General features: G+C 49.6%; 3 protein-coding genes across 3 annotated transcripts; 1 reads left to right on the top strand and 2 right to left on the bottom strand.

Annotated features, from left to right (window-relative positions):
* Positions 1–1,254: 1,254 nt before the first annotated feature.
* LOC131899578 (pepsin A-5) lies at positions 1,255–10,867 on the bottom strand. Its single transcript, XM_059251358.1, has 9 exons — positions 10,815–10,867; positions 9,491–9,650; positions 7,838–7,955; positions 7,632–7,750; positions 6,173–6,372; positions 4,637–4,753; positions 2,493–2,637; positions 2,304–2,402; positions 1,255–1,407 (listed from the first exon to the last, which is right to left on the bottom strand). The coding sequence occupies exons 1-9, from the start codon at positions 10,865–10,867 to the stop codon at positions 1,255–1,257; spliced, it is 1,164 nt and encodes a 387-aa protein (XP_059107341.1).
* An 8,639-nt stretch (positions 10,868–19,506) lies between these two features.
* Vps37c (VPS37C subunit of ESCRT-I) lies at positions 19,507–47,986 on the top strand. The gene is made up of 5 exons (XM_059248421.1): positions 19,507–19,749; positions 39,023–39,121; positions 43,677–43,848; positions 44,681–44,763; positions 45,961–47,986. The coding sequence occupies exons 2-5, from the start codon at positions 39,029–39,031 to the stop codon at positions 46,672–46,674; spliced, it is 1,062 nt and encodes a 353-aa protein (XP_059104404.1). The 5' UTR covers positions 19,507–19,749; positions 39,023–39,028; the 3' UTR covers positions 46,675–47,986.
* Positions 47,987–51,119: 3,133 nt separating this feature from the next.
* Cd5 (CD5 molecule) lies at positions 51,120–73,027 on the bottom strand. Its single transcript, XM_059250353.1, has 10 exons — positions 72,952–73,027; positions 60,211–60,519; positions 59,749–59,811; positions 58,941–59,282; positions 56,015–56,302; positions 54,953–55,078; positions 54,305–54,358; positions 53,210–53,329; positions 52,492–52,583; positions 51,120–51,531 (listed from the first exon to the last, which is right to left on the bottom strand). Exons 1-9 carry the CDS (start codon positions 73,025–73,027, stop codon positions 52,495–52,497), a joined length of 1,467 nt encoding a protein of 488 aa, XP_059106336.1. The 3' UTR covers positions 51,120–51,531; positions 52,492–52,494.
* Positions 73,028–121,896: the final 48,869 nt, after the last annotated feature.

Genomic DNA, 121,896 nt, shown 5'->3' with positions numbered 1-121,896 from the left:
GCCACCACCGCCTGGCTCACCTTTTAGTTTTTAAAGGTTTAATTCACGTGTATGTCTGTCTGTGCACATATGTGAGGGTGCTAATGGGGGCCAGCCGTGGGTATCAGACCCCTGGGAGGTGGAATTACAGTAGTTTGTGTGCTGGGACCTGAATTCTGGTCCTCTGATGGAACAGTAAGCCAAGCGTCTCTCCAGCTTCTCTTTCTTATTGTGGTTGGATACAGTGTATCACTAAGTTACCCAGGCAGGCCTTGAACTCACTCTGTAGCCTAGCCACTCTTTGAGCTTGTGGATTCTCCTGCCTCAGCTTCTCCAGGTGCTGAGATTACTGGCCTGTGCCACCAGGCCCAGTATCCAGAACCTGTGTTTAATTATCCTTTAAGCTTCTTTCTGAATGGGGCGGGGGGAAAGACATTGGGAGCGTCAGCTCAAGCCCTCTTAGCTGTCTGGAACATCCTTTGCCGCTTTTATCAGTGACTCCTCCTCATTCCAGCCCTGTGGTTCTAAAGAAAAGTGGCAGTCACCTCCAGGTCACAGACAGACCATTTGACCAAGCTGAGCCAATCTTACTTAGCATCTCTTTCCCCTCTGCCCAAGATGTTTGGTCCAGGATGGCCATACCATTCCAGGTGGACCAATCAGAGTCCTCCCTGCTACTCTGAGATTTTTTTTTTCCCCTGATCTGTGTCCTTCCTGCTCAGACACCTTCAGATGTGGAATCCTAGGGCTAGTGGCAGCAAAGTCCTTGACCTCCAAAGAACAAGAGAAATAAGCTGAGAGGCAAAGAGAATCAAGGGGAGGGGAGGAGGGAGAGAGGGAGGGAACAGATGCCTGCCAGGCGTGTGACGGTTCCCTTCTGCACCTTCCCAGTATCATTCATAAAGTCTTCCTCTTCGTTCATGCTGGTCGGACTTGGCTTCTCTCACCAAGGACACTACATGGTGGAGTCTTGCTTCCCAGCCTTCTGGAGACTGAGGCAGGAGGAGTGCTGAAAGTTCAAGATCTACCTAGGCTACAATAATGAGTTCTGGGCTAGCCTGAGCTACACAGTGAGACCCTATCTCAAAAACTAAACCAAAACAACACTAACTCCATTAGCATCAGCAGCTTTGTGAATGCAATCTTTATTCTCTACCCAGAACAGGGCTTTGCAGAGCTCCCAATGGCTGGGGTCAGCTCCCCTGGGTGGGAATGCCCCATGAGCATTCATGTCTGTGTCACGTGCCTGGCTCTCCCCTGAAGGAGGCCCAGCACTCACACAGCAGGAGCCAGCCCAATCCTGTTATTTGCCCGATCAAACACTGTGAAATACAGCCTTAGGAAAACATCCCCCAGCACCCACATCTCAGGGTCCGAAGAGTCGTTTATGCCTTCTTCAAAGTTGCTATAGCAGTTGTGTGAATGGTCCTGAAAAACAAGGGCAATATGCAAACTCAGCAGCCAGCTGCTCAGCTTCTTGCCTTTTTTTTTTTTTTTTTTTTTTTTTAGCCAGGGTGTCATGTTGCCCAGTTTGGTTTCATACTCACTATGTAGCTGAGGGTGACCTTGAATTTCTGATCTTTCTACCTCAGCCTCGCAGGTGCTGGGATTACAGACGTGCACAGCATACCCACTTTATGCAGTGCTGGGGACCGACCTGAGGGCTTCCTGCATTCTAGGCAGAAACTCTACCAACTGAGCTCCAGCCCAGCCCTGTCACTCAGCTTGGTGTCCTCCTTTCATGGAGCTGTGTGGCTCTGTCCGGCTGCTGCAGGATGGCTTACACAGCTGGGATAAGAACCACTGTGGTTCCCTCCATACTCTGCCATTTCCCCCCACCCCCAGCCTTGGTTCAGCTAGTTCCTCTGCAGAGCAGGCCTTTCCTGCTCCCCTTTGGGCAGCCTCTGGATGGTGCATGACCGTCCTCTTCAGTCACTGCTTCCTAGGCTGGCACACTCTCCTCTCTGTCCCTGGTCTGCCCATCTGTCTAACCCATCTGCTTCTGCATGGTTCCCTAGGTCCTATTTACCCCAGGCCACCCTTCAATTCAAACTACCCTTGTCTTTCCTCTGAAACCTGGGAAACAGAGTGGTGCCACCACGCCCTGCTGACCCCTCAATATTTATGGGGGGAGGAAGGAATACCAGTCTGGCCTTCACAGTCATGATAGTTGTGTGGGCAGCACTTGCCCAGTTGGTGGGCAAGCACCTGTCATGGCATATCCTGACCACCAGGGTGTGCCTTCCTCTTCCACAGAAGTCCAAGCCTGGTGATCCCTGCTATTCCCAGGATTTGAAGAACAGCCCCACTGCCGAACTCCTCACCTTCCGGGTGTAGGCACTGGCTGGCACTGGGTAGGTAACACCACTGATGGTGAAGACAATGTCAGGTAGGGTGTTGATGGTGTCACACTTGAGAATGTACTGTTAAAGAGGGAGAGGCTGGAGGTTAGCCCAGGCACTACCGCAGCAGTGTGTGGAGGACCCAGATGGCCCGCCCACATGACCCTTTACCTCGTTATCACTAGTGGCCTTGGCACCAATGAGATTCTGAATTTTAAGGATCGAGTTTTGGGGGCCAGTCAGCAAGGAGGTGCCTGTGTCCATGATACCTTGGCAGCCACCTTCACAGGCAATCACTACTCCATTCATGGAGATGCTGAGAGGCAGGGGCCAAAGAGAACACCAGGATTACCATACAGACCCACACCCCCCTTCCCTGACCACAAAGCAGCCCTTCAGCTCTCCATACTCACCCTCCTGCATGGTCACTTTACCTTTTCTGATTTATTTATGGTTATCTATTTATTTAGAGCAAAGTCTTACCAAGTTTTCTGAGCTCCAGTGTCTGAGCTCAAACGACCCTCCTCCTTCAGCCTCCCCAGTAGCTGGGACTACAGCGGGATGCCACCATGTCTGGCTTTTCTTTCAGTTATCTTGTCTGGTTTTTTGTTTGTTCTGAGACAAGGTCTTATTGGCCTCAAACTCATTTTTTAGTCTGAATGACCTTGAACTTCTGATCCTCCTGCCTTTACTTCTCAAGTGCTGGATTACAGATGTGTCCCATCTGCCTTTAATCCCAGCACTTGGGAGGCAGAGGCAGGTGGATCTCTGAGTTCGAGGCCAGCCTGGTCTACAGAGCAAGTTCCAGGACAGGCTCCAAAGCTACACAGAGAAACCCTGTCTCAGGGGGGAAAAAAAAAAGATGTACCCCATCATACCTAGTTTATTTGATGCTGGTGATCAAACCCAGGGATTCCCACATGCTAGGCAAGCAGCCTACCAACTGAGCTATATCCCCAGCACCATCCTTTCAGACGCTGAATGCACTGAGCTGTTTCTTGCCTCAGGGCCTTTGCACATGACCCTTTGTCTGGCTGGTTTCTCATCATCTCCCAAGTTCTAGCCTGATTGTCACCTTTTCCAGCTGCAGAGTCTATTCAGTCCCTCTCTTGGTCCCTTCCACCTTCCCTTAGTCATTTCTAGCAAGTAGTGAGGTGGTGACTCACTGTCTGCAGGACTCCCTGGTTCACGTCCACATGCACCACTGGACGGCACAGTCACCAAGTACCTCCCTCAGACACGTCATGCAGTGATGCTCAGCATATGTATGTATGAATGAATAAATGAATGAATTGAGGAGCAGAATGAACAAGGAACAGCAGGAAACACTTGTGCCCGACCAACTCCACAGCTTTGGAATGAAGGCAGGTCCCTGTGGGCATCCAACACTCCACAGCAGGGAGAAGAGCAGCCATTTGCTGCAGAAGAGGCCATCTCTCCAGCAGATTGCCTCTGTGTTGATGCTCCCATCCCGGCAGCGCCCAGGAAGCCCACACAGATGGCCAGGCTGCCATGTCCCTGAAGGCTGCTTAAGCTTCCATCTGGTGACTCTGTGCACAGTCTGCTCAGTTTTTCTCCCCATGCGCTCAGGTGTTTCAGGTTCCCAGGTGCCCGGTCCTCTGTTCCCACCCCCTAGCCTGCTGCATGGCTGAGATGTGTATTTGTGGTTTTCAGATCGGCGGATCGAGACTTGTCTCTGCTCCTATCTGTTCTCAGGTGTGATAATCTCACTGTGGGCCCAGGACCTCACCTGCTTTGGACAGGAAGCCCCAAGTCCTGGGCAAACCAGGATGGTGATCCCTCATTGTGACCCTGTTCAGCATGGTAGATTCCCCCCTGCACCCACCCCCCGGGCCAATTTCACTTTAGGGCTTTCAGACCATGCTTCCTACCTTTCCCACTCTGCACAGGCCTTTTCCAGAGACTCCTGCCTGTTCAGGTCTGTAAATGCCCTGTCCTTCTATTAGTGCCTGACTGGCCCTCTCTGGCTCAGATTCTGCTGAGGAGACCTGGAGGGGTGTGTCTGTGGTACCGGAGACTCGATGTCTGAGTGTGTCAGTATATGGCACTGTATGTATGTCTCTGTGGTTGTACATGTTCAGGCTTCTGTTTATGTGTGACTGTCTTGTGACTCCATGTGTCAGTATATGACAGTGACTTTGTGTGTGATTGTATGTGTCATGGTAGATGCAGTCAAGCATGGGCGTGGGCCTGTGTTACTCCATTTGTGTGTGTGTATGTGTGTGTGTGTGTGTGTGTGTGTGTCTGTGTGTTGGAGATAGCATCCCAGGAGCAGGAATCAGGCAGGCGCTTACCTGTCCAGAGCTAACTGCCAGTAGCTGGGCTTGGACACAGGCACCCAGTGAAGGTCTCCGCTGTAGTAGGCGGGGTCCACTCCACCTAGCATCAGCATGCTGCCCTTCTCATCCTTGCTGGAAGGAAGAGGAGGGGGAAGGGTTTACTGTCTGGTAGAGACTAGTGGGCTGGGTCCCTGAGACTTCGCAGCACACTGGACCCTGCCAGCATTGCTTAATGTATCCATACCAACACACACAAGCCCGCTCAACAGTCCTCTCAGGAACACCACTTATTCATGGACAGGGAAGTTAAGGCAAGGAGGGCCAAGTACCTGCTCCAGGTCAGCTCATGCAGCTCATGAGTAGCAAAGCTGAGATCTGAATGTGGATAATTGGCTACAGAGCTGGACTCTGGACACCCCACCATTCTGTGGAGCACTTGGGCCCCTCTGGAAACTGGAGCTACTTTATGGTTAAAGGACAATTCATCCAGAGGAGTGTGACTTCCACCTGTCTAGACAGTCATTTTCCAGAATGCTGAGGCCTGGGGCAGCTAGGGGTGTGCTTTCCAGCTCAGTCAGGACTAGCTTCTTCTCAGGGAGCCCCACCCCCACCTCAGGCCGATTGGTTCTATCTGTCTGATTTATTGCTGTCACAGACACAGTTAGTCCCTAGGTATCTTTTTCCTTTGTTTGCTACCTTCTTGTCTTCTGCTCCCCCTTTTCTGTATCCTTGTGTGAGCTGGGTACAGAGAGGCACTCAGTGCTTAGCAGCTGCTTAATAAGAAGCAGTTGAATGAATCATTGTGGACCAGATTGAAAAGTGTTTCCAAGGGCCAGAGAAAGATTGAACTGCTTGCTTAACGCTGGAAATGCTTGGTCACGCTAGAGAGCTGGGATTCCTGGAGCTCAGGTTTCCGAAGAGCCCACAGCCATAGAATAGACACACAGAGACACACATCTGCCTCCCACTCTAACATGTGGGATCAACTCCCACAGTTGGTGGGGAAGAGACAAGTGTCAACAGGACCCGGCCACCTGTGCTTTGCCTTCTTGCCTGCCCTCTGGATCTTTGGCCCATCAGGAACTTCAATGTAGTTGAAGAGCTGATGGACTGACCGCCATCATGGGGAAGAGTCCTGAAGGCTGAGCTTGAGACCCGCTTCTCTCAGCACCAGACTGGGCCATCCTGGGCAAAGCCCTTCTCAAAGCCTTAGTTCCCTCATCTCTGACTGAAAAGACGGGACTAAAGGGGTCAGCACGTTCTCCACAGAGGGTCTGACTGTCAGCACTGAAGGCTGTGCACTCTGGGAGACAGACATTCATCTCTACGGAATGGCTCAGTGCCTCTGCTGTTGTGCAAAAGCCGCCACAGGCATGATGGGAACAGGTGATCCAATGAAATCTTATTTACAGAAGCCGATGATGGGCCAGATTTGGTGTCCAGACCATAGCAGGCAGACACCTGGACTAGACTATGTCTAAGGAACCTTCAGAGTCAACAATTTCTAATGCAACTGACAGCCTATGAAGGGCTGACCTGGTACAGGCTCACCTGCTCAAGTAGAAGGCAAAGAGATTCTGGGGGATGAGGCCTTGCATCCAGATGTTGTCAAAGACAGGCAGGACTCCCTGAAGGCTAAGGTCAGGGTAGCCCAGCCCCAGGATACCATCAAAGACCGCATATTCCATGAAAGTGCCTGGTTCCTCCAGGCTCAGGCCAAATGCCTGGGCCACAACCATGAGGTCCCCAATCTGTGAGAGAAGAGGGTGTCCTTACGTAAGGCTCTGAAACCAGGGCTATCGCATGGCTGAGCTTGGGTGGGGAGATGGTCTGACCCACAAGGTATAACTGAGTTCTGGGTCATGCCATGGGCCACTTGGATGTGAATCCCAGGCAGGAGTGGGCTGCCAGCTCCCCTGTGGTGCTGTGGGTTGTCACCAAGCTCCATACCACGATGTCATCTGATTTTATACTCTTATCCAAATGGGAAAACTGAGATGCTGAGTGTAACCCGAGGGTCCCCACTTGAAGATGAGTGGAAAGCAAGGCATCTCCTTCAGGACATTGCCCACGGTGACCTTTTCTGCACCCTTAGGAGGCAGGAACCTGCTATATCCAGGTGTTTGGCTGAGATTAGTTTTGTTTTTAAGACTGAGGCTCACTCTATGTCCCTAGCTGTCCTTGGAGCTTGCTATGTAGACCAGACTGGCTATGAATTCACAGAGCTCTGCCTGCTTCTGCCTTCTGGAGTGCTGGGATTAAAGGCCCATGCTACCATGCCTGACTAAGCCACCAGGGTTCTCAAGAATATTTGGACTGTAAAAATTGTGTGTGTGTGTGTGTGTGTGTGTGTGTGTGTGTGTGTGTGTGATCATGCATGTGCACACTCAGGGATTTTGTTAATTCTCAAGTCCTTCAAGGCCTCCCAGGGTAAGAGCCTTTTGATGGAGCATGGCTCTCCTGAATCTGTGCTCTGCTTCTCCTGCCTGGGAGCGCAAGGCCCCTTGGCTGTTCCCAGAGGCCCAGACCACAGGGCTGTCCACTGAGAGCACTTCTCACTTGCCTACTTATTCTGAGTCACACCCCAGCTCTTTGGCCTACCAGCTGTGTGACCTTGGACAAAGCACTGGCTCTCTCTGTTCACTCACGTGTGGAATGAAGCCCTAGCAATGTCTGCCTTGGGCTTGTTGAGAAAATTAATGTAGCTACTTTGAAGAATGTGCCCAGCCTATTGTCTCGGACCATGTGGGGCATGCAAGTGGCTTATTTTATTCTTTCCCTGAGCTACTGGTAGAAACAACTTGTGTTCCCCTTTGGGGAAGGAGCTACAAATCTGAGCCGTTGACACCTATGGCTGCTCAAAGGACTCACCGTCGGGGGAGGGCTACTGGGGGTGGGGAGCCCCACAAGGTGGGTGGCCAGCTAGAGCAGAAAAGCACTCCCAGAGGACCCTGCCAGCAGTGTTCACACCCGGAGCCAGGCCTGTGGTAGCCTCTGGTTCCTGGGTTACCTTGACAGTGTCATAGGCAAGAAATCCCGACATCTCTCCTGAACCATAGGCGACGTTCACAGGTCGGCCCGAGACCAGGAAAGTGGAAGATCGCAGAGGGTTGAAGACCTTGTGGTGAGCTGCAGGGATAGGCAGGAGGTGACCCTCAGGTGTGCTGGGGTAGGAGGGGTGATGAAGGGAAGGGTAGGGCAGGTCGGAATGCTCACCACAGGCTGGGCTGGAGCAGTAGATGGATGGTACCCACAGGTAGGCAGAACCAGTATCCAAGACGACCTTGAACTCCTGAGGGGGCGTGCCGATGCTGATGATGCCAATGTAGACCAGCTGCAGGAGAGAAAGGCCATGGCTAGGGCCGGCCTGGCTGCCTGGTCTGTCCCCTGGCTTCTGGGGTGCCTGACTTCATGATGCTGCCCACAACTGCCCAAGCCTCTGCTCAAACCAGGGCTTCCTTTTAGGAACACTCCATCCTCTCTCAAAGGTCTTAAATTCTTTCCACCTGTCAGGATCCAGCCTAAGTGCCTCTTCCAGGCTACCCTCCTGGGTCACTCCAGGCCCCAGGGCTCTTTGCTTTCTCCAAACTCAAAATAGTTACAATCAAGACCACACAGCCAGTTCTTTCATTAGGCATTTGTTTACACTCCCCTGCCTTTCCCTCTCTCCCTTCCTCCCCACCCCTCCCCTTCTCTTCTTTTTAAATGATAGGTCTTGCTATGTAGCTCAGGCTGGCCTCAAACTTTTGATTCTTCTGCCTCAGCTTTCTGATTGCTGGGAATATAGGCATGCACCACCATGCCGAGCTGACATTTGTTCTCTGTCCATTTCTCTGGCTAGGCTGTAAGTATTGGAAAAGAAAACTAAGCTTAGTCAGGTGTGGTGGCGCACACCTTTAATCTCAGTACTCAGGAGGCAGAGGCAGGTGAAGCTCTATGAGTTCGAGGCCAGCCTGGTCTGCATAGCAAGTACCAGGCCAGCTGGAGTTACACAGTGAGACCTGTCTTGAAAAAAAAAAAAAAAAAAAAACGCAAAGAAAGACAGAAATTAGGCTCCACTCATCAGAAATGACAGCATCTTGCTAGTTGACCAGTGTCCAGCCCATCTCAGAGCTCACTAACTGGTCATTGGCTGAAACCTGAGTCTGCAGGGGTAGGACTACCTGAGATACCGAGCTTGATCTGCAATTGGATTTGCTGGTGATATGGCTCACCCTTGCTTGGGGCCAGGGATTCACCTAGTAAAAAAGAATGAAGTCCGGCTACCCAATGACTTGTCATCAGCATAGAACAGGATGTCTGTGTGGTAGTAACTGGTCATTGCTAGGTCCACCCAGCTAGCACAGCCCCAGCTGGGGTAGGAATGTGTTCTCCTTGGAGTAGAGGGTGGGGAACAATGGGGGTGGGGAGACATACAGGTCCCTGTTCCTCACCCATTAATTTTGTTTCTTTCATGTAGGAGTGTGTGGTGTATGTGCAGGTGCACACAGAGGCCAGAGGAGTCCTGGGAGTCCTGCTCAGTCTCTCTCCCCATTCTTTTGAGACAGGATCTCTCACTGAACGTGCAGCCAGACTGGCAGGCTACAAACCCCAGTGACTCCTATTTCTGCTCCCACAGCCCTGGGGTCAGAAGTGTGTGTGGCTACATCTAGCTTGTATTTTACGTGAGTGTTAAGGATTTGAACTGAAGTCCTCACACTTGAGCAGCAGGTGCTCTTAACTGCTGAGCCATCCCAGGCCCTATTCCCCACCCTTTCTGGCTTTAGGAACCCCAGCCCTAATCCAGTGTTCCCCCCAGAGGGGCCACAAGTGCTGGGCAGAAGCCCTAGGGGGCGGGCGCTCGGGAGCCCCAACCCCTGCCACACTTACGTCTAGGTAGTTCCTCATGGGCTCATAAGTTACTGCTGGGTTCCGGCGCTGCTCTAGAAGCACGTGAGCCCGGCTACGAGGGTACTTCTCCAGGTAATCCTTCAGCATGTGGCTTTCCCGAAGGTTTTCTCTCATGGACTTAATCTTCATCAGAGGGATTCTTTAAGTGAGCATTGGGAAGGAAGGAAACTAAGTAAGAGAGAGGCACCATGGGGCGCCAACGCGGCAGCTGCACCGTGGGTTTTCCAAAGAAGACCATGACTGGAACAGACCACACAACACAGCAGGCAGACCATGACAGAGTGCCTGATTTCCAATCCAGGTCTGGTGTTCGCTCTGGAGCAAGCCATGGGACCATTCGGAGCTTTACTTCCCTTTCTGCAGAGACGATGGGACGATAAACCTCCTCGCATTGAACGCTGTGGGGGTGGGGTGATGGATAGGGAGCACCTGCCACCTAGCAGTCCCAACAGTGACAGCTGTTGCTGTCGCTCTTTCCAGTGTACTGTCTTTCCAGAAGCAGCCTGAGAGGAGGAATGGAAGATCCGGGCATTCGACGCCCAGCTGCCTTTCCTTGTGACTCAGCTTTGGTCACCGTGCTGGCTACCGTCAAAGCTAGGCCTAGGAAGTAGTTTCCCCCTTTTGTTTTTTCTTTCTTTTATCTCTGAGACTGGGTCTTATGTATCCTAGGCTGGCATCAAACTTGATATATAACCGAGGATGGCTTTAAATTTCTGATCATCCTGTCTCTGCCTCCCAGAAGCTGAGATTACAGGCAAGCACCACTGTACAAAGGGGGAAACAGCCCTCTGTACCCCATCTCGGTTCCATCAGAAGTGAGGGATGAGAGAAAAATGGAAAATCAAGGGAGCTAAAGCAGGGAATCGGTCAGGGAAATGATGAGGTCTGAGAGTGAGAGCCCAAAGACAGAAACAGGTCTGTGGACAGAGACTCTCAGAGGTGGGAAGATCTGTAGAGACGGACACACATGTTGAGAGAGGTCTATAAGACAATGTAGAAGAAACACCCCTACAGCCGCACAAGTTGTACACTGAACGACTCCCGGGAGTGACATCCATATAGCCCACGATGTGACCTGTGCTCTTGGAGTTGGGTGATCCTGAAGACTTGCCCCAAGACTTCTGGGCCCTTCTGGTGCTCTTGGCAAACGATCACTGATGAATGGACACCTGGACTTCATGAAAGCCAAGATTTCATTTCTTTCTTCAGCCCGGGATGGCAGGGGAATAAGAGGGTCAGACATTTTTTACAAGGGTGAGAAAGAACCCAGGGAGACAGCTGATAGCATTCATGCTATACTTACTTGACCAAGCATTCTGAGAGGGTCACAAGCCAGAGAACCCCAAGCCACTTCATGATCCCTTCCCTGGCTTGAGGTGCTCGGGAGAAGCGCGTTCTGGGCTTGCAGCTGTGTGGAGAACTGCTTGTTAAATAGCTCTGGCCTGCTCTAAGCTCTAATCAGGTCGGGAGGGCCACTAATGGGGCTTGATAAGAAAGGCAAACTTCCCCGATAACATCTTTACCCTAGAAATGGCTAAAAATTCTCAGAATCCAAGGAGTTTCAGTGGCCAAGAATGTAAGACCAAGCCACCTGACTTCACGGAGTGGCGAGACTCTTGCTATCTGGGTGATAAAGACACTGTGGATAAAGCTGTAAGAGTAAGTGCCCGGTGCCACGTCTGCCCTTCAGATCCCACGCAGTTCCCAACTGGCCGTGAGGTGTGTACCATTGTCCCTGCTGTCCTCGTTAGAGAGAAGGCTGCTGGGAGGAACAGAAGGCAAGTCTGACAACCAGAGTAGGATGTCCAGGACCCACATGGTGGGAAGGTAGAACTGACTTCCACAAGCTCTTCTCTGACCTCCATACACCAGTGTGGTAGCCCACAGGTGCCCACCCACCCACATAAAATAAGTAAATGTAACATTAAGAAATGAAAAAATATATCCATGATAAATGAAAGACATTTAAAAATGTTTAACTTTCTCCAAAACCAGAAGACGACCGGCAGGTGGTCCTTGCCTTCATGGAGTTTTTGCAGCCTGGAGCAAGGTGGGCATGCTGAGGACCTAGGAGGCAAAGTGGGCACTAGGCTGGGCGGCCGTGCTGGGCATGATGCGGCATTGTCTCACCACAAGGTGGCAGCCTTGAGTCAGCTCTGACCTACCACCGCCAGGCTGGAAGGAAGCCATGGTGCCAGGTTGGCCACATTTTCAAGAAAAGTCAGAGCCTGGATATTTATGTGAAATTCCTCCACTTTAAATGTTAGGGATATTGTGATGGACATACGTTGGCTTTCATACAGTTTCTGGCTCCTAGCTCCCTTCCCTCAAAACAGGTGACAAGACACTCTAGAGGGTGCACGCTCCATGCATGGCAGGAGGGATTTCTGCAGGGACACCATGAAGAATATGTTAACCTTAGCTCTTACTCTTTCTGTTCTGTCACTTTTTTTTAGATTCTTTTCTTTTCTTTCTTTCTTTCTTTCTTTCTTTCTTTTTTTTTTTTTTTTTTTTTGTTTTTTTGAGACAGGGTTTCTCTGGAACTCATTCTGCAGACCAGGCTGGCCTTGAAATCACAGAGATCCACCTGCCTCTGCCTCCTGAGTGCTGGGATAAAAAGTGTGTGCCACCACTGCCCCGGCAACATTTTGACATTCTTGTCGAGGCCCCTGTGACAGGTCTCCATAGAGAAGTAAATGGATAGGGTTTGGGGAGCTTATCAATGGTGCAGGTACCTGTAGTGTAGTATACACTGCAGACTCAGAACCCACCATTTCCAGGGGTTCTGATACCCTCTTCTGACCTCTGTGGGTACATTCACACACACACACACACACACACACACACACACACACACACACAGAGGAACAAACAACCACAGGTAATGGGAGTGTTTCCCCAAGCTCTGAGCCACTCTCAAACAAGTGATCCTCCTCAAGGAGGGTTCGCAGGAACCCGAAGTTATAGTCAGTCGGGGAGAAGCAGAGAGGATGCAACATGTAGCTGTGGACAGGCATCTAGAGCATGGTGCCGATTCTAGCTGTAGAATCGGTGGCAATCTCTAGGTGAGACAAACCAGTGACTTAAAAAAAAAAAATTCCCCCTCGATGAGCACCTATTGCAACTCCCTGATAGGACCGGGGGTTTGTCTGCACATTCAGACATGCAAATAGGTAGCTACTATCTTTTTAAGCATTTTGTCAGAAAAACACCCCTGGGAGCCTTTGGCCTAGAATACCCATGTGCACCTCCTTAAACTGGTACTATGGTGTAGAACGTAGAATAATATTGCTCTGCTCCCAGGAGTCCAGGGCCCTCGTGCCCTTTACTGATCCTGGGGACAACACCGGGCAGGAACCTCAGAAAATGGATACTGAATGATATTAAGGGTGGGCATCTGGGACTGGGACTATGGCTCAGTCAGTAGGGTCCTTGTCCAGCACTCACTGTAATCCCTCTCTGGCACTACACAAACGTGGAGGATCAGGAGTTCAAGGCCAGGCTTGAGTATAAAACAAGTTTGAGGCCAGCTTTGATTGTATAAGATCCTGTCTCAAAACAAATAAAAAACTAAACAAAGAAAGGAAATTTGAGGGGTTGGGGATTTAGCTCAGTGGTAGAGCGCTTGCCTAGCAAGCACAAGGCCTTGGGTTCGGTCCTCAGCTCTGAAGAAAAAAAGAGAATTTGAGCCCAGGTTGGTAGTTTACATTTGTAATCCTAGTACTAGGGAGGCTGAGGTGGGAGTTTGTGGCCTGCCTGGGATCCATAGTAAATTTTGGGTCAGCCTGAGCTACATAGTGAATCCCTGCCTGCCCTTCCCCCAACAAAAGGCAAAATAAGCAGCAAATAAAACACCCAATAATCCTCCCAAAGAAAGAGTAATTTTGGTTAGAATAAGAGGGCATTGGGGATTTATGTATGCGTTTTAAGAGCTCCTAGGTCCTGAAGATATACAAAAGCATTTACAGTAAAATAACACTTCTGCAAAAAAAAATACAATGATAAAAATAATAAATGATAAACATTTTTGATTGTGAGCCTAGCCCTTAGCAGCTGAGCTATCTCTCCAGCTAGATAAACATTTTTAAAAGGGGGACATAGGGGCTGGAGATTTGGCTCAGTTGGTAGAGTGGTTGCCTAGTATACATGAAGCCCTGGGTTGGAGCTCTAGCACTGAATTAAAAACTAAAACACCCCCTCAAAAAACCAGATGTGGTGGTACACACCTGCAATGCTAGCACTTGAGAGGCAGAGGCAGAGGGTCACAATTTCAAAGTCACCCTTGGCTGAATGGGAAGTTGGAAACTATTCTGTCTGAAAAAAGAAGAGGGTGTAGCTGAGAACCTGATGCTCTCTTTATTCTTGCTTTTGTCATGGGTACCAGTAAGATCGACTTTTAGGTTTGAAAATCTTTTGTGATAAGTTGAAATGTTTCCCGTTTGGGATTTTAATTATGTTCAAGGTTGGGTGCTATTGGCTGGCCTAGAACATGCCATGTAGGCCAGGCTGGCCTCAAACTTGCGATGGTCCTCCTGCTTCAGTCTCCTAAGTGCTGGGATTACACTAATGTGCTACTTCACCTGGCAACATTTCCACTGTGAAGTCCTTGTCCTCAGTGATATGCCCAGAGGTCCAAGAAGGGCAAACTTAGGCAGCCTAGCACTGGCTCTGGAACCCCCCTGTGCCCTGCTCCATCACCCCAGGGCTACCTAACCCAGTTTGCCACTTTGATGAGCCTAGGGCAGGGCTTAGAATTGGAGAGATGGGGCAATTTTGAGAAGTAACTAATTGAGGCTCTTGCTCTTTCTGGCTTTCCTGTCATTGAGACCATCTGCAGGGTAAGGGAAATCAACCTCCATATGGAGGGAGAGAGCCCAGGCTGGAGCAGTGGGGTGTTAGGAAGGGCAAATGGTGGGGGATCACAGTGAGTAACAGAGAGGAGAGTTGTTGGTGTGGGATACAGGAGGGATCAGACGGGAAAGGGACCTTGGAAGGGAACCAGGGGTTTGCAGGGTAGGAGAGGCGGTGAAAGGGTCACCTGGGGCGGTGGGATATGCAGGGTGAGCCAAGGGCGGAAATTAAACAGATCAACTGGCAGCGGAAAGCAGACCGCAGACTGCAGCAGCACCTACCAGGGGTCCTGTCCCACGTATATCTTCTGGGACACAGATGCTGGAGGCTGGATCTGGTCCTTTCTGCTCCGACTCCTGCTTTAGACGAGGCAGCCTTGGGCAATGGCCGCTGCTGTGCGACAGGAAAGGGGACACAGGCTCTGTGATGGCTCCGGGTATTGAGGTCACCTCAAAGGCTCTGGACACCTGGAACATGTCTCGTCTTAAAATGCACCTGCTTCTCGCTGGCATGCTTGGGACTCCAAGTCCTTTCCTGTTTTCCATCCTTTAGGGGAAGGGACTTGTCCCCCAGATCAAGTTCCTATTGGAGAGTCCTCAGACTTCCCACTGGTAACTTCTGCTTCATGACATCTCATGGAGTCCAAGTGGCAGAGTGTCCCATGGGCAAGGACACAAGGGTTCTTTGGTTCTTGGTGGCAGGTAGGTTGTGACTTGGGAATGTGGCACCTGGTCTGCCTTCTCCATCCTGAGTGCCAAGCAGACATCACCAGTTGATCCCAGCACTCCTGACCTCTGGATAGAGCCACAGAGTCCTGAGCAACATAGTTCCCCTTCAGCTGGATGTCCTACTAGTCGGCGTTGGCACCTGGATGGGAGTGACTGATATTTCCCAAACCCATCTCCTTTCTTTGGAAGAGGGAACACTTTCGACGTGTGACTTACCAGGATCTATAAGGTAAGGCAGAGAGTACTGGAATCCAGGGCTTCTGGGCTTGGGCAATCTCTTCCGCGGGTGGGGTGGGGGGGATAGATGCTGAGAGCCTTGAGAAGGGGAGTCAGAGATGCCCGATGGTATGGGTGTCTCTCAGGGGTTTGCAGCTGGCCCTCATTGAGGTTCTTTGCCTGTCTCCTCAGTTCCAACCTCACATCTGTATCACCAGATCCACAGCCTTGGAGCAGGAGGAGAGAGTCAAGGGGCCAGGGACCACAGGGGCAGCTGCAGCTGAACTGGCAGCAGGAAGCCGCAGCTGGTGGTGCAGGTTAGCGCTGGACCATGCCCAGCTTGGCAGCCCACAGCATTTCCTCCTCTCCTATGTTAGCATGGCACTGGCACATAAAGTCACAAGCAACTTCTACTTGGATTTTGCCAACTGGAACCAGATGTCCCACTAGCCATGTCTACCCTGTGGTCTGCACACACCCTGGGATAGCTAAGAATGCATGCAGCCCAACACAAAATTGTGAACTTGCTCAAAATGTTACAAGACTTAGTTGGTGTGTGATTTTGTTGTTGTTGTTACCCAACTGCACAGTTCTTAGGTGTGAACTTTGAAATGACATCACGTCACAGGCTTGGAAACACGTTTTAGTCTTTTTTGCATGGTTGAGTTGAACAGCTCAGATGAGGTTGAAGTCCAGGACTTCTTGCCTCTGCAGCTCAAGAGCATCCTTGGAGTTTTGAGTGCCCTGGACAGGGAAGAAGACCACACATGCTTCCTGAGGACCTTGTTACAGGGATCTGTCTGGGAAACAGGAGAGGCCACCAGGAAAGGTCAGGTACTTCTCTGTCCCAGTGACTGCCACACAGAGGCCTTGGGACAGGTGCTGATGCTAAGTTCCTGTCCACCTTCTGAGGGAATGCAGGAAGCAGGACCTACCTGCTCGGGGTGGGGCCATCACTGGGTGCCACATGGTCACACCGGGAAGATAAGACAAGAGTGTTGACTCTCTCTATGGTCCGATCAGGGGCTGGGTGCACTTTCCAGGAAAACTGGAGAGGGCATACAAAAGCAAACCAAGAGGGCAGAGCCATTGTTATAGGCAGTCATGACTTCTTCTGTGCTACTGAAGATAGCTAGCCTATCCATGTGGCCTGAGCCCAGAGTAAACTTAGCTTTGTTGACAGCCCTGACTAGCCTACCTTGATCACATACAGCCATTCACTCTGAGCCAAGAAATCAAGCATGAACGAGGCTTTAGGTCACGGTGGGTAATGAGGTATAGAGGTCCCCTGGGTGATAGTGTTGTGTTCAAGTACAGAGGGAAGACTACAGATGAGAAAGCAGCTATTTATTGAGCTTGCTTATCTCAAGCCCTTGCAGTTACAAATCTCCCTCTCTGGAATGTTCTTCCAGTCATGATTTCTTTCTTTCTTTGAAATATTTTATTTTTATTATTTTTAGTTGTGTGCATGCGTGTGCAAGCATGTGAGTGCAGGTGCCTGCAGAGGCCAGAAGAGGACATCAGATCCCCTGGAGCTGGAGCTGGAGCCTGTAAGGTACCTGACCTGGATACTAGGAACTGAGCTTGGGTTCCCTGCAAGAGGAATGCACACTCTTAACTGCTGAGCCATCTCTCCCGCCCCATCATGGAGTATCTTGAAGGAGGATGACTTCTGGGTCTGCCCTTGGCATTACACATGACAAATAGAGTGCCAGGAAGCAGAAGGGATTTGACCAAGGTCAGGGTGGTTTAGTGGCAGAGCATGAACTGAGACTTGGAACTGGTCCTGACAAAGTGTTGTCTGGCTGTGAAGTCAAGGCTAGTAGCTGGGACTGGCCAGCTGCAGAGTTGAAAGGATGGCTTTGTGGTCTCCAGGCCTAGTTTGTGGATCCAGAGGTCTCCTGACCTCCAACTAGCCCTGGGGCTGCTTTGGGGAGTCTATGAAGCCAGGTTGAGGCACCCTTCCTAGAACAGCCTCTCACAGGAGAGCGTTTTCTGCCACCAGCTCTCCCTCCCTCCCATCATGTTCCAAGTTTGGCTACTCAAAAAGTCCACGCACCACGGCTTGGCACGGAGGCAGTGCTTACAGAGAGGATGCTGCAGTTCATTTCCCGCCCCCACCACCATGCTTCTGTCAAATTCTCAGGTTCTGGTGGTTTAGGGTTTAGCTCTAGCAGTTTCCAGCACCTGCATACCATGATGTGCAAAACGGAGTCTCTGCTTGTCAGCTTAAAAATCAATCAATCAATCAATCAATCACACAGCATAAGAGATGACGAAAACAGTCAAGCTCACCTGCCCTGGCTGGCCCTTCTGGCGGGCCCTGGAGAAACAGCATCAACCTGACTTTCTGGAAGCTGCTGTTAACAGTCCTCTGATCTTAGGAGACATTTGCAAAAACCAATGGTACTGAGTCCCACCATGTTGGCTGGTACCCAGGAGTAGCACCTCGAGTGGGTAACTGACTGTCTTCTGTACTGATTCCTTCTGCAGTAACTGTGCTCCAGGCTGGAGATGTGGTTCAGCTGGTAGAGTGCTTGCCTAGCATGCATGAGGCCCTGGCTTCTACCTCCAGCATGGCATAACACTGGGCACCTGTAATCTTAGCACTTGGCAGGTAGAGCAGGAGGTCATTCTTGTCTACTTTGAGAGTTCTAGGACAGCATGGGCTACTTGAAACCTTGGGACCCCTGTCTCAAAAAAAAAAAAAAAAAAGTCTGCCGGGCGGTGGTGGCGCATGCCTTTAATCCCAGCACTTGGGAGGCAGAGGCAGGTGGATCTCTGTGAGTTCGAGGCCAGCCTGGTCTACAGAGCAAGATCCAGGAAAGGCGCAAAGCTACACAGAGAAACTTTGTCTGGAAAAAAAAAAAATCTGACTGATGAAGGTAGATTACATGACCAGGCAGCACATGAAGTGGTAAAGGGGAGGGTGTTCTTGCCAGTGGGAACAATGACAGTTATCCTAAATCTAGAATCTGAAATAGCAAATTTGGGAGCTCGATGACATAAAAGGGAAACATGTGAAACTGAAGTTCCCTGAAAAAAAAAAAAAAGGCTACAATTGTGTTTATAATTGATGAGCGATTAGAACTTCTTGATTGTGGAGAGTTGAAATGTTACAGGTACAGGGTCAACTTGTCTCAGACCTATCTTTAGTCTCCTTGATAACCATTGCTCACTCTGTGCCTGACCTCACATCCTTGTGATTATCAGGTAAAACCTTTTGCAATTCATTAACTCAGCAGATCCCCAGCTCCACCAACTGGAAAGCGAAAATGTATCAAATAGCATCTCAGACCCAAGCAGAGATTTCTCCTAATTTGCTGTAACCCACTGATGTGATGTTCCCAGGAATATATTTGGAAAATGCCTTGATGTATGCCTTACTTTTGTTGCTACTTACAAACTTCACAAAAGCACTTCTACTTTGGAACATGTTATTTAAGGCAACCTGACTCTGTGTCCCAAGGCAGGGTCACTCTTACTTGGCTCAGAACAAAACGTCTTTCATCCCCTTTGAGATGAGAGCTGTTTTGTGTGGACAGAACTAAGATTCAAGAGAAGGAGCAAGAAAGAGGCTTTGGATGACACTGACATTGTTATCACTGGGGCCTCTGGACTTTCCCCCTCTGTATGACCTAACAATTCCCATTTTGCAGAAGCCGGTTTGTGCTGGTCTCTGGTACTAGCAACAAAGGCGTGGCATCCAGATGGCATGGTTTTCTCAGGCTGGAAGCTTTATCTCCCAAGGTCCCCATAACCACGACTGCCGAGAGGGCAATGGGGAATGGTGTTCACGTTTCAGGGCTGGTTTGTTCCTAGGCCTTCCTGGGGCTTACCACTCTGGGCGAGCGAGGATGAATCAGGTCCCATGCTGATACAGAGCTACCCATCTACAGAGGACTTAACGTGCAATCTAGGATCCTGACAAAGGGTGACTTTTAGGAAAAGGATTCAGAGCTGTTTGCAGAGTCTGAAGGGGACTCTCGGGACCGCAGCTATTCTAGTCCTGGGGCCAAACTATGAAAAATGAGTGTGTGGGGCAGGGCAGGGGGGCCGCAGTCCAACTAGCCCATCTGGGCCTCCCTTTGGAGATTCCAAGATTTAGCTCTCAGGACCCTCGGGGCTTATCAAAGACACGCCTGCAAGTCTACGCAGGCGCACTCTCCATGGGCGGAGTCCGATCGCGGGGGCGGGGCCTTCCCGCGCGGGCGGGGCCGCTCCGCGGGTGTGGTTCCCGGCTGTCGCCCGCCCGCGTATGAGTGCCGGTATCTTGACCGCCCCGAGGCCCACGAGGCGGGAGGCCCCAGGCACGGCGGAGGGGCAGCGCGGCCCGCTCCCGGCGCGGACTCGGGAGGGAGTCACATCCGGCGGAGGCGGGGCTCGCGGATCCCGGAAGTGCGGGCGGCGGCTGGTTGCCCGCGGTGGCGGCGGCCCCGGCAGGTGAGCGCCGCTGGGGAGGGTCCCGGGCGGCGGCGGGCAGCGGCGGACGGTGCTGGAGGCGTTGCCGGCGAGCTCAGAGGCCCCTCCGCCTGCCGCCTGCCTGGCCGAGGCCCGCGATTGGGCGCAGTGGGCGCGTGACTCCCCGCGGGCCTGCGCCCCTGCAGCGTGGTGGGAGGGATGGAGGGTGGGAGGCTGTCCTCGCCGGTCGCTTCAGCTCCGCCCCCTCCCACCTATCCGCTAACGCCACGCAGCCCTTTACCCTCTGTAACAGCATCTTGTGGTCAGTATGTCATTAAAGGCCTCTTTGCTCTTTGTACAGATGGAGAAACTGAGGCCAGTGTTGTCTGACTTGCCCCAGAGGCGTAGTGGGGTTGGAGGGACTCTGGCCTTTGACTTGCTGGCCTGTGTCTTTCCCCAGAGTAGCAAGAGGTTGGGGTTCTATTCTTTCCATATCTTCTGAACCCCGACTTGGACTGTCCAGCATGGTCGAGCCGTCCTTGTTCCTGGGCCTTTCAGGTGCAAAGGACAGCGATGTATGTCCCTGGCTCCATGTGCCTGGTTCTCCTTTGTTCCCCCCTCACAGCCGGTTAGGGGTGTTCTTACACTTCTTGGGTGTGGGAAGGCATTCCCCGAGGATGTGTTTGAGTTACTGGTAGAGTTGACTACATCAGGGTCACAGCTCTTGAGTCCAGCCTATACCTTGTCACTCATCCTGGGATTGCCTACCTTGAGCCAGGGAGCCTCACAGAGCCCCAGGTCTCCTTCATTGCTCCTTGCCTCTTATCCAGGAGTCCACTCAAAATGTGCCACTCCACATTCAGTGACTGTCAGCCCTGCAGCTGGAGATGGTGGTGACATAGGGACTTAGGAAGGAAAGATTCTTATTTGGTTGGGGCCCAGGGAGGGACCTGATCTGGGCTGCTGGGTCTGAATACTGGTCTCTGAAATGAGTCTTTGTTCTTGGCCGTCATAGTGCCCAGAAAAGCCTTTTTCCAAAGATTATCTTGGAAGTCTGGCCTAGTGCCTTTGTAATTTCCATCAAGTAGAAAACATGATGGATTGCTTCAGTGGGGCAGATTTTTGTTGCTCTTTTGCCAAGCAGTAGTTCTGATTGCTTGTGTGGCTGTCCTTTGCTCCGTACTGCCCTTGGGGTGTTTTGAACATACTGGACAACAGAGAACACCTCTGAGTGACTGGTGATCCCAGTTTACAGAGTTGATGAAATGTTAGGTCACTTGGCTAGTGTCAACAACCAGTGGGTGGCTGGCTGAGTTAGGATTTTTAACCCTCTTGTCTCTTTTCAAAGCAAATGTACCTTTAACTCCTAATACTGCCTTCCAGTTGCCCTAATGTGTTGGAGCTTAAGAATTATCTATGATGTTGAAAATGCAGAGCCCCATTTCTGGAGAGTCTTGTGATGTTATCTGAAGGGGACCCCAGGAGTCTGTTTTTAACACACTGGGTGATTCTGATCTTAATGCAAATTTGTAGATTTTTCTGGGCCACTGGAGCTTGGAAGTGAGATGATACTCAAGATTCTTGGTGCCTTTTGCTTATTTCTTTGGCATGTGCTAATGTGCCATTAGAAGGACTTTGAAATAAATAGACTCATGAATCATTCCTGGACACTGTTGGCTAGTAGTAGTGGGGTTTTTCCAGACTGACCAATGAGGTCATTGAAGACCTGTTAGTGCAGTTATATTGCTATTGTGGGGAATTGTGTTAGAAGTTTCCTCTTGGGATCTGCAGTTTCCAGAAGGTTCTTAACCTGTCCCTGCCCAGCTTGCCCTCTGACACAGATTTCAGTGATGGCCACTATCTTTAGGTTGAGCAGCCTTTGGAGGCATGGTCCACATATCTCTCCCTCCATTCTCTTCTCTCTGTCTGCTTTCCCTAGCTGTCTGGAAGACAGGGACTATCAAACAGGTTTGCCTTGATTGAGCTGGGGCTGACAAGTGAGGCCCTGGGGCTTAGGATGGGCTGGGGAAGGGAGAGTCTCCACCATGAACTTCAAGACAGGTAACTTCAGCGGGGTAGGCCTGCGCAGTGAAACCCTGTGAATACTTTAACTCCCACAGCGAGGTGTCTCAGCAGGTTCCACAAGCAGCAGAAGGCACTGACAAGGATTGTGCTGCTACTTTACTCTCCTGCCCATAGCCAGCAACTTCTCATTGGATATCTCTGTGAACGGAGACTTCCTGTGCTGGGTGCTTTTCTTGTTTTCTGTGATAAAATACCTGGACACAGGCAATTGAAAGGAGAAAGGTTCACCCCCCCCCCCCTTCAGAGTTCAGGACACACACCATTCTTGTAGGGATGTGTTGGTGGCAGGAGCTTGAGGTGGCTCATCCTGCCGCAGTGTTATCAGGAATCAGAGAGTGTTGGATGCTGGTGCTCAGCTCATTTTTTCCTTTGTATTCAATCCGGGACCTCAGTTTAAGATGCTGCTCACAGGAAGACCTACCTCAGTTGAGGGAATCTGGATAATCCCTCATAGGCATGCTCAGGGGCGTGTCTCCTTGGTGATCAGAGTGCCTGTCTAGCTGACAAACCATCATGACTACTTCTCATTTTATTGTTTTTAGACTGGGTCTCATGTAGCCCAGACTGGCTCTGACTTGCTGTGTAGCAGAGAGACCTTGAACTTCTCGCCTTCCTGCTTCCACTTCCCCAGTGCTGAGATTACAGGCGTGTCCCACCACACCGGATTTATGTAATGCTTCGTGCATGCTGAATAGGCACTCTACCAACTGAGCCAGGCCTTAATTTGAATTGTTTTAAATTTGCTGTGACCCCTGCTGTGTCCCAGAATTGCTGTGGTGTAGCTTGGTAAATGTTCTAGGGAGACTTGGAAAAAAAGTTGGTTCTGTGGTTGTGTGGAACATTCAGTGGTCAAGTCCAGCCCTTTGGGAGTGCTGGCTGCTTGTCTTCTGGGCCCTACTGACTTTCTCTTGTTGTCACGGAGAGGGTGTCTGTTACCAGTCTATGAGGTTGAGGGTTCTTCTGCCCTGATCTAATGGAAATGGAGAGTGGACCAAGTGTAGCTTGGGGTGCCTAGCACCCTTCATTCTGAGTATTGTAGCTTTAGATAAGCGGCCTAGCACCCAGTATATTGTGCTACAGCTCTTAGCCCAGGGTGCAGGGCCCCTCAGCTCTCAGTGTTACTGCTCTGGGCTTTTTCTCAGCAGCAGGAACTAACTAGTAGTTCTTCTTTAAGCTCTCCCAGCAGTGGAGTCCCAGCTCTGTCTCTCTTGCCTCTTGTAGTTTCTATTCTTACTTTCCACAGCTCTTCACCTGCAGTTTGCTCCCCACTGCCTGTCACCTTCCCAGCACTTCCCCAGTCCTTCATCTTTGTCTCAGTCTCTGTTCCTAGCCATAAGACTCTTCTGCCCCCTGCTAGCTGCTGCTGGGTGTGGGAGCTGGCAGCCCCGGGAGTCACCTGTTCTTCATGCAGTCAGCTCAGCTCACTCTACTTTTGGGCGATAAGACTCACGCAAGGAAGATCCTTGGGGCCTATGCTGCAGTGGCATGCAGGGACAGCACAGGGGATCGAGGTTTCCCAGACAGCTGCTAGAGAGAGAGAGGACAGGTTTCCTTAGCTGGCCAGTCGGTCCCACATGCTCACTAGCTGTCCTGGGTCGGGGCAGAGCTCCTCCTTGACTGGGTTGAGGATTTGCTGCTATGAGGTCCCTTGTGATGAGGTCAGAGTAGTAGTCATGGACCCGGTTATCTGGAGGGCAGCCCCCAACACTGTCGTGGCCTCAAGAAGCCAAGCCTCCCTAAGTAAAGCCTTTGATGAGGTAGTGTCTTTGACAGTCACTGGGTCTGGCTTGGGTCTCCTGTAGGAGCTGTTGGCTAGATTGGAGTCTTGGCAGGCATAGGGGTTTTAAAACACTTTGATTGGCAGCTTACAGTGTACTTTTCATGAAAATGGGTGATGCTTAAGTCTGCTGTCCCTGGTGATACTTCTGGCGTGGAGGAGGCCATGGTGTGTTCCTTTCTGACAACCCTTATCTCAAGCTGGGAGCCAGGAAAGATTGACAGTAGCAATTCCCATTCTCCTCTGTCCTGCCCAGCCTAGGGCACTTGTCCAAGCACCACTCTGGGTAATTGCATCTGTGGACTGCTGGGAAAAAGGGTCTGATGGCTATCAATCAAATCCTGACAGCTTCCATAATTTAAAAGGAAAAAAAATTAAAGGAAGATCTCTTTTGAAATTAATATTAACATGCTTTTTTTTTTTTTTTTTAAAGACAAGATCTCTCGATATAGCTCTAGCTATCCTGGAATTCACTATGTAGAATGGCCTTGAACTCCCAGAAATCCATCTGCCTCTGCCTCTTTTTTTTTTTTTTTTTTTTGGTTTTTCGAGACAGGGTTTCTCTGTGTAGCTTTGCGCCTTTCCTCGAACTCGCTTTGGAGACCAGGCTGGCCTCGAACTCACAGAGATCCTCCTGGCTCTGCCTCCCGAGTGCTGGGATTAAAGGCATGCGCCACCACCGCCCGGCTGCCTCTGCCTCTTAAAGGCTGGGATTAAAGGGGTGCCTCACCACACCTGAAGTCTTGTGTTTTAAAGTTAGGGTTAGTGTAGTTGACCAAGACTGCAGAGGAACCCTGCAACTCAGTAACAAAAGCAGACAATTAGAAAGTGGATGAAGTACTTGGGCAGTATTTCTCCAAAGAATATATGAATGACCAGAAGTCCCTAAAATGATATGCTTGTATCAGAGAAAGTGACAATTAAAATCCCAGCACAACACTAATCTACTTGCTGGATGAGCATTGAAAATAGGAAATAGCCTGGGTGGTGGCTCAGTCTGTAAAGTGCCTCCGATCGCAAGCATGAGGACCAGATCCCCAGAACCCATATAAAGGCTGGGCGTCGTGGCTTAAGCCTGTGCTGGGTAAGGTGGAGACAGGAGACTCTGAAGCTCATTGGTCAGCCAGCCTAGCCAAATCAGCTAGCTTCAAGTTCACTGAGAGATCTTCTCAAAACATAAAGATGGAGGGCCATGGAGGAAAGACGCCTCTGGCCTGCACACACACACACACACACACACACACACACACACACGAATATAATCACACTCACCACACACATGCACATGCATGCACACGAGGAAGTAAGTGTTGGTGAGGATGTGGCGACTCGAAGGCGCGCGCTCGTGTGTGTGTGTGTGTGTGTGTGTGTGTGTGTGTGTGTGTGTGTGTTTTGGTGGGAATGTGAAGTGGCTCAGCCACTGTGGGAAGCTGCACAGTGATCCCTCAACAAATGAGTTAGCAGTATGACACAGCAGTTCTGTTTCTGCATCTACACAGAAGAAATGAAAGCAGGAACTCTAGGAGCCATTTGTGCATAAACATAGCAGTGTTGTTTATGAGAGTCAAAGACAGCTACACCCACAGAGTCCATGCACAGGTGAGTGAATGCAGGAATGCAGCACATATACCAGGCGACCCGAGTCCAACAGTGCCACATGGAGGGAGCTCAGAGAGAGCATGCTGTGTGAAATGTGATGCCCAGAGAAGAACAAAATTCTGTTTTGTTTTGTTGATACAGGGTTACTCTGTGTCGCCCTGGCTGTCCTGGAACTCACTCTGTAGACTAGGCTGACTTCAAACTCAGAAATTCACCTGCCTCTGCCTCTATATGCCTGGCTTTTTCTTTTCTTTTCTTTCTTTCTTTCTTTTTTTTTTTTCTTTTAGACAAAAGTCTCACTGTGTAGCCCACGCTGGCCTGGAATTCACTGTAATCCTTCTGCCTCAGCTTCCCGGAATACTGGGATTCCAGGCATCAGTCATCACATGTGACTGTATGGTTTTTTGTTTTGTTTTTCCTAGATTAGTTGGATTCATTGGTGGCAGTTGCCAGGGTGGGGACAGGGAGAATAAGGTGTCAGCATTTAATGAGTGTGGGGTCATGAAAAGTTCTGGAGATACAACAAAGTAATTATATCTAAATGTCAAAAAATGTATACTTTACCAGATGGTAGTGGCCTTTAATCCCAGCACTAGGGGGTAGGGGTGGGGTCAGAGGCAGGCAGATCTCTGAGTTCAAGGCCAGCCTGGTCTACATAGTGAGTTCTAGGACAGCCAACGTTACACAGAGAAACCCTGTCTTAAAAAACAAAACAGCAAACAAAAACCCTGTGCACTTCAAAATGGCTAAAACGGGGCCAGTGAGATGGCCTAGTGGGTAAAGGTGCCGCCACACAGCCTGATGACCTGAGTTTAATTCCCAGGAGCTGCTCGGAAGGAGAGAACCAACTCCTGCAAGTTGTGCTGTGACCTCCACACATGTGCTGAGGCACACATGCAGTCCTATACGCACACACATACACGTTATAAATAAATATAATACAAGTTTTAAAATGACTAAAATGGTAGGCTCTGTGAGTGTTATAATAGAGATTAAAACTTATGGCACAGCTTTAAAATCTTATAAGCTTTTTTTTTTAATTGAAAATGGATTTCTTATAGGCAGCATACAAAAGGGTGTTGCTTTAAAAAAAAATCAGTCTTAGAATCATTGCCTTTAAATTTTGTTTTATTTTATGTGTGTGGGTATTTTGCCTGCATGTGTGTCTGCGTGCCGCTTGCATGCCTGGTGCTCAGGGCGGTCAGAAGAGAGCATCAGATCCACCGGAACTGGAGTTACAGATGGCTGTGAGCTGCCATGTGGATGTTGGGGACCAAACCTGTGTCCTCTGGAAGAGCAGCCAGTGCTTTTAACCGCTGGCCATCCCTTCAGCCCCAACTGTTACCTTTTATTGAGGGGTTTAGTCCACGTTTCTGTGATGGAATCTTGTTGTTCTTTTCCATCTGCTCTACGTTTTTTGTTCTTTTCTCCCATTTTTGTGATTTCCTAGGCACTGAGTAGTTTTTGTGGCCTTTCTTTCGCTTCCTGTGTTGGTTTATAACAGGAATGTTTCCTCTTAGCAGTTGCTTTACGTATATGCAGTGTGCATTTTTCCTTTGTCACAGCCTGTTTCAAGGGTCCTGTGCATCTTCACCTTCAAGGTTGAACCTTGCATATCCTCCCACCCCATCCCCACCCCACCTTCAAGCTACAAATCCCACAGTGCTTTTTACACGATTGTGAGGAGATTTAAAAGGAAGAGATGTGTGTCCTTGTTTGTTGGTTTTTGAGGGTGGGGTGGGGGTGTTCTTTGTTCCTCTGCACTGATCTGGGTCTCCCTCTCCTTGCATGTTCCTTCTGTCTTGTAGATTTCCTTGAACATGATCTGTAGTCTGTTCTGTCTGCTGAGGAATTCTTTCAGCCTTTGGATGGCTAAGGAAGTCTTTGTTTTTGGAAGATGGTTTTCCTAGGCTGCAAGTTCTAAGCTGGCCTCTTTCAGTTCTTTAAAGAGTCTGTCTGCTCCAGTGTCCGCTGTCTGCATTGTTTCGTAGGCGCTGTCTGCCATCAGTCTTACTTCTGGTCTTTGTTTGTGATGTTTCTTTCCCCACCTCTAGCTGATTTCTTGTCCCTAGGCTTAAAACAGTTTATCTTTCATGTATTATATAGATGTTCTGAGGTACCAGGCATTGACTCTTGGGCTTCACACACTCTAGGCAAGTACTCTACCCCTGAGCTACATCCCCATCCAGCAATTTAATTATATTGTGTTCAGTGTACTTTTCTTCGTGTTTCCCATTTTGGGATTCATTGAATTTTTTTGGATCTGTGGGTTATAGCTTTCATTTTCAACCATTAATTGTTCAAACCATCATCCTATCCCCCTCCCTTTCTCTCCTTTGAGGACTTCTGTTGTATGCACAGGAGTGCTTATAGTTGTTGGGAATCTCCACTCCAGCCCCACTCCCCCATTCCAGACCCCATCCCTGAGAAAGCCCGCCAAGGGTCAGCTCCTACCTGGAGATGCTGAAGACCATGCCTACAGGGTACTTAAGACTCGGTCCCTAGACCTGTCACGTGATTTCTGTCCTGCTTTCTCCCCCCCCCCCCCCGAATCACCCAGGGGGTGGGGGTGGGGGCTTTGCTCATTAAACCTAGACTTTTAATTTGGCTTGATTTGATTTATTGCATCAGCAGAGAAACCCAATATGGGGTATGGAAACCTTTCAGTAGTCATCCCCCAACTTTCCTATTCTTTTTCTCCCATCATTTCCTTTTCATGGTTCATTTCAAATAGTTTCTGTTTGGACAATTTTTTCCTCCCTGCAGAATCTAATCTGTTGGTTGTCTAGTCCAGTATACATTTATACATCCGTACAGTGTTGTTTATCCCTGTAGAAGTTTGGCTCTTTACAAAGCCACTGTCTGAGTCTGTATTTCCTGTGCTCAACCTTTTAGAACCTGTGCTTCTTGAACATACCAAATGTAAATTTGATTATATTACATACACACACATATACACGTGAAATATGGTTGCTATGTTAATGTCCTTGCTAGTTCTGTCACCTGTATATAAGGGTCTATTTTTATTGATTGCTACAGGTCCTGTTTTAGTCTTTCTCTGGTAAGTTCTGACTGGAGGTCAGATGCCAGTTTTACCTTGTTGGACATCATATCTGTTGTCACACATCTCTGGATTGCTTGCGGGTATGTTACTTGAAACAGAATCTTGAAAGCAGGCTTCTAAGCTTTGTTGGCTGTGATCAGGTAGCTCTTAGAGCAGAGCTAGGCTCCCCTACTTCTGAGGTAATGCCTTCTGTGGTGCTCTAACAGTGGCTGTAAACACAAGGCCTTCCCACTTACACTGGCCATGCTAGTACTAGTTATCTTGAGCGGGGCTGGCTGGGACCTGGGGGGATCCTCTGCACATTTCTGGGGTGTTCTTTCTATGTAACTCCTGTCCCCTGGTTCTCTGCCCTGTGAATGCTGGCAACATTGGCTTTCCTGGACTCCCAAATCCTTCTTCCCAGCTCTATGTCATCTTGGAGATTGTAGGAGTAAGCTGGGGCAACTCTAGAACTCACTTTGTCCTGTTTCCCTGAAAGTCATTCTTCCAGGCTGCCTAATATCCAATATTGAAAAGCTCTTCTGCATTTGTTTTGTCTAGCTTTTTAGTTCTTTGATGTTGTGTGTGTGCGCGAGTGTGTGCGTGCATGCGTGTGTGTGTGTGTGTGTGTGTGTGTGTGTGTGTGTGTGTGTGTGTTATGATCTGGTTCATGCTCCTAAAGTGGAAATCCCTTAAGCACTCATTGAGTGCCTGGTGTGTGTTCAGCATTGACCTCATTTTGGGATGCAGATGTGAGTGATGCACAAAGAACTTAGATTCTTGCTGGACAAGCGTGCTGTTTCCTAACAATAAATGCTGCATGATATTTACAAGGGATAAAACAGGAAAAAAGGCAAGGCCACATGTGTGTACAGTACCTTGAGGGCTGGATCTGGGTCTTACTGTCATTATTTATTACGTGACTAGAAGAACTGGGAGGTTAGGCAGGGGAGTTGGGGTGAGCAGAGTAGTTCATGGATGGTGGAGGGCTCAGAACTATCTAGAAAGGGAAGTTGAGGGTCAACAGATCGTAATCTGCCAAGCCGAGGAGCACAGATTTGAAACACCAAGACACTAGGGAGCCATGGAAAGTTTGGTAGCAGGGCCAGGAGAACTCTGAGTATTCTCTTGAGGTTTCTGGGCATGTGGAAGAGGGCTGAGTCCTTTGGAACCCAGTAAGTTGCCTCTGGAGAGGCTGGTTTGTGGTAACAGCCACCTTTCAGCTTTGGTAATGGCCTTCGTCAGTCCTTCCAGAGTCAGAGGTGGGTATGAAGAAGCTCTCACTCAGTTTTTCGTTTTCTATGCCTTTCTCATTACCCTCAGTGGACTCGTCTGCCTGCTTATGACTCTGCTCATCCCAAAAGTTCATGTGGCTGGACTTGGCACTGGCTGGAGTAGGCTCTGCAGCCACCCCATACCCTATCAGCCTGGGATAGCCACTGAGCAGCCATAGAAGTAGTCCCATTGATGTGGACTTTGAACAGAGGCACCTTATGACCCAGGCCTGACCTCCATCTTGATCTTTCTGTGTGGCCTAGAGGTATGGGGTGGGAGGATGGACAGCTGCATCCATGGCCTTCAGAGACAGTGGTCAGGACACAGCAGAAAGGACTGGAAGCCTGTGTGTGGTCATTGAGAATGATTTTCTTTCAACTCTGAGCCACAAATTAAGGAAGAAAGAGAAGGAAGAGGCCCTGCCAAGTGGCTGAGTGTCTGTCAGGAAGTTTGAAGGACTGGCTGCCTATTTAGACACCTGTTTCTTGATGGTTCTATTGACTGACGATGAATGCTATTGATCTGGTCAGATCCAGTCATCCACTTCCATCACTCCGTTGGCAGAGGAATCCAAGTTCCTGTTTTTAGAGTCCACATGGGAAGTGCTGAGGGTAGAGGTATGACTGTATACCTGGGCACTGCGCCAGCGTAACCATGGTGAGCCCTGTCCAGGAGCAGGGTGGTAGACCTTTCAGGCACTAACTTATTTCATTCTTACTGAAGCCCCCTTTAAGGGAAGAAACTAAGGCGTGGGGAGATTGCCTGTCCAGGCTCCCAGCCAGTGAAGGCTGCTAGCCTTCCAGATGCTAGGTCCACCCCACGGAGCTGAGACATGGGAGAGGAACAGCTCTGAGTGGCACCGTGTCTCTGGGCACTGCGGCCCTGACTGAGGAATTTGGACTTTAGTCTGAGTGCTGGTTAAGGCCCCACACTGTGCTTGTTGAGGATTGTGTTATGTTGGGTTCTGAACATAATCTAACATGCCCCGATCCTCGGAGGATGGCTGAAATCTGTCTGTAGTAACCATCCTTTATTGCGTTTGTCCCCGCACACTGGTTTACAGTCATGGGGAGGTGCTTTGAATATGTGAAGAGCATGGGCTCGCTGCCTGGCTGCCATACTGAGCCACAGTTCCTCCTTGTGAGGCTGGGGGAGGACACAGTCTATGTAGCCGTTTTCTCCTCCACAGAAAGAGGAAGGGCCAAGGCCACTCCGTGGTTTGTGCCTCATTTGTGGACGCAGATTGCCTTGGATGGTGCTCTGTACCCAGTGAGCCCTTATTGAGAGCCGTGGGGATTGGCATCAGCTTATTTTGCTGCTGAGCTCATCTTGCAATCGTAGAGAGGAACCAAGACAGGTGGTTAGCCTGGTGTGGTCCCCTCTTTGTTCTACTGGTAAAAAATCACAGCCAAAAGGGAGCAGGAGAGTGGGACTTAGGGTGGTGAGGGTCAGTGTCTGCAGAGGGGACAAGTTTAGGACAGTGGTCTCCAGGCTTCTTCCTGCTTCTGGCAAGAGAATGAGGAGGGACAGCTGGCCCCAGGGAGGGCCGAGGGACCCAGTAGACCTGGGGAAAGATCAACCCAGAGGGGCTAAGTGATGATAGAAAGGAAGAGGCTTTGGAGGTGGGAAATTATCCCGGAGCCTGTGGCAGGGCAGCGGTGGCAGGACGGTGCTCTTCAGAGACTGAGCAACACTGGCTAAAGGAGGCTTGGTGGTTGGCTATTGCAGGTGAGTGCCATCTCTGGCCTGAAGTGGCCCACTGGGGCATTGGGGGCGACTTGGAAAAGCTGATGTAAATAAATGGTGGCTGGAGGGAGAGAGAAGCTGGAGTCGGACGTCTCAGGAGTACAGGTAGGATCCAGCAGGTTTGGGAGGAGTCTCTAGCACATGGGCTGGGCCATCAGAGGAAAGTAAGGAGTTGGCCGGAGACTCTGCAGGTTGCCTTTGTTGGGGGTGGGGGTGCCCAGCCAGCTGGTGGGCAAGCCTGGTTGGTATCAGAAGTCATCTGCCATTCCTAGGGACCCCAACCCTTGGCACAGTGAACTGCTCATCCCTCCAGTAATGCCTTTCATGGGGACTCTGCCTTAGGCAAAGTAGGGAGTTTTTCAGTGGGCCTAAGAACAGTGGGCCATTGTGTAAATATTTACATAGAGGAGGCCATTTCTTTCACAAAGCCTTGTCCTGAGGGATTGCATTCCCTCACTCGCTGTGTCTACAAGCTTCTGTTAGCAGACTTTATTTGTGGACTTCAGTTCACGTTGACGTGGAGCCTGTTGGAGAAAGCCGCACCTGGTTGCTCTGCTCGGATATGCCAGCTGGAGGCCTGGCAGGGTTGGCAGGCAGTGTTTTGTAACCATAGGTGTGAAGGTGTTGTGTGTTGGAGTCTCATGACCCAGTGTGTGCCTCACACCTTTCCAAGTTGTTTCCTCCTTAGGAAGTCCGTCCAGCCCCTTGATGATGGCGGCATCAGATGAGAAGCTGGATGAGAAAAGCTGAGTAAGTCCTCAGAAAAGGTTCAGCTGATTCAAGTCTAGATATACTTTGCTATAAAGTTCTGGTCTCTTTTTGGGACTGGAGGATGGGGAGAAACCTCCTGCCCCCGATCTTAGCATTGCTTTGGAAAGAGTGAAAATCTGGGCAGGCAAGACGGTCCAGCAGGTAAAAGATGCTTGCTGCACAAGCCTGGTGACCTAAGTTTGATCCCTGGTACACACACAAAGTGAAAGGAGAGAACCAACTCATGAAGTTGGCCTCTGAACCCCCCCCCACACACACACCAGTAATAAACAAGGAATGAAGAGTGGCTTGGGGTGCTTCTCAGTGGTGAAGCTGCTTCCTAACTGATGGTCCATTTTGATTTTTGTCCTGATGGGATTTAGAATTGCCATAGAAACACATTTCTGGGCTCGCCTGTGAGGGATTATCTAGACTAGGTTAATTGAGCTGGGAAGACACACCCTAAATATGGGTGGTACCATCTCTGTGTCCTTAGCTGGATGCCTCCAGCTCTTGCCACCATACTGTCCCCACCCACAAGGAACCATATGCCCTGGAATGTGAGCCAGCAATCTGTAGCACGAATCCTAATTGGTCTTATAATAAAAATCTGGAGCCAGATATTGGGCTAAATGCTGAAAGGTCAGAGAGACAAAGGAACAAACCACTAGAGAAACTTCTCACCACTATCGAATCCTCAGGCCAAATGGAAGGCGAGATCCTGTCTCCACGAATCCTCAGACTGAATGCCTCTGAGTCCTCAGCCAAAAGGGGCCGAACTCCTGTCTCCTCCAGCCTAGTATTCCTTTCTCCGCCCAGCCATATCACTTCCTGTCTCAACCTTCCTAAATCTGGGATTAAAGGTGTGTGCCACCACTGCCTGGCTCTGTTTCTCTTTTAGACTGGATCAATCTCAGGTAGTCCAGGGTGGCTTTGAACTCACAGAGATCCAGATGGATCTCTGCCTCCTAAGTGCTAGGATTAAAGGTGTGTGCCACCACTGCCTGACCTCTGTGTTTAATCTAGTGGCGTCGGCTCTGTCCTCTGATCCTCAAAGTTTGTTCGAGTGTAAACAAAACATCACCCCAGCAACCCTTCCTTCCTCCAGCTGCTCTTGTCGGATACTTACCTCAGCAGTGACACAGCGAACACACCTGGTTGTTAGGAGGCCTTGGGTCCCATCCCCAGGGGGGTGGAAATGGCGGTGGTAACCTCAGCCCCACAGGGTCTCCCTTCTGGGGCTTATAGTCCAACTTTTGAAATCACAGGCAAGATCAGTTCCACTTTGCTGTGGGTTAGGGAGATGCTTTTGTGTCTCCCCTGGGAGGCTGGGACTCCCGTACTTGGGTCCAGGGCTGGAGTCATCCTAGGAAACAAGAAGTAGAGCATTTAACTAATGTTTCTGCATTAGACTGCAGGATTAGGAAGGTTTCCAAGGCAACAGAAGGTGTCTTTGCTATTAGGGGTAGGACAGGTCCAGTTCCCTATAACATGCACTTTGTAGGTTGCTATGGTAGCAACTTCCGCCCTTGCTTTTGATGGAGGGGGGATTTATGAGAAACTGAGGGGCGTCAGCTCTCCCTGCAGTGTGATACCAGGCTGGCAAGTAATGTTGGCTGGCTGTGATGAGGGGAGGGATGGAAGTTGAGTCCACAGAACCTCATCATAGAGATGGCTTAGGACTCAGTGATGGCAGTGCTTGCTTCTCTTGCATCCCAGGCCTTCAGGAGTTGCCCCTTACCATTACAGTACCTTCAGGAGGCGGAGTGAGTGAGCTCAAGGGGGTTAATATGTCTCTGCCCATTTCCCAGCTAGGGAACCTGAGGTTCAGTGGCTTGATGGAGCTCACATAGTAAAGACTGGTGGAATCAGAGCAGGAGCCCAGGTTAGCTGTCCCCAGTTCTGCTTTTCTCTGAGTCCTGTGGAGGGCAGGGCAGGCTGGCATGAACCAGTTAGAGCTGGGGTTGCAGATGTGCACATCAGCCCTGCTGCATGGTCTGGAAAGAGCTACGTGGTCTGCATGGTGCATTTTGGTTTCAGTCCTTCAGTGTGTTCAGGAAAGGACCTCAGATTGCTTGCAACTGTGTTTTGGTGCTGAGCAGTCAGAACAGAACTCCTGGAGTGAGGATCACAAGAGTCATTGTGTATTGTTGCTGTTGGGAACCAGTCTATTGAGCCCACCCCGCACCCCTGTGCCTTCTCTCTGAGCAGTTCTTTGGCTGCCTCTGCCGGGGTGTGGCCACAAATAACACCCCAGTTGGCCTAAATCCACTGGTTCTAATCTGGCTTATGGCCTTACTCTCTGGGTCACATTGTTTTGCCGGGGTTCAAAGCATGTGGAATGGTTTTGTGAAGATAGGAATTCATGAAAAGAAGGTGAAACCAGCAGCAGGGCCGATGGCCAACAGTAGACTACAAGGCCAAGGCCACCAGGAGTGCAGCCTCCTGGGTCTTCAGTGTGTGTTCCCATCCCATCTCCACTCGGGACGTCAGAGCATGTGATATGGCTTGGGTCCTCCCTCCTTTCATCCCTGTGCTTCCCCACCCTTCCACTTTTCTGTGATCTGTCATCCCTGTGTGCGTGGACACCAGAGGGCGTAGTGTTAATTTTAGGTACAGCCCCTGAGTTTTGTGGCCCGCCCCATCTAGATTGGGCTTTGTAGCTTTCCTGGGGAGCTGGCAGGCCTGGCACAGCCATCACCCTTTCCTGCAGGAGGGGCTGGTGTGGGGTCAGATTCGATGGCTTTACGGGGGTTCAATGTCCTCATTCCATGCTTGGCCTCGGACTTGTGGGCCTAGCCTTCACACATGACTGTAGCTGTGACCTTTAGTGAAAGTAGAAAAAGCAGAGGACGCAAAAGTTTTAAAAAAAGAAAAGGAAAAGGCAGGGATAGGATGGGGGTGGGGGAAAACAAAATCAAGCCTTAACACAGGCAACTGGGACCCATCTCCCCCTACTGTGAGGAAGAGCAGCCTGGCTCCTGCGCTGTTACTTCCCCACCTCCTGGCAGTCTGATCACCTCCTGAGGTATCATGTCACCTCCGTAAGACCTGCTAACCTGTGACTGCTGCGCGGCTCCCTCCCCGGCCACCAGCTCCCCTGGTAGGATGTGCAGTGGCCCCACAGGACCCTCCTGATATGAGCCCCTCTCTGGCCTCTGCTGCCCCAAGCTGTCATCCTTCCCGCCTCCCTGTCACCACCTTGCTTCACTGGGCCACACCTCAGGCCTCTTCCTCACCCGTGGTCATGTGTTCACAATGACTTTTGAGCTTTTAAAAAGGTGTTTTAGGAACAAACCGAGTTCTTTGAGAGGAAGAAGAAAGGTGTTTTGTTTTTTCATGGGTCTGCTGGGCCAGGGCCATAAAATCCAACGTGTTTATGTACTTCCCTCTGCTGTGATGTGGGACAGCATGGGTCTTGCATGCAGTACTTGCATAATAATGCCTATTCCGTAAAGGGATGAAGACGTGAAGAAAGGCTTGAGCAGTGGGAGGATGGGCTGGTCCGCGTCTGCACCTTGTTGAACTTGTCCACCATCTGGCTGATCTGGTGTTTTCCTTTCTTCCTCCACCCTTCCTAGGCTCACTCTGATTGCCTGTGAGCAGGTCTGCTCTGTGCCAGGAACTGGGAAGACAAAGATGAATGCTCAGGACCTCACCCATTCTCACATGGCCCCCACCTCCCCTCCCCCAGCAGTCCACTGCACTGTCCCCAGGGAGTCACCCAGCATCTCAGTGCTGTAGCGGTCATGGGAGGGAACGTCGGTGTCAGAGGCCTGGCACTGAGGCATCAGGAAATTGGACTTGCCAGCTCTCTAGAAACAAAAGCCTAAGGACTTGTTCCCTAAGTAATATATCACCAGTCTCTGCTTCCCTCCGCTGTGACACTCCTGGTGGTTTTGGCCACTCTGAGAATCTGTCTGCCATGTTGGCTGGCTGGTGGCGGTTAGATGTTGCTAGCCGCAGAGGCCCAGGCCCCTGGCCACAGTTTTAGATAGGTGCTCCGTGGGTCTCCACTAGTTTCTCCTCACCTTTTCCAAGTGGTGGCCCTGAACAAGTGCTTGTTTGCTCTCAGGCTCTCTGGGTGGCTCTGAAAAGTAGGTAAGATCTGACTTGTGAGAGATCAGCCGCTGTACCATCCAGTGGGTGACGCTGTGAGAATTCTCACAGTCTGTGCCTGCTGGACCAGGGATGTGCTGATGCTAGGAGCCACCTCTGGCCGAGAGGCAGGAACAGCAGGCACCGGGGTAAGAAGCAGTGTGCTGCTTTTGTGGGCTTGTGATCCCTCCTCTTGGGCTTGGTCTTCAACACGCTCCTGGGGCAGAGCAAGGAAAACATCAGAAGACTCTCAGGAACTCTCAGCTCTGCCCAGGGCTCTGCTGAATGGGCTTCTGTGGGGGGAGGTCCTGGCGTTGCTGGGGTTGCTACAGGGGCCACTGCTGACCAGCTGTTTGTGTGTGGTTAGCCAGCTGCCATCCTGCACTTGGCCCTGAATGCCAGAGCAGCAGACTGGGCTTGGTGGGCAGAGCTGTGCTAAGTGCTGCCGCTGCGGCCCAGCAAGTACTTGGCCCAGCCACCCTGGAGGCCACTGTGATCCTGCGTAATTTCTGTGCATTTGTTCTTGTGCTGAACATTGGTCTTGTGCGTTGTGTCACTGGGCCTGAGGGAGGTGCTGTCATTTGGTCCATTTTACGGATGAGGAACCCTGAGGCTCCAGGAGCTTCCACTTGGGCGAGGACATAGCTGTCATGTGGAAGAACTGGTCCTGCGCTGGGTCTGCATTACTAAATCTGTACTCCACGTGTCTAGGTGTCTTAAGTCTTTTTTATTTTTGAGCCTAGACTTGAACTCACTATGTATCCCATGGTGGCCTTGAACTTCTGATCCTCTAGCTTCTACCTCTCTGGAGTACTGGGATTTCAGATGTGTGCATCACCATGCTTGGTTTTACACTGTGTTGGTTAGGAATGGAACCCGGGGCTCTGTGCCTGCTTGACAGGTACTCTACAAACTGAGCTACATCCTCAGCCCTTCTGTAATTTTTTTTTCTTCCTGAGACAGCTCATAGAGTCCAGGCTGCCCTTGAACTCCTGATGCCCATCTTCCAAGTGCTGGGATTATGGGCATGTACCACCATGCCTAGTGAGTCTCAGGATCTTTAAAGTACTGTCTCTTTTTACCACAGGCACACTTGGGTTTTGGTGGAACAATGTTATTTCTCCTCAGAGCTATGGTCCATCTCAGGGCCACTGCTTCCCTGTTCTGGCTTCTAGACTCGGGGCTTTGGGTAGCAGTGTGAGGTATACACACAATCGTGGGTGGGATTTTTGGTTCCCTTCCTTTCGGGTCTTTTTATTATGAAGAATTTCTCTGTAAGAATTTCCTTACATCCTTTCATTTGTATTTGTGTGTGCATGTGGTATACATGTTCATATATGTGTGGATGCACATGTTCATACACGCATATGTGGGTGTAGGTCCAAAGTTGATGTTGGAAGTCTTCCTTCCTCTCTACCTCATTCACTGTGGCAGGGTTTCTCTGTTAAACCCAGAGGTCACCATTATGGCTAGTCTGTCTAGCCAGCTGGCTTCTAGATCCCTTGACTCTTAACTTCAGAGGACAGGCCGAACCTGAATTTGCATGGGTTCTGGGGATCCAAGTGCCTGGGTGAGATAGTGTAGGTCACACTGTAGATGCTTGGAATCTGTTGCCTCCTGCATGATGTAGTAAGTATGGAGTTATCCTTTCTTAGACCAGGTGCATCCATGGCCCCAGGACGGGCTGTGGGCTTCTGGGCTCTGCCCAGCTTACTGGTGCCGAGGCTTGGGTGTGTGGACACTTGCCTCCTGGTGAGTTTCCACGCTCATTTAGAGGCTGGGCAGTGTGGAGCCCTCAGGAGATGATGGCTGCTGGTGCTGCCCCACTTCCGTGCTCGTCAGTCGCAGGGTGGCCATGCTGTTTGTTCCTTAAACCAGGACACTGGGAACGTGGATGGAGACAGGTCAGGCCTAAACAGGATGAGGACCCGGACAAAGGGAGCTTGTCATCACTGCTCATTGCTTTCTCTCCTCACCTAGGGATGCCATTCCCTTCCCATTACACACGGGGAAGTTGAGGCCCAGAGAAGGATGCTTCTGTCTGTTACCTTGGCTCTTAATTCACAGAAGCCTTCTTGGCTGAATTGTCAGCGTGGCCCTCGGGCAAGCTCTAAAAAAGGAGGGGAGAGGGCCCTTGATTTCCTCAAAGGTAGAACTTTCTGGAAATAGCAACATTTATAACGAGAATAGTCAACATGAATGCTCTGAAACCCATATATATATATATATATAGGAAGGATAAGAAACTGTAAGCATAAGTGTGGAGAGTTGTGTCAGCAGAAAGAAAGAGGATTCCTGGTTTGTTTGCTTCCTCCTGGCTGCCCCTGGACTTTTCCCCAGGCCAGGCTGTGACTTGTCACACAGAAGGCCTTTGGGACAGTGACAGGGGAGGACTACCAACTCGGGCTCTGTCAGAGCAACCTCCTGTCTGGGTCAGCTGCTTCCTTCTCCTTGTGACTGCCCGTGAAGGTGATTTGATGATTTCCCCCCTGTTCCAGTGAGGGCATAGATGTGACAGTTTGCTTCTTTGACACGTGGAGAGGGCTGCAGTTACAGAATACTTAGGGAGACCTGAGGTTGCTAGAACACTAAATATAGCAAGCAGGGACACAGCCGGGCCTGTGGTGTTGAGGGCTGTAAAGCCCTGTAGTCAGGGGATGGGTGGGAAGAAGGGGTGTTTAAATCAGGTTCAGACAAGAGTAGTCATATACCAAGGCCTGGGGCCAAATTTAGTCTGTGTCCCTGTAGCCTGGCCCCTCTCCCGCCTTTTCCTGTTAGCTCCATGCCATCTAGTGCTCTGGCTGCCAAGTAGCTTGACCAAATCTCTCATCTGTCTCAGGGCTCCAGGAATGTGTTCACAGGTACCCGCGCATCTCCTTGGCCCTCCTGTGGAATGACTCCTGGTGACTTGCCCTCAAACTGGTGTTGCTTTGTGTTTACAGGGGAAGATGGAGGGACTGAAAGACAAGACTCTGCAGGAGCTGGAGGAGATGCAAAATGACCCGGAAGCCATCACCCGGCTGGCCTTGGAGTCTCCTGAGGTACAGGAAGGCCGGCAGTTGCTGCTGTTGCTGTTGCTGTTGTTCTTCCTCCTTCCTCTTCCTCCTCCTCTCTCCTTTCTCTTCCTTCTCCTCTTCCTTTTTTTTGTTTAAAGTAATTGGTCACTTAATGTCCTCAGCAAACTTATTTATTTATTTTACTTTGTGTCTGTCTGTGTGCGCCTGATGTATGTATGTGCACCAGGTGTGTGAAGGAACCCATAGAGGTCATCTGAAGATGTCGGATCCCCTGGGATGAGAGTTACTGTGAGCCACCATGTGAGTGCTGGGAACTGAACCCCGATCCTCTGCAAGAGCAGTCAGTGTTTGAACCGCTGAGCCTATCTCCAGCTCCACTTAAGGTCCTCTTAAGATTTCATTACATTGTGTGTGTGTGTGTGTGTGTGTGTGTGTGTGTGTGTGTGTGTGTGCATGCCTGGTACAACTTGCAAGAAATGATTCTCTTTCTATCATATGGGCCCCAGAGATTGAATTCAGGTTGCCAGCTTGGTGGCAAGAGCCCTTACCCACTGAGCCGTCCCACCTGCCCTAACAAGTGCTTCTCAAGGATGTTTTCGTAACAGGATTCACCTTGCTGTTCTGTGGATTCCACCTTGGCTCACCTCATTATAGGAGCCCTGAGGTTTCAGGCCAGGTCCTGGATCCCCTGGGAGTCTAGGGAGTGATAGGGTGTCCAGGGCCCACCTTGGACTAGGATAGCCAGGGACCCAGATGGCCCAGGAATCTTCACCGTTCCAGCCTGAGTCTAGAGGCAGCTCCCTGATATACTAAGGAGGGGGTACCCATTTTTCCCCACTGGCCTGTGGGACTCTTGGACTTGAAGAGATTATCCTTGGCTGGGATAGTGCCCACTCCTGTTTTGTGCTGTTTCCCACTGGAGCCAACACCCCATCTCTAAGCTCCTAGTCACAGGGTCCTTACAGGAAAAAGCATCACCCTCGTGTCTGCAGAGCTTGACTTGGCCCTCCCTGTCACCATCTTCTGTGACCTTCCTGTGAGATGGAGGTCAGGTGACTGATTGTGGCCACCCAGTCAGAAATGCCCACAGGTGCCCCCAGAGTGGCTGCAGCTGGTCACTGGCCTGGAAGCGCTGTCCCCTGCCTCTGTTTGAGGAAGAAAGAGGAGCTCAGATAATGCTGGACTCCCTGATTGGCACTCACATGTGCCTTTCTTTTTCCTGGTGAGCAGATGTGGTATGTGTCTATGAATTCATTGTGGTAAAGAACAGGAAGTTGCCCAGCCAGCACCCCATCAGCCTCCCCGGAGCCCCCCCAACCCCTGCTCCTCAGGTGCATATGTCCCCACCACCTCTGCTGTGCTTTCTGCTGCCACTGCTTGCCCACCCTGGTCAGGCCTCTGCTGGGTTAGAGATGACCCAGGGTTGGGTTAGAAAGACGTTCTGATAGGCAGGAAGTTGGACAGGTCTTTGTGTGGCTCATCTAGCAGCCCTGTGTCAGCAGCAGGGGAGCAGAGGTCTTGGTGAGGCAGCAAGGCCTACTCTTAATGGTGGGTTAGGCTGTGAGCTCTGACAGAGCCTTGTCTTACCTGGCACATTCATCTGCCACATACAGGCCAAGTGTCCCTTGCCCCAAATGCTTGAGACAAGAGTGTTTCAGATTTCAGATTCCTTGGATTTTGAAATGTTTGTGTAGATTTACTAGTTAGATCCTTAATCCAAAAATGTGAAATCTGAGACACTCTGAAATCCAGAACGCATGAGTGTCATTGAAAAAGGTTTGCATCTTAGATTTTGGGTTGCTGGATTAGGATGCTCGGCCATCAAATTCCAAGGGTCTCTTTATTTTGTCCTGTTTCTGTGCATTCACATACATGTGCATACATGTACATGCATGCCACATCACAAGTATGGAGGTCAAAGGACAACTTTCAGGAATTGGTTCTCTCCCACCATTGGGAACCAAGGGCCCAAATCTAGGTCAGTCAGGCTTAGCCACAAGTACCTTTACCCACAAAACCCCCAAGTGTTTCTTCAGTCAGTGATGAGCAGCAGAATTAAGGGAATTCCAAGCTCGTCCTGCAGGGAGTGGAGCCGGACAAAGCAAGTCTGTACTCAGTTCTCCTTCACTGCTTCCAAGCTGAGCAAGTCTTCACCCATGGGAAAGCATAGGTGCCTGGAAAGGTAGAGGTGCCACCTCATGGCCAAAGGGCAGACTGGACTTGGTGGTGTAACCATGTCTGAAGAATTAAGTTGAATTCTCTGAGGGGGAGAATACTCACTGTGGGACAGACAGAAGCAAAGTAGGGCAAGCTGCTTAGATTTTCAGAAAGCCTTTGGCTGGCAGTAAGGCAGTAATTGTGTCACAGTGGGAGTATGAGAAGAGCAGACACAAGAGAACGGTGGTGGGGTGTCCTCTGTGGAAGAGAGTGAGTCCAGACACAAGAGAACGGTGGTGGGGTGTCCTCTGTGGAAGAGAGTGAGTCCAGACACAAGAGAACAGTGTGGGGTGTCCTCTGTGGAAGAGGGTGAGTCCAGGGCTGCAGCCCGGCGAGCTCTGGAGAGCTGTAGAACTTGACTGGCCTTGTAGGAGTGATTTGTAAGAGATGGGCTAGTAGGGAGGAGTGGAGATGTGTAGTCAAGCTTTAGAGAGAGTGGCATGGCCTGGATGTAATGCTTCAGACCCAGGGGAAAGCCATGGACATAGAAGGATGCCCAAGGTCATGTGGCCCAGGAAGGGCAGGCCCCACTCTGAGTTGACCACACAAGTAAACACAAGTGTCCCAGGCTTTTTTTTTTTTTTTAACATTATTTTTTCTGTTATGTGTATAGATGTGTATATGTAGATTTGTGCATGTTTGGAACAGTGCCTTTGGAGGCCAGAAGAGTCTGTTGGACCCCCCTGGAGATGAAATGGCAGGTATATGAGCCACTTGACATGGGCACTGGGAACCTAACTCAGGTCCTCTGGATGAGCAGTATGTGTTCTTAACTGCTGAGCCATCCTCCAGCCCCCTGGGCTAACATTCAAACTCACCAGTTTCTCTGCTCCAATGCCAGCAAGCTTGTCCAGTGGTTAGACAGGGCGTTTCTGGGTGGACAGTCAGGTGGAGGAGCTCTAGACCTGGGCCCTGGCAGCCTTGCCTCTGGAGGGATAACTGGCCATGGTCCCTCTTTTTAATAGGCAGCAGCCTGCTGTAGGCTGCAGGGCTTGAGACCCTGAGCAGGGATCCGAGCAGGGTTGCTCTTCTGGAAACTCCTTGTCCAAGGTGCTGCCTGGCGTCCCGTGGCTGCTGTAGGGTAAGCCCATCTGGCCTGGTGTGCTGCGTGCTGGCCAAGGTGGAGTTCTGTGTTGCAGGACCCTTTGTTCCCCTATGGAAGCTGGTCTTGCTAACATGTTCCCTGATTTCTGTGGCCAGTGCTGAGCCCCCTCTGCTGGTGCCACATGGTATTGTGACGGGATGGTGGCCCATCTCCAGCTCTCTGAGTGCAGCAGATAGCTTCCTATGTTAGGCCTGCTGGGCAAGGTTCCAAGGCTTCTGCCTGCCTGGCAGTTAAATAGGGGCCTGAATGAGGCTCAGTGATGCTGGCTAGGGAAGCATTTTCAGCAGAAGGCATTCAGGGAGTATCTATAGCTCTGCAGACCACGTATGACCTGGGAGGCAGGGATGTCTGTCCTGCTGCAGAGTCTTGGGCTGCCCCGGGGCCCTGTCCCCACCCCTCTCCCCAGTACCTTTGGAACCTCATGGCATTTCTAGCTTGTGGTCTGGCCTGGGCTACCTGAGTTCTCCCTAGCAGCCTCTTTGTGTGCATGTATGCACAGCATGTGTGTTCATATGTCTTGTCACTTTGAAGCTTGGGGACCAGTGACTGGGACCTGGGTCTCATCCCTCCTTGAGGAGTGGATCTTCTCCCTTACTTATGCCCTGCCCAGCACAGAACCACCTGCAGGTGCTTGTCTGTAGCTAGAGTTTTCCTGCCTGGCCCGCAGTCAGGACAAATCTCTCTCACCTGCCAGTCCCACAGCCGTCAGACCCAACCAAGTAAACACAGAGACTTATATTGGTTACAAACTGTATGGCCGTGGCAGGCTTCTTGCTAACTGTTCTTATAGCTTAAATGAATCCATTTCCATTAATCTATACCTTGCCACATGGCTCGTGGCTTACCGGCATCTTCACATGCTGTTTGTCATCATGGCGGCTGGCAGTGTCTCTCTGACTCAGCCTTCCACTTCCCAGCTTTATTCTCCTCCTTGTCCCGCCTACACTTCCTGCCTAGCCAATGGCCAATCAGTGTTTTATTTATTGACTAATCAGCAACACATTTGCCATACAGAACATCCCACAGCACTTGTCCTTTGGAGCCCTTGGGTAGGTGGTTAGCCTTGGTGGCTCCCTTGATCAGGATGAGATGAGGCTCCTGGGTCACAATGTACGGAGTTTAAACCCAGGCTCCTGTGACTGGGTTGAGCACCAAGCTGGATATCCCCAGGTGAACACTGAGTCCAGAAGCCACCCCCCACATCCCAGGGTGACCAGTGACAGTTATGCTTATTGTGACCTGTCTTGCTTTCCTTAGGTTCAAGACCTGCAGTTAGAACGAGAGATGGCACTAGCCACCAACCGCAGCTTGGCAGAGCAGAACTTGGAGTTCCAGGGTCCCCTGGAAATCAGCCGCTCTAACCTTTCAGACAAATACCAGGAGCTGCGGAAGCTTGTGGAACGGTGCCAGGAACAGAAAGCCAAGCTGGGTAGGAACAGCTGACTGCGGACATGCACTCTGGGTGTCTCCCCGCTGACTGACACAGGGTTCCTGTTGGAGGAAGGACAGCAGCCACTGTAGCCCCACTGTCCTCCCTGCCCTGGGCAAAGTGCTTTGCATGTTCTTACACAACAGTGTAGAAAGGGATAGGTACTGTGGTTAGTCTAAATTCTTGAGTATTTATGGTTTATTGTATACTTTGGTGAAGTGTGTGTGTGTGTGTGTGTGTGTGTGTGTGTGTGTTAAAAGTGACCCACATTTGCTCTTTTTATAGATGAGGAAAACAAAGCCTGGAGAGATTCAAGGGCTTGCCTGAGGTCATGCCTCTAGAGTTGGGTGGAGTTGGGATTTACAAGCCTAGCCTTTAACAGCTGAGCATCCCCCCAGCCCTGGAATTGGGATGTGAGTGCAGGCAGCCAGTGTCTCTGACTGCCTCTGCCAACTTAGCCATCTTGGGCCTGAGCCTTGCAGAGCTGGTCGAGGCCTTGTGGATAGGAGGGCTCCCTGGATGGTTGTGCCTATGGGGAGCTACTTGGCCAAGACCTGGACTCTCTCCTTGAGCTCCTCTTTACTCAGGACAGCGAATGCCTACAGGAATCAAAAGGACCCCACAGAACCACCTGCAGGAACTCTCTAGTGGTCCCTGGTGTGGCTGAGCCCAGTGCTTACAGAACCAGCTGTAGGAACTCTACAGTGGGCCCTGGTGTGGCTAGGCCCCAAGCACACAGAGGGCATGCCACGTGCCTTTGCTGAAATCAGAGTTCTCAGCTTTAACTAAAGCAGTGCTTTTGAAATGTTGACCTCTCTGCGCTTCCTTCCAGAGAAATTTTCCTCAGCACTGCAGCCCGGGACCTTGTTGGACCTTCTGCAGATCGAAGGCATGAAGATCGAGGAAGAGTCTGAGGTGAGATGGGGAGTGGCACCCTACGCTCTTGAACAGGGTGGTAGCCCTTAGAGCCAGGTCTCACAATGGGCCCAGGAACCACAAAGCACAAGGGTTTAGAACATAGCTAGAGTAGACGGCCTCTGGGGTACCAGTGGAGCACGTTCGTTGTAATACAGTACGAGGACGCATTCTAAGACCCCTGGTGAGCACTCACTTGGGAGTAGACAGGACTGCTTCTCCTGTACCTATGTGTCCGTGATAATGTATAGTTTGTAAGCAGGCTCAGTGAGGTATTGAGAACGGTAGCCATGGGCTGGGGGATGGCCCCGTCGATAAAGTGCTGGCCTCACAAGCACGGCAACCTGAATTTACTCCTCCACACCCGAATACAAAGCCAGGCTCGGTGGTACACGCTTGTCTTCCCAGGGCTGTGGGGAGAGACAGGCAGATCCCTGGGCCTCACTGGCAGGCAGGCTAGCTGAGTTGGTGAGCCTGTAGTAGAGACCTGTCTCAAGAAATAAGGTAGACATCCCGAGGAATGATACCTACGTTGGCCTCTTGCCTCCACGTCCACCATGTGTGTGTTCACCCATACACAAGTGTACTCACACATGCAAACACACACACAGGAACGGTTCTAATAAGAACGGTTATGGCAGTATTTTATAATAAAAGTTACTTAAAACTTACAGATTATTTCTAGAACTTTGCATGCAATGTTTTTGGACCACCAGAGGACCACTAGTAACTGACTGGAGTTGTGGTTAAGGGGGCATTACTATACCAGGACCCCTGTTGAGTCAGGAACGGGTGACTGACAGCAGGCCCCAGGGAGCTCGCAGACCTGGTTGGATGGTGGTACAGAGGGCACCCCAGCATTTGAGGCTCGGCCTCTGCTCCTTGCCTCTCTCTGCTGTCTCCTCCCTCTGGATGTCCCTTTTGTCTCAGTGGGCAGAGACTTCTTTGTGTTTTGGATGGAGGCAGCTTTCAGATGTGCAGCCCAGGAGCCAGCAGTCAGGTCACGAGGGCCAGCTGCTGACCAGACCTGCAGTGACCACCAGGGGCCTGGCATAGTGTGGGCAAGGGGACAGTGTGACTGTGGAAGACATGGTCCTGCCATTAAGGAGTTGGCATTCTGGCGAGGGAGCCACTCTGAATGGGGGCCAGGGACAGCTGCGGAAGGCCTCTGTCGTCAACAGGTCTTGTGTCCTCTAGGCCATGGCTGAGAAGTTCCTGGAGGGCGAGGTGCCCTTGGAAACGTTCTTGGAGTCCTTTTCCTCCATGAGGACACTGCTGCACCTGCGCAGAGTTCGAGTAGAGAAGCTCCAGGATGTGGTGAGGCGGCCCCGCGCTTTGCCGGAGGTGGCTGGAGATGCCCCTCCACCTCGTCCACCGCCTCCACGCCCAGCACCCCAGGCGACACCCCCTGTGACCGAAGAACAGCCACCACAGCCCTCTGTTGTGACTCCCTACCCTTTGCCCTACAGCCCATCCCCAGGCTTGCCTGTGGGCCCTACAGCCCAGGGAGCCCTGCAGCCAGCCCCCTTCCCGGTGCTGTCCCAGCCCTCCTCCTACGGTGGGCCTCTGCGTCCTTCTTACCCATCACCTCAGCCAGGACCCCGGGCTGCTGCGGGCTACGCTTGGTCCCCACAGAGGAGTGTGCCACCCCAGCCTGGTTATCCTGTGGCCCCAACTAGCACCTCTGGTCCAGGATACCCCTTAGTAGGAAGCCGAGTTCCTGCTCCTGGGTATCCCCAACAGTCCCCCTACCTCCCATCACGAAGCAAACCTCCCTACCCAACACAACCTCAGCTCCCAGGCTTCCCAGGACAGCCACTGCCTCCAGTGCCCCCTCAACCTCCATATCCTTCTGGGCCAACCCCTCCCTATGGCTTTCACCCCCCAGGACCTGCCTGGCCTAGGTACTAGCCCTGGTCCCTGTCCCCCTTCTTCCTTCCATCCGCACCATAGTCTCTGGCCTCCATCTGCTGAGATTTGAGGTTGACACTGAAAGTGGAGCTGATGTCCCTGCAGACATGACACACAGGCCCCCTGAAAGGCCCTGGACAGTGCAGCATGGGTCCTTCTGGGAGCTCCTTCTGCCAGGGACCAGCTCAGCCCATCCTGAGGTAGCCTGGTGGGCGCCCAGGACCTTGCAGTGTCTGCATGAGCAGGTGTGTTCATGTCTGCACAGCTCTCTGTGCTCGCTCCCCAACATCTGAACCAGTGCAGTGATCTTGATGACCGACGGGCTCTCCCTTGGAACTGGGCATGTTTCATGTGGAACCAAATGCCAAGGGACACAGCTCTGCCTGTCCATTTAAGGATGATCTATCTCATTTACCACAGCTGGGTCGAAGGAAGTAACAGGAAAAACAGGAACGTTGAGTCCTAAAAGCCATAATTTAGCTGCTCTGCCAATGTCAGGCAAGTGTGTCCCGTGTGCTGGTTGGAACCACAGCAGCACCGGTATGGTGAGAGAGCTGGGGAATGCCAAGGGAAACCCAGGCCTCATGTGTATGGTTGGATGTCCTAGGGGTCACCCTGGAGCCCCTGGCTGGAGTGGAGGACCCGGGTTACCTCCTAGCCACCTTTCACTCCTGGGGCCCTCTACTTCTGGCTGGCTTTTTCTGAGGTTCCCCCGTCCCTCCACTCCTTTAGTGCCTTGAGTCTCATTTGCTAGCAGCCCCTCTATCCAGTGTAATTCCTTCCTGCCCGCCATGTCCCTGCAAGACAGATACCAGACCCACCCTCACAGAACCTCCCAATGGTGCTCCCAGACATCATCACTACATTGGGGGTGGTTTCTCTACACTCTCTGGTCTTCAGAATGTACTGGACAGGGATTGTGAGTGCAGCCTCGGCCCTTGGCGGGGCCAAAGCCTGTTTAGTAATGAAATTGACTACACTATCCCGAAGGGGTTGCAGCAGGCGATGCGTCGGTATGACTGGTCCGTATGTGAACCAGGTCTCAGGGTGGAAGTTGTATGTGCCTTGAAACATCCCCTGCCTGGGTACCCAGCCTCCGGTGGGCGAAGGTGCTGGGGGTCAAGGAGGAACCCCATCTTCTGGTGCCACCCTGCCCACAGACCACTGCCCACGGGTGCATTACCAACTCTGCTTGCTTCTCCTAAGTTATTTATAAAAAGGAATCACTAATGGAGTCTGTGGTCAACTGCTGCTGAACTGGATGAATGACTGCCCGTTCGTTTGTGTAATTGCCATAATAAACGTTGATGAGTTCCCTGGTGTGTGGCGGCTCCGATGAGTTTGAGAGCGGATACGGCTGCTTGTGGGGCAGTGATTCTGCAGCCTTAGTCTACAGAGCGCCTTCCATCTATGACCACCTCTTGATTCCCCCGCCTGCCCCACTTCTCCCTAGGGCTTGGCTCTTTCTAGTATTTTCTTCCCGGTTGTTTTTCCTTCCCTGTTCTTGAAGCCTGGAATGCTTGCTTTGTCATAGGCCACATGCATGGCCACTCAGTTCCACCAGGGGGCACCTGAGCCTCAGTCCAGGATGGGAGGTAAGTGTTCCTGTCACGCAGTCAGTCTGGCTGTGGTCTATTTTCTAAATGGACTTGCAGAGTATGCTGGGAGGGACGGGATGCTGAACTGTCTCTGGGACCAAGTAGCCTTCTGTGGGCTGGGCTGCATTCCCCACAGCTTCCTGTGGAAGCTGTTGCAGGGTGGTTATTCTGAAGCCTAGGTGGGAGACCAGGTTCCCGACCGACCGGTCCTCAAGTCAGCTGTCTGCCTTTTCTTCCTGGCAAGGCGACAGAGGTAGATTGCCTGTGGCAGATGCCTAGAGGTGCTAAGAGTCCCCACGATTGTGGCATGTGTCTCCTAGGGTCCTCTCCACAGCCACCCTAGCCCTTCTAGCCCCAGTTTTAAAAGGAGGGAGACCTTGGAAGTGGTGCAGTGACCAGGTTGCACATGGAGATGGGACTTGGGTTTAGATCTACACAGCCCCAGGGCTGCAGGGTTCCTGCACCATGCCTTTGTGGTGCTAGAAGTCCCCAGGACATACGAGAGTCCCTAACTTCAGTTTGATTTATTGCCTGTCACTCCCAGCTATACTTGAGTTGCCTGGTAGGAGCCCGGGGCTGGGTGCACAAGATGTCGGAGCCAGATAATGGTGACAGCTCTTTGGGAATGAGTTGTAGATCTCACTACAGCAGTTAAGTCCCTGCCTGGGGTTATACGAGAGTGGTGGCAGCTGGGGTGGGGGTGGGGGCAGGGCCAACTTTTCTAAGAAAGGACTTGGAGAGGCACGTGGTCTGGTCACTGCATGAGGCACCCTGGCTCTCTTCCCTTCCTTCCGGCTGCAGAGCTGAGATGCATCACACGCTGTCACAGGCCCTCCCTACCTCCTGCGAGGTATTTACCACATCACACAGGCCTCTTGCTGTACTTCAACAGTGACGGGCTCTGAGCATAGAATGGGGCTGGAAGAGACCTGGCGTAGAGACCCGCTCACTGCCTGGGGAGAGCTTTGAGATGCCCTAGCTCTGAGGCAGGGATTGCTGCCTGGTCATCTAAGGGAGCTTCCTGTTTGGCTTTCAGCTTTTTTGAGCTACTGTGAGGAGAATGCACTGGAATTCGCTTGTACACAGGGGCCTTCAGAGGTTGTCCAGTAACAGGAAATGGGCAGGAAGGTAGGGGACCTAGGAGTGGGAGGGTCAGATCCTACTCTGTTCCAGTGGGCTGTGATGTAGAATGGACACTCCCTAAGGCAGCCCAGGTCACAACAGGACAACCTTGGTGGCTGAGGGAGATGCTTGCCATGTATTTTCCAGTGGAGGAGCAGTGTTGGCCTGGGAGCCTGGGAGTGAGATCATCCACCTGAGCCTAGAACTTGACAAGAGCCACAAGGAATGATATTGTTCCTACTGGGCTGTGTGACTAAGCAGGTCTTGTTGGGACATACCACCCAGGCCCACTAGCTTGAGAGTTTTATGTGTGTCCCTATATGGAGGACAGAGGTTGACGTTAGTTCTTCTTCAGTCATTCTCCACCTTCTTTTTTGAGACGGCCTCTCACGGCACCTGAGCTCACAGACTGAGGTAGGCCAGGCAGCCAGGGAGCTCTAGGGGTCTGCCTGTTCCTGCCTCCCCAGTGCTGGGACTTCAGGTGCTCGACGCTGTGCCCAGCTTTTTACGTGGGTGCTAGGGGTCTGAAGCCAGGTCCTCGTGATTGCACGACAAGCATTCTGCTGACGGAACCATCTCCTCAGCTCCTAAACAGTCTTCTAAAGATTCCTTTTCACTAAACTTCCTACAAAATAGGCTGTGGAAGCTTTGAAGCCACTGGTAGGCAATCTAAAGAGCTCTTACAAGAAAGGCACCTGTGGGAGATAATGGCTGCCTTGGATCCCCCTTCTTTCTAGTAACACCCTCTTAGCTCTCTTTGATGGGGCCCCTCATCCCAGTAGGTCTGAGCAGATAGGTAGTAGTCCCTGTTTCTGGGTTCTTAGCGTGGTGAGTGGCAGAGATGTGACTGGACTGTTAGAACAGGCCTGGGGCTTGGGAGATGCCTCAGGGATTAATAGTGAACACTGTTCTTGCAGATGACCAGAGTTCAGTTCCCAGTACTCATACTGGTGACTGTCCAGTTTCAGGGGATCTAACCTTGTACATTTCCACACAAAGACGTGCCTATCTACACATAACTAAAAATGAAAAGAACGGAAGCCTGTTGTAGGAAGGGCAGAGTACTGAGCAGACTTTTCTAAATGATGGTGCCTATAGCTCCCTGGTCCACCTCCCACTTATTCTAGTGACTCCTCTTTGCTTTCCCAGAATTGGCTGCTGTGGATGGATCACTGATACCTGTGTGCCTGAAGGCTTCATGACCAAGGCACAACCTATCCCTGGGTTAGACCTGGGGGCTCCTGGTAGATGCTTTCCCCTTGCCTGTAGTCAGGGAGACTCTAGATGGTCTCAGATCTGAAGAACAGAGGAAACTGTTGAAGGGAATTATTTAAACCCTAGGAACATACCAGCCCTGTTCTCCAACTCCTCGGTTTGAAGGTTAGCTGAAAATATCTGAGCTGGGGATTTCTAACCTTGTGAGGAATAAAAAGCCTAACGGGTGAGGATTGGCTGGGTGTCCCTTTCTGCTGGGCTCTGGGGGGGGGGCAGGGTACCAGTGCTCTTGCTGGCCAGCAAGCCTTGCACTCTGGAGGGGAAGGCCTCTTTGGGTGAGGGATGGAGAAGGTGGAAGGCAGGGAAAACCAGCCTCTCTTTGGCTCAGGTGTGCAGCCTGTGACTGGTGACTACACAGGACTTAGCAGGTCCCTCATCAGAAGGATCTGGAGGGTGGAGCCCTGGACACAATACTGTAGTACTCAAGTTCTTGGGAAGTAGAAAAAAACATTATTTACAAAGAATATATTAAAATTACACTTGAGAAATAAACTCCCACGCAGGTGTGCACTGCCTCATCCGTCATTCTTTCATGGCGTCGGAGTCCGAGGAGAAAGCCCACTCCACTGGTCACTGTTTCCCAAAGGATGGCCACTCCTCTGGATACTGGAGTCTTTGCTTGGAAGGATTGGTGGCTTCTAGGCTCTGCTGAGTGTTGGCACTTGGAGGAGGCAGCGGCCTGTCACAGCCCGAGGGGGATATAGGAGCTGGTCTGACATTGCAGGGCCCAAGATCTTTTCCAAAGGACCTTGGCCTCTGTCCAGGTTCTGGCTGAGGTGGAAATAGGGGTGGCACTCCAAGTGGTCGATGGTTCCTCAGGACAGAGGGGACCTACTTGGCCTTTTGTTGCTGGTTCCACATTCTGTGAGATGAAAGGACACATGTCAGAGCATAAACACTGGCACTGTGGAAGGGAACCAGAGACGTGGGGCATGTATCCTTGCTTTGGGCTCAGTTTGGGGAAGCTGCTGCCCTGTGCCTGGAAGTTCTCCCTGCTAGAGGCGTAGTGGGTCTGGAGGGTGTGATTTATCACCAGCGCTTAGGGGTCTTTGTGGTGTGTTATGGGAGTGCGCGTGTGCACTTGCATGCAGAGCTCAGAGGACAGCTGTAGGTGTGGTTCTGGAGGCACCTTCTACTTTCTGTTGGAGACAGGGTCAGCCATTTGGCCTGGAACTGCCGCACAGGCTAAGCTAGCTGGCCAGCAAACTTGCAGGGGCTGTCTGTCTCCGCCTCCACCTCCCATCACATCACGGCTGAGATTACAGAGTGCATACCATGACACCCAGTTGGGTTTTTTTGTTGTTGTTGGTGGTTGGTTTTTTTTTTTTTTTTTTTTTTTTTTTTGCTTTTGTTTTTCTAAAATATGGATTTAGGATGTCGAACCCAGGTCCTCTTGCTTGTAAGCCACTACTGTGCTGACAGCGCTCTCCCCAGCTTTCTCAGGGATCTCTTCTGGTGGCTTTTCATGATGTAACTTTACAGGATGGCTTTAGAATTAATGATTCTTCTGCAGTTTGCCCAGGTGGCTCCATCATCTAAATTGTGAGCTGGGGTGGAGTGGGGCTGGGGTTGTCTGTTTGTTTTTTGAGACAGGGACTTGCTATGTGTCTCTGGCTGGCCTGGAACTAGTTGTGTAGACTAGGTTCACCTCGGACCTGTGACTCTGCCTCCTAAGTGCCTGCGTGGCAGACCTGGCTCTTCCCCTTTATAGGAAACAAGATGCCTGGCACTGTTGTCCCTTATGGACAGTGGAGAGGCTGGGTGGGGCCCCAGGGCTGAGGGCAGGTCCTGGGTGCCAAACACCAGGCAGGGACAGGCTCACCTTTTACAGTCTCTGTGCCACGTGCAGGTCATAATCACTATCAGAGGAGTTGTCAGGCTGGGTGGAAGACCTGTGTAGGGCCCCTTCCAGAGCTAGAGAGAAAAGATTGATTAAAGAAGTCCTGGAGGCTACACAAGGCCCCAGGAGCTGAGTAGGTTGCAAGATCACAGAGACTCTCTGAATTGGTGACACCCCTGTATCAGTTTTGATCAGACTGGCCAAGTGTTCGCTAATGATGCTAAACTCCAGACCCCCTGGGACTTAATTGTGAGTGCCTGTGAGAAGCCAAGTATTGGAGGCTCCTGTGGACCACTTAATGGCTCTGTCCTGGCTCAGAGAGAACTGAGGGGCTCATTTATCATCCTGCCCCTCAAGGCCTGCAGGCAAACAGGCCCATTAGGTCACAGCAAGGCTGGGGTTAATGGCATCCATCCAACTGCATTCTTCTCTCTAGATTAATGTTTCAAGGTCTCCAAGGGAAAGCAGAGGCCTATGAAGGCTGTATTCCTGCCACCGCCCTGCGGGGACCAGCTGTTAAGCAGGTGGTTTCATCCCCCACCCCCTGGAGCCTCCCTTTCCCTATTTGGACAAGCACAAAACTTCAAGGTTAGCACTCAGCATGTGCACACACACACACATACACACACACACACACACACACACACACACACACACACCCCAGCCCTCACCCAGCAGCCCCCCCCCCCCCCAAGCTCACCTGGATAAGCAGACAGGTGGGAGTTCCTGGGGGGCTGGCTGTATTCGTTGTCCACATGAGAGGCTGCTGGGTTCTCAACCTGGGACCGGACCGTTGCCGTGTGGCTGCGGTGGAAAGACACTAAACAGGCAGAGGAGGCCAGTGGCATTGTTAGAATCGATGGGCTGTCCTTCCCGAGCAAGATGCCATAGCTTTGCTTCCTGTCTCCATGAGGTCATGGGAGGGGGTAGTACTTTTCTCCCCTTCCTTTCTGTCTGGGGAGATGCATGCCTGCAGGGTCAGCCTTGGACTTTCAGAGCAGTCTGATGGGTCAGGAGAGGCCTCCAGTTGCTCAGTCAGCCATCGCACTTTTACCTAGCAGGGAGCTGGAGCACAGATGGTAGGGAGAGGCACTCCTGTGCGTCAGGAGCTGCAGGCCTTTATATTACTATAAACCAAACAGAATCTTCTAGAAAGATCTGGGCGTGGACATGGAAGGGGAGAGGAATGGAGTGCATGCTTCCCTCTATTGGTGTAGTTCTGAATATGGCTAGAAGGAGAGAATGAAGCCTGGGGGCGGGTGTGTGTGTGTGTGTGTGCTGGCAGAATCGGTGTATTCTAAAACGGGTACTCTGAAGTTGTTCTGTGCTTAAAATCAGCTTGGCTAGTCCTTGGTCATGCCTTCCCACTTTGAAGAGGAGCCATACAAAAGGTTCTTGTAAGTCCTAAACTAAAGAACTGCATAGCTTTGCTTAACCCTTTTGACCACAGAATGAGTAATCCCCATGAATGTCTGTCAGTCATCAAGTTGGGGAAGGCTGACCTGGAGGGGTGAAGGCTTTGGGGGCCTCTGCTTAAGTCAACCACAAAGCAAGAGAGCAGAAATACCATGGTGTCTGAGGCTCAAGAGGCAGAATGTACAGAACCACCTGCCCCTAGAAGAAGCCTCAGCCTTCTCTGGTGTGGGTCCATCTGTTGGCCACAGTCACACCATAGTGAAATGTGGTGGAGAGCTGAGTTCTCTGGCAGCTGCTGGTTCGCTGTGCTCAGCAGAGACCTTGACTTCTGTGGCCTAAGTCCTGGGGCTGAGGGAGACCCACCTCTGGGGACACTTACTGCTCTGGTTCACTCCCGTGGGACCAATCCATTGACGCTGCTTCTTCTGACGGACTGGGCAACAGACAGGAAGCTCATGAGGGCCAGATGATGGTACAGGAGGGGAGGTTGTGGACAGGAAGGCAAGACTGCTGGGGACCACCACTGCCTCACTTCCTAACTGACTAGGGAGGGAGATGGGAGCCATTGGGTGCCCGTAGAAATGACCACAGGGTTTATTTAGAACCAGAATTGATACCCTAGAGGGCAAAAGGGACCCAAAACTGCTTGCCTCTGTTCTCCTTCATCCTTGTTTGCCTTGGATAATTTCTCTAAGGTCTGCAAGGCCAGGGAGGCAAGCCCCTTCATTTATAAAGTATGCAGCTGTCCATTCAATAAACGGGGAAACTGAAGCTCAGATCAGGGCAGCAGCACAGTCAGGCCATTGGTAGCTGTGGAGCTGGACTTGGGCTACATCTTGTGACATCAGAGACCGTGCTGATATCATGTGGCCACGGCCTTTATCAACTGCAGGAGGCTTTTGCCAATCTGGGGGCCAATCAGAGGGTACAGTTTGTCCTGACTTTCTGATACTTAGGCAGAGAAGGGCCAGTGGGCAGCCGGGGGGAGCTGGGTGGTAAAGGAGGAAGGCCCGGGTTTGGCGTCTACCTTTCTTCACCAGCTTCTTGTAGATCAGAGGCCCGCACATGACCAGCAGCACCACCAGGAGAACAAGGCTCAGGATGATGCTGGCCACGGTGCCTGGGGCCAGGCCCGCTGGGTTTGGGTCTTGGCCTGGACAAGGGAAGTTTTAAATCAGCCTCAGCCCTGGGGAGCAACCCGGAGGGCAGCAACTGCCTGGATTCCCCTGGTACCTCCTATGGACCCACCAGTGCGTTCAGAGGGGGGCTGTCTTTCTGGCCATCTCGAGGAGTCTTTGCCACCCATACATTCGTCTACCACTTACTACCTTCAGTGACCAGCAAGCTACTATTTGCCACTCTTGTTATCAACTGTTAACTTTCTTTCTTTACTATTATGACTAATCAACTTCCCATTATCTACCATCAGGAAGATGACCATACATGACCACATATCAAGAACCAGCCAGCCTTCTATCTATTCAACCATCCATCATCCATCCATCCATCCATCCATCCATCCATCCATCCATCCATCCACCTACCCACCCATCTGCTTATGTAGCTATCATCCATCTACCTATTCACTGACCCATCAATTCATCTGCCTATGCAGTCATCTAGCTACTCATTTGTCTGTCTGCCTGTTTGTCCATCCATCCACTGACCTATCCATCCATTTATACACTCATCTATCTACTCACCCATCTACTCCCCCATTTATGTCACCCACCCATGTACCTGTCTCTCTTTTACCCATTGTTCTATTACACTCCTGTAGTGAACATGTTCCATCCACTCCCTGATTTTCTAGCTTGCACCCTGGAGAGCAGGAGATAGAAGGGAAGGGAGAGTTCTGGCATCTGCCAGTGGCCTGACAGTGATCCATTTGGGCCTTGCCTGGTCCACTCATCATTGCTATCTGATTCTTGCTTCCAGAACCCCATTTCCTGTCCCCTTTCCAGGAGCTTTTATCTCTCTTTCAGATCTGTTCTTTAGAGATGTGTTCCCTGACTAGGTCCTAGAGGAAAAGTTTCTAACCGCTCTCCACCCACGGGGGGGGGGGAGGGGGGGGCTGCAGTCAACTCACATGTGATGAACACCCTCTTGCAGGGTTTTTTTTTCTGAAGCTGGTAACACCGAGACAGCTTCTCCTGGGTACAGACGAGCCCCGGGGAGGTCTTGTCAGCATCCAGCGCATGGAAGGAGATGAGGTCACCACATTGCTGCTCCTGACACAGCTCCTCCCACCGTGCCGGACCCCTGGCCACAGAACTGTCGCACAGGGCAGTCCACTGTGATCCCTGGCGCACCTCAGCGATGCCCTCACACACGCCGCTGCCCCCCACCAGGCGGCTCTGAACCTTGGGCTGGAAATCTGCGGAGGGGAAGAGATGGTGAGGTGACGGGCCTGGCCTGGGGGCCTTGGCAGTGATGAGCACCTCAGGGAAGATGCTGTCCTTTTCAAGAGCCCCCCTCCTAACGTCCTTCTCAGCACTTCCCCTGGTCCCTGGGGCTTCTGGGCAAGTGGTGGGTGGCAGCTATCTCAGGACAGCGGTGCCAAAGGACCTGGCAGGGGGGTTGTGCCTTTTTACCCTCTGGCCGTTCCTTAGGAAGAGGGAGGGCTTTCTAGAAGGAAGAGACAGACCTGGGGACCAGGAAGAGCTGGTGTACTTCATAGGTGGGACAGAACCCAGGAATTTTGCTGCCTGGGCCCTGAACCCTGTAAGGTTAGGCTTTTGGCAATGAGGCCAGGTGCCTAGAGAGGTATTCATGTCTGCTAATCAGGGTAGTACTTGGGAATCTGTGGCAGAAGCTACTACACTTGATTTAAAGTCAATAGTGAGCGCACCATCTTTGGCTAGTTTCCATGGCAACACCCACCTTCAAAGCCCTAGTGAATCTTCTATTTAGAAGAAACTTCAAAGCAAGACCCTGGGCATGGCTTTTGCAGGTTGTAGCCTGCATGAGAGCTTGAGGGTTCATAGCTGAGGGGTAGGCAGGACTGGAGCCAGCCATGGGCCTCTCATCTGGGCCAGAGAACCTTGGGGACCAATTTATATAAGGTGTCCAGTGGAGCAGGCTGTCTTGCTTGTCCGGAGCCATGCATCCTATATTTGGGTAGGAATCCTGAGGACCTGCTGAAACCGGCTCTTGTTGGGAGTGTGGGGAGGGGTGAGGCTGTCTCCAGGTGACATGGGTGGTGCCTGTCTAGGACCACACCTTGAGCAGACCAGGCTTAGAAAATAGGCTCTGGATTGACACTGCTTGGGGGCAGATCTCAGCTAGTGCTCTGTGATACCGGGAGGAAGCTGAGCTTTTCTGAGCCCTTCCCTATGGAAAAAGAGAAAAACAGTAGTTCCCACTCCTAAGGCGGGGATGAAAACTGAAAGATGCCCAGCACCAAGTAGTCTGGTAGGAACAAAATCCAGAATGCATCAGGGCACTTCTGGTGACATGGACCCACCCCTTCCCAGGCGGGGCAGTTACTCTGTCTTGCTGTGGGCTGTGGTTTCTTCTAGTCTGTCCCCAGTCCTGGTTTGGGCCCCTAGAGTCTCACAGGTTTAGCTTTCCCCCTCTTCCCACTTCAACTGCACCAGCACTGCGGTCTCTAACTACACCAGCACTGCGGTCTCTAACTACACCAGCACTGCCGTCTCTAACTACACCAGCACTGCAGTCTAACTAACTGCACCAGCACTGCCGTCTCTAACTACACCAGCACTGCGGTCTCTCTAACTACACCAGCACTGCGGTCTCTAACTACACCAGCACTGCAGTCTCTCTAACTACACCGGCACTGCGGTCTCTCTAACTACACCAGCACTGCAGTCTCTCTAACTACACCAGCACTGCGGTCTCTAACTACACCAGCACTGCAGTCTCTCTAACTACACCAGCACTGCGGTCTCTAACTACACCAGCACTGCAGTCTCTCTAACTACACCAGCACTGCGGTCTCTAACTACACCGGCACTGCAGTCTCTCTAACTACACCAGCACTGCGGTCTCTAACTACACCAGCACTGCAGTCTCTCTAACTACACCAGCACTGCAGTCTCTAACTACACCAGCACTGCAGTCTCTCTAACTACACCAGCACTGCGGTCTCTCTAACTACACCAGCACTGCGGTCTCTAACTACACCAGCACTGCGGTCTGTAACTACACCAGTACTGTAGTCTAACTACACCAGCACTGCAGTCTCTAACTGCACCGGCACTGCAGTCCCTAACTACACCAGCACTGCGGTCTCTCTAACTGCACCGGCACTGCAGTCTCTCTAACTACACCAGCACTGCAGTCTCTAACTGCACCGGCACTGCAGTCCCTAACTACACCGGCAGTGCAGTCCCTAACTACACCGGCACTGCAGTCTCTAACTACACCGGCACTGCGGTCTCTAACTACACCGGCACTGCAGTCTCTAACTACACCAGCACTGCGGTCTCTCTAACTACACCGGCACTGCTGTCTCTAACTACACCAGCACTGCGGTCTCTAACTACACCAGCACTGCAGTCTCTAACTACACCAGCACTGCGGTCTCTAACCACACCAGCACTGCTCAGGACTCAGGAAGAGCATCCTTTCAGGGGCCGCCTCTGTAGCTGTGCTCTGAGCTAGCCCTTAGGGACCTCCCATGCCTTACCGTCCCTCCAGCCTCTTTTCTGGTGATTTGAAAACTCCCTGTTGGTAAAGGCCACCTCTCCAGTTGTCCCCAGGCCTTTACCTAAACCTCGGTTTCAAAGCCTTGTCTCCTCTTCCTGCTAGGATCCCAGCTGACTGCACTTCTCCAGATGGTAGCTCCTTTGGGCTGGCAGGGGTGGCTTTGTAATACTGAGCACCACCTAATCTAACTTGTCCTGTTTAGAGAAGGCCATGAGCCCAGGCCTCAACGTCTCTTTCATCCCCGTCAGGCCTCTCATAAAATCTGGACATCTGAATAGGGGACCCCACATCCCCACTCCAAGGCAACAGATGGCCTGATGGAGTGTGGTCAGTTTCCAGCTTACCGGAGCAGATGACCGACAGCGCCTGGCCGCCCTCCTGGGGCGTCGTTTTCTGGAAGCACTGCTGCATCGTGGCACAGCTCGCGTTCTGCGCCTCCCATCGGATTGGCAAGGGTTTGGGGCCCGTCAGCTCTTCAGGAGCTGGTGTTCCTGCTGCCTCTGGCTCCAACAGATGTGCCAAGAAAGATCCACACTGCAGAGCATTGCAGATGAGGTTCCCCAGGCCCAGGGGCCTGTCCTTGGCCTTGTAGAGGACAGTGCCACCTCTGCTGCCATTGTAGAATTCCACCACACCCGCGCACCTCAGGCCCCTGCGTCCTGGCACCAGCTGCAACCTGGGAGGAGCTGGGAGGGGAAGGCATGTCTGAGCGTGCTTGGCTTTCGGAATGCCTTGCTGCTCAGCACCAACATAGGAAGGCTTGGGAGGTGGGGGTCCCAAACACTGCGTAGGACACACCTGAATCTTTTCCACTGGGATTCACATGTAACTGGGCCTCTTGGTTTTTGTTTGCTTGGGTGACTCAAAGAATTTAATTAGGGCTATTTACAGGAACATGCACACCTTACCAGTGGCCATAGCACTGAAGAAAATGCCCCCCCCCCCCACACCATTAACTGTTTATACTTCCTCAGGGAGGGGCGAGGTTCATGGGTCCCACCTCCCTCCATTAAGGAGTGTTGACCACCTAATCCTGTGCAGGTAATCACAGCTCCTGTGAGTTCAAGAGTGCAATGGCTATGCCACAGCTGGTCCTTGGGTCTTTATTGTCTGGTTCAGTCCCTTCCCTCTCCTGCCCGAGAACCCTCTTACCTGTGGGCTCTGGTGTGGTGGGGGGTGGGGTAGTTGTGGGTGGAGGTGTTGTCTTCTGGGGCTCTGGAATGAAACACACAGACAAGGCCGGGAAGTGGGGAGTAGAGAGAAGGAGGAGGGGACCTGGGGTGGTGACAATGTGAAGACACGGGGTTTGTGACCTCAGTGCCACTTGCTGGCAAGCTGACTTGCCCGCCCCCCCCCCCCATCCTGCCTCTCAGCTCCCTGAGAGATGGCAGCCCTGCATGTCACAGACAGGAAGAGGGAGGCCCAAAGGACGGGGTTGGCGTTTGGCAGAGCCCGGTCCTGCTCTTCAGTCTTGCCAGCCAGACGCAGCACCTTTTGGCTCGCCCCTTACCCAGGCCCTCTTCTGTCTACAGTCAGGGCACTGTGAACTGGGAAGCCCTTCTCATCCCTTACCCTCCCAGGCCTCAGCCCAGGGTGCCACACGGCATCACCCACCTTGGCAGATCAGGCTCAGTGGAGGGCACCTGGCTGGTGAACTTTTGCTGCTGCAGTTGGAGAAAGACAATGGGGGTCCATGGCAGAGGACCTGATTCTGGGGCGTGTTCCATGAAGACACGTGGTTGAGGACCAAGGCAGTGCCACATCCCAGCTGCTGGCACAGTGCAGAGGCCTCCTGGGGGATTCTCCGGTGGTCCTGGCTCCAGCTCCAACTGGAACTGCACACAGTGCTCCTCACATTGCCCCTCTGGACCTCCAGCGTACCCTGACACTTGGAGTTGGAGCCACTTAATGTCACCTGGAGACCTGGGGTGTCAAAGAGGTAGTGGGAGGTGTCAGGGGATGGAGGAAGAACTTTCCTCAGGGGCTTAGCTTTTGCTTCCCCTTCTGAGTTCCCCTCTTTTAGAACACCACAGAGGCTTCCTAGAAACTCAGGCAGGGTGCTCTGTTGGCTCTACGCTGCGGCTCAGAGTTCTGAGCTAGAGGGAACCTTGGAGCTGTGAACAAAATGTTCTCAGCACTTTCTGTCCAACACAATCCCCTCAATCTTGGAAATTCAGCTTCAATAGGCCTGAGGTATACCCTGATATGTGGTGTGTGTTTGTGTGCATGTGCGTTTGTGTGCGTGCGCGGCTTATGTCAGGGGTCAGAGGTCAGTTTTTAGTGTCATTCCTCAGGAGCTAGCTGTCCATCTTGTTTTTTGAGACATGGTCTCTCACTAGGAGTTGGACTTACCAGTTCATCTAGGCCTGCTGGCCAGTAAGCCCTTGGAATTTGCCCGTCTCTTCCTGCCTAGCACAGGGATTACAAGTGTCCACCATGCCCTGTTTTTTTGTTTGTTTGTTTGTTTTTTGTTTTTTTCTAATGTGGGCTCTGGCGATTGAACTCAGGTCCTTGTGCACAAGTACTTTACTGGACTGAACCATCTTCCCAACTCTTTCTCCCAAGATCTTTCTGTTTTAGCATTTAAAATCAATTGCATTAGCTAGGTGTGGTGGTACGTGTCTGTAATCCCAGCACTTGGCAGGTGGAGGCAGGAGAAATAGGAGTTCAAGGTCATCCTTAGCTACATAGTGAGTTTGATTTGAGGACAGCCTGGGTTATAGGAGATCCTGTCTCAATGAAACAAATCATCAAAAATCAATTGTATGGAGGCTCAATTTTCATGCAGTGAAATACACTCGTTTTAAGGGTTCTGTTCTGCGGGAGTTGACAGACATCTACAAGCACACAGCCGCTCTGTGATCTAGATACAGAGTCTGTCCATCATCTAGACACTTCCTGCTCGCTCCTCGGCAGCCAGTTCATTTCCCTGGCTCCAGCCTCAGGCAAGGACTGCCCTGCTTTCTGCCATGAAAGATTAGTCCTGACTGCTCTACAGGGCCACACAATTGAATCGAATCACAGAGTGTCATTTGCTATGGCCTTTTGCCCTCTTCGTGTATTTGAGGCTTATGTGTGTTCCTGTGTAGATCAGTAATTCATGTCTTTTTTTTTTTTTTTTTTTTTTACTTTGGAATAATATTTCATTGTGTGAATTTTCCCCATTTCTTTTCTATGTATCATGTGGGTTGTTTTGCTAGCCGTGAATCAAACTGCTGATAAATTTACATGTGCAGGCCAGCATGTGGGCTTGTATTTCCATTTCTCCTGAGTAAATAAATACCTTACAGTGAAATTCTTAGGTTACAGGCAGGCTTGCAGCTTTGTTATCTCATAGAGCTCCATGATGGGGAGAGGCATAGAGGATATCTAGAGGTGCCCCTGGGGACCCATGGAAAGTGCTTCTAGGACGGCTCCTTGGGTATTAGAATCCACAGATACTTAAGTTCCTTACGTAAAATGGTCTAGGACAAGGCAAGGTGGCACATGCCTGTCATCCCAGTGCCCAGGATGAAAGACAGAGGATCAGGGGTTCAAAGTCATTTTTGGTGAGTTTGAGGCCAATCTGGACCATACAGCTCTCAAACAAGCAAACCAACAAACAAGCCACCCCCCCCCCCCAAAAGGGTGATGGGGCTGGGGCTGGAGGTGTAGCTCAGCAGTGGAGTGTGTGTTTGGTTTGGGATTTTTGTTGTTGTTGTTGTTGATAGGGTTTCTCTGTGTAGCTCTGGCTGTCCTGGAACTGGCTCTGTAGACCAGGCTGGCCTCAAACTCAGAGATCCACCTGCCTCTGCCTCCTGAGTGTTAGGATCAAAGGTGAACATTGCCACCCCCCAGCTGAGTATGTGTTTAACATACTCAAGGCCCTGAGTTGCATCCTTAATGCTATAACAACACACAAAATGGCAGAGTGTCTGCCTCTGACCTACACACGTCCTTTGTATGCTGTCTTCTCTAGATGTTTTTAGAATCCTAACACAGTGCAAAACTATGTAAATGGTTGTAATTCTGTACTCTTTAGGGAACATTGACAAGAAAGGTATCTGTATGAGTCCAGGACAGATAGGCCTCACTCTGTGTGTGTGTGTGTGTGTATGTGTGTGTGTGTGTGTGTGTGTGTGTGTGTGTGTGTGTATGTATGTGTGTGTGTATGCCAGAGAACAACTCTGGGCATTTTTCCTCAGGCTCTGTCCACATTTTTTGAGACAAGGTTGGTTTCCCAGTGGCCAGGAGCTTAGCAGGCCACACTCTGGTCCTCATGATTGTGAGGTAAGCATTTTACACACTGATCCTGTCTTTATTTTTGATCTTCACTTGGTTGAAGCCACAGATTCTGTGTCCTCTGTCTCTCTGGGAGGATATGTAAGACGGAGTGAACAGTCATTCCTTGGGTGAAAGGAGGGAGGGCAGGGGAGCTGCAGATCTTGTCGTCGGAAGCCTTGAACTGAGCAAATGTATTCCTTACTATTCACTTATTTATCCAGGAATGCATCTAAAAATGAAAAGCATTCTCAAAGGCTTCCTTGACTTAGAGCCACTGGCCAGACTGCCTTTTCCTGCCCATGGAGAGAGCAGGGCTGTGGCTAACTGAGGTCACCGGGCTCGCTGGGTGCAGAGGACTGGTCCCACATCTAACTATTGCAGATACTTCAGACAGCAAGTGACTTACTAGAGCCTGAATGCGGGGCATCATGCAAGGGCCCAAGTCCTGACCCAGGGCGTGCTAAGGCCCCTGAAGTGGCATGGTGGCTTCACAAGACTGTCATTTCTCTCCAGATAAATTCAGCACAGTGTTATCCTGGTTAGTGTTGAGACGGGACTGTGGCACACGGATATGGAGACTGTCAATGTAAAAGATGTTTAGGGCTGGGAATATAGTTCGTTGGTAGAGCACTTGCATAGCATGTACAAGGCCCTGGGGTTCACACCAAGCGTGGAGAACTAAATCAGCATGCGTCTTCACTGTGGGACTTCTCAGGGCCTTCACTAGGCCGATGCCCACTGTCAGTCTCCAGTAGGAGATGCTGTGGGGCCCACCCTTTGCCTGATTGAGAAACGGTGGCTTCTAAGATTGAGGTGTAGACACTCGGCTCTTTGCAACCTAACACAACCTTTCCCACAGCCTATCTGCAAGTGTCCATGACCATGGAGGACCAGAGAGGAAGCAAGGCTATGTGAAGTACATTTGTGGGTGGGTATGTTTCCTGCCCACAGAATGGGGTGGGGGGCACGCTAGCTAGCTTTCACGTGGTGCTTTATGGCCATGAGAGGTGCTGCCTGTACATGTGCTGGCATGCTGATGTCTCTGTGTTTCCAGGAGGTGGGGTTCGCATTGATGGAGGAGGCAGTTTTTTGACAGGCAGGTCCTCGTGTAGTGTACGAAGATGCTGCCTTGCTGTCTCCCCGCCCCACTTCCCTTTCCACGCCCTTCCTTACCTGAGTCATCCCTTTGGGACTGTCCATGGCAGAAAGCAACTGTGGAAAGGAGAGAAGGAGGTCAGAATGTGAAGTTTCCCCCTTTTCCCTCTGCTCCAAGGGGCAGCAGTGGTCCTGGCTGACTGTCCCCCTACCCCACCATCAAGGAGATTCCAGGGCAGCGATTTTCATGCTGTAGCTTAGAACCCGAGGTGGATATGGAATCAATTTAGTGGGTTGCAGCCATCGATTCTCTCTCTTTCTAAAATTTATTTTCTCAATGGATACACAAGCAGAATTGATTTTTCTTTAGTGCACAGTTCTGTGAATGTTAACACATACGACATGCATGACCTCCATCACAATCAAGATACACACCAGCTCCATTGCCCACAGGGACGCCTCACTCTGTCTGTCCCTTTATAGAAATGCAGGCATTCCCCTTCTTAAGAAGAAAATGGAACAGAATAAAGGATGGCACCACATGCCGGCATTGGGAGGGTGGGAACTGCTTTGGAGGACAACGATGCTGAGGAGAAGGCCCAGTCAGTAAAGCGTTTGTCTTGCAAGCACAGGAACTTTTGTTCAGTCCCAGAGCCTGTGTATAAAAACCAGACATTGCGCATGTGCTTGTAATCCTAATTCTAATTCTGGGGAGCTAGAGACAGGCAGATCCCTGGGGACCATGGCTAGCCAGTTTGGCCTCAGGAAGATGTGGGGCAGGAACCTTTGCTCTTCCTCACCTGTCACCCCTGGCCTCTCTCTCAGTCCTCTTCCTTTCTGGTTCTGGCTCCCCCATGGGGACTGGGAAAGCCACCATGAGAGGACCACTCACTTGGCAAAACCATGAGGGCTGAGGTGCTGAAAGTGGTGTCTATGGGGAAAGGAGACATTTAGATCTGCCCTTTGCTGCTGTGTGACGCAGGGCTGATGTTTAGTTCTAGAAGGGCTCTGGGTCTGCGGGTCAGCTCTGTTGTTCCTGCCTGTGGGCACGGGAAGCAGGTTCTTCTATCTTAACCCTTTAAACCTCAGTTTCCCCATTCACAGTGTAGAGTGGGTTATGCTGAGAGATGGAGGGGACCCCTCTATGTGAAGAGCTTAGCCTGCTGCCTCCCAAGCCCAGCTCGGTGCTCATAAACGGGGTTACTGCCGTGTGGGTGGGGCAGGCCACAGGCTTCTGCGGGAGCTTTCCCAGTAGGAGGATTCAGAGGGCTTGCCCGGGAAGCATGGAGGGCAGACCACAGAGCTCTCAATCCATTGCACTCATAGTGAATAGCAGACACTTGGCTAGAGGTAGTCAGGGTCTAGGTTGTGGTTGCCTCTGGCTAGCTCTCAGCTACTCACTTGCCACTCCAAGGTGCCCAGTTTGGGGATTCAGAGGCTACCATGATTGAGCTCCTGACCTTGAGCAGCCAGACTCAGAAACCCCTGGGGCAGGGACTGGTTTTGACCATCCCAGGGCCCGTGGGTAGACACCACACAGACAGCATTGGTCCTGCTCAGAGAATGTCCTTAGGGAAGACTGAACAATTGACACCAACTGCCATTCTAAAAATGAAAGCAGGGTAAAAGTGTTTGTTATGCAAGCCTGGTGACCTGAGTTCCATCCCAGAACCTACATCAGAAAGTCTGATGTGCTGGCGCTCATCTGTAATCCCAGCACTCCCACGGCAAGAGCGGCAGAGACAGAACCGCTCAGAAGCTCCAGGTCCAGCTTGCCTGGAATTCACGGTGCAGCAGCAGAAATGAGAGACGTCGCCTTGATAAGGTGGAAGGAGAACTGATTCCCAAAAGCTGTCTTCTGACCTCTGTGGCACACACACCCACACCAATAATAATAATAAATTTAGAAAGGAAAGCGATCTGTTGAGAGACGGTGGCTGTGCATTCCAAGGTGTGGCCCGTTCTGTTTGACCCACACATGAACCGTGTTTTCCCTTCCCTCTCCATCACCATCGCTATTACCATGACCATGATCGTCATGCAGCTACCGCTACCATCACCACCAATGCTATCACCATTATACTCACTACCGCCACCTCCATCTCTGTCAGCATCACCGTTATTACTACTGTCCTCACTATGGGCATCTCCACCACCATCACCATCACCATTGTTATCACATTGCCTCCACCACTGCTGCCGCCACCCCCACTTGCCCACTCTTCTGGGAATTTTCAGCTGAAATCTCTCAATTCTCTCCACTGTGCCATTTGATAGATGTTATTGCTCTGGTCCCTGTTTGAAAGAGGAAACTAAGAGGTGAATATCTTGCCCATACAGCTACTGGCCAAGAGGCTGTGCTCTTCTCACTGGGCCAAGCTGTGTGCCGAGCTCTATTTTACATCAATTCCTGCATGTTCCAAGCAGTCAAGGTAAAACAAATGTGTCGTGGATAGACATAGCACTGAATCAGCTGTGAGGTGTTGGCAACTCACTGAGACCCTCTGAGCTCAGTTCACTCCGTCTATAAAGTGATGAAGTTCCGTTTCATGATCCTTCACTTGCCTCTTGGCCTAACGGTGCGTAACCTCCAACCTGTGTTTCTAATGAGTCTTAGTGTCTGGCCAAGCAAGACTCGCAGCATGCTGCTTCTTTGCCTGCCCAGGGATACTCAGGCTTTCTTTGTCCACAACCCATTTTCATTCATTTTGCTGCTTCTCACACGAACCCACAAACACCCTGCTAGGCCTGAGCCCTGCAGGCTGTGCTCAGCATCTCCCTGAACACCTCTGGAGCCACACTTCACCCCTGCCCAGTCTCTTCTGAAACTCCTATAGCCAACCCCAACCCAGGACTCTGCCTGGAGACCTGGAGGCTGCAGGGTCATAGGGTATGGAAGCATTACACCATCTCCTCCTCTACCCCCCACACCTCCCCTCCAAGGAGCTGGGACAGCATCTAAGGATTCCAAGGCCTTTTCTTACCCTGGCTAACATCCTTCAAGCTCCCACAGTGTCCTGACAAAAACCTTAACAAAAGAAGACACTGTCCCTAGCCCCAGCCTCTTGTCTCCACATTGATTAAACCCAATCATTTTGAGCCTGCCTAAGCTCAAAGGACTTAGAAGGGGTCAGAGGAATCCTCTAGAGCTGCTCTGAGATATCTCCCTTTCCTCCTGCCCTGAGTACGCCTATGATGCTCGCTGTGGTTCCTTATGCTGCATCCTACAGTCTACATCTCACCCCCAGTGAGTTTTATTAGCTCCAGGCAATGCTTAATGGTTTTTCTTTTCTTTTTTTCTTTTTTTTTGGGAGTGTGTGTGCAACTTTCAAGATCTCTTTTATTTTGCTTTTAAAATAAATCTGAATGAAGCTTCAGATGGTTTTGAAAATCAGGGAACTGGCTGTGGGCTGTGTCGGCATCACCGGGGTCTCAGCCAACAGTCTATACTTTTATCTTTTGATTTGCTAGAGCTGAGGGGCCCTGCTTTCTCCCTGTGTCTCCTGAGCCCTGGCTTTAGGCACGTGATGTTGTCCTTAGCAAAACACACACGTTCCCACACTGAATGGGATGCATCAGGATTATAAATAACCTCCTGTGACTTCAAGTTGCCATCGTGGTTTTTTTTTTTTCCTTTTTCTTTTTTTTTTCAAGACAGGATTTCTCTGTGTAGTTTTTTGGGTGCCTGTCTTTTGGTGCCTCTGTAGCCCAGGCTGGCCTCGAACTCACAGAGATCCTCCTGGCTCTGCCTCCCAAGTGCTGGGATTAAAGGTGTGCACCACTGCTGCCTGGCTTCAAGTTGCCATCTTGTACCAGACCTGTTTGCCAGGAATTTTAAGTATTTTCTGGATTTTGGGGATTGCTGACAAATGTTCGTGGTCCTCCGCAATGGACCCCCTTACTGGCAGCCAGGCTGCCACTGTTCACAGGGGTAGGTAAGATACTCTGCAGGCTAGAACCTGGTTCAGGCACCTTGCGGCAAAGCCAAATTCAGTCCTCTTCCTCTGACCAGTTCAGAGTTCCCGTCTGTCATTTGCAGCCTGGACATACTGGTTTAGCATCTGATAGGTGCCAGGGGTCAGAGGGAGGGGCCGGGACCTTGGCAATAACAATAGTAACTCATCTATTGTGGTAGGTCTCCTGCTAACGATCCTCTCTCATGGAGACCTATTTCTTGTCTAAAGCCTCAAATGAAGATGCTACTGTCTTGCTCCGTAGAGAAAGAACACCCCCCCCCCCAATCACTTTCATGTAACTTAGAAATCAAATGACCTCTTTACCTCATAAACAGTGATCCCCTGACAGTTCACGGGGCTCCCCAAACCACAGCCATCAGCTTACACGAGAGGCTGCTAGCTTTGGGGAGGATGGTAGGTGTTCCTCCATCCCTCATCTCTGAATTGACTGACTTGGAAGGTTCCAGAAACCTCACTATTCTTTTTTCTTTTTCTTTCTTTCCTTTTTTTTCCCCCTCTGAGACAGGATTTTTTTCTCTGTGTAGCCCTGGCTGTCCTGGAACTTAATTTGTCAGCAAGACTGGCCTTGAACTCAGAGAGCTGCCTGCCTCTGCCTCCTCAGTGCTGGCATTAAAGGTGTGCTCCAGCATGACCAGCTAAAACTCCACTTTTCTGGAATAACAAAACAAACATTTATCAGTAGGGTTGCCCCTAACTTGAGGCTGTCGAAGCTTTCTGGAAACAGAGGTCAGAGGTCTTGGTAGAGCACCCGATGAAGCCTTTGGATGAAGCTGGTGCCTTTTGCGATGACCAGTCTGTACACACTACCCCTGCCCTTCCAGGAGCAGCCTGGGAGATGGAGCACGCACAAGGGGCAGTGGGTTCGGATTAAGGCAATAATCTCACCATTGTGCTCGCCCCCGACCGCCTCCCCCTCCTTTGTGTGTGTGTGTGTGTGGGGGGGGGGTTCTTATGTAGCCCAGGTTAGCCTAGGCCTCAGTATGTCTCAGAGGACGGCCTTGAAACTCCTTGATCCTCTTGCCTTCATTACTCACGGGCTGGGATTACAGGTGTGCCGACCTTCACGGTTCAAAGCTCGGTACTGCAGCCTGATCTTACCATCACAGCCCTACACAAATGGGCTGTGTTTGCCTCCACATTCAGGTGGGAAAACTGAAGTTCAGCAGGGATGATGACTTGGCCAAAGTCACAAACTTAGCTGGAGGTAAGCAGCCCTGTGCCTACACCCACCATCTGACGCAGCATGTGGGCTTCCTCTGGGTCCCCCATAGCCCAGGGGGACATGTGTATCGTGACCCAGTGCTGCCCCCAGACTTCGAGAGTATGACAAGCACACAGCTCATATAAAATGGAATATCTACATTTGGAAAACATCTGGATTCTAGAGCACATCTGGCTAGAGATTAGAATGAGGACTCATAGAGGAGAGACGGTTCTGTTCTGCCTGGTTCTCCCGTCCATAGGAGGAAGCTCAGCTCTCCAGGAGGCTCCTTCCGTCCGTTGGACCAGCTGAGCAGAGGGCCCTCTGCTGGATTCCCCAGCCCCAGCCAGTGGCAGGCTTGCTCACATCCCTTGCCTATGTGTGAACATTTTCTCTTTTTGTAAGACCTAGCCTATGTAGGCACAGCATGTCCCCCATTCGCACCCAACCCTCCCTTATCCTATTTAGCCAACCCGTGAATGACTTTCTGGTACCCACAGATACACTATCTTTTTCTCAGACCCACCAGGGCAGAGAGCTTGTCTCTTTGTTCTCTGTGTATCCCTAGCACATAGTAGGTATTCAACCAGTGCTTGTTGTCTGGATGAATCTATGGAAACCACCGCTATTATCTTTTGAAACACAGCTACAGGCTTCTGAGATTCTGTTTCGATTTTTTTTTTTTTTTTTTTTTTTTTGGTTTTTCGAGACAGGTTTCTCTGTGTAGCTTTGCACCTTTCCTGGAACTCACTCTGTAGCCCAGGCTGGCCTCGAACTCACAGAGATCTGCCTGCGTCTGCCTCCCAAGTGCTGGAATTAAAGGCGTGCGCCACCACCGCCTGGCTTCGTTTGGTTGGTTTTTGAGACAGGTTACTCACTGTGTAACCCAGGCTGTCTTGGAACTTGTGATCCTTCTGTCTCAGCCTACCAAGGTCTAGGATTACCACCATGCTTAGGTTAGCCCAGCCTGTGCTATAGATGAGGAGACCAAGGACCAGAGACGTTCTTGTCACTCTGGGTAACTAAGAAGAGAGAGAATTAGAAATCCTTCCCTGCCCCACACACCAACTGTGCACATGTACATGCCAACACATAAACACGGAGAATCGAGGCTCCTAGCTGTCAGTTCTGACTGAATTCTTATCTGGTCACTCTAGGAAACCATCTGACCTCTTGGTGGAGCCATGTTGAGTGACCACAGGGCTAGTACCAGCCCCTGGCTTCCAGAATCAGTCAGGGTTCTGATCCTTTGTGCTTCAAGCCAAAGACAACCTCAGCTGTGTATCCTGGGACAGCAGCTCACAGCCTGCTCGTAGCTAGCACATACCCAGACCCTCAGGCCCATCTTTCCCCCATGGCCTTTACCCTGTGGGGCGCCCTCTACTCGGGCCCCTCTTCCCTCCTTTCTCGGCCTAGCTGGTTCTTCCTATCACTTGGGTCTCAGGGTGACAGAGATAATGTCATCCCCTTCAAGAGGTCCTGTGCCTGCACAGCCAGGTCTCTATGCTGAGCAAGGGACCCTCTCATGTTCTTAGGCTTCCAGACATGTGAGAATTTCAGGCACTGCTTCCAATACTTCCTGTGCCAGGTCCCCTCTGTGAGCTGGGCAGGCCACAGGCCGGGACAGCTACCTTGGCTCCTGCTGCGGTAAAGAGCTGAGTATCTAACAGATGCTCAAAACAAATTGGCAGATGAATGAATGAGTGATTGAAGGAACAGCCTGTGCATGAAGAATGCGGGAGAAGATCTGGGGTGCGGTGAACACCTGGTAAGACCCCTCCTGACTCTGTCCTGCCTCGCTTTGCTTCTAGATGACTCTAATGTCTGCTGAGCACTATCTCCTCTACATGCAGGCTAGACCTACTGAGAGTCAGGTCATTTGATCCCCATTAACGTTCGCAGGGTACTGTTAGTACTTCCTACCTACAGCAGATGAGACTGAGGCTTACCAAACCAGCCCAAGGCCCCTCAGCCAGAAGCGGCAGAGTGGAACTCAGCTTGGTTTTTGGAGTCACTGTGCGGTCAGCCGGGCTGTGCAGTGTCTGAGCTACGTCCCCAAGCCACTTCAGTGTTTGAGGCTCAGAAAAATTTTAAGGGGTGACGGTGTGGGAACCCCTGGTTGACACTCTAACACAGCCATGTTGTGCACATCTTCATTCCTCGGGCCTTGGGGTGTCCCCAGCCCTGTACCTTGATCTCTGTATATTTGCTGATGGAGGTGTCTCCTGTAGCCATGCCCTGACATGTGGGAATGGCTTTGGGGACCTATTCCTCCTATGGAGGCAGTGGGGCTGTGTGAGGGCAGCAGTGCTGGGCCAGGCTCCCCATGCTGCTTACCATCTGCTCCGCCTTGGGCTTGCCACTCCTGGGTCTCAGTTTTCCCTCACTGTAAAATGGGGTGATGTGCCCACATACTTTCTGTACTATACTATTCAGGAGCTTACGGGGTAAAAAAGGCTTTAAAAGGATTTCATAAAAGTCAGGCCTGATGGTACAGGCCTGTAATTCTAGCTACCGGGGAGACTAAGGCAGGGGAATTGTAAGTTCAAGGCTTTCCTGGGGTATGGAGTGAGTTCAAGGCCAGCTGTTCATTGTATGGAGAACCTACCTTGAAAAGCTTAGGGCTGGCCGGGCGGTGGTGGCGCACACCTTTAATCCCAGCCCTCGGAAGGCAGACGCAGGTGGATCTCTGTGAGTTCGAGTCCAGCCTGGGCTACAGCGTGAGTTCCAGGACAGGCTCCAAAGCTATACAGAGAAACCCTGTCTCGAAAAATAAACAAACAAACCAACCGCTGAGGGCCAGCAAGATGGCTAAGTGGGAAAAGGTGCTCTCTGGCAAGACTAATGAGCCGAATTCCGTCTTAGGGACTCACATGGCAGAAGGAGAGAACTGATTTGTAAGTTGTCCTCTGACCCAGCAGCACGAGTGCACAAACACACAGACACACACAGACACACAGACACATACAGATAAGTGCCTAAAAACATATTTTTAAAGTAAAAACTGTCAAGATCTTGCTCAGTGATAGCTTGCCTAGCATGTGATGTGATGTGGTCCAATCCTAGGACCACAAAAACAAAAATAAAACTGTGAGCTGTCTCACCCCCGACTCCCCCGCTCCGACCCCGGCACCATGGAATTACTTCCTACCTACAGACTCTAACAACACAAGGACCATGTGCTCCCGGCCTTCAGATGATGCCCGTACAGGGGGCAGGGTGAAGGTTCGCCTCCGTCTTTTCTGGACTCTGGGTTCCGTGGGGCTGGGGTACCTGTCAGTCCTTTCAGGAGCTCACTCCACGCCCAGTGGGGAGCCTGGGTGAGTCTTAACCTCCCTGTGTGGGGGCCTGAGGCTACAGGGGAGGCCTGGTTGGGGTGAAGGCTTGGCTTCTGGGGTCCTCAGGACCAAAGGGGCCACGGCAGTGTCCTGGCAGTGTCCTGGCAGTGTCCAGGAGTCGAGCCAAGGCTTGTCAGGAAGGCACTTTGTACCTCTTACTGTCATATGTACAAGGGTTGTGTGCATGGGCATCCAAGCCATGGTAACATGAAGAGGGCATGTAGGGTCCAGGAGAGTACACACACATGGTTCTCATACATGCACACATTCAAAATTCTCTCTCTCTCTCTCTCTCTCTCTCTCTCTCACACACACACACACACACACACACACACACACACACACACACACACACGCTCCCATCTAAACTCACACATCCTCACACTCACTCACTCACTCGCGGTTGTAGGTGCAGATTGGGTACCTGCAGCCTCAGCCCTTCTCTGCAAAGTAGGACGCCATCTCTTCCTCCCCACCACACCTAGCACCCAGCAGCCCTTTCCCCGCCACACCTCTTGAGTAGCCAGAGACATCAGTTTATATCCCTGCTCCGACATGTCGACATGCTGTGTATGGGAAGGTCTCATGATCAAACTTGGAGCCCAGGGCTTGGGCCTCCAGGCGTAACTCCCACAGCATACATCTGTCTAGTCAAGCTGACCTCCCCTTTCCTGATGCCACTGATGGCCCACCATCAGGGCCTCAGGTCTGGATCAAGATTCAGGAGAGGAAGACTCCTTTAGGACTGGCCCAGGGCTGCTGTTTGAGCTTGGCATCTACTCTTCCGCATCCTTATGTAGGGACCATTTTGCCTCAGCCTACTCTGCCTGAGCATCCTCGATATCAGCTTTCTATTTCTGGGCGGCACACTGCACGGGGTGGCTGTATAGGTTGGGAACTAAATGCCCTGACTTCTAGCCCAAGGCTGAGGAAGACAGTAAGTCCCAACAATACAGAGAGAATCAGGCTGGGCCATGTTGGGGAAGAACGGGCAAGCAGAGCCCAGCTGAGGCTGGGGAGTGGACCTGGGCTCTGTGACCTTAAACCTCCCTGATATTGTACGTGTGCCCAGAATCAGCCCCGAGAAGAATGGAGATCGCGCCCTGTACCCCAGTGTGCCCAGGTATCGTGTCTGGCAGTACCTGGCAGAGACTCACCCAGTGTTCCCAGCAGGTACGCGGTAGCCAGCAGCGCTTGATGGGTGTCCATGGATGTGGCCTTCTGCTGCTTTGGCCTCAGTGAGCTCGGCAGTCAGCCCGTAAAGGTGCTCAGTGTCTCACTCTCTGGGAGGGAGGGGGCAGAAGCAGAGGTGGAACGGAGAGGCAGGCAGTATGGGCCTACGTCACTACCATCTTGTTTGAAGTTGAACTGTCAACTTCCTTCTGGTGAAACCACCTGCCCCAATTTGAATGGAGGCCCGAGCCTGTCGGCTTCCTGCTTGAGATGCTCAGAGTTGGGATAGTACCCACTGGCCTTGCTCACGCGTGAACAGAGCCAGGTGTCCTTGTGGGATGGGACTGTGGGGCAGAGAGAGGTGGGGGACTCCAGAGAGAGGATGCCTTGCTCTGAGGAGGGCTGACGAGAGGTGAGAAGGGTGGACAGGGCAAGGGCCTGACACAGGAATTTTCGCCAGGGTGTTCGGAGTGGGGCTGGTGCTGTGAGAGGCGGGAAGAGGTACATGACTTCAGGTCTTATTGCAGGATTAGTGAGGAAAACTCACATGCAAGCTATGTCTACCCCCGCTGCCCCCTCATGGTGGAACAGACTGGAAGTCTGTAGTCTGCATTGAATTCCTGTGTCAGTGATCTTCAACCTTGCTAATGCCACAGCCCTTTAACACAGTTCCTCACGTGGTGATGCCCCAACCAGAAAATAATATTTTCACTGCTTCTTCATAACTGTGATTTTGCTACTGTTATGAATCGTAATGTAAATATCTGTGTTTTTGATGGTCTTAGGTGACCCCTGTGAAAGGGTCATTGGACCCCCAAGGGGTTTGACCCAGAGGTTGACAAAAGCTGCCTTAAGGGAAATTAAAACAAAACCAGGAAAAAACAAACAAAACAAAACAAACAAACAAAAAAAACAACAACCAGGGTCTTATTAGGTAGCCCATGCTAGCCTGGAATTTGTGGTGATCTCCTGCCTCAACCTCACAAATGGTAGAATTAGAAGTGTGAATTACCATGCCTAGGAGTCCATGACTGATATTTTACCAGCAAGTACAGCAAGGAGAGTGTCTTCATGAAAGTTGAATTTGTCCCAGTGTGTGTGTGTGTGAGTGAATGAGAGAGAAACGGAGATCTCGTGTTGGTGTGATTGGTATGATATCCCCATGTTGGGTGTGTGGTCTCCATGTTAGGTATGAAATCTTCATGTTGGGTATGAGATCTCCATATTGTATGGTCTTGGGAATCTGGACTCATTCATTCATTCATTCATTCATTCATTCATTCATTCATCAAACATTTACTCTGTGCAAGATCTAGAAATGCAGCCCAGTGGTGGTGGTGGTGGCCCATACCTTTAATCCCAGCACTCAGGAGGCAGAGGAAGGAGGATCTCTTTGAGTTCGAGGCCAGTCTGGGCTACAAAGCAAGTTCTAGGACAGCCAGGGTTACACAGAGAAACCCTGTCTCGAAAAAAACAAAACAAAAGAACAAAACAACAACAAAAACTAAGCAAGCAAGCAAACTAAAAAAACTAAAAATGCAAGGAGGAAAGAGAGAGGCCCAGTCCCTCCCTGCTGTGACCAGGGGCCCATTATGACTTAGTGTTTCTGTTCTTTTTCCTTTGGCAGTGCTGAGGATGGAGCCCAGCGTCTCATGCTCACAAGGCAAACACTCTGCCAACTGAGCTATATCCCCAGCACCTCTTTCTGTCTCTTAAGTGCCCTTCACAGCCTATCCTCTCACAGTTTACAGAGAGCAGCTGGGAAGAACTCAGCTTCATCGCGGGCCGGCCGGGCGCACTGCCCCCAGCCAGCAAGGGCATCGAATGCAGCTTCCAGTCTCACACAGGAGGAAACTGACATCCCCCTCCACAGCCCTCCAGACTCTTTCTTCTTTATTAAAGGCAGCCCAAACCCCGGACTTTAGACTTATTTCCAGTCTTCCCCTTCACAGGCGCGAGGGTCATCTACTAGGTGGCTTCCATTCTGTGTTCCATCCTTTGTAGAAAACTGAAAGTATTACCCCAGTTACCTGCTGTGTACCTGCGGGAACCCTCGTGGTGCGGTCCCTCCACTCCCAGGTCTGTGGTCCCCTTGCAGCCCCTGGCTCCTCCCCCCACCAGCCCCCTAGTAATTACCCCACGGTGGGTGGTTCTGCCCCTTGCATCCCTCCTGGCCCCAGATCCCAGGCGACAGTTTCCTGTCCTAACACCCGCACTTTGCACTTTCCATGACACAAGAGGAAGTCAGCTGAGCCGGCTGGGTTTTCCATGCCGCGGCTTGGTGGAGGCCGAGGTTGGGGAGGGGGGGGAGTGAGCCCCCTAGGCCAGTGTCAGAGCCTCAGCGGCCTCCGCGGGACAGACACATGCCCTATTGCCGGGGCTACACCAGGTAACCTCCGGAGAGTTGCGCCGGGCTCTGCTCTTCTGGGCCACTTCTCAGTGATCCCAGACACCTGTCCTTTTGGAAAGGAGAGTCGGGGGAGCAGGCAACAGGACACAAGGAGTATGGGGGAAAGGGGAGGAGCCGAGGGTAGGAGGAGAGCAGGGTGGGGGCTGAAGGCTGAGCAAAGAGAGGGCGCTTAGTAAGAGATCGGTATTTGTTGAATGACTGAATGAACTCTATAGGATGGATCAACTCCAAGTATTTGTTTGTTGAATGACTGAATGACTTAGTCACTGGAATCTCCTTCTGTACTTGGCAGCCCTGAGCATGACCAGTGCAGTCTGGCTTTCCAGTTTCCCTTAGCAGCTTAGGTGCCCAGGCTTTGCTCCTTCCCTGGGAGTGGAGAGTGTTTATGTGTGGGGTTTGACCACACCGCTTGCCTGCTGAGGGAGGGGTGCTGGTCCTTTGGCACCTGCCATTTGAGTGTATGACCTTAGGTGAGTCCTGTCGTGCTGGGGTCCTCAGTTGGTTCTGGTGTGGCATGAGGATGACTCAGAGACTAGCTGTCTTCTAGACACCTGCCTGTGGAGGGGGTGGGGGTGGGGTGGGGTGCGTGCCAGGTACCCTCGGAGGAGGGCCTTTCTCTTTTGGGACCTAGAGGATTTGGCATCAGCTTGAACTCTTGGGAGGAACAGAGGTCAGAGTCTTCCAGGGTACTTTCTCTGGGCCCTAGAGGGGCTGCTCAGCTACTGCCAGTACCAGCCCCTCACATCTGTGGTGAAACTGAGTCACTTAATGAAGCAAGTTACCCAAATCCCCCTTGCGTGACGCATTTGAAGAAGGCTACCCTATGACATGCCCCATGGAGTATTAGCACAACCCTGTCTCAGAGGGAAGGTTGTCGAATCTGTGGTTGTGGGCTTCCAATGACAGCTTTCACAGTTGGCTAGAAACAGACTTGGAGTCTAGAAGCCAGCCTGAATTCTGTGTGGAGATCTTAGCCAAGTTAGTTCCCCTTTCTAAGATCCATCCTCCCCCACTGCATGGCTTCTGGAAGCTTCTGTGCTGCCGACACACAGGGCTTGGGAAGCACAGAGTGCCCCTGGTGTGAGGCCAGTCATCTCGGGCTTGGTCCATGCTTTCCCACAAGGGGTGTTGTGTGGAGGCTTTTGGATGGAGTGACCAGCCCCCCCCCCCCCATTATTGTTGCTCTTCCCACAGCCCCGACTCATGCTTTCTCTTCTGTTTTTTCTCTTATGAGCGACATTGAGGTTGTTTGACTACAGGGTAAATATTTGAGTGGAAAAAATAAGGCTGCCTCAGGACACAAGCCTATTTTTCAGATGAACTAGCTACCCGGAGATTAGTAGGGTTAAGTGAATGCCCCAAGGTGCACGGCTCAGCAGCAGTGAAGTTTCAAATGGACCTCCAGGTCTCCTGGCAGGTGAATGTCCCTTTCTCACATGCTACCGGACTCTTATTTCAGGTGGCCACATCCATTTTTTTTGAAAGGAACTCTTGTGGGTTACAGTAGAGGTACCAGGGGACCATAAGGCTTCAGATCCTGCTATGGCCTTGGTCCGGCTGCCATCTGTAAAGCCGTACAGATGACCATACAGAGCCTGAGTTGTGAGGTGGACCAGCGCACCTGTGGGCACGCACCTAGTGGACCTCTATATGGTGGAGAGCTCAGGTAGGGTGGGGCGGCTGTCCTTATTCTTAGAGTAGTGGACGATCCCAGCCCCTCAGAGCAGTGTTGTTCACGAAGCTGCCGCGGTGGGTTGGAAGCTCTTCTCCTGCCTTTTGATCCCCTAGCCCAGGCTTGCTCTCCTAAGTACCCAGAGCTTGGCACAAAGCCTGCTCTCGACCAAATGAATGCACCAATGGCAGGGATCTTTCAAGATGGGCACGTGAAACAGACTGGTCCCGGAGATTTCCTGCCAGCGGGGCAGTCTCTCACAGGAAATTAGGACAAGGTGTGGGAAGGGCCTGCCTGAGGGGACTGTGGAGAAGCTGTAGCCATCACAACCTGTAGGGAAGTCAGGGAAGGTGGGAAGGCATTGGAAGGATGAACAGTTTCACATTTAGGTGGTGGGATGGGTTTCCTAGGCTGAGGGAAGAGTGGACAGATAGACAGCTGGGTCCTTAGTAGCTAGTGTGGGACAGGTGAGAAAGGTATAGAGTTGAAGCTTGGGGAATGAGCCCTGGCTCAGCCCTTACTGGCTGTGTGTCTGAGGTGGAGGCGCTCCCCTGGACCCCAGTGTCCCTGTGAAATAAAGGGCCTTCTCCAGATGGTCACTGAGATTCCTCAGTCTGTGACCTCACAGGGTCAGAGTGTCATTTAGAAAACTATTCCATACCTGAGCAATCTGTGAAAGTTTTCTTAAAGGACCAGATGCTGAAAGCCACAGCACTCTTTAGAAAGCTCACTCACAGGGCCAGTGAGACGGCTTAGCAGGTGAACGCCCTAACCACTAAGCCTAACACCCCGAGATCCATCTCAGACACCCACATGGTGCAAGGAGACAAGTGACTCCGGCAAGTTGTCCTCTGACCTCCTTGCCTGTACGCTGACACAGACATGTGCGTGCACACACACCCAAAAACACACAATAATACCTGTGGCTGTCCTCTGACCTCCTTGCCTGTACGCTGACACAGACATGTGCGTGCACACACACCCAAACACACACAATAATACCTGTGACTTCAAAACAGCTAATAGTTCTCATACAATAGGAGGCTCATCCACAATGTCCCCTTAGAGGGACTTCCTGGGCGGGAGGTAGGGTCCAGTGTAAGGTGTTTCAGCCACCCAGAGGGAAGGGATAGAACAGGGGAAATGAAAGGGAGTTCCAGCCCTGCCACACTCCAGAGCCATCAGAAGAGGGGATGGCAGACCTGATGTAATTCCAGCTGTTCAGGCGGCCGAGGCAGGAGGATACAATTAGTGAGACTTTGTTTAAAAAATAAAAAGTAAGATGAGGGCCGAGGATGTAGCTCAGGGTTGAGCACTTGCCTAGCATGAGCGAGACAAGTGATCCCTGCCTGCACTGAGCAGAGAAAAAGATAAAAGGCCCAAACATTCTGGAGCACTGATGTAGAGCTGACCAAACTTTATAATAGTCTTCGTATTGTCATCTATTTGAATAAAAGATGCATGAAATGAACAGTTAGACAGGGTTTCTGTATCCACATAAAGGATTTTGCAGAATTTTGAATTAAGGACAATGCATTAATAGTAGGGTGGGCTTGAAAAATATGGAAACAGTATGAGCATGGGTAGGTTTTTGTTTTTATGGATGATATGTGCTTGTTTAATTATTTTCAAAAGCATACATGTATGTCTTCTAAAAATCATTTAGAGTCCACTTACAAGGGGTCTGCAGAAAACCTCTTAATGAAAATAGTTCAGTGTGTTTGTGTAATTGCCCAAAAACATTTGAGATCTTTTCAGTGTGGTTTTCTTTGCTAATAAGAATAACTCATGCTGATTGAGAAAAATCAGCAAACACAGTGGAGCATAAAGAAAAAAATAAGTGAAACTGCCACAGTCCTACCATCCGGGTGTAACCACTGCGAACATAGTAAGTTTAGGTTTCTCTTTTTTCTGTTTCTAGTTACAATTAAATACCTTAAGTTTCAAAGCTGGCAGCATATATAAACGATATATAATATAATCCTTCATATTTGTATTACACACACACGTATATGCAAGGATATATAAATACATGTTGTTCCAGTGCTGGGGATATATGCAGGAACTCATGTATGCCAGGCAAACACTCTTCGGAGCTACAGTCTAGCCCTTACTTAACCTTTGAACCTGCTTTTTCTTTTGGTTAACATTTATTTATTAGTTCGTTTGTTTTTATTTGTGTGTGAGTGCAGGCATGTCTCAGCACATGTGTGCAGGTCAGAGGACAACTTTTGAGTCGGTTCTCACTTTCCACTTTGTTGAGAAAGGGTCTCTTTTATTTATTGTTGAGACAGGGTCTTCACTGTGTATCCCAGGCTGGCCTCAGCCACACAGAGATCGCCTGCCTCTGCCTCCCGAATGCTGAGATTACAAGTTTGTGCCACCATGCCCAGCTGACAAGGTCTGTCTTGTCTCTACTGCATACTCCAGGCTAGCAGGCCTCGCAAGCTGCCACTGGTTCTCAGGCCTCCCCTCCCCTCTCACTGTAGAGTGCTGGGATTATAGATATGCACGGCCCCATCTGATTTGGGCTTCTTATATGGGTTCTAGGGATAGAGTTCAGGTAATCAAGTTTGAGTCACAAGCGATTTTTACCTGTTGAGCCATCTTCTCAGTTTGAATCTTGTGTGTGTGTGTGTGTGTGTACACACACACACACACACACACACACACACACACACACACACATTCTTCATACAGTCTGTCACCTAGCTTTATCCCCAGCCCATTTATGGTTCTACACTAAATGTCTGTATAATACCTAATACACAGCCCTGATGTGGAACTAATCCTTATTACAGGACATTTGTGTTTATTGTTTTGTACTTAGAATAACTATGCTATTTTTGCACAGACATTTTTTCAAAAGATCTTTATTTCCTTTAAATGCTATTATTTGAATCAAAGGTTCTGATTTTAAACAGAAAAAAATTTTATATGTGACATGAATGATGGTCTGCTGGGCTTACTTAAAAAGGGGTGACCTGAGAAAGTTTGTAGCCACTGTTGGAATCATTGCAAGGCATCCTGAGCACCCCAGGATTGTCTGGAAAGGGTCTATCTGGGGATGACTTTCAACCAAACCTCATGGCACAGATCTGTAATCCCAGCCACTCAGGGGGCTGAGGCCAGTGGATCACAAATTCAAGGTCTGTCTGGACTACAGCGTAAGTCTAGGGCCAGCCTGGGTAACATAGTGAGGCCCTGTCTTTAAGAAGTGGGAAGGAAAAAATGGGTGTGTGTGTGTGTGTGTGTGTGTGTGTGTGTGTGTGTGTGTGTGTTGGGTTAAGAAAGGAAGAAAGGAAGGAAGGAAGGAAGGAGAGAGGAGAGGGAGAGAGACATTTTTCTTTGATGTGCTGAGTGTCTGAGCTCTCCCTGGAAGACTGCCCTTCCCTTTGGTCATCACCCTCCTCTGAAGGTTGAGGCTGTGGTCTGTCAGCACTGAATAGAGTGAAATCTGAGAGGTGCTGGCCAGCACCAAATCCTTCTGGGAGGTCCTGTGTTATTGACCATTTAATCTCTGTAGTTCAGGGTCGTGCCTGGCTGGCCATAAAGGATGATGCAGAAATATGTATCTATTGTTTTTTGCACGTGTGACATTCGTGACAACGGTGATGATGGTGGAGACAGCATCAGAGGTGATGATGATGATGTCAGGAGAATGACAGGATGAAAATGGTGGTGATGGTGAGGATGATGATATTGATGCCAACGAGGATGGTGTTGGTGACTGCGGCACTGTGGTGCCAGGGGTTCTAAGAGGGCCTGAAGTGACTCATGAGTGGACATTTTAATCTTAGTATTTATGACTTTGTTTCAATTTGCCCTAATTCGATATACCAGAAAATGAATAATTAGCATACCAAAGCCATGATTTATGCAGTTGATAGAAAGTTTTGTTTTTAAGTCAGGTAAGGTGGCATGTACCTACAATCCGAGGACTTGAGAAGTGAGGCAGGAGGATTAAGAGTGGAGGGTCATTCTTGGCTATGTAACAAGTCTGAGGCCAGCCTGGACTACAAGAGATCTCTCAAACAAACAGGATTGTGCTTTGTTTTGAGAGAGTTTTAATCATGTTTGTTTCAAGTGTAAATCCACTGAGTTGATTTAGAGGAACGTTATTGTGTGAGTAACAATGTTAATACTTGGAGACATGAGCAGAGACATGAAGTCCACTGGCTGAGTTTCTGACCACCCAAGAGTACCATCGTCTCTGGCTCACAGAGCACAGAGCAGGAGCTTAGCATTTCTGGAGATCACACGTGTGCAGCCATGGAGCCGGAGCTTGAACACAACGCCTAAGTTAAAAGAAAACTACTTTAAATGTAGCATGCATCCGGAGAAGTACATATACCGTAACTGACCAGGTGAGTTCACAGATGGAACACACCTGTGTGAGTGGTGCCCACAGGCTGCATTATGTGCTTGCTCCCACTCGCTGCTTATACCCAGGTATCTAGTAGTCCTTTCTTGTTACCGATTCGTTTGACCTGTTCTTGAATTTTCTCTGAGTGATATCAACCCACTTGTATCCTTTTTCTTCCGAATTTACCCATGGTATTTTGTGTAGGGAGTGTTCTTTCTCTCTTCCTAGCTGTATAGTATTTTGATGCATTGTCAAACAACCGTTGATTGATGCTCTCTACCAAGATGGGTGCATGGGCCGTACAAGTGCACAGTATTTACCTCGAAGCTCTGCTGCCACCCACAGATTGCACATCACAGAGTAAATAGGACTTTCAGAGAGCTGGTGATTGGGGAGGGTAAAAAACACACGAAGCCACAATGAGGGAGAGAGCTGCTTTTCTGCTGCAGAGCGGCCGTGAGGGTGGGGCGGGCTGTGGGCCGGCTGGTCCTGGTGATTGGCTCCCGTGCTGCTGCGTTTTGTAGTGTCTCATCTCTCAGCTCTGGCAGGTGGTGGCAGTACCTGTTCTTAGGCTAGAAGTGAGGGAAACGAACCTAGGTTAGGGAGGTGACTCCAACACCCCACAGAAAGCTCAGGTCTCTTCTCCCTACCTTGTTCCAGCTGCCTGAAGACTTTAGGGGACCTTGCCTGCGACCAGGAGACCTTCTGTGTCTCCTTCCTTGAGGACTTACAGCTTAGGGGTTTAAACCTCCTTCTGTGAAAAATTTAAAACTTGAAGGGAGTTCCACCCTTTTGACATAGCCCAGGACGTTGTCTGCTGGATATGAACTGCACAACAGAGTTTTAAAAATTGCAAAAACAGCAACAACCCATTTATAGTGCTTTAAGTAGGTTTATGATTTTATGTTGAATCACATTCCTAGCTGTTCTGGAACCCTGTGAGATATATATATATATATCTCAAGCATTTTTTGTTTGTTTGTTTGTTTGTTTTGAGACAGGGTTTCTTTGTGTAGTTTTGCTGCCTGTCCTGGATCTCGTTCTGTAGACCAGGCTGGCCTCGAACTCACAGAGATCCACCTGGCTCTACCTGGGATTAAAGGCATACGCCACCACTGCCCGGCCCCTGTGAGTATTTTGAAAGGGAAATGAGTTTCTTTTACTGTTTTGGAATGAGACTGTGCCTTCCCTTGAGTATCTTTTTATTTCATTTGTAAATGAGGAGGGTCCCTGTTACCCCGCTCAGGAAGAACACTGGTTACTCTTAGCAACAGCCCCTGCCTGTTGGAGTCAGTGGCTGATGGTGAGTTTTACCTTAGCCCCTCTAGCCAATCTCACTTTCATAACAGCACAAGACGGCCAGGTGAACTTTGTCCCATTTTCTAGGGAGGTGAGGTGGCCCATCTGTGGTCACATGACATGTTAAAGAACCAACAGGGACCCAGGATGCTGATTCTGAGCCCAGGGGTGCCACACTGGGCACTGCCCACTAGAGGAAGTCTTCTGTTAGGACACACCCAACTCTGTGGCTTAGGAGGGCCCATCATGTTGGGGGACGTTCCCCAGATACCCGGCAAGGATGGTCAGGTCGGTGAGAGCCCTTGGCTCCTTTGTCTAGCCCTCTTCAGGACAGGGCCAGGAGAGGAGGCCGGAGGTGAGGAGAGTGAGTGTTGACAGAGGACCTTGAGACATGCTTGTTCTAGAGTTCACATGCCCTGTGGGGCCTCGGGGTTGACTCACCTCTGAGACCGTTTCTGCCTTCTGGGAGACAGCCACTGGCCAACCGGGCAGCTCCTTCCTGAAGGAGGCAGGGGCACCAGAAACCACCTCTTGGAGAATCCTTCATACTGAAGAACACTCAGTGGCTTGAGGGTAGAAAACTGCTTTTGGGGGGCCCTGTTGTCCACAGACTTCTAGTTGTGGGTGACTCTGAAGGGAGACCATTGGAGACTGGCAGCAGAACTGTTTTCGTGTTATGCAGGGTTTGGGCATCTCTGGGATGAGATCAACCAGGACAGGGTTGACTGTCGGGAGCCTCCTAGCCTGAGGCAGCTTTTCTGCTTCTTCTGAGGGCCTGCCTCAGGCCAGCAGCATTTCTAGGTTTCCCTCAGGCATGAGCGGAACTCAGGAGCCTGCTTGCGTTCTGGGGTTCTCCCAGCTGCCTGGCAGTCTGTGTGTGCATCAGAGCATTTTTCTACGTGGAAGTCCTGGGCTGTGAGTCTGAGACCTGTGCTGCCCTCACACCCTACTCAGGCTCTGAGAAGGGTGGTTTTGTGTGTTCTTGGTTTGCTACAGAGAGCATCTTTGCTCTCTACTCCAGAAACTGCTGTCACTTGTTCTTCTAGAGATGACAGTGGCCTGCACTTCCGTCCCCTCCCCAGCGCTGTGCTGAAGCATCCCTGGGTCTGGCTGCTGGGGCCTGTTTCATGCGTGTTCAGGGCTGACGTGAGGAAGCCCCCAAGGTCAAGGGCCTGCAATGTCAGATTCTGGCCCCTGGTTCCTTTTTTCCTATTATCCCCCAGTCTCAGCCTTCTCTGTTGCTGTGGCAACAACCACCACCACCACCAAAAAAAAAAAAAAAGCTAGAGGAAGTTAATATTTTCTAGCACTTTCCTTGCAGTGGCCACTTAACCTATTGTTCCCCATAGCCCTTGAAAGCACAGGAAATCTTGTCTGTCTGTTACAGCTCCATTGTCTGACGCCAGAGTATGTGTGTCCCTCCTGCTCGTCTTGTTCCCTGGGGGAGAAGAATTGTTTTTATTTCAGACAGGGTCTCATGTATTCTTAGGCCGGTCTTCACCTTGCTATATAGTCAAGGCGGACTTTGAACTCCTGACCCTCCTGCCTTTGAATCTTGAGTACTGGGATTACAGAAATGCACCACCGTGCCTGGTTCAGGCTCTAACTCAGGGCTCTGTGGATGCTAGGCAAGCACTCTGCTGACTGAGCTACCCCCACCCCACGACCATGTTTCTGCATCACCATCTCAGATTCCAGGGTTAGACCACTTCTGTGCCAAGCCAAGGTCTACCTTCAGATCCTCAAAGTGTGAGCCAAACACAGTGTGTACTGAGGGCTAACCCCATACCCTGCTTTAGCTTCTGGTGACAAAGAAACCTGAGACACTAGAGAATTTGAGGAGCCAAGCAACAAGAGGAATTGGGAGCACAGTTTGGCCTGCTTGAGGAACTGGCCCAATCCATTCCGAGAAGTGTTTTTCCCCTTAAGGTGGGGCCTCTTTTATGGTACTGGAGAGTGCACTCAGACCCTCATACATGCCGGGCAAGTGCTCTACCCATGAGCCATACCTTCAGCCCTTTATCTTTTTGCTTTTTATCTGGAGACAGAAGCCCGCTAACTTTCCCAGGCTGGCTTTGAACTCCATGGCTCAGTCTGGTCTCAAACACGTGATTGTCCTATGTGGGCTCCTCAGTGCTGCAATTACAGGCCCAGGCCACCAAGCCTTGTGTGGAGTTTTTGGTGTTCAGCGCTTTTCCTGTTTCAAGGGTCTTAGGGCTCAGGACATATGGGCTTTGGAACTCTTGTCTTGCTTGACCAGACTGAACTCTAGGGTATCCTGTGGGCAAGCCGAGGAGGGTGGGGCAAGCACCCCAGGTTCTCAGAGGAAACAAAAGGCCTATAAGTGACAGGTCAATGCTGTAGATTGCTTCTCAGCCACACACTGCAGAGCATATTGCTCTCCTGCTTGCTCTGACTGAGGGAACAGTCCATTGACTGTTTTTTGGAAGGTTAGAAAATACGAGCCTTATATTCTGTGAATAGTGGACAATGAGGCTCAGATGGGAACTGGAGAGACCTGCAGGCCTGGCTGGTGCACTCCCGTGCCCAACGGCTCAGCAGGCATCCCCCATCTTTCTGTTATCCTTCTTTGGCACGGATGCACCCACCCTCAGTTCCTGTCTGTATTATACTCAGCTTGCCTCATAGACCTGAGGACCTGGAGCTCAGTTTGCTTTCTTTGTTTTTCTTTTGAGACAGGGTTTGTGTATTCCAGGTTGGTGGAGGATAACTTTGAACTCTTGGTTCTTCCACTTGTGTGGCTGGGGTGCTGGGATTTCAGGCATGTCCCACCATATCCTTCAAGCTTTTTTTCTTTCTTTTCTTTTTTCTTTCTTCTTCCTTCCTTCCTTTCTTTTTTTTTTTTGAGACAGGATTCTTTCTTTCTTTCTTTCTTATTTATTTATTTATTTATTTATTTATTTATTTATTTATTTATTTGAGACGAGGTTCCTCTGTGTGACCCTGGATGTCCTGGAACTTGCTTTGTAGACCAGGCTGGCCTTGAAGTCTGAGGTCCGCCCGCCTCTGCCTCCCTAGTGCTGGTATTAAAGGTGTGAACCGCTACACCAATCCAAGCTTGGTTTTCTTAATGCCATTTTTCCCCCTAAAATTATGCACTAGCCCTTGGACAAAGTTTGAAAACTGCATACAGTGCATGGGCAAAAAATTAAACACTCTCAGCATTCTGCTGTTCAGAGGGCCCCACGGCCACTATCACTACAACACCAGCTGTCCTCCGCCGGGCACTTCAACTTTACTTTTGAAAGCTTCACCTGTCTCTTTCTTCTTTCTTTTCTTTTCTTTTCATTGCAGAAATGTCATGTTCCTTGGGCAAGATCTTTTCTTGTTTCTTTAAGCTAAAAAAGGAAACCCTTCTTCCCACCTCCCTAGGTAACCGCTGTTTGAAGATTGGAACCGCTTCCTCCTGTCCTTTTTGGAGGTTTTAAAAAGCATGTCTTTCCCCAGTCAGGAGTCTACTATGCAGAGGATTCTGGGCCCAAGTTTGCCATGCAAGTGTGTAACGCAAGTGTTCCAGTGTTAGCATAAACAGCAGCTCTCACCTCTCCCAGAAGGCTGCCCTGTGCACAGGCCTGGCTCATTGCAGACCTTGGGTTATGGAAATGTCTCACTGCCTGGTGAGGCTGCTGCACGTTGAGGAGGAGACCTGGGTGATCCTGTGCCCGCCCCCCAAACACACCACACCACACACACACACACACACACACACACACACACACACACACACTCCTCAAATCCACTCTCGCACGTATTTGAAATTGTCAGTGTGATGGAGCGCACCTACATCTCTAGCACTCTAACAGGAGGATCTTGAGTTCAAGTGAGACCCTCTTTTTCAAAATTCATACACCGACATTACTGAGGAGAATAATATTCAGAATCTTCTTACCAAGTCATATTTTCCTGACTTCTGAACACAAACAAAACATTTAAAAACAAAAATATCCTTATATTTTTCTGGTTGATTCTATACTGTTAGTTTTGAATGCCTTATTGTCATGGGTGATGTTGCTTTCGTTTTGAAAAAGAGCCTCCTTAGGTTTCCAAGGTCAGTCTGGGACTTGTTATGTAGCCCAGGCTGGCATTAAACTTGACATCTTCTTGCCTTAGTCTTCTGAGTGCCAGGATTACAGGCTTGTACCACCACACCCCACTTTATTGCTTTTCATATGTAACCTTATTTGAGTACAGTTCCTAAGTTATTAAACATTTTGGACAAATCCTAAGTTTATCATTGCCTGTCTGCCTACTAACCTTAGTGACCGTCACTCTTGCCTGAGGTTGGACTTTTCAGTTTCAGGGTAGGGAGGTGGTCTCTGAATCTATAAGTAATTCGGGGATAAACCAGCTTCTGCATAAGACTGCTTCTCTAAGTTTGTTCAGGTTTCCCAGGCTGGGAGCCCTCCTCCTCCTTCCCAGAACCAGGCTGGCCTCTATCTAACTTGGAGATCTACCTGCCTCTGTCTCCCGAGTGCTGGGATTAAAGGTGGCACCACCACAGCCTGAAGTCTTTGTAGCTCTTAGTACACACTGTTTACTGATTTCTTGGAGGGTTGGTATCTCTGTTCTTCAACTTAGCATCTGGTTCACCTCAAATTAGATGATCATTTGCATTCCTTATATTGTTTGTGAATTGAAAGTTTGCATGTGTTGAGTGGTTGCTTATGGGTCTGTTTTTTTTGCCGAATTAACTAAAACAATGCTTTTTAATCAAACTTTATAGTATATTAAAAATGGCCCTAAATCCACACCATCTAATAGCTACCAGTCAGAAACGGCTACAGAATACGAATTATTAACTTAAGTGTAGAATTTATCCATTTAAGCCTTGAATTTAAATCTAAATTTCCACATTCCACTATGGCTAGTGAGTGGCAACACAACAGTCCTAGGTCTTTTTGCCTTGTTAGATATTGGGGTCTCAGTGGGTGACTTTTATGGGTTTGTGGAGCTCTTTTTTTATGGATATTCGTCTTTTGTCCCAGCTGTCACAAATATTTTCCCCAGGCTGCTATTTGACCTTTACTTCAAAATGTTAAGCAGCCAAATCGAGTTATGTTTTTTTTCTGTTGTTGTTGCTGTGGTTTCTGAAACAGCGTTAGAGTTAGAAAGGGTTCCCTGGCAGAAAGCCTCGGTAAAGGTTTTCACCAACTCTCTGCAAGTCTTTCTGTGATTTTTTTTCTTACCCCCATTTCTCCCTGTAATCCACCCAGAATTAATTTCTCTGCGTGGTGTGAAACACAACGTACGTTGGTCTTCTCAGCGTCTTGCAGAGAAGGTAAACTTTGTCTTAGATGGGATGCCCTGGTGTGTGGCGAGCAGGCACTAGATAAAGGGATGAAATTTAATGGCACACAAAATACTACTATTAAAAATTGATATAACTTTAAATTTTATTTGTTTGTTTATTTACTTTTGGTTCTTTGAGACAGGGTTTCTCTATGTAGCCCTGGCTGTCCTGGAGCTTGCTCTGTAGACCAGTTTGGCCTCAAGCTCAGAGATCCACCTGCCTCTGCTTCTCTAGTGCTGGGATTAAAGGCGTGCATCATCACTGCCCTTAAAGCTGTATCTTTAAATTTTAATACTTATGAAGATTTAAGGTATTATTTTTATATTTTATTCATTTATTTTGTGTTTGTGTATGTGTGGGTACCTGAGGACAACTTACAGGAGTGAATTCTCTCCTCCTGTGTGGATCTCCTGAGTAAAAATCAGGTCCCCAGGCTTGGTGGCAGGTGTCACCAGCCTAGCTTATGAAGAGTTGAATGATCTAAGAAAGTGATTGCTGTAATTTTAAAATATATGTAGAGAATCACACTTACGATAGTAACTGTGTTTAAAGATGCTACAAAAAGGGCTGGGGCTATAGCTCAATGGTAGAGCTCTTACCTGGCACGTCTAAATAAAGCTCTGGGTTCAGTTTTCAGAAACACACACACACACACACACACACACACACACACACACACACACACACACACACGCTCACGCGTGCGCACGTGAAGGTGGGTAGTGAGTAACAAAACTACTAACAGAAAAATTCCCGAAGTATTAATAAGAGTTACCTCAAGGTGTTTGTTATTTCCCACCCTGCTTCTTAGAAATATTGTATATATTGTATGGTTACAGCACTGGCATGATCAGAAATAGTCTTAAATACAGACCTTGGCTCTCTATCTCTAGCTCTCCACAGCCTTTCATCACCTAGTCAGTCAGACTTCATGTGGCCCCTGTTCTTCATGTAGGGTGGGCTGTGGTGGGGAAAGTGTTGCCTTAGGTTTGGAATGACACTGGAACCCTTCTCTGCCTCTCACAGGGTGTGAGTTTCTTGGGTAAGCAGTACAACCAGGACTGTCTTCTCATTTCAAAAATAAAAATAGTCTTGGCTTTGCCCTGGGCCATGTGGTTGATCATGCAGGCGCACATACAGGATATGTACATGCAGAATCGCAGGCACCATCAAAGCACACTTAAAGAATAACAGCACAGAGTTTTAAAAGCTGCGTTTTCCCACATCTCACCATGTCCTGCTCGTCTCACTCCTTAAATGCATCCGTCACTGAAAGCTCAGTCTGGGTGTTTGTTCCTTTCTTTGCTTTGTAAGATGGGCCATATCATAGATATCACTACATGAACGTTACTCTCTCCTCCACTTTCTGATAGATCGAGAGTGGCTTTTCCTGACGGCACTTGAGGGCTGTCCTTTTCTTTGGCATCAGAGTGACTGTCCACAGTTGGGACCTGCTGTGGTCTATTTGGTCCTCCCTGCCCTTGTGACTGCTTCTGCTCCCCTGTTCTGAGGAGAGGCGGGGGAGCGGGTCTTTAAGTGGCGTTTGTTCTAGTATGATGGGTGCCTAGGGTGCATTCTGCCTGTGCTTTTACTGGAGAAGCTGAGCAGCTACAATTTGAAAGACCGCTTCTAAATAGTTCTTTAAACTCAATAATTCTAATTGAATCAATAGACATTATAGGACACCCTTGATGGCCCCACCTCAATGCTGGATGCCACCTCTGTTTTTAACTTTTACTAATAGTATAGGTCTAAAACATATATTGTATTTTTTGTTTTTTGAGACAGGGTTTCTCTGTGTAGCTTTGCACCTTTCCTGGAACTCACTCTGTAGCCTGAGTGGGTCTTGAACTCACAAAGATCCGCCTGCTTCTGTCTCCCGAGTGCTGTGATTAAAGGCGTAAGCCACCATCGCTCGGCCATATATTGTATTTTAAATCTGAATTTCTTAATTGCCAAGGAGCTTGGACAGTTTTTGAGCCTTGAGAGCTTTTTTTTTTTTTCACTAGTCAGTCCTATGCTCTGTCCTTCCCTGTCTGTCTTTTGCATTCTTTATCTCTTCTGAGTCGATTTACAGGTGCTCTTTAGGTATGTCAGCTATTATTTCTCTGTCTTTTGTTTGTATCACAAGTATTCTGTCCAGCCTGTTGATTTGTTTGTGACGTTTTACTTTTACGATTTTCCCACTGCTCATAGATTTCAAATTTTAAGTGGTCATTTTTTTTCTTTGTGACTTATAAATTAAAAAAATTTTTTTTAGAAATATTTTGTGAGTAAGTGTGCTTGTGTTCTAGGGCATGTGTGTGGAGGTCAGAGGGCAACCTTTAAGAACTGGCTCTCTCCTTCCACCTTTACACGGGTTCCAGGGAGTGAACTCAGTCATCACTTGCAAGGCGAGTGTATTTAGCTGAGGAACCCTTCCACCAGCCCGGCCTTTTAGCTTTTGTAACATGCTTGGGGTGGGCTTCTCCACATGAGATAGCAAATAATTCCCCCACCGTTTTTCAGGATCTTGTTTTATTTTATTACCCCAAAGTCTTTAATCTAGCTGCATTTTGTTTTGAGTATGGCGTGAGACGTGGCTGGGTTTAATTGTATCAAACCATCTTTGAGGTTTTTATTTTTTCCAAAGGAAAGAGCAATTGCTTCAAAAACACTTTTGGAACATTTCTTTCTCCCTGTTGATTAGAAATGCATCACAGGAGGCTGGAGTTCAACTCAGTGACAGAATGTCAGCCCAGCAAGTTCAAGGCTTTATGTTCAATCCGCAGTACTGGGGGGAAGGGAAGGGATGGAGGAAGAGAGAGAAGATTATTGAGTTCCTATAAATGATGCGAATTTTCTCTTCTGGGTTCTCTCTTCTATCATTAATCTGTTCCTAAAATGGTGTCCACAGTTTCTGCCTCTGTAATCTTTAAACTTAATAGACTCTTGATAATGTAGAGGACATTATTCTTTCTTAGGGTCATTTCTCCTGGCTATAGAAAATCACCCTGGTTTTATTTATTCACTTTTTGAATTTTTGAATTATAGTGTGTGTGTGTGTGTGTGTGTGTGTGTGTGTATGTTGCCTCAAATGGAGAGCAGAGCCTACAAGAATTGATTCTCAAAACAACAGCAAAAAAAAAAAAAAAAAAAAGCTTCTCCTGTCCTCCATGTGTGTCCTGGGGATGGAACTTAATGGCAGGCACTTTTACCCGCCGAACATTGTTTCTAGCCCAAGTATATTTTATTGTGTATACTTAAGGTCTACAACATAAGGTTGTGAGACACATACAGACAGTAAAATAATCATGGCCATGAACCCATGAGCAGATCCATCACCCAGCATGTGTGTGTGTGTGTGTGTGTGTGTGTGTGTGCACAAGTGTGTACATGTACACGCATGATCAGCAATAGCTGCTGAAATCCACCCAATTGTCAAGACGCCCAGAACACAGTACAGTGAGACAGACATTTCTGTGAATTTTACGGTTTGGTTTGAAGGGAACCAGCAGGCTTACAACACTGAACCTCCCCAACTAAGATCTGATATTTGGCTAAAACTGTGTGCTCAGGGTCTCAGCTCCCTCACTAGTAAAGAGGGGATCAGGTTAGATTCCAAGTTCTGTTCAGGGTCTATCCTGAAAACAAAAGAGTAATCGCGGTTCTAGGACTCGACGTCATACAGGACTCTGGGTCACAGACATGGGGCACGCACCCTAGAATGCTCAAGGGGCTTTCCACGCAAAAAAAGATTCAGCTTGTGTCAGGATTAGGGAGGAAACACCCCGTGAATACGTTCCAGATTGTGAGCAAAACTGGATGTGCAATTAACTAACTCCATGGGTGGAAGAAGCCGCAGCTGCGGGCTGGGTTAACAGCACTGTTGGCGTGCTTTGGGGGGTCAAAACTTTTCGCTGTGTTTGTGTGTTGGGCAGGGGAAGTCTCAGAATGAAGCCTCGGCTAACCTTGAATTCACTATCCTCCTGCCTCAGCTTATTAAGCATTGGAATTACAATCATATGCCATCTGGCTGTTTATTATTCTCAGTTAAAAAAAAATAGGTGATTTTAAAAGTAAAATGAATTTAGTAAAAGTGAAATTGTGACGGCATCTGTAATCTAAATGTTCAACCATATTTTTCCTTTTGATGTCTTTCTATAATTAATATCCTTACCCAGCATGGTAACTCATGCCTTTAATCACAGTACTCCTAATGCAGAGACAGTCGGATCTATGTGAGTTCAAGGCCAGCCTGGTCTACCTAGTGAGATCCTGCCTCAAAAACAAAACAAAAACAAAAACAAAAACAAAACAAAACAAAAAAACTTCTAAAATTAATATTCTTACTTGGCCTGGTGACTGCAATTCTAACACTTAAGAGGCAGAGGCAGGAGATCACTGCCAAGTTCGAGGTCAGCCTGGGATACATAGTGAGACATTGTCTAAAAAAAGGAAAGACAAAACAAAAAATAAAAACAGAAAATGAGTCTTAGGGAGGGCCAAGAATCTGCCTAAGGTCAGACGTCGAGCTAGAGCATGGTACTCTGGGCTTTGTCCTTTTCCTTGTGGGAGTGGAGGACACTCTCCTGCATGTACAGTACTCACCCAGTGCCAGGCTGGGTAACCAGAAGGTCTGAGAGTCTTGGGAGTGTAAAGAGAGGGACTGCCCCCTTGGGCAAGCAGATACCACATCCTGCTGAGGTGGGCCTCTTGGATGCCCTGACTCTAATCTCCACAACTCCTCATGGTGCCCAGCACCCGGAGTCAGGGGCCATGGCTTCCATCCTGATTGGATTCTTCCTGTCTGGGATCCTCTAAGGCTTGGGGACCAGAGCAGATGACCTCAAGTTCCCACTAGGATCCCCCATTCCCATACACACAGCACAAGCTCGCCTGCGTTTTTTAGCACTTTAGCCAGAGGTTGGGTCTGCTGTTCTGCATGTCCATCCTACGGACATATGACCAAGTCAGTGTGTGAGGGGGTGGGGTGGGGCAGTGGTCAGTGGGGACTGGGGACTGGGGACTGGTACAGGCTATGGTGTGGAAGATCAGGGCACAGTGGCATGATGGATGGTGTCGTTTTCGCTCAAAGCCAGCGGCCCATTTATGTTATGGCACCAGACGCCACACGGCCCAGAGAAAGCCTGAACAGCCAGGCCCAATAGCCTAACCTGGGGTGCCTCTGACTGGCGACTCCAATGAGACTCCAACGAGAAAAAAGGGGCTCCCAAATCACGTGTGGACTGGCCCTTACCCATGAATGGCAGGAAACTGAGGGCTTGCACGCCATTTTTCTCTGTGGGACTGCTCCATGGGAGACCTACCTTTGTCTTCAAGCCAACCCTTGTGTTTGGGGTGGTCCCGGCCTGTTTCTGTAACCAGGCCTGGCATTACCTGCCCTGGACTTCCTTTCCTTCCTTGCAAACAGAACTTCTTCCTTAGGGTAATAGCTTCAGCACGTAAATGGAGATCAGAGGACAACTTGCAGAAGCCAGCTCTCTCCTTCTATTACATGGGTCCTAGGGAGGCGTGGTGGCAAGCTTCCTTACCCACTGAACCATCTCGCTGGTTCCCCTGTCCCATGTTTTCTGACCCTACCCAAGTGGGCAGCTTTCTCTTGGAGGGGGGTTATTGGTGGGGTCTGGTAAACTTCTGCCAGGCTGCCAGGCACCTGCCCAAATCCTCCTTGGAGATAGTTGAGGATTCCTTTGCTTGCAGCCAGTTTTGTGCCTAATTTTTCATCAAGGTTCCATGTTCTGCAGGGTCCAGTGTATGCCTGGGGACTTGTCATCTGCAGGACTGGTCCTCCTGCCACCCAGAGGGTTGGGGAGGAGTGTTGAGGGGGCCTCACTCTGGGTGGGTGTCACTCCTCCCCCACTGTCACCCCCAGCCCCACAGGAAGTGGTTCTTTCTGTTTTTCCCTCTGTCACCCAGCAAGGCTCTGTGTGCACATTCTCCCGTGGTGACTGTGGGTCCTATTGCAAACTGGGCATCAGCCAGCGGGTCCACAGGAAGCTTCTGGAGGATGGAGTTTTGGAAAAATGGGTGCAACTGTTGTTGCGGTTAATGTGCGAAGCATGTTGGTAGACGCTGGCTGTAAAATTATTTGTATCGTGTAGAAAAGGACAAAAGAACGCTTCCTGCAGGTTCGCTGCTGGGGACAAGCCCTTGTGTGCTTCTGGAGCATGTCTTTCAGGATGCATTTCTGTGCACACATGTCAGTTTTAAACAAAGAGTGGTCTGAGTCAAGGCTACTATCCCCGCCAGCTTCCTGTACTGGGAAATACGGCAGATGTGCAGTGCTTGCAGAGACACTAAGCCATCTCCTGGCCCTTCTCTCACTGGCACTTCTATGACAAGTGAGCATCCTTGTCCTTATCCTGTGCACTATGCCATGAGAGCTTCACCCTAAATCTATAGGCCAGAGGTTACCAGATCACAGTGACGAGCATCGAAAAGCCAACAGTATTGTTTCCTGTGTTGTGAGCAAGGTCTGCTTTAGGTTGGGGGAAAGCTGAGCACAGTGGGTATCTAGGGTGACTTCCCAGACCTACCTGAGTCCCCATGCCCCATGCCGTCTATGTCCAACCCCTTTCTCCTGGATCCTCCCTGACTCAGTTTCCCCCAGGGACAGGGCCTCTATTGTTATGCTATGACTGTAGGTAGCAAGTGTCAGAGAGAGGGCAAAACTGAACGACAGCCATCTCTGGGTTTGGGACAAGGGGTCCTGGCACCTCTTGTGTTGCACGGCTTGGACTTTAGCTGTGGTTTTGCACCGTGACCCCTCTCAGACCTCTGTGGATTGTAAGTGGGACTTGGATCATTGCTAAGGCAAGCCACCCCTTGAGGCTTTGGATCTGAGGGCACACGGGACCCCGCCAGAGCCATGTAAGTGCCTGTAGTCCCGTTCTGAGTGTGGGCACCAGGTGGCCAGGAGGAGGACGGAGCTTTGCTGACAACACTGTAGTCCCAGAGGAAGCTGCAGCCTGGATTCTTTATTTATTCAGCAGCTTGCAGAGTAGGTCTGCTGTTCACTCTGCGTTCACTCTTAGTGGCCACAACAATAAGCAGAGTAGACAAAATCTTCCTGACTGGCATGTTTCTTACAGCCAAATTTGGGGAGACAGTCAGTAAAGAAGAAAAGTAAAAAGGTACTGTGTGTCAGACGTTAGGGACTAAAGTAGGGGCGGAGAAGAAGGGACGAGGTGTGCGTTTCAGGGAAAGCCCCTTCGTTTCTAGAGGAAGAGAATTCCCAGAGGGCGGAGTGGCCTGTGCCAGGGCTCTAGGGCGGGAGTTGCCCAAGTGTTTGCTGGTAGGAAGGCCAGTGGAGCTCCAGGGGTAGATCACGGGCAGGGGGGGGGGGCAGTGGGACTTGAGGGGGAGGGGCAAAGTGCCTTTCTTTCGGTGCCACTGTCCTCTGGGGGAGGTATGGAAAATACACCCGGAAGCCAGGACAGGAAGCAGGAAGACCAGGCGGGAGGTGAGAGATGCTGGGCCCGAGCGGGTATTCCCAGTCCTGGTGTGTGGAAGGTGAGGGATGGAGGATTGGGGGTGACAATCCTCCATCTGAAGGTGAAGAACCCTGCTTGGAAGTGGGGTGTGTGTGACCTCTTTTCCTGTGCCCGTGTTACACCTTGAGTGGCCGTCTGGGGAGTGTGGGCTTTTGTCGTAACAGAAGTTCCAGCTGGAGACAAGTTGGTGTCATTACGGTGGACAAGAAAGATGTGTGGCCCGGTACTCTGCCACTAGGATCATGTGAGGTCACTGTGACTTCTCTGCCCCTTACCTGTGCTTCAGTGCGGAAAGACAGACATTTGTCCCTGAGCCCACCAATGCTACCTGTCCCCAGCTCCCCAGCCTTCTTTTTTTCAGTCACTTGTCTGTTGTGGCTTTGGGGAGGGGCTTCTATTTTGGGCTCCCTCCAGCCCCACTGGCAGAGGAAAGAGGCTGGGAGCCATTGACAACCTGTCCCAATGATAGGTCTGAAAACTAGGTCACCCCCGAGCTCAGAGCTTAAACATGAGGTCTGTCATTGACCACATGTCCAGTTCCCAACAAGGACCTCATGGGCTCTGGTCACCCCATGGCTCCTCCTCCCTGGAGACATGATAGGTGAGTAAGCAGTAGAAAGGGACTTGATCATCTGCCACAGCTCCAGAGACAGCCCTGGCCCTGGCTGACAGGAGCAACTCCACTGAAGTGCCAGGACATACAAATGGACTGGCAGCATTCCCAGTGTCTTATTTCATAGGAAAAATTGACAGATCTAATCAGCCTGTGTGAGGATGCTCTGGGAACAGAGACAAGCAGGGGTCAAAACTGTAAAGCACAAACTATCTTTTAGAGTGTGTGTGTGAGTGTGTAAGGGCGAGTATGTGAGTGTGTAAGGGTGAGTGTGTGTGCAGGTGGGTGAGTGAGTGAGACTGTGTGAGTGTGCATATGTGAGTGTGTGTGGTGTTGGTGTGTGTGTGTGTGTGTGTGTGTGTGTGTGTCTGTCTGTCTGTCTGTCTCTGTCTCTATGTCTGTACATGCCAAAGCATGTATTTGGAGATCAGAGGATACCTTGTAAGTGTGGTTCTCTCCTTCCACCATGTGGGTCCTGGGGACTGAACTCAGGTCAGCTTGGTGGCAAATACCTTTACCTGCTGAGCCATCTTGCTGGTGACTATGAACTTTTTTGTCTTGTCTTGTTTTATGCAGTTACATAACCACCACCCAGCTCAATAAATAGAACATTTCTTTCTTCTAGAAGTTTCCCTGGGCTCCTTCCCATCTACTAAGCGTACATTTTGTCTGTTATCACTGTTGGTCAGCTTTACCTATTCTGAATTTCAGACAAAGGGAGCCGTGGAGCATCACTTCTTTTGCATCTGGCCTCTTGGACTTATCATTTGAATGTGGGATTCCCCCGTGTTTTTGAGGTAGCTTGGTTTGCGCTGTGCTTTTTTGTTTTGTTGCTCTACTGTGTCCCGTTGCATCAGTACACATCATTGATTTTGCTCTGAGCAGCAGGAAGGCCTCCATGCAGTGTGTTTTTCAGAGCATGGCTGCAAGCCTGGGCACAGTTTGTTGAATGAAAGAATGGGTGTGCCTGTGTTCTGACCGTTAGTGGAGTTTAACCAAGGCTGGATTTTAACCATACAACGGTCATGACACTCATGGACTGCTCCTCACTCTGGGAATCTCTGTGAAGAGCATGCAGTCACTCACGGAAACCTCTGGGGAGGACTCAGAACCCACAGCCCTTTCCCCTTGCAAACGTAGTCTAGAACACAGCTTTACTTTGTCTAGAACGTGGCCTTACTTAGTCTAGAACATGGCCTTAGCAGTCAAACAGCTGTCACAGCCCTTGTTCTGTTCCTGGGGTTGACCAAACCTGGGATGTGATCCCTTGGTCCTTCCCTTCTGCAGCAAGTAGCCTAAGGCAATGCTTGGTAGGAGGGACATGCCCAGGCTAGCATGAGGAGACTGGATCTCAGAGCTTTGCAGTGTGGCCATGGCCACCCCACTGCCCTTTCTGGGCCTTGCTTTCCATTTCTGTACCAACAGACTCTTGTTTGCCTTTTCCAGAGGTGGTAGTGGAAGTCCATGGGGAAGAACAAGCAGATGGCAGTCCAGGGTGGCCCCTTTGTTGGCTGCTGGAGCTTAACACTGCCATCCAAGAATGGCTTTTTACTTGGAGAAGCTCGGCCCAGCTTGCTACAGAGGAAGCCAACTCCACCCCCTACACACACACACACACACACACACACACACACACACACACACACACACACAAGCGCGCATGCAAGTGTGCGCGCCTCTGCCCTGGCCCCTGTCTTTGATGGTAACATGTGAAATCAGGAAGCGGCTAGCTCTTGAGTGAAGTTGTATCGAAATGAATCCATCAAGACAAATGGGATCTTGATTTTTCTCTCTGTTTCCTGGTTACTGTTTCCTGAGTGGAAGTGTAGATGGTGACAGGGTGATTTCAATAGAAAACGAGATGGATGGTGGCATGAACAGAAAGTGGGAGTGTTGAACCAGACGCTTGGTGTGCTGAACGGCTCTGCCTCTGGGCTTGCGATCTTCTGCTTCCAAACACCGTCTTGGGGAAGAGCAGAATGTCTAGGCTGTCCACACCAGTAACAAAATGACATAACACACACAGGATGACTCCATTCATGTGCTCCCAACAGACACCAGTAATTAGTATCTGTGCTTATTTCTGCAGGGTTCAGATACGGCTCAGACTTGTGTCTGAACTCACCATGAGTGGTTAATATCACTTCAGCTGGCTTGTGAATTGAAACCAGTTTGTGAGCTCTGGTCTGTGTAAAGGTAGGCTGTGTGGAGGCCTGGGAGCTTCTTCACATCGGCTGAGGGTCTTTGTTTGGCTCATTTTTAGCTTTTGTCTGGATTGTTCACTAGGTTGGATGTGAGAGCCCAGAGACACCCCTGTAAGAGAGGTACTCATTGAAAGCTTGGTGTCCTGGCACTCAGGAGGATGAGGCAGGAGGATCATGAGTTTGAGCCTGGGTCACATAGCAAATCTGAGGACAGCCTGATATATTTGACAAGATCCTGGAGAGGGGGGTAGATTGATTGCTTGGTACTTGCTAGAAGCCGCAGGAATGTAGTAGGAATTCAGCTGAATATGGTAAAGCCAATACCGGGAAGAAGCTAAGGGCCTTCCAGAGGATTAAGCCAAATCTCAAGGAGTATTTGGTGTTATTTGGCTTTTAATATATCGGCTGTCTTCTGCTGTGAATTTTATGTGCGCTCATAACTCCCCCAAGAACTTTTAACAGTGTATTTTACCTGAAAATCTTCTCAAGCATCCTAGGCCAAAACGACAGTCTCCTGAATTCAGTTAAACACCCTTCTGGAGACACCCTGTAGGAGACAGGCAGCTCTAGGTTCATAGCTTTGTTTCTTGGGCAAATGAAGCTCGGACCCTCCTTCCTCTCACAGCCCAACTGGCATTCCAGAGCGACTGAATCAGAACAAAAGGCTTTTGTGCATACCAGGTACAATGTAGCTATGAGGCAGACATCCTAGCTTGGAGCAGATTTACCTTGCCCCGCCGGCGTATGGCGGCATAGGAAAATACAGGCAGTTTTATTTTAGTGACTTATAGACGCCTTTACCTAACCACCTGTAAGATTGTAGTTTAAGCACATTTATGATAGACTTGTAACGTTTCACCTAACCACTTATAAGAATATATTTTGAGCACATAAATTCTCTTTCTGACTTATTCCAGGCCTTGTCTGACCCCACCTCCTCTATTCACTCCCCTTTGGGTTGCAGATGAAGCTGGCTATCCAGGGCTGTCGTTGGGAGCTTGGGAGCTTTTGCTTGGTATTATAGGAGTCAGGCCGATGGTAAGGGAGAGACCGATTCCGGAGGAGGAAGGAACCAAGGTGGAAAAGGAGGAGGAGGATGAGGACGGAACAGAAAAGAGTTAGAGGACAGGAGGGGAAGGGACAGAAGGGAGCTAAATATAAGAATAGAATAGAACTGAAGCTGCGCAGATAGAATTTAATCTCAGAGGAATAAAGTAGATGGACAAAAGAGCATGATGTACCTAGATTCTTTCCCCTCAGATTACTGCCTCCCCCTCAAAATTTTCTTTTATTACATTTATATTTATTTATTTTCATGTGTGTCTGAGAGAGAGAGGGAGGGAGGGAGAGCAAGATCCGGGAGACCACAGTGTACAAACTGTGTGTCATTTCTCAAGTATCATCCACTTTTTTTGTTGTTTTGTTTTTAGATAGGGTCTTTCACTGACTAGACACCCATTAAACTAGACTGGCTGCCACTGAGCCCCAGGGATCCACCTGTCTCCCCTTCCCCAGCTCTGGGATTACAAGTGCAACCATCATGCCTGTCTTTTTTAAAATGTGGACTCCGGGGATTGAACTCAGGTCCTCATGCTCCGAGGTGAGCACAGTACTGACTGAGTCATCGTCCCAGTCACCATCCTTATTATTTCAAAATGGACTTTATTTCTATCACCCAAACCAAGGAAACAGGCAGGTTGAGCTAGTCTGGACCCACGTTGTGTGACAACCCTCCCTCCTGGCAGCTCTCCTCACTCAGGGAAGCAAAGCAACAGGAAGTGACGTGGACCCCCACTGACCACCTTTGTTTCAGGTCAGATGTGAATAAAGGGATGCAGTTCCCTCTTTCTCCCAGGTCTCAGCAGTGTGAGTCATGGTGTGTCATCCTTCTTGGATGCACTTTTCCCTTCCAGAAGCTAAACACCCTGTTGCTCTGGGCTGAGAAACTTGAGTACCAAATGACTGTGTCCCAAACAGGATGGTGCTCTGAGTGTCTGGTAAAGTACCTGGGAGTTTTCTTTGTTCCCAGTGGGGTCGGGGACTGAGCTGTGGGGGCCTTTCAGTGATGTTATGGTCATATACAGTAGCGATCCGGAACCTGTCAGCCCTGACGAATCACCCGCCTTTGAACTGAAGATTAAAAAAAGGCAAAATCTCTTTGTGGTCGCAACCAAGATGTGATGATAGACCGAGCCCCGAGAGTCTCAGCCAGCCCACTGTCACGTTCTGATGGTGCTGTGAAACCCAGCTAAGCCACCAGTCGTCATAAGGGAACAAGCAAGTGGGGGTACGAAAGGGAGACGGGCAGGTTCTGTTTCTCACTGGCTGCGCAAACAGGCGCTCGCCGGAAGCTGCACAGTGGGAGCAAAGTCTTGTGAGGCTGCTAAGTCTTTTCTGGGAATGATGGAGGGAGGGGGGTGTTGGGTTTTGTTTTCTGTTTTTCCATTTTCTCACTTTCCATGACTCTTAACATATTTATGACCTGGGACTTTTTTGGGTGGGATCCTGACGGAATGTTAGTGCTATTCAGTAGTTCTGGTGGGAGTTAGGGGCTGGCAATGGGGTGAATCTGAAACTTGCCCCAAATTTGCATTCTACTCATCAGTACAGATTCCATACATCGTCAACAGTTGTTTAAAGAGGTACATGGTATAGGGCTGGTAAGATGGCTCAGCCAATAGAAGTGTTTGTAGCCAAGCCTGAAGATCTGAGTTTAATCCCCAAGACACATGGTGAAAAGAAAGAGCTGACTCCTGCAAGTTGTTCCCTAATCCCCACACACTAAATAGATAGGTAGATAGATGATGGCTAGAAAGATATGTAGGTTGGTAGGTAGATAGATAGATAGATAGATAGAGGTAGGTAGATGTAGGTAGGTAGATATATAATAGATAGATAGATAGATAAATAAGATGATAGATATAGATAAATAGATAGATAGATAGATAGATAGATAGATAGATAGGCAGATGGATGATAGATAGATAGATAGATAGGTGATAGATAGATAGATAGATGATAGATAGATAGAAGATAGATAAACAGATGATAGATAGATAGATAGATTGATAGAAGATAGATAAACAGATGATAGATAGATAGATAGATAGATAGATAGATAGATAGATAGATAGGCAGATGGATGATAGATAGGCAGATAGATGATAGATAGATAGATAGATAGATAGATAGATAGATGATAGATAGAAGATAGATAGATAGATGATAGATAGATAGAAGATAGATAAATAGATGATATATTGATAGATAGATGATAGATAGGCAGATAGATGATAGATAGATAGATAGATAGATAGATAGATAGATAGATAGATAGATAGAGGTAGGTAGAGTAGGTAGGTAGATATATGATAGATAGATAGATCGATAGATAGATAGATAGATAAATAGATAGATAGATAGTTAGATATAGGTAAGTAGATGTAGGTAGGTAGATATATGATAGATAGATAGATAGATAGATAGATAGATAGATGTAATTTTTTTTTCTTTTTTTTTGGTTTTTCGAGACAGGGTTTCTCTGTGTAGCTTTGCGCCTTTCCTGGAACTCACTTGGTAGCCCAGGCTGGCCTTGAACTCACAGAGATCCACATGGCTCTGCCTCCCGAGTGCTGGGATTAAAGGCATGCGCCACCACCACCTGGCGTAATTTTTTAAATGATATATGTGGCATGGCTGGTATGTCTTGGAGTTAACCTGGCTTTTCATAGACAGCTAGGTTAGATGAAATCCTTGACCTGATTCCTCACCTTTAATATACACTTGTGTTCTGGGGTGGTGGGAAAGAATTGGAGGGATAGCGTGATGACAGGTCCAGCCAGAAGGACCATGGAGCTAGAGAAGGTTGGTCACAGGATGACTCACCAGCACAGACCTTGCCTTCTCTGAGTTGTGTATATGTCTGTTTTTTGAAAGAGCTCACCCAGAGGGAGGCGAATCTCTGTGGGTTCGAGGCCAGCCTGGTCTACAGAGTGAGTTCCAAGACAGCCAGGGCTACACAGAGAAACCCTGTCTTGAAAAACCAAAAAAATAAAAAGAGAGAGAGAGTAGAGGGGCGGGCAGAGAAAGTAAAGAAAGACCTCACTCACCTGCTTCAACACTATCTGCAACTGTAAGCTTTGGACCACCGGTCCCTGCTCGTGTATCACAAATAACCAAGACCTGGCTTTGTACATTGTTACAACATAGGCTTTACCTGCTAAGGCCCCGATAGTGACATTTGTCCTTTTGTTTGTAGATATGATGTGTGAACTTATATGGCAGCTAGTCTCCCTGTGCATCTTCAGATGGGATACACAGTCCTCCCACTTCGTGACTCAGTTTCTAACTCAGGGGTGATCAAGCCCTTTCAATATGCCATTACCAGAACCAAGGGTCTTGTCCAAACTCAACTTAGATCCAGATGAACTCATGAGTCTGTGTTGCTTGGAAGTTAAGAAACAGAACAAAACACCTGCATTTGGATGTGTAGTTTTATAGTCAGCTATTAGTCAGTGACCTGGGCCACAGAGATCACTTTAGTAGATCCTCGAAATATCTTTACTTTGAATATGAAGAGGCTGGGGTCCAGAGAGCCTAGCCAACTTGAGCACTCTGTTGGGTGATCCATTACCTGAAATAGTCTTGACTCATACCGACTGTCTCACTATCATTATTAATTCTCTCCAGAGTGTCCTCGCTCAGGGTGTGCATCACAGGCTGTTACTACAGGGTGGACCAAGAGGTGTGGAACGGATAACCAGCTTCTGGCTTTTGTGTACAGATGCCTTGCTCTAAAGCTCTTCAGGTGCTCTGCAGCTGGCACCCTTCCTGGCCAGGCTGTGATGATGAGGCATGGCCTGAGCAATTCTAAGTGTGAGTGGCTGGGTGCTGCCGGCGTACCGTTAGCTGGGGAGTACACAGGGGCCTGGGGCGGCTGGTGTCCTGGCCAGTGGGGCTCTTTGGGGCGGAGGTGGGGAACTTTGTGCCTGCACTTGTTTCGCTGAGGAGGTGTGTTTGGAGTTGAGTTGTTGGAGGGGTAGGCTGGAGGGAGGCTGTGGGAAAGCCTGGGATCAGGACTAGGTGTTTTCCCAGGCGCTATGGGGGTGTAGCCAGGGCAACAGGAGAGGAAGAAGACCAACGTAAGCTAGCCAGGCCACAAGGTGCTTCCCAGATGAGCCAAGGTGGGACAAGAACCCAGATGTGGCCAAGCTGTAGCTCCATGTGACAGTGCTGAATTCCAGTCTGGTGTTGTTTGTTTGTTTTTTAAGGTTCTTGGAGTTCTCATCCTCAGCTTTTCTTGAGGATTCTGGGGAAGGGTGTCTACAGTTACAGAAAACTCTCTTTGAGGATGTACCTCAGACCCATAAGTAAGGACTCTGGGCTGGGCAGCTGGCCAAAGTATTTTCTATTCTGTCCTGCCTGGGCATCAGAGGTGTTGGCTAAAGTGGGGGATAGTACCCTTGGGTTCTTTAGGGTCCCAGCTAGAGCCATGCTGGCCAGAACTTGCAGGTCCACAGCTGAAGATAGGTGGCCAGAGTCATCAGGCACCATCATCCTAACTTCCCCTCGGTTTCCCCGCTCTGTACGTGATGCTGTGAAAAGTCAGCGTGAGGGTGCTGCTCATCAACACCACTGGCTCATCTGCACCTACCTGAGCTGGAGGAAACTGAAGCTTCATGTCTTTTATGATCCGTTGGCCAGGCAGAGTAGTGATTGGCTCTGGTCTCAGCCCCTCTCCCTCCCCCTTCCTTCCTTTTATAGGATACTGGGGGTCAAATCCAGGCAAGCACTCTAACTACTGAGCTAGGTCCCCTACCCTCCCCAAGTGTTTCTGTATCTCTGCATTATTTGGAGGTGGTGTTTTCAAACTTCTTTAGATTGACTTAAGTACTTTTTTTTTTTTTTTAAATAATTTGGTACAGTTTCTCTACTTCCAGGCCAAAGAATCTTTTCAGTTTTCCTGGTGTGGGGCTAAAGTCCTACATTTTCACTAATGCTCTTGGTGCAGCATTTTCTGGATGTTTCTACAATCATGGTTTTGGGTGAGTGTGTGTGTGTGTGTGTGTGTGTGTGTGTAAGAGCAGAACATCCTTTGCTCCCTCCTTCAGACCAAGCTTTTCCTCCTCTTACACTTCTCTTCAGGTCCTGATGCTTGGGCTTTGCAGAAACAGATGAGGTTTGACTCTTGCTTGATTATATAGAACTGTGTGTCCCAGGAAAAGTTGCTTCATCTCTGAGCCTGTTTCCTTGGACTTGAGGCAGGAGGCACATGGGGCACTACACAAGTCAAATAGTCTTCTGTTTCTTTGTGCCAGACAGGTGGAGCTGTGCATTGCCACACCTGTGGCTTCTTCCTGACTCTGGACCCTCCCTTGTACAGCCTTGGCCCACCCGTCCTCTCTGAAAGCTGACCTCACTCATGGGTGATGCTTAGGATAGGAAGAAGTGATGTTGGGCAGGGCCAGCTTAGGGTGGTGAATGGGGGAGGTTCAGGACAGATGTCCAAGTCTAGTCTTGAGGCTCAAGTGAACACACATCACAAGCCACTGGACAGATGCTCCTGGAGGCCCTGCTCTTGGACAGCCAACCTGTTCTGAGCTGTAGGGACGGAACTGTGTTGATGGTGATCACAGGTGCCGTAGTGTGCAGAGCTCGTGGCCGCAGGCAAGGCCAGTGCGAAACTTGTCAGTCAGTTCATCCCCATCTCAGCCATGAAGTGAGACTGGTGCCATCGATGCCGTAGAGTCGCAGGCTGTGGGTCCCAGAGGCAGAAGTCATTGGCCCTCGGTCCCAGCTGGTGAGTGCTGCAGCCCAGAGTGGACTCTGGGGCTGACAGTATGGCAAAGCTCACTCTGCCTTACAGCCTAGTGCAGAATGAAGCCAGCTCCGTCACAGGGGCCCCCGAACCCTTTCCCGCACTCGCTCTGAACCCTTCATTGCAACGTCTTTCCCAGGCGCTCCGGAAAACAGCTCTACCCCGGTAGTTTGCATTCGATACAGTTCATTTAGTTGTACAGTCGAGTGGGGTTTTGTTTTTGGCAGATTTTCAAGACTACATAACCCATCGATACAACCCAATTTCGAGACACTTGTATTGCTTACTTGGCGTCGGTCCCCCTCCCTGCCTATGAGGCTTTGTTTAGGGACTTGTGTTTCATCTTGCATGGCTACAGTTCTTTGGACATTTCACAAGCATCATTCACGGCATGAGCTCTTCCATGCTGTGCTGCTTGTACTTGGTGTAATGTCCTGAGGGCTGTCCTTGCTGTTCTAGCTTTCTCTTTTCTTGTCTTTCTTCCCTTACCCTGTGCACCCCCATCCCTCCCCTGTCCTCATCTCCCTTTGTTTCCTTTTATTTAAAAAAAAAAAAAAAGTCTCATGTAGCCCAGGCTAGCCTTGAATTCTGTATGGAGCCAAGGATAACCTTAAATCCCTGATCAGTAGTCCCAGCACTTCAGAGGTAGAGGCAGAAGGATCGGACTACTCAGAGCTTTCACACCACACGACTCACTTTTTGTCTGTTCCCCAGTCGATGGACATTTAGGTATTTTTAGTTTGCCCAGCAGGTTCTTTGGTGGAGGATTATGACTGCCCCACTTTACACCTGACATTCCTTGCTGGTTGATCTGACTTGAAGTGTCCATGCCCCTTTCCAAGCCCACCCCATGGCTTCCTAAGGCCGTCCCCCACCTTCGCCTCCTGCCCTTTCCAGCAACAATCTGGACAGACACTTTCTCATTTGTCTTTGAGAGTCTGCTCTTATCCCTCCAACTTCTCTGCCAAGGGACGGCCGGCCGCCAGCCAGCCAGTCAGTCAGCTGTGGAAATCAATTTAAATTGAATAGCGGCTTGCTCTCTCCCAAGAGGCAAAGTAATTTTCTGCAGCGGGAAGGAAGACAATGATGGGTGGTTTGGACTTGACCTGGCTTCTCCAGGAAGGAGAGCTGGAAGTGCACGGAACTCCACTGTCCTGAGTGTTAATTAAAACTGCTCTCAGGTGTGAGGAACTAGATCGAAGCAAGCCGCCATGGGGCCCAGAGCCTGCACTTTCTGCTCTCTGCTTCCTTTTCCAGTGTCGGCAAGGCTCTGCTTGCCGTCCAGAGTGTTCAGGGCTAGTAGTGTGGCCCCTGGGACGGCCACCTTCCATATTTGCAGCCCCTACGTCCCTGTCCCTCTGGGCTCAGGCCATGGTCAGGGCCCCACCAGAGTGTACCACTCAGCTCTCTGTACTTATGAGTGTGGGGGGGAGGGAGGGCGGGGGGGGGTTGTGGGGGTTGATGGAAGACAAGGCTGTCTGTCTCCTCAGGTTTAGAAGCCCTGTGATGGGAAGATGAGGTGGGAATCCAGGACAGGGACCTGCCCAGAGCTACCCCTGGATGGTGTCTGGCTGCAGGAGCAGACGGGAACAGAAATGTCAGGTGTGAAGTGACTCTGTCTTTGACCTGTATGCCTGCTTACTTGGAGGACTGTCTAGGATTTAGGACACTCATCTCTCTTTGGGACCCTTGGAGTTAGGGAGGGCATTGGATGGGTTCAGCTGTATCTGCTGCCATCCTAGCTCTGTCGCTTTCTATGGGACCCTGGTCCTTCACTCTACTGAATCTTGGAGTCTGTACCCTCCCATGGGTGTGTTCTAGGTCTTATTAGGCACAGGGGAAGTGCCCTGGAATGTGGTTTCCCTGTGACCTGTGAGACATAAAAACCCCCCATTTCTCTGATTCCTTTCAAGGCTCCAGGAAGTGGTCACTACTCTTGCCTACAGGGTCCAGAAGAAAATCTTTCTGTTGAAGCTCTTAGAATAGATTTCCTCACTGTTTAATTCCCTCCAGAGGCGAAGCATTCCTTTTAGCTAGTATTCATAAATCAGATGCCCAAATGCTCAGGAAGCCACTTTACAGTCGTGCTAATGAAGCTGAGTGGAGCTGGATTGGAAATAGCTTTGGAGGGCTTGGGAAAGGGGATGTAATGGCTCCTAACTTGTGCTTTTAGGACACTGAGAAGAGCAGTTGGCACTGTTGAAAATAAATCGTTCAATTTAATGGGGATACCTCCCAAGTATGGGGAGATACCTCCTAAGCATAGGGGGATACATCCCAAGCATAGGGGGGATACCTCCTAAGCATGGGCTATAACATGCTACCAGCCTGCTTCAGACCGAGAGTGAGATAGGAATCACAGCCAGGTCCTGTTTTATTCATTTTTAAAATAACTTTATTATATTTTTTCCTTGACAATTTTACACACATGTATAATGTGTTTTGATTCCTCTCACTTGACCTTCTCTTATCTCTCCCAAATCCCTGTCAAGACTCCTCCTCCCTACAAACCCCTTTCCTGAATTTGTGTCTTTTTGTTTGGTTTTGTGACTCACTGAGTTTAACCAGGGCCGCCTGTGTGACCGTGGGTTTGGACTTGTCCACTGGAGCCTGGCTATATCACGTATTTCAACTTGTAACTTACTGATTTGTATTCTTTTTTTTTTTTTTTTTGTTTTTCGAGACAGGGTTTCTCTGTGTAGCTTTGCGCCTTTCCTGGGACTTACTTGGTAGTCCAGGCTGGCCTCGAACTCACAGAGATCCGCCTGGCTCTGCCTCCCGAGTGCTGGGATTAAAGGCGTGCGCCACCACCGCCCGGCTCTGATTTGTATTCTTAACCTATAAAATGTTGAATATATAATATATGAATAGATTACATTTAATTCATAAAATATTGGCTACAGAGGTTTATTTATGAAAATGAAAGTTTCTGTTTAAACTGGTACCGTTTTAGTGGATTCCAGCTGTGGCCAGGTGCTGTACTCAACTCTTTCTGTGCCTTTTGTTTGTGTGAAGCAGGCTGGCCCCAAATTCTGTGTGCAGCTGAGAGTGACCTCAGACTTCTTCTTCCCTGCTGTCATGTGTCACCATACCTGCTTTGTGTGTTGCGGATGAACCCAGGGCCTCCAGCCTGCTAGACACACTCCACAGCTGGGCCACATCCCCAGGTCACACAGTGTCTGATTTTATAATAATCTTGTGGAGCAAGCCCTCTCCTCCCCATCTCACAGTCGAGGAGACAAGACTGAGAAGCGTTAAGTGACATACCAAGGTCATGCACCCAAGGTCGTGTGGCTAGGAGGAACAGTAGCTTTCTGGTGTCGCTGACTCTGTTTCCCCTACTGTTTCGCGATGTTCTGTGAACGTAATTTGCATGCAAATACACAGAGTGGGCAATTAGAACTAATGACGCTGAAATAGGGCATTTCTGGTCTCGAAAATAGAGAGGTTGTTTATAGGTAATTTATATTTTCTTGTTCAGATGTTCATGCATTTTCTAAAATGTCAACACATGACTACACAGGAGCGGTAGGGTTTTTGTTTTGTTTTATTTGCAAAAGATCCTTTTCCTTTCTACTGTCTACCCTTTTAGATTCAGCAACCAGGGACCAAGAATCAGGCAAAGAAAAAGATTAATATCAGAAAAAAAATTATATTTTTCATGTATGAATGGAAAGAAGTAGAAATCACAAAAGAGGTGAGACCTGGGGGTGTAGAGAACACGCTGGGTAATAACTGTGGAGAAGGAAGTAGACAGAGGCTCTCGGGGCAGCTGAATGTGGTAAAATGTGCCCTGCAGATTCCTGTTGGAGCGTTCTCCATGGGTAGGCACTGTCCAGTCCACAGGGGTGCAGGGTGCCCCCTCTGTCCCTATGGGAGAAGGGGGCACCTTTACAAATGGAATTCCCATTATGAAAGTAAGTTTGCACCCTGCTGTAAAACAGACGAGGGAAGAGTAGGGGGGCCTGTTGGTTTCAGCTCAAAGCTGTCCCCACGTCACATCTGAGGTGCTCCACTGGATGTTACATTCAAACCAGGAAAAATGTGAATACACTGCTTGCTTTAAATGTACTAACTGAAAGAACTCAATTTAGAAGACGATAAAAATGTATGTGTTTAAAATGCTCACTACAGGCTTATCTATCGAGTAAAGACTAATGCGTCACTTAGAAAGGAGCTGAAAGAAAAGGACCAAACAAAAAGCCACTTAAATGGAAGTGCCATTCAAAATGACGGGCTGAGAGCTGGGCTGTAGCTCAGTAGGAAGAGTGCTTGCTCTGTGTGCACAAAGGCTTGGATTCAGTTCCTAACATCACATAAGCCAAGCATGGTGGTCCATGCCTGTAATCTCAGTATGCCAGAGACGGAGGCGGGATGATCAGAGGTACAAGAGTATCCTCAGCTACATAATGAGCTGCAGGCCAGCCTGGGTTACACGAGACCCTTTCTCAGAAACAAAACAAAACAAAGCCCCCACCCCAGCACCAGGCTAGGAGATCACAGATAAGCCCAGGAAAATGCCACAACCAGGCAGGAGGCAGAATCCAGGGGGGCCACATAGGGAAACAGAGTCATGTGGCAGGATGGGAGACTGGGGTCAGGGCAGAATGGTTTGTGGGAGACAAAGAAGGGGCCGTGGGTGGTTTTTCTCCCCAGACTCTGATGTTTCATTCATTTATTTATTTTTTTTAAACCACTTATGGGGACCTCAGTGAGCTGATGGCCCACAGGTAAAAGAGCTAACTGCCAAGTCTGATGACCCGAGTTTAATTCCCGGGACCCACATGGTTGGAGATCCAACTCCTAAAAGTCATCCTCTGCCCTCCGCATGCACGTCATGACGCCTCTTCCTTCTCCACACACAGGCACATACACACAAAAGAAATAAGAAAGAGTAAAATAATTTAGAAGACCAGGGATAGCCTAGCCAGAATCAGCCAATTCATTCTAAAGAAAAGACAAAAATCAGGCTAAGGTAACATTCCATCACCGTAAAGCAACATCGCCCTACAAAATAAAACAGAAAGGAAGGTAACATTCCATCACCGTAAAGCAACATCGCCCTACAAAATAAAACAGAAAGGAAGGCAAAGCCTCTTCTCTCCCCATAGCGAAACTGTGGTGTCTGCACAAAGAAGACAGTTCAGCAAAACGTGCGCTGACAGCGTGTGAACAACAGATGGGCTCTGGAAACGTAGACAAAGTGATAGGGCCAGACGGCACCGTCTGCTGGTGCTGGCTGAGTCCCGTTTCTGCTGGGTACTATCACAGTAACTTGATAATCATACCATCATCCATTCCCGGCATTTGTATGTGACCGACACCCCTTGGCACAGCCACCCAAGGAGATGGGGAACAGAGAGAAGGGAAGTAAACACCTCTAGAGGCTTGGTGGGCTCGGTGATCCTCCGCACTTCACGGGATAAGAGCCAGGGAGGCCAAGTCCCTCCTCCAGGTACCAGGGGCATGTGCAGTAAACATTGCCATGTGATATTTGGAGCCATTGCTCTGTGGTACTGGGCTGGGTGTTGGGGATGATCTGAACATGGACTCATCAGAGATAGCGCAGTGTGGGGGACTTACCATCAGCCTGGTCCCAGCCAGCTCCACAGCTTTAGCTGAACATTTGTTAAGAGGGAAAGGCTACATGCAGCCAAGCAGGAAATTGACTGTGATCTCTCTTCAAATCAGACTAGCATTTCAAGAAGTGGCATTAGTGAGGGACCCGGAGGTGGGGTGTGGCATGGGCAGAACTGTGCTGAAAAAGTAATGGAGTGCAGGGAGAGTGTTTCTTCCCAGTTCTGGATGCTCAGGTTAGTGAGGGCTTTGTAGTAGAGGCAGGGGTCACCGCTGGGGAAGGGCGCAAAGCCAGGAGCAGAGTTTTAGACCAGAGGGAAGGTGCTGTCTGTGCCTCGTGATGGGGATGTGGACCTCATAGGAGCATCTTTCCTGCGCCCTTAGATCCCGGTAGGCCATGAATGCAAAGGTCTGTGCTCACAGAAGCCAGCTTATGTCACTGTGTGTCACAACATGAGTGTGTGGGTTCACGTGGATTCGTGGAATGAAGACTCAGAGGCTGCAGGGGGCGTCCAGCCTCAAGGACTGAAGCACTATCCCTTCGCCTAGGACATTTTTATTTCTCTCTAATTACAGTTTAGCCAGTTAATTTCCATACCTTCAGAGCAATCAATCCAAAAGGAGCTCCCAGAGACCAAACGTCAAGTGCAAATTCCTTGATTTCTCAGGTACCACGGTTTTCCTGAACCAAGTTTTGCATAAGCCTTTGATCCCTGAGAGACTCTCTGATCCTTGACTCTCAGACAAGATTCACATAGGGCGATAAGGGAAACAAAAGGTGTGGTTAAACAAAGGAAGGATTAGGGCTAGGTGCTGCTCCCTGGAGCCAGGCCAGGAGCTCAGCAGGAATCCACAACAAGCTTACCGTAGATCATTTTGCATACTGACTTTGTTGCCTTAACTTGCTAGGCAAAGAGGTCTGTTTTAATGGGTGGAATGTGCAGGGGGTACTGGAGGCACAGTGCAGTCAGGAAAGCATTTGCCTTCAATCAGGAAGGGCTGAGTTTGATGCCCAGAGCCCAGGTCAAAATGCCAGGCGTGGTGGTCTAGGCTTATAATCCCAGTGCTGGGGAAGTGGAGACAAGGAGGGGCGCCTGGGCCTCACTGGCTGGCTGGGCTAGCCTAACTAGTGAGCTCTGAGCCAATGACAGGCCCTGCTTTGAAGGAGGTGGACAGCCTTCCTCAGGATGACACCAACGTTGTCCTCTGGCCTCCACTTGTGCACACACACACACACACACACACACACACACTACAAAAAAAAATGTGCAATGAAGAAAACACTTATCTGTTCCCCTCTCCTTCCATCCACCATGGGTATGAGTTAGCAGTGCATATGTTGGAAAAGGTTGAAAATAACTAGGAAGTACCTAGATGATAAGAAAGCAGGGTATAAAAATAAGATGGATTTGATGGGAAGGCAATCCATAACGCATCACACCATAAGGTCCACCCACTTGGTAAGTGGTGAAGCATGGGTTTGCTTCTGAGCTTGCTGGTAGACAAAGCCAAGAGGTGACCCCAAAGCCTGAGAACCCTCTCTGCTGTTCTGAAAGATGCTCTCAATTCTCCATGAGCAATAAGCAGCAAGTTTCATGGAGCTGTTTCTTAGAAAAATCTCTCTGCCTGGAGGTCTGCCCCAAAGCATAGTCTAATGAAAGCCACAGATCCGTGTGAACTAATAGATGTAACTATTGTAGCAGGAATTTTTGTAGCAGACTAGGTCTTCCTTTAATTTAAAATTTTTCTATATTATTTATTTTCTATATTATTTCTCTCTCTCTCTCTCTCTCTCTCTCTCTCTCTCTCTCTCTCTCTCTCTGTGTGTGTGTGTGTGTGTGTGTGTGTGTGTGTGTGTAGGTGCACTTGCCCATGAGTTACATGTGTAGAGGCCAGGAGTCGATGTTGGGTGTCTTCCTTTACACATTCATTCTCCACCTTGTTTTTTGAGACAGGGTCTCTCACTGAATCTGGAGCTCACCATTTCGGCTAGACCGGCTGGCCAGCAAGCCCCTGGGGTCTGCCGTGCTGGGGTTACAGGCATGCGTTTTCATGCCTGGCTTTTTTTTTTTTTTTTTTCGAGACAGGGTTTTTCTGTGTAGCTTTGCGCCTTTCCTGGAACTCACTTGGTAGCCCAGGCTGGCCTCGAACTCACAGAGATCCACCTGGCTCTGCCTCCCGAGTGCTGGGATTAAAGGCGTGCGCCACCACCGCCCGGCTCATGCCTGGCTTTTATATAAGTGCTGGGAATCAGATCTCTGGTCCTCATGCTTGCACAGCAAGCTCTTTATCCGAGGAACCATCTTTCCAGCCTTGAATTCAATTCTCTTGCTTGCTGTTCAGCCTCAGAGGCTCTTTGCTAAGAAGCCGGTGTTCTGAACATTGATGGGGGCCATGCACAGTGTTGACAGCAGGTAGCGTGGGAAGAGGTGCCCTAGAGCAAACTGAGAGCGTAAGGCATTCTCTGTCTCTCCGTGTGTGTGTGTGTGTGTGTGTGTGTGTGTGTGTGTGTGTGTGTGTAAAGCAGGGGCTACACAACTGTGCTTCTGGGGCTACACAACTGTGCTTCTGAGCTCAGGGCTGCATCCGGCATGTTTAGGACTCAAGTGGCACTGGAAACCACCTAGACACCCTGTAGATGGGGAACCGTTTAAGCCTGAGGGTTGGCACAGCACAATTTTACAGATTAAGGTGATCCTTAGCTGTTGTTTACTCTAGGTTACACAAGCACTCCCTCGTATTGCAATACCCACTGCCCGTCACTGGTTGAGGCTCTGATGGGGTAGGGAATTTACTGAGTAAGAAGATAGAGGAAAGGCTGGCTCTCCATTCATGCCACTCATTGATACGTCTGTGACCAAGAGAAATACTTCAAAATATGGATGGACATCAGAGGAAACATACTTCAGCAAATAATGGAACAGCTGTGCAAGAAGGAAATGTTTTAGTGCAGACCATTAAATAGGAATGAGGGAGATGGACAGTTACCGGTATGGAAGGACGCCTATGGAATATTGACAAGTGAAAAGCAGCTTGCAGAATGTGGGGTGGGGAGGAAGGAGGCTGGCAGGGAAGGAGGGAGGGAGAGAGAATGAGAATATATAGATATAGACATCTACCTGTCATTGTACAAGGTAGTTATCCACGGTGAGCTTTTTGATTATTTTTGCCTTCTCCCTTACATTTCACGCAGTGTTAAAGCTTTTAGTCCCTAGATCTTCTTCTTCTTTTTTTTTAAGTGAGCCTGCACTTATCATAAATTACATTTATTTAGAAACAAATTTTTAGCTTTTATTTTTTTTTTTATGTGTCTGAGTGTTTTGCCCGCATATGTGTATCTGTACCACATATGTGTCTGGTGCCCAAGGAGGCGAGAAGCAGGAGTTAAATCCCCTGGAACTGGAGTAACAGGCATTTGTGAACTCCTGTGTGGGTACTGGGACTCAAATTTGATTCTCTGGAAGAGCAGCCGGTGCTCTTAACCACTGAGCATCTCTCCAGGCCCTAAATTCATTTTAAAAAATGTTAATTGGCTCATGTAAGATAGGTTACAAAAAATAATCAAGGCAGGCTGGGTGTGGTGACTATAATCCCAGCTTTTTTTTTTTTTTTTTTTTTTTTTTTTTTTTTTTTTTTTTTTCGAGACAGGGTTTCTCTTTGTGCCTTTCCTGGAACTCACTCTGTAGCCCAGGCTGGCCTCGAACTCACAGAGATCCACCTGCCTCTGCCTCCCGAGGGCTGGGATTAAAGGCGTGCGCCACCACCACCCGGCAATCCCAGCATTCTTCAGGTAGATGCAAGAATGGTTACAAGTTTGAGGCCAGTTTGAACTACATAGTGAGAAATGTCTCCCGGATAAACAAGCAAACCGGCAAACAAACAAAACAGGTATCAAGGAAACATGTTCATTAGCTAAAACTTGGAAAATTATTCTTAAAAACTGGAAAACCAGGCCTACATTTTGTACACTTAATATGCCCTTAAAAAATTAGTAAGAAAGAATCCCATCCGGTTCTACACTGAGCGCCTCACAGGCAGCGCTGAGCGAGCCTGCTGGTTACCCCGCCGAGTTTTTAAAGCGTCATTTCTAAGCTGTCTAAAATCTCTCTGCTTTCCATACTAGAATGTACTGGATGGTTTTATAGATGCTAGACACCTGGTTTCCTAGCAGTTTCTAAATGTCATTCTCCTGGTGAAACCACACAGGGTAAAGCCAACTCCTGAAGAAAAATAGAAGCGGAACTTATAATTTGAAATCACAAAGCAGTATGAGCTCAAATTTAAAACCCTCAGTATACGTGTTCCAGCCACTTCAAACAACAGCCTTTCACCTTACCTTCCAACTGCCAGCGTGAGAGGGTGCCTGTGTTACCCAAGTTCATCAACTAGGGGACTGTTTTTTTTTTTTCTTTTTAACGCCTTCACTAACTCGGCTGGAGTGTAATTCAGATGGTGGACTGTTTGCCTAGCATGGACAAAGCCCCGGGTTCTATTCCCAGCACCTCAAAAGCCAAGTGTAATCCTTGTAATCCCAGCACTCAGGAGGTGGAGCCAGGAGGATCAGAAGATCAAGATCATCTTCAGCTATGTCTTGAATTTGAGGTTAGCCTGAGCTACGCAAGATCCTATCTCAAAAACAAAACAAAACAAACAACAACAACAACAACAAAAAACCCCAACCAAAAACCAATAGCTGAAGAGGTGATACCTCAGCAGTCAAGAAGAGCTCACTGCTCTTGCAAAGGGCTCTGATTCGATTCCCAGCCCCGACGTGGCTGCTCACAACTGTCTGTAACTCTAGTTCTAGGGGATCTGGGGTGTTTTCTGACCTCCAGGGACTCCTGGATATATGTGGTGCACAGATACATACTCAGGCACTCATGTGCACATGGAGAGAGAGAGAGAGAGAGAGAGAGAGAGAGAGAGAGAGAGAGAGAGAGAGAGAGAATAAATAAATACTAAAACAGGACAAGAACCCCTCACTAATTAATCAACCATCTTTGAGCTTGTCAATTTGACACTCAGAGGCTCACTCACATATCACAGGGTATAATAAATGCTGGAGAATGTGAGCTTCAAAGCCTGCAGTCACTCCAGTAAAAACCTAGGGACCAGAGGGGAACTGTGGGGTGAATGAAGGTCCCTGGATGCTGGACCTCAAGACTCACAGGTCAAAAGAAGCCTTCCCTAGCCCAGATAGTTTTATAGATCATGATGGTGGTGCTAATGTGCATTTAAATAATTCAAAATTAACCAAAGGACACATTGGTAAAATTTATCAACAATGTTATTTTCTTGAGTTGATATTCCTATGTAACCTAAGATAGCCTTAAAAACAGGATCCTCCTGCCTCAGCCTCCTGAGTTCTGGGATTATAGGCATGCATCACTCTGCCTGGGTTTAAGATACTCTTAGAAAACAGGAGTGGTGACAAGGAGCTTGCGCTCCAGGTGTTAGGTTTCAGTGTTGGGGCTGGGGTGAAACCAGTGGCTGGGAGCTTGCCTGGCATGCGCGAGGCTCTGGGCTCCGTCCTCAGGACTGTGGTGATGTAGGTGGTGTTTATCTGATTTAAGGATGAATAGTGAGGCAAGCTCTAATCAAAAAATAGAAGTAGATATTAACATTCTGTAAGCCACAAAGCAATATGAGCAAAAGTTGAAGCTGTCTGATAAGAAAGAACAATAGGAGCAGGATCAGTTCCTCATCTGCACTCACTCTTTTAACCTTTGCTGGGTGCTGCTGGGAGGGGGCACTGCTATAAACGTCGGGGATTCAAAAACACATGCATACTTAGAAAATAAGCGCCTCAGGGGCAGATGGAAATGCAAGCAGTTTCCAAAAGAACAGATTAAAAATGTCCAATAAGCACAGATTTAAAAAAAAGTAACCTTCCACCCTAAGAATTTACTCAATGGTGAGAAATAATTTTCCCTCTAAAATCACTTCAAAATTCTAAAGCAACCAGTATAGCCCCAATTTTCTTTAATTCCTCTGATCAATACAGTTAATTTAATTTAATGACCTGGGAAGCAGAGGCAGGACCACATGGTGGAATGAGAGAACCGACTTCCACAAGTTCTCATCTGACCTCTGTAATGAGCACCACAGCACATGCATGCCCAACAACCCCATAAAATAAATAATAATAATCTGTTAACAAATTGTATGTGTCTAACGCACTCAGTGTTCATGTTGCAGCATGTGTCAGTTTGAAGGACTGAATGCGTATGAGACATTTTGGAAGAGTGAATTGTGTATTGTTAGCTGTGAGAAGGAATCTTCTATTTCTTTTTTTCTTTTCTTTTCTTTTTTTTTTTTTTTTACCAATTTTTCATTTTTATTTGGTTTTTCAAGAGAAGGTCTGCAGTACCCTAGGTTGTTCTCAAAGTTGCTATGCAACCAAGGATAACTTTGAACTCCTTGATCCTCCTGCCTCCACCACCAAAGTGCTAGATTTACAGCGTGCACCACCATGCCGCCTGGTTTAGGTGGTGCTGGGGATGGAACCCAGGGCTTCAGCCACGCTACGCAGCATCCTATCTTTGAACTACATCCCTAGCCCCACTTACGTTTCTTACTTAATTTTTAAATTTTGCTCTGACAGGTCCTGTGTCTGAAAAAAAGGAGGGTGTTTTAGAAAGTGACTATATCCCATTAAAAAGTGCATTGCGTGTCATTAAGCACACAAACACCCGGTAAACAATGCGGAGAACGGCACACCACCACGATTAAGATCTGGAGCCCTAATTTGATTCTTTTCAGTATCTTAATTTTTTTATATGACAAGTATAGTAGCTTTTTTATAGCTGCTATAGGCGGCGCATGGTTTTAAAGCCAGGCATCAGGAGGTAGAGACAAGCAGATCTCTGTGAGTTTGAAGTAAGTCTGGTCTACATAGCAAGTTCCAGGCCAGCCAGGGCTACACAATGAGACCTTGTTTTTAAATATATAAAATCTATAAAATATCTTTACAACCCCAAGGCTCAATGTATCTTCCTTCAACCTCTACACTTTCTTAGGTGAAGTGGTTCTGAATCATAAGCAGTGGTTGCAAATGTTCATCTGCACGCAGAGGTGGGGGGGCAGTACAATGAACGATCACGGTTTAACCCAGTGGTTCTCAACCTTCCTAGTGCTGCAGCCCTTTACTACAGTGCTCATGCTGTGGTGACCCCCAATCAGAAAATTATTTTTGTTGCTACTTCATAACGTAGTTTTTCTGCTGTTATGAATTATAATGTAAATATCTGATTTACAGGATATTTGATATTTGACCCCTGTGAAAGGGTCGTGACTCACAGGTCAAAGACCACTGGTTTAACCTCCTTTCCAGACTTTGGATAGTCTGCATGTGACTGCTGAATAAATATAAATAAAAGCAAAAACAAAAACCCCACATTGAGCAAGTAGTTGGCTGTGTAATGTGCTCCACTCTGGGAAAGCTTCAGCAGTTTTTTTTTTGTTTTCTTCTCTTTTCTTTTCTTTTCCTCTCTCTCCCCACCTCTCCCTGTCTCCCTTTCTCTGTTTCTTTTTCCCGAGACAGGGTTTCTCCGTGTAGCCCTGGCTGTCCTGGAACTCACTCTGTAAACCAGGCTGGCCCCAAACTTAGAGCTCCGCCTGCCTCTGCCCCCCAAGTGCTGGGATTAAAGGTGTGTGCCACCACCACCGCCCGGCTTCATTTTTCTTTTCTAATCACACAAAATAACATATTTTTAAAGGTACATATGTAACCAAACAAAAAAGTGTATTTACCTTTGATATGGAAAAATGTAAACACAAAACTGAAATTTGTCATGTAATTCTTTTTTCTCTATGCCTTTTTCCCATGTCTTTTGGCTTTTAAAAAATAAAATCTGTTTTATTTTTGATGGCATCATCGACTGTAACTGTAAGCTTCAGTGAGTCCGTGAGTGCCCTGGTCATGTCACGTTCAGAAGACAGCGTGGCGCCGCTCTCCTCTCCATCCTTCAGCTCTTGCATTCCTTCTCTTCCTCTTTGGCAATGTCCCCTGAATGTCCAGGGAGGGGTTTGATGTCCATGTCCTGTTTGGGGATGAGCACTGTGACCAGCTATGAGTCTCTGCATTGGCTGCTGCCTACTGCAGAGAGAAGCTAAAGCAGTTTGACAGTGTGTCCATTTAGCAAGACAATAGTAGTAGGTTCTCCCTGGGATTGGCAGTTTCTTATCCAGTGAAGACACATTTACCATATTGCACTAACAGATGAGGACATTTGCTCAAGAGAAATGAAATCTCATGTTCTACAGGCTGGAAGGGGGTGTTGGATCCCCTGAAGCTAGACCTACATGTGGCTGTGAGTCTCCCAATGTGAGTGTTGGGAACATTAATTAGATCCTCTAGAACGGGAGGTGCTCATGACCACTGAACCACCTCCCCAACCCCCTAACTGCCTGCTTAAAGTGGATGCATTTTATTGCATGTAAGTTATATACCAGTCAAGGTGGTTTTTAAAATTTTTTCCAATGTAGGGCCAACTACATAATTAAGATGGTTGTAGAACAAGAAATGCAGCCGGGAAGCAGGGGGTAGAGTGAAGCAGTCTGCACAGGTTCTGTGCCCATGCTGGCCCTGGTGCTGTGTGCTGATTCTGGTACCTCGTGTGTGTGTGTGTGTGTGTGTGTGTGTGTGTGTGTGTGTGTGTGTGAGAGAGAGAGAGAGAGAGAGAGAGAGAGAGAGAGAGAGAGCGCACTTGACATAATGCAGTTTTTCTATCCATGCTTAGCTTACCTCATTTTTTTTTTTTTTGGTTTTTCGAGACAGGGTTTCTCTGTGTAGCTTTGTGCCTCTCCTGGAACTCACTTGGTAGTCCAGGCTGGCCTCGAACTCACAGAGATCCGCTTGGCTCTGCCTCCTGAGTGCTGGGATTAAAGGCATGTGCCACCACCGCCCGGCGCTTACCTCATTTTTTAGCTTGATGATGGTGCGCTGAGTCCCCTCTCCAAGCGAGTGAGTCGGGCTCCCTATCTGTAACTCCCCACAGAGCGTTTCATAGGGCCTTGACATTCCAATTAACCCATCGCCCCATCAAACTTTAGGGTGTTTTCTGTTTCTCACCATTATCAACACTCACCTTCCCACACATCCTCCCTCTCAAAAACCTAAAAAGAAAGAAAGATAAAAGGCTTCGTGAAAGGAGTGGATTAAGAGTTCAAGGAGATATGAACTTCGGTGATGTGCTGATGGACAGGGGTGGGCATCAGAGTTCTACCCCACTCAGTTTATTTTAAAAGAATGACGTAAGTTTTCTGGGTGTTGGAGTTCTGTCCCACCGAGTTTATTTTAGAAGAATGATGTAAGTTTTCTTTTAAAATTTCAGTCTTGAAAATTTGACATTGGATGCGAGTTATGAATCACATCCTGCTTCAGCAAACCTTTGACGAGACGAGACGGTGTAGAAAACAGCTTCACAATGTGAGGGCCTAATGTGCAGCTTGCTGTCAGTCATTCCCGGAGACCAGCTCCATGTGCCCTCCAGCAAAGCTTCTATCTTTTCAAGAGGCAGAGCAAAAGACGGATGATCACATCCACATGATGTGAAATTCATTCTTTTTTAAGAATCCTAGATAAACTGGGTTAGAATAAGTGTTATCGCATGGACTTCAGTGACAGCTTTTTATGTTACAAGGACCAAATCGATTGCCACATCAATGTCTGTGTAGCCATCAAATCCTAAGGTGTTTACTAGTCATGGGGCCCTGCTCCAGACAATGGCTAAATCTGAAAAAGTACATCATTTGGACAACGTGATCTCTGAGCTATGTTTCAGCTCTAAGAATTTAAGAACTCTGAGACAGCAATTCATGCTCAGGTATGCATGACTGGTACCTGCCAGGAGAAGTCATCTTTTAGAATGACTCTTGAGAAGACAGGCATCTTAATAAAGACGGACCAGGGGCTAATGGCAGCTCAGTCTGCAGTGTGGTTGGCTGTGGACATTTTGGTGAAGGAGCTCTTCCCGGAACTGTCAGCCTCAGGGTTTGTGGCGGACAGACAAAAGTTTGTATAAACCCATCTGTTCACTTACAAACACCCACCAGTGTACCTAGACGCTTCTCACGGCCCCTTCCTGGGTTACAAACTTCCTGGACCTGTAGAAGTCTCAGGGAAGGCCAGGCACAGCAAGCTGGAAGAGTCCTATACCCATGCCAGCCCCACCCTGGTGCAAGTCTTAAGGACTGTGGTGGCGCGTATGTTTGTCACCCACTCTGTGGTCAACTTGGGCAATTTAGTGGGACTCTGTCCCAAAAACACAAAAATTTAAAAAAGTTAAGGAAAGGACATGCTTGTATGGCATGGGTGGGGCCATGGGTTCATCCTCAGCATTGCAAGACAAAAGTTCATCTATAGATCAGATTGGCCTCTGGGTTGCCAGTTTGGGGCCTTAGAGAGGGAAAAGCCCGTACTGTGGACTCATGTCTTAGCCATAGCCTGTGTGACTCTCTCAGCATCAATGACCTCATCTCCAAAGT

Source organism: Peromyscus eremicus, chromosome 1 (genome assembly GCF_949786415.1).
Source record: "Peromyscus eremicus chromosome 1, PerEre_H2_v1, whole genome shotgun sequence".
In the NCBI taxonomy this organism is placed as follows: Eukaryota; Metazoa; Chordata; class Mammalia; order Rodentia; family Cricetidae; genus Peromyscus; species Peromyscus eremicus.
The sequence above is the reverse complement of the archived record's forward strand: the minus strand, read 5'-3'. Positions and strand labels throughout refer to the sequence as shown.

What these genes read in the sequence shown, in the direction of transcription:
- LOC131899578 (XM_059251358.1), bottom strand. Translation starts at nt 10,867, where the DNA reads ATGAAGTGGCTTGGGGTTCTCTGGCTTGTGACCCTCTCAGAATGCTTG. An exon ending in CCATGAGGAACTACCTAGAC is followed by an intron (nt 7,956 to 9,490) that starts GTAAGTGTGGCA and finishes TCTCTCCTGCAG; the next exon opens with CTGGTCTACATTGGCATCAT. An exon ending in TTGCCTATGACACTGTCAAG is followed by an intron (nt 6,373 to 7,631) that starts GTAACCCAGGAA and finishes CTTCTCTCACAG; the next exon opens with ATTGGGGACCTCATGGTTGT.
- Cd5 (XM_059250353.1), bottom strand. Translation starts at nt 73,027, where the DNA reads ATGTCGGAGCAGGGATATAAACTGATGTCTCTGGCTACTCAAGAGGTG. An exon ending in CACGGGAGTGAACCAGAGCA is followed by an intron (nt 53,330 to 54,304) that starts GTAAGTGTCCCC and finishes CTGCCTGTTTAG; the next exon opens with TGTCTTTCCACCGCAGCCAC. An exon ending in CCACCTGTCTGCTTATCCAG is followed by an intron (nt 52,584 to 53,209) that starts GTGAGCTTGGGG and finishes TTTTCTCTCTAG; the next exon opens with CTCTGGAAGGGGCCCTACAC.
- Vps37c (XM_059248421.1), top strand. Translation starts at nt 39,029, where the DNA reads ATGGAGGGACTGAAAGACAAGACTCTGCAGGAGCTGGAGGAGATGCAA. An exon ending in TGGCCTTGGAGTCTCCTGAG is followed by an intron (nt 39,122 to 43,676) that starts GTACAGGAAGGC and finishes TGCTTTCCTTAG; the next exon opens with GTTCAAGACCTGCAGTTAGA. An exon ending in GGAACAGAAAGCCAAGCTGG is followed by an intron (nt 43,849 to 44,680) that starts GTAGGAACAGCT and finishes GCTTCCTTCCAG; the next exon opens with AGAAATTTTCCTCAGCACTG.